General features: G+C 42.7%; 3 protein-coding genes across 15 annotated transcripts; 1 reads left to right on the forward strand and 2 right to left on the reverse strand.

Annotated features, from left to right (window-relative positions):
- Nucleotides 1–12221: 12221 nt before the first annotated feature.
- Nucleotides 12222–49791, reverse strand: CDKL3 (cyclin dependent kinase like 3). Of its 9 annotated transcripts, XM_037150855.2 has the most exons (14): nt 49477–49791; nt 49029–49211; nt 44948–45142; nt 34456–34634; nt 30998–31110; nt 27363–27502; nt 22880–22968; nt 20644–20797; nt 20217–20539; nt 18700–18790; nt 17125–17287; nt 15543–15640; nt 13062–13156; nt 12222–12489 (listed from the first exon to the last, which is right to left on the reverse strand). In XM_037150855.2, exons 1-13 carry the CDS (start codon nt 49525–49527, stop codon nt 13103–13105), a joined length of 1833 nt encoding a protein of 610 aa, XP_037006750.2. In that variant the 5' UTR covers nt 49528–49791; the 3' UTR covers nt 12222–12489; nt 13062–13102. The 9 variants fall into 9 exon arrangements, with proteins under 9 accessions (XP_037006750.2, XP_037006751.2, XP_037006749.2 ...); XM_037150856.2 differs by lacking the exon at nt 13062–13156 and having other exon boundaries at nt 49645–49791; XM_037150854.2 differs by lacking the exon at nt 13062–13156.
- A 4314-nt stretch (nt 49792–54105) lies between these two features.
- On the forward strand, nt 54106–67446 carry UBE2B (ubiquitin conjugating enzyme E2 B). Of its 3 annotated transcripts, none has more exons than XM_037150864.2 (6): nt 54106–54277; nt 56359–56439; nt 57745–57770; nt 62020–62109; nt 65113–65174; nt 66120–67446. In XM_037150864.2, the coding sequence occupies exons 1-6, from the start codon at nt 54234–54236 to the stop codon at nt 66246–66248; spliced, it is 432 nt and encodes a 143-aa protein (XP_037006759.1). In that variant the 5' UTR covers nt 54106–54233; the 3' UTR covers nt 66249–67446. The 3 variants fall into 3 exon arrangements, with proteins under 3 accessions (XP_037006759.1, XP_037006758.1, XP_037006760.1); XM_037150863.2 differs by having other exon boundaries at nt 54108–54277; nt 65086–65174; XM_037150865.2 differs by lacking the exon at nt 54106–54277 and adding an exon at nt 55122–55217 and having other exon boundaries at nt 65086–65174.
- A 7593-nt stretch (nt 67447–75039) lies between these two features.
- CDKN2AIPNL (CDKN2A interacting protein N-terminal like) lies at nt 75040–83604 on the reverse strand. Of its 3 annotated transcripts, XM_037150877.2 has the most exons (3): nt 83325–83604; nt 81968–82067; nt 75040–76746 (listed from the first exon to the last, which is right to left on the reverse strand). In XM_037150877.2, the coding sequence occupies exons 1-3, from the start codon at nt 83561–83563 to the stop codon at nt 76735–76737; spliced, it is 351 nt and encodes a 116-aa protein (XP_037006772.1). In that variant the 5' UTR covers nt 83564–83604; the 3' UTR covers nt 75040–76734. The 3 variants fall into 3 exon arrangements, with proteins under 3 accessions (XP_037006772.1, XP_037006773.2, XP_037006774.1); XM_037150878.2 differs by lacking the exons at nt 75040–76746; nt 81968–82067 and adding an exon at nt 82423–82501; XM_037150879.2 differs by lacking the exons at nt 75040–76746; nt 81968–82067 and adding an exon at nt 82635–82812.
- Nucleotides 83605–143738: the final 60134 nt, after the last annotated feature.

Below are 143738 nucleotides of genomic sequence, written 5' to 3' on the forward strand. Positions count from 1 at the left end.
TTACAGTTGTTCTATTTCCCCCCTTTATTCCCCTCCACCCTGCACACCCCTCCCCCACCATTCCCTTTAGTTTATGACCATGTGTCTCAAATTCTTTGGATTCTATATTTCCCCTACTATTCTTGCCCTTCCCCCATCTATTTTCTACCTACCATCTATGCTACTTATTTTCTGAACCTTCTCCCCCCTTCTCCTTCTCCCACTCCCATGTTGCTAACCCTTCATGTGATCTTCATTTCTATGGTTCTGCTCCTGATCTAGCTGTCCTCTTAGTTTATTTTTGTTTTAGGTGTGGTTTTTAATAACTGTGAGTTTGCTGTCCTTTCACTGTTCATCTTTTTTATCTTCTTTTTCTTAGGTAAGTCCCTTTAACATTTCATATAATAAGGGCTTGGTGATGATGAACTCCTTGAATTTGATCTTATCTGAGAAGCACTTTATCTGTCCTTCAATTCTAAATGAAGGCTTTGCTGGATAGAGCAATCTTGGATGTAGGTCTTTGGATTTCATGACTTGGAATACTTCTTTCCAGCCCCTTCTTGCCTGTAAGGTCTCTTTTGAGAAATCCACTGACAGTGTGATGGGAACTCCTTTGTAGGTGACTGTCCCCTTAGCTCTTGCTGCTTCTAGGATTCTCTCCTTCATTTGAATCTTGGCTAATGTAATGATGATGTGCCTTGGTGTGTTCCTTCTTGGGTCCAACTTCTTTGGGACTCTCTGAGCTTCCTGGGTTTCCTGGAAGTCTATTTCCTTTGCCAGATTGGGGAAATTCTCCTTTATTATTTGTTCAAATAAGTTTTCCACTGGTGGCTGTTCCTCTTCCCCTTCTGGTACCCCTATAATTCAGATGTTGGAACATTTAAAGATGCCCTGAAGGTTCTTAAGCCTCTCCTAATTTTTTTGAAAGATTTTATTTATTTTTAGAAAGAAAGGGAAGGAGAGAAACATCAGTGTATGGTTGCCTCTTGTGAGTCCCCTGCTGGGAACTGGCCTGCAACCCAGGCATGTGCCCTGACTGGGAATCGAACCATGATTGCGTGGTTCGCAGGCCCGCGCTCAATCCACTGAGCTACACCAGCCAGGGCTCTCCTCATTTTTTTTTGAATTCTTGTTTCTTCTTCCTCTTCTGTTTGGTCATTTTTTTCCTCTTTCTGGTCCACTCCTTTGAGTCCCAGTTTCCTTTCCATCACTATTGGTTTCCTGTGTATTTCCATTCATTTCAATTAGTTTAGCCTTCATATGTTCCTTTAATTTGTGACTAAAATCAACCAGTTTTGTGAGCATCCTGATCACCAGTTTTTGAACTGTGCCTCTGATAGGTTGGCAATTTCTTGTTTGCTTAGATTTATTGGCTCTGGGGCTCTGAGTTGTTCTTGAGCCAGGTTTTGATCTGTTTGTGCCTGTTATGTATGAGGAGCAGAGCCTTAGGTGTTCACCAGGGCAGGGCCACCCAGGTCGCTGGTTTGTGATGCAGTATGTGGGGGCGGGGTCAGAGAGGGACAATGGCAGTCCCCTCTGCTCCTTCCCACAACTGGGGCCTGCACGGTCTGTCTCACCACTCGCTCCTTCACCAGTTTATCTGCGCACGAATGTGTGACCATGGTCAGCCCTCAGTGGGTCCTCCCGCTACTCCACACCTGGGATCCGCCCATGGCTGCTGGTGCATCTGGGTCAGGCACATGGGTTGGTCAGGTGGAGCTTTCCAGCTGGACCCCGCTCTGCTGCTGGCTCTGCCCCTCTTACCAGTTTGGCTGAAGGGTTTGTTGTTGTCAGACTTCCATATAGTTCAATTTTCTGTGGTTTTGCTGCATTTTTGTTGCTAAAACTTTGCTGTTTTTAAACTTGGTTGTGCGAGGAGGTACAGTGCTTCCACCTATGCCTCCATCTTGGCGGAAGTCTCTGTTTGTGATTTTTAATAGTGAGTTTGTGTTTACAGGAAATTTACCTGTGGAAATAATTTAAGGCCCTCGTTTAAAGTGCATTCCTCTGGAGAGGTTTGTGTTTGCTTATGCCAAGCACCTGGTTTCATCACTCACACATCAGCACTTTACCCTACATTCTGATCTTTTTTTTTTAAATCACACATAGTGTGAATTCTGACAGAAAACCTGAGCGAAGGATGGTTATGAATCCTCAGGGAAAAGGTTCCCATCCAGAGCTCAGGATAGGACAAATTTCTCTGCAGCTTCTTTGAGGAATAGATTTTGTCTAAATCTCTCCTTACTAAGAGTATCTGTTCCTAAGGACTCAACTTTATGCAGTTTTCCATACAAATTCCTACCTTGCTTAGAGCCTAGAATTTATATCCTTTCACCTGAGTGATCTACTAAAATCAACACTCTATCCCCTGTGAGAGGTTTTATCATTGGAATTTTTTAGGGTGTTGTCAGATACCTCATATACATATTACCAGACATGAAAAACTAAATTTGCTTTTGATCTAAAAAGGCCAAGACTTCAGAAAAGCTTCAACTATGCCTCCCTAAAGACAAGCAGAATGTGCGTGCTCTGAAGTTTTAAAAAGGAAACTGCAGCATGATACACACCACTAGCTCCCACCCCAAGATTTCTCCTGATAAGCTTTGCTAAGTGGCATCCAGGCCTCAGATTCTTACTGATCGTTTTCAACATTATCCGCTGATACTTCAGCCAGTCTCCAAACTATCAAGGTCATTTTGAATTTAACTATTTGTTCCATACATAGTAAGGTGCATGATTACATAAAGGTGCTGGGGGTGGGGTGGTAAGGTACAAAGATATAAATTAAGGGATAACTAGCATAGAAAAATGGGATGTGAACCATATAATTACATATATAATATATAGTAGAAAAAGTTAAAAAATTAGAGTGTAGAGAAAAGAATGAATCACCTTGCATGGGAGGAGTCCAGTCATATGAGGAAGGCTTCATAAGTTAACCATAAAAAATTAACACAACGTGGAAGGATCAAAATGTGCTAGAAAGAATGAACGAGGAGATGTGATGCCTGAGTGGCTATCAAGTATATGAAAACGGCAAAAAATCAGGTCAATGTCAAGTTTCAAGCAACAGGGAAAACCATGTACTACTTTTAGAAACAAGAAAATCTAGGAGAAAAGGGACATATGGTTTAGGGAGAAATTAATCCAGTTTACGTAAGTTTGAAGAAACAGCAAAATGAAAAGTGGAAATATTAACAAATATGTGGAGACTGGGCTTCAGATAAATATCAGAGTCAGAAAAACAGATCTTGAAACAATACCCACCAATATCCTCAAAGGTGGCAGTCAAGCTACAAGAGCAGCACACGTCTCTGGAGGAAGAAAACAATGATGTGACAAGAAAGATGAGTGTTGTTTTTCAAGGAGGAAGAGATGATTCATGGTGTCAAATGTGACAGAAAGTTGGGGGAAATAAGGACTTTACGAAAAACCACGGAATTGGACAATCGGGAGGTAATTAGTGTCCATCAAAAGTAAATTTTTATCACTGTGGTGAAAACAGAAGTCAGACCCCACATTTAATGGATCAAATTTCGATTTTATTGTGCAAGGTATTAAATGTATCAGGATGCTTCCTATCTCTGTGGTTACAGTCTGTGTTCCTTCTGGCAAATGAGAGGAAATAAGGGCCCCACAGCAGCAACCACTGAGCATCCAGCTGTGACCCTCCTCCACTTACAACTCCGCTTGGTCAAAGGACTGGAGCTGGGACTCTCAGTTATCACATGACTGTCTACCCAAAAGATTTCAAAGCTTGACCTGGTCAATTGCCAATTCAGCTGCCACTGCCTCCGCCATAACCCACTTCCCTGCATGATTTTTCATGGCTATAGAGAACCAAGCAATGGAAATCCCACTGGCAGAGACCAATTTTCCAAGAAGCCCACGTAGGCTCTTCCTCTGTATAGGCTTCTTCTAAGGCCATGAGAACAGTCTTAGCAAATTTTTAATTGCAATTTTGTATTTTTTTAAAAAAAGATTCATTTATTTTTTATTCATTTATTATTCATTTATTTTTAGATAGAGGGCAAAGGAAGGAGAAAGAAGAGAAACATTGATCGGTTGCCTCTCAAACACCCTCAGCTGGGGACCTGGCCTGCAACCCAGGCATGTGCCCTGATTGGGAATCAAACAAGCAACCTTTCAGTCTACAGGCTGGTGCACAATCCACTGAACTACACCAGCCAGGGTGCAATCTTGTATTCTTTTCCCCCCAAAAAGGCCCTCAGATTGAAAAGCTTCAGGCTCCACAATACCACACTAACCAGTAAGTCATCCTCTCAACACCCTAACACAGTCGAGTTTGTCACCTCACCTCACCTGTTCCTCTAACTCACAAAGACTTAGAAAATCTAGTGGAGCCTCGGAAGGTAAAAGTTGGAACTGCTGGTCTAGACCTGGCTTCCCAGGGTGGAACAGAACTACAATACTAGCATCTCCCCTCCCATGTGGCACAACTCTAAAAAGCACTGCTGAGTCTGCCGACATTTTCTTGCAACTACAAAAGGAGACATGTCATACGGTTCTCTTTGAAAACTCTAAATGTCATGTTTGTTCTTGTGTTAAATGAAACATTTTTTACATGTGGAGTATATATTGGATGTGGCACAACTGCATATCTAGACAAACAGAGACCATGGCACAAATATTCTCGGAATTTCACAGGTAGATGCAGGAGGGGTAGAGGGCACCTCTAGACCTAATTTACTACCAGAGGGAATAAAGTCAGGATAAAAGCAGACAGCAGAGCTAAAGTGAAAGACCACTATCCTGCATCTTTGAGGGAGACTCCAAAGGCCCTGTGAACAACTAAATTTCATTAATATAAACCCACTATGCTCTTTAACACACTAAGGTATGTTAAACCTTATCTCAGTAAGTCCTCAGAATATCGTGAAGGGATAGGATATTTTTGTCCCCATTGTCCAGCTGGAGAACTGAAGCCATAGAGCACCACACACATACTCCCCAGGGAAGTGGTAAAGGGCCTGATTCTAACTCAGGGAATCTGATACTAATCTGGACACTATTACTAATCTCTACTACATGGCTTTTAATAAAAATCGAACATTCATTCAATGGATATTTTAAAAAAGAAAGAAGGCCAAGCCCTAGTCAGTGTGGCTCCGGTGGTTGGGCACATCCCAGAAAATGAAAGCCTGCCGGTTCCATTCCTGGTGAGGGCGCATGCCTGGGGCGCTGCCGGTTCTGTTTCCCGACTGGGTGCATGGGAGACGCAGCCAAGCAATGTTTCTATCTCATGGGTGTTTCTCTCCCTCTCCTTCTCCCTCCTTTCTCTTCTCCCAAATAAGTAGATAAATAAATATTTTTACAAGGAAAAAACCCAGGTGTTTTATAGGTATGGTTTTAATAATAGTCTGCTACTAGTACATATTCTGTTGGGTAGATAGAAATGAAAGAAAGCAACTTTCCAAACTCAAATCTAACAAACAATCCGACGAAGACTACTGACAGAAGAATTATTCCACAATAAATCTTGTTTTTAAAGTTTTTCACAAGACATCAGATTCTTTCAACACTGTAATAACGTAGTTTGATATGCTACTAGTCACAGAAAAATTACTTAGGAACCCCAAGGAGATGCTGCCTGAAATGCACATAAATAATCTAGGGCTCTGTTTGCACGTCCTAAAACTGTAGAGTCGTTCGTCTGAGGAAACCCAATTCCTAGCGTGCATTTTCATTGCATCTCTCACCTAGTGGAGCAAAAGGCATTGATGTAGAGCAAACAACATTGCCGTATTAGCGCCCCCTCTTCATAGACTCATTCAGTCCAACACGACTCAGTGGCTTAGTCCTCTGTCACCAGGGCAGACTGTCTCCAGGTCCTGAAAATGCTGGATCCTGAGCTCCCCCTCGAGGACACTGGGACTATAGGACTTAGAAGAAAACAGATTCATCTTTACTCTGTGGCAAGAGGGGCTTGTAGACTAAGTAACAGCCACTGGATACCTGCAATCTGTATACTGCTACCCACTAAATGAAACCTGGTTTGGAAGAACAAGAACCTTAACACAAAGCCCGTTTGGAAGTCAGTCTCGGGCAAACTTCATTTCATGGGATCGTTTATTCTTTCAATACCGCACATATCCACCCAATTAAGCAAAGAAATCATTTCACTTATTCTAAGCCAAGAGAGCTCATTGAGAGATCTGCATAACACTGAGAGGACTTACGCACTCTCCCGCTCTATCGCACATTCCAAGTGTATACTTTAGGAGTTTCCTGGTCGCCGGACACACAGCGGCTGGAAACCAGACCTGTGACAGTAGGTGGGGAATGTGAAAGTCTGACCCATACACCGCGACTCACTTTGCAGAGCATTATTCTATTTACCCTTTCACTTGCCTTATCTGAATTGCCTTGTCTCCTTCCTCTTTCTAATTGTTGAGAAACAAATTTCTAATTTATGTGACATCTCAAATCTCAAACAGAATCCACGGAATTCTGTTCCTAATGAGCATCCCTCTGTTATCCTGCAATTAAGCTTTAATTCCTTCATTAAAATATTAATGAACAGTAAGTTCAGCTGATCTTCTTCAACTTTAATCTCCATGCTAAGTCACTGCTACTTATTCCTTGAACAATTGGACAGTTGTTCAGTTGGCCACATGAACAGTTAATACTATCCTGTCACAAAAAACATATTCTACCCCATCTATAAAGTTATCCCATATTTCATTCTTCTTTGTTTTTTCAAGTGATTACTATGTAAAGTACTTAATAAATTCATTCATTCACAAAGCAAATGTTACTGAGTTCCAGTATATGCTAGGTATTAGGCATGGGGAATACAGCAGCAAATGAGACTCTAAATCTCTGCCCTCAGGTAGTTTCTGTTTTAATGGATGAAGACCATTTAATAAACAAAATAAGTAAAATATATAGCTTGTCAGGCTGTTATATGAAATGCTATATGAAAAAGCGAAACAAGAAGGGGGAATAAGAATGGGGAAAGCTGTAACTTAAAGTAAAATGGTAGAGAAGACTTCACATATGAGTAAAAACCAGTAACGAGGTTGTCCCAAACAATAAGAAGGAGAATGAGGAGGGAATCAATCATGTAGTTACCTGGGGAAAGATCTAAGCAGAGGAAACAGCAAAAACTGAGGCTTTAAGGCAGGAGCATAGTTAGGAACAGCCAAGAGGCCAGTGGGCCTGGACCAGAATGAGCAGTAAATAGTGTCAGTAGCAAACCTGGTCAATGGTGGGCAGAGGCACACTGTGTAGGGCCCCGTTGGGTACTGCGATGTCTCTGGCCTTTGCTGAGTGAAGTGAAAAGCACTGGGGTTTGGAGCAGAGAAGTGACATCACCTCATTTAAATTTTATTAAGAACACCCATGCTGGTCTGTGAACCAAAGGGTTGCTGGTTTGATTCCCAGTCAGGGCACATGCCTGTGTTGCAGGCCGGGTCCCCAGTAGGGGGCGTGCAAGAGACAACCACACATTGTTTCTCCCCCTCTCTTTCTCCCTCCCTTCCCCTCTCTCTAAAAATAAAACCTTTTTAAAAGAGCTTTGTAACAAATATTTACAAGACAATCACATGTGGAAAATGAAAACAGGCTTACCTGAATAATACCTTTTGACAAGTATTATCAGCCAGTAAACTATACATCCTACCAACTGTGTCTACTCCTGAAGTTTCACTGGCAAACTTCATAGTTTCATACTTCAAGCTTTCATACTATTGGCAGAGAGTTCACAAAATAATCATTACAATAACCAGAGTAAGAATAACAACAAAATCAACAAAAGTATGGGCAAGCCACTACTTACATTATAAGGGACAAGTCCCTGTCTCCATACCCACACCCTTAGGAATGGTCTTCAACTAAAATGGTGGTCAGTCAATCAGGGACATTTTATATAAGATAGAGCTATAACTTTTTTGTGATGACTCTGAAGGTTCTGTAAAATTCTTAAGATAAATGTCAGTATGTTATTCAACGGGTCTCCCTTATTCACAGGGACTAGATCTCCACTCCAGAACTCTTTAAATGAACTTATAGTTCCAGCCATGATGGAATAACAGGTATTGGTCTTACCTTGATAAAAGGGAATGATAAAACTGGACAAAAACATATAAAACACTGTTTTCAGATACTAGACAGCAGATAGCAAGTTATTGAACCCAAGCAAGAAGAGGATTGTGGGAATTACTGATTTATAGTCAGTTGGTCAGAAGTACAAGAGGCCCAGACTTGCCATTGGAGTGTGAGGGAGGGGCGGTCTTGTGGGACAGAGCCCTTAACCTGCGGGGTCTGAATATTTCTGATGAAGCATTTCAATTTCATCAGAAAAATAATAGTTCTAAATATATATGCACCTAATAACAAAGCTTGAAAATGCATAAAGAAACTACTATGAGACCCCAAAGGAGAAACAGACACATCCATCATTATAGTAGAAGATTTCAGTGTTCTTCCCTCAGCAATTGATATACTGAAAATCAGTAAAGATATGAGACCTAATACACTCTATCAGTCAACTTGACCTACTTGCCATTAATAGAACACTACACTCAACTTCAGTATAATATATGTTCTCCTCAGTTGTAAATGCAACATTCACTGAAACAGGCCATATGCTGGGACATAAAACAAGTCTCAATGGAATTATCAGAACTGAGATAATACAGAGTACATTATGTGGCCACAATGGAATTGAATTAAAAACCAAGAACAGTAATATACTTGGAATAACTCTAACTAGTTGAAACTTGAACAACACATTTCTAAATAAATGGACCAATGAAGAAACCCAAAGGAAAATTAGGAAATATTTTTCCTGATGGATATCAAATCACTTGAATTTGTAAGATGTGATTAAGAGAAAACATTAAAACTTTAAATGCTTATATTAGAAAAGAAGAAAAGTCTCAAGTCGATGACCTCATTTTCCTCAGAAGCTAGGAGAAGAATAGACAGAAAAACTCTTTCTTCTACTTATAACACTTCTGACACTACCTGGAGTTAGTGCAGACCCCACAGGTTAAAAGCTCCGTCCCACAAGTCTGCCCCTCCCTTCACACTCCAATTGCCAGACTGGGCCTCCTGTACTTCTGACTAACTAGCTATAAATCAGGAATTCCTGCAACTCTCTCCTCAGGATTGATAAACTGCTAGAACAGTTCATAAAACTCAGGAAAGTGCTTTACTTACCATCAATTTATTATAAAAAATACAACTCAGGAACAGCCAAGTAGAAGAGATGCACAGAGCAAGGTACATGGGAAGGGGTGCAGAGCTTCCACGCCTTCTTCTCTGGTGCACCACCTTCGCAGGACCTTGATTTGTTCAACAACTTTGGAGTGCTTCAAACCCTTTAGTTTAGACGTTTAAAAAAATGGTTTTTTAAAAATTTATTTGTAGAGGGGAAGGGAGGAGGAAAGAGAGGGAGAAACAACGATGTGCGGTTGCCTCTTGCATACCTCCTACTGGGGACCTGGCCCACAACCCAGGCATGTGCCCTAGACTTGGAATCGAATGGGCAACCCTTTGGTTCACAGGCCAGCACTCAATCCACTGAGCCACACCAGCCAGAGCCAGCTTAGGGGGTTTATGGAGGTTCCACTATAAAACACGATTGAGTAAATTTTTGGCTGTTGGTAATGAACTCAATCTCTAGCTCTTCCCCTCTCTCCAGAGATCAGAGTGTCAGGGAGAAAGTTCCAACCCTCTAATCATGTGGTTGGTACCTCTGGTAACCAGCCCCCATTCTCTAGGAGTCGACCCATTATCATAAACTCTCCTATCACGGAAAGGGGCTTATTATAACAAAAGATACTAAAAAAGATAACAGTAAAGGAGGAAAATCATAAGAGTATCTCAGTAGATACAGGAAAAGCATTTAACAAAAATTTACACCGATTCATGGTAAGGACACTAAGCAAACAAATACAGAGGGAACTTTCCTCTATCTAATAAAGGTCATCTACATAAAACCTACAGCTAACATCATACTTCAATGGGAAAAAGCTAAATATTTTCCCTCTGGTTTAGGAAAACAAGGCAAGGATGTCTACTCTCACTACTCTATTTAACACTATCACACATCCTAGTTGGCACAATAAGGCAAAAGAAAGTAATAAAAGGCATAGACATCGCAATGGAAGATGTATCTTTATCTATAGATGTTATAACTGCCTATATAGAAGATCCTAAGGATACACAAAAAAGAGGAAGACTGTTGTAGACCACTCTGCCTGATTTTAGGAATTGTATCTCTACCCCTTATGGCTAAGGGCAAGAGACGACCTTTGGAATGCCAGCCGCAGGAGACAAAGCCTGTCTCTGGTAGCAAACGCTGCCTCAGTTCCTCTCCCTGCCCCCAAAGTTTGGTCAGAAGTCAATGACGGGTAAGACCCCTCACAGTGGGGGGCAACCTAAGCCAGACTCGATCACCTGGGAGGCCATCATGGAAGGACTCAGGGGGCTGCAACAAAGAGCAATGGACTCTCACCCCCTGGCTTTGACAAAGCTCGAGTCCCCATGTTCTCTGGGAGAAGCGCTTCCTGGCTCTAATCCCCTCTACTCCGAATACCTGTTGGGGAGAGGTGCAGCTCCTTGCCTTGCTAGAGTGTGTCCAGGGGAAAATCTGGCATCACAAAGACTTGCTGATAAACCTGTGAAATCTGCTCTGCTAAGAGTGCTTTCATTCATATAAGGGTCCGAGAGGAAATGAGTATGTCTCCCAAAGTTTCTGCAACTCTCTTCCTGACAGACACTGACTCAGATCTCCTTGTAATGTTATCTACTGTTTGATCCTTGTCACCCTGTATTCCTGTGTATTACAACCCAATAAAAGGCTATGGAAGAGGGCGCTTGGGGCCTTTTTCTCCTAGGAGGAACTGGCCGCTGCTGGCCTTTGTCTCCCCTGAGAAACTGGCCACAGCCTACTCTCCCTCCCCAAACAGATCTCATCATCTCTCATCCATATTTACTCATTCACACGTGTCCATGGCACTGGGGGGGAGACTCTCGAAAAGAAGTCGCCCCCACAGAAGACAAAGGCAGAAGGAGAAGGAGGAGGAAGAGAAGGAAAAAAAGAAAGAGGAAGAAGAGAAGAAGGCAAAAAAAAAGGTTCGATTTCCAGTCTGGGGCACATGCCTGGGTTGTGGGGTCTTCAGTTGGCATGGGAGGGGCAACCACACAATGATCTATCTCTCCCTCTCTTTCGCCTTCCCTTCCTCTCTCTAAAAAATAAATAAAATCTCTCTAAAAAAAAGCAATACCTCTTATAACAATGTCGAAAAACAAAACACGTAAGAATAAATTTAGTAAATGATGTGCAAGACTGCTACATACTATTACAAAAAAATTAAAGGTGTAGATAAATGGAGAGTTTGTACCATGCTCATGTTTTGGAAGATGATGTGATTAAGAGATCCATTCTCCTCGAGTTGGTAGATAGATTCAACGCAGTCCCAATAAAAATCCCAGAAGGCATTTTTTTTGTAGAAATTGAAAAAAAAATCCTTTAATACTGATCCAAGAATCCACAAATATACAACCCAGCAGGCAATGAATGGACTGAACTGTCAAACCTACCACAGGGAACATGTTGCTCAGTTTCCCTGGAGGAGCTAATGGGTCTGTTAAGTGCAGCACATGTAATCAACACCGATGTGAATTCCATCCCACTTCTGATGAGACTGAAGGAGATTGTAATACAATAAAGAAGCTGTGCCTTCCTTTATTTTTCATGTTTACTTTTAGTAAATATAAAATCAGGTAGACTTCTGGTAAAACATCAGATAATCTCATTTTATTGTTTTTTGAACTATAGGATAATCGAGAATTTTGGTGTATACTTCTTCAGGGTTGTATATAGCTTATTTTATTAAATAGAAAAGGAAGACCACTTATAGTTGTTTAAAAGCATAACAAAATAATTAACATTTGAATACCATATAATTTACAGATATTTTATAAATGTAATAAATACTTTCATAGCTGATTGACAGAACATAGGTTTAATCATGTAATGGCAATAAACAGATTTTGTTTTATTTAATTTATTGTTCTGAATAGCTTTTAAAACAATGGGTCAGATATTTTATTAAGAACTCACTTTGGAAAGCCTAAGCCTTCGAGGAAATGACTGACATTTAAGGTTACATGACCAGCAGAGGGCAGAGATCAGCAGAAGTACCGTGTGGGCCATGTGGCAGGATGTGTTACCTACTCGTGAAATGTGGCAAGGAAAGAGGCAGGCAGACAGGAGATGACTTTAATTCCAAATCATAGCATCACATCAACAGAATCCTTAGACAAAAGGAGAAAACAGTGAACAGTTTGCTAACAAAATGAAGTTGGATGGAGCTAATGCAGATGAATGACCATCTTAACAGCCCGTTACGTTCCTATTGCATATAAAATCAAAAAGGAAGACATGCCAATTTGTAGTTTAAGATTTCAAAGACACTACCACAAAAAAAACACGTTCCTCTTCAAATTCTGCCCTTCACAATGGCCATCTCCACCCTAAAATCAGAAACCAAGTAAGAACCAGAGATAAGAATGTAGATATATGGTGCCAAAACTCTGCCTATTCATATTAAATTATACATGACAACATATTCTATTAAACTACTGGATGATAAACATGCTGTTCAAGCCAAAAGATTTGCTTCAGTGCTTTGCTCAACTTCCGTTCTTATTAAACACAACTGTCATATGTTTAAATGCAGTTTCTGAGTGTTCAGTGTGGAATCAAACCCATGTTGCCTGCTTATCAAGTATATGTGTTTGCTCAGAAGTGTCTGGTGTGCTCAGAACCAAAGCCAAGGAGGACTGCCAATGAAACATGAGACACCATCAGATAAAATTATATAACTAAATGTAAGCTGTAGTTATATTAGAATGTACCAGTCAAGCAGTTTTTATAAATTAATGTTTAAATTAAGAAAACATGAATAATTTAAAGGTTAATACATTTAAAAACAAATTAGGTGAATACACATATAACTTCACAGATTTTATAATATATCTGTAGAATTATTAGTCAACATTTTTTGTGCATGTAATATTTTAAAAAGGATTAAAAAAAACCATACAGTGATTCTGGGATTCCCTGAATTTTCAGCTGCTGCATTTTCTACTCTACATCTGTCGGGTTCTTCTTCCTTTCAGTTTGTGCATTTCCTGTATTCTAAAAAAGTAAATAGAAACAGGACCTTAATTGAGGAAATGGCGAGTCTTTGGCTAAGCCACAGATAAGCACTTGTACTTTGCACCTGGAGGTTGTTTTGTGAGGCACAGGGAGACTATTTAGCAAGGTATTCCTATTATCATCACGAAACAAAACTGAAGATAGTTTTTGTGTGGGCTTTTCTCTCTCTTGCTCAACCCATCAGCAGTAATTTAGGGTTTCTCTCCATGTCGTAGAGTCTATTCAATGCACATATGTACTCTTTTAATATACATTTAAGTGCCTAAATGAGTTTAATGTACAGCTGGGAAGTGCCTGGATCTGATTAGGTAATTCAAAAACAAGTCAACAACAGAACCAAGAATAAAACAAGTAAGTTGCTATTACTTCTTATATTTTTTAAAACGTGATATTCTCTGGTGCTCTAAAACAACAAATTACCAAAAACAAAACAAAACGAAACAAACTACCAACTCAAAATTTAGGGGATTTTCTTAATTCTAACATTAATTTATTAAAAGCGTTTGGACTAGTCTTAGATGCGATTTCAATCACTTGTCAAAACTGCATTTGAATGGACAGTACAAATAAACTACAATCAGCATCATATAACTTCTTGTTGTTCTAGTAACAACTTTCCAAGTCACTCTTAAAAATGTCATCTTTTCCAGAGTTCTACACCATATGAGCAAGAGGTTTTCCCTTCCTATTTACTTTTGTATTTAAAAAATGACAGAACGATCTTAAGAGTTCCTTTCTTCTTGCATTAGAGTGTGGTTGTGGTTCAGGGTGGGGTGGGGAGAATGGTGGGTGGCTCTCATAGGAATGTGGGATAAACACATGAAGCACATCACCAGCCTGTCCAGCTCAGGAGCCCTGACTCACCAATCACTCAAAAAACGTGCATATGGCCCTGGCTGGTGTAGCTCAGTGGATTGAGCACAGGCCTGAGAACCAGACAATTGTGGTTCGATTCCCAGTCAGGGCACATGCCTGGGTTGCAGGCTGGTTCCCTGCAGGCCAGTTCCCAGCAGGGGACACACAAAAGGCAACCATACACTGATGTTTCTCTCCTCTCCTTCCCTTCCCCTCTAAAGATAAATAAATAAAATCTTTTAAAAAACCAAAACGTGCATATGGTGTGCTGTTCAACAAGCTGTGACGTCAGTAAGTCACCCAAGTTTAAAGCCACCTTTTTACTTTTTATACTGAACTAAAAGATGAGCATTAATGGTTTTCCTGTTTTATCTAGAAAATGTCTTTTCTCTGCAATGTGGACTTATGCATTCTTAACAAGTTCTAGGCCAAGAATAAAATATAAATGTCACTGTGAAAATATATCTAACAGTGTCTGATAACTATTTTATTTGAATGTTGTAGAGATTGAACATATTTAGATAAATGCCTCTCAAGTAGTTTCAGATCAAAGTTTCTTGATTTTTCTAATTTCTTTTGATTTCCTTGATCAGCATGTGCTAATTTTATCATGAATACAAATATAATCAATTTTATTTAAAAAATAAGAAACAGAGATAACAAAGTTGATGACCTCGCAGAAACGGAAGGCCAGCTACTGTGATCCCATCCAGTGAGTACTCACCACAATCCCCCCTCTCTAAAAAGAATACCTTGCAGGGGTGTCCAACTTTTTGGCGTCTCTGGGCCACCCTGGAAAAAGAAGAGTTGTCCTGGGCCACACATTACATACACAAACACTAACAAAAACTGATGAGCAAAAAAAAGTTTTAAGTGAATTTACGATTTTGTGTTGGGCTGCATTCCTAGCCATCCTGGGCTGCATGCAGCCTGTGGGCTGCAGGTTGGACACCCCTGTGAGAGTATTCATTTGCATGTTTGGGGCTTCAAGACTTCTAAATAAAATTCAAGATTCTCTGGTGGGTAGAGGCTGGGACATTTCCACGAGATTATCTGATAGCTATCTAAGAGCAAAAATTTGTGAAAATAGGACAGCAGGTGCACAGCAGAGATGCGGGAACAAACTGGAGAGAAAACAGGAAGCAAGAGGCTCAAGACAAATGCATCTGTTCCTGCAGCCAGTACAACCATATGTTGGTACCTTTATTCATTTCCTCAGGCACGGTTTATTTGTCTGGCATTAGGTGACATGCATGACACACACACTCTTCCCTGAGCGCCACCCCAACACTCATGTGAGGCTGCCACTGACTGCCTCCCCCACCCCCAGGAACGCCTTAAGAACCTTTAGTAAGTGGTTATTCTAGGAAAATAGAGATCTGTTTCTAGAGCTCAGAGATTACAGAATTTTGAATTTTTATGTAACTCTCTAATGATAACTAAATTTACACACCAAGTGAAGGATTCTAAATAGCATTCCTTAGTAAAAGCTTCAAACAAAAAGTCTTACCTCTTGTTTTTCTTGATTTTGATCCATATTAAGTAAAGTTGGTATTTTAGATGAATCTGTTTTCTTTGATTCCCTCTTCGGCACTTTTATCTGTTTAACTTTTGCAAAAATATATACGACAACTTATTATTCTTACATTGAAATTTTACTTTCCTTTTTAAGAATTTCTAATGAAAATTCTGATATCCACTTAAGTCAGTTTCCCACTTTATTATAAAGGAACTGAACCAACCATGAGTTGTAATGGTAAAATGTACCAATCATAAATTATTTGTTTTATGACTGCATAAAAAATCTAGAATACATTTATTTTTATGTATTTACTTTGATTGACTGCATAAAAAATCTAGAATACATTTATTTTTATGTATTTACTTTGATTGATTGATGTGAGGGAAAGACAGAAACATCCATTTGTTGTTCCACTTATTTATGGATTCATTGGTTGGTTCTCTTACGGCCCCTGACCAGGGATCAAACCTGCAACCTTGAAGTATCAGAACAACACTCTAACCAGCTGACCTATGTGGCCAGGGGGACATATATTTTTTAATTCTGTGACTTGGGCCCCTGAAAACTAAAAGAATATTATATGCCAAATGTAACTGATAGTGTAGACTCGGGGGAAAACATTATCACATAATATTTCACTAGGCTTTTCTTGGTGCAGTGGCATCTTATATGTCAGCAGTATGGGTAAGGAGAGTAAACTGCACTCATGAGAACCTCAAGGCCCGCCCAACCTCTGCTAACAGATGCACCTTAACAGCAGCTGGCAAATAGTGTTGAATGTAATTCTTTTAAACAGTATCATTTCACATAAATGAATTAAATGGTTAAGAACAATTGCATTAAGATTATGTTTATATATTCACTATTCTGGAGTCCTAACATGTAAGGTTTGTCACTGTGAGCTCAATAATCATGCTTACTTGATTTCTTAATACAATAATAAATGTTCCAGGTTCATTACATGAACTTTATCAACATGTGTAAAATTGGGGCTTTAAAGTCTTAACTGACTTATTGAAGAAAAATTAATAAGTCTGATTATTTATTTTAAAGAATAAAAAGAGTGGATTGGATAACTCCTCTTGAACTACACAAGTACTATAGTCTTGCTATTACATTAATTTCTCACAAGGTGTCACTGTTCTTCAAAGAGTAAATGAGTTTCATTAGAAAAAATCAATACGTTATAAATTATAATCTACTAAAGCACATCTCTAATTCCTGCCATTATATGGACAAGTAATCATGGAGAAGCACAAGAAATTGAGTTGCTCCAGATCATATAATAAATCAAAACCACCTTCTTCAAATACTATTCTAAACATTTCAACAATACTGAGCTAATGGCAAATTTACACTTTAAAGTTTTCTTAATCTTTCTTTAAAATTTCCTCCTTTAAATCTCATCCTTTATTTAACTATGGGAAAAAATTCTCATCTGCTAAAAATACTTGCAGTGATTTACTATATCCTACCTAAATTACATTTTAAAATGTAAGTTATATTACAAAAAGCGGTTTTGTGAAAGATGACATCTGGAGATCTGTACTGCTGTGCAACAAATGTGTACCTTCCATTCTTTTTATCTCTTTTGATTGTATTATGAAGGGCAGTTCTGGGAAGTGGAATTCTTTCCTGTCAGGTCTGGGAAAATTCAGCTTCCTTTTGTTTCCATTTGCAATTTGGTCGTTTTGACCTGTATGCTCATTAAATATAGCCGTCTCCATCTGGCTCTAAACAAACAAATAAATGAGTTAATTCAAAGAAAGAAGTGCAACTACTGAATGACAAGTGTAGAATTATTAGCCATTTGGATGGTATGAGATAGGCAGACCACACAGGATCACAACTCAACCACCTCCACGAGGACCACATTCAAGGGGCAGACTGGATGAGCACCAAAGCCCCACAGCAGCAGGTCCTTGCTTTAGTAGCAGCTGGTCCTCACAGCTTATTGGCCTGGGGGGATGTCAATCCCCCCCAGTGATGTGCCAACAGCGATCCAGGCCCAACTACAACAGGACAGTACACACAGCCCACACAGAGGCTGCACTGGAGTACCCACCTTGGGTGACTGGGGAGGTTGCACCACTGGGCCCTACAGGACACCTACTACATAAGGCCTTTCTACCAAGTCCAGGAGACACAGAAGCTCTACCTAATACACAGACTCAAACACAGGGGAAGCAGCCAAAATGAGGAGACTAAGAAACAGGTTCCAAATGAAGGAACAGGAGAAATCTCCTGAAAAAGGACTAAATAAAATGGAGGCAAGGAAACTACCAGATACAGAGTTCAAAACGATGGTTATAAGGATGCTCAAGGAACTTAGTGAGAACTTCAACAGAATAAAAAAGGACATCTGAAACTAATGTAATATTGCACTCAACTTGAGTTTAAAAATAAAAAGGAAAAAAAGACTTCCCTAAGTTAATGAACAATCTTCCACAAAGTAATATGTAGTATCCCACTATGTAGAAACACTCTAATGTACTTAACCAGTCACTTGCTCTTGGATGAATTTGTCTCTTCGATTTTTATTATTATATTGATCAGCTGCTTCTCACACATCTCCAATCAAAGACCTACTCCACAACCCAGGCTGCATGTGCCCTGACTGGCAATCAAACCAGCAACCTTTTGGTTCCCAAGCTGGCATGCAATCCACTGAGCCACAGGAGCCAGGCCTAGTTTTTATTATTGTAAATAACACTGTAGTTCAATTTTGAATAAGCTACTTTCCTATATAAAAATAAATGAGGGAATGAACTACATTGATTTTTTTTCTAGTGAAAAGTGAAATGTATCTATTTGGCGGTTGCTTTAATTTACATAGAAATATATTAAAAGCATTTTTTGGAGGTGAAAAACCAAAAAGTCTTGTGACTTTTAAAGGTGAAAATCTTAACTTATCTGCCCCCCAAATAACACACTGAATACACAAATCAAGTTAAAAGAAATGAACTAAAATGATGAAGGCAATAAGGACATGATAGCCTATTTTCATCTCAGAGGGGAAAAAAGGAAACTAAAAGCACATTTTAAAAAATGTTAGCACCCCAGAGATGGAGAAAAGGACAAGGGGGGCAGTTAGGGGAATAATGCTGAAAGAAGTTATATTTCAATGACTAGCTTCTTGTCTTACTTGAGTGGGACCTGTATCCTCTTGCCTGCTATTAGCCATAACTTGTCCAATAGATTGTGAAGTACGTCTCTTTTTTGCTCTTTCAGTTGACCTATTATTTAAAAACAAACAAGAAGTTATAACCCCCCAAAACTGCTTCTGTTTTAGCTTTCATAATAAAAGTTACACCATGGGAGTCTACTGTTTGAACACTGAGTGCCAAAATGCAGTTGTCAGTCCTTAAGTGCTGGTTGTGCTGAGTAGAGAGGTGAAAACAAAGCAGGGAACAGCTCCCTCCCAGCTAACATCAGTGGTAATGACCGTGTTATAGGGCTACTCCAGGTAGCCAACTTGGTCCCTTCTACCTGATCTGAACCTGGATCTCTTAATTAGTAGGTTTCTGAATTTCGCAGCTTGCCATCCAAAGCTGATTTACAACCATGGTTATTACAACCATGGTTTTGGGGTCATCTCAAGAACAATTGAGAACAATAAAACTTTTTTAAAAAAAGAAACCCTTACTCCAAAAAAAAAAAAAAAGGAAAGAAAGAAAGTAAAGAAAGGCCCTGTCTGGTGTGGCTCAGTGCATAGAGCATCAGACTGTGAACCAAAGGGTCACTGATTCAATTCCCAGTCAGGGCACATGCCTGGGTTTGCAGGCCAGGTCCCCAGTAGGGGGCACACAAGAGGTAACCACACATTGACGTTTTGCTCTCTTTCTTCATCCCTCCCCCTCTTTAAAAATAAATTTAATTTTTTTAAAAGAAAGAACAACTGAGCTCTTGCTATCTGTAACTCTGTAAGCTGCTATACCCTCTGACTGACACAGACAGGTGCACTTGCCCACCTCTGTGGAGCACTGAGTTTCACAGCTTAGAGCCCAAACCAGTCTGCTGGGATTGGCTTGGGGCAACCAGCCTAGTCTCCTTCCTCATCTAGATACACCGTAGTTTTCCAAAATTTAGAACTGGCCTCGATGCCTTACTAGACAAACCCTTGCCATCCATCACACTGCCCTTGATTATAAGACTCCTGCACCATTCTCTCAATCTGATCAATAGCTAGAGCTAAAACTAGCCCAATCTGTTGTTTTCCACCCAAAACTTTTGACCTTGAAAGACTATTTGACTATTAAAGATTATTTTCAACTCTCTTCTTTGCACTTAGAGAATTTGCTATGATACAGAAATAATGCTTACTTTGTTATACCAAGGCACATCAATACCAACACTTAGGCCATATTACCTTTTTCTCTCCAAATTAAATTTTTTTTCTAAGAGTTTTTTTAAATTGAGGTTTTCCCAAAAGGTATTAGTGAAAAATTTATATAAAATGTGAATATAGCCAAGAAAAGTTAGTTTCTTCTACAACAATCATAAGGACTCAGTAATACTCCATTATATGGTTATAATTTCAATATATCTTCAAATTCTGTTTACGTACAGACACTATAAACTTGATTCTTTGAAATACCATTGTATAGGAACATTGTAGTCCTTAGGTCCATTTCCTTCTGTCTCTTTTCTGTTAGAACTCACCTTGAATTGGAGTGGGAGAGGTTTGCATTGTGATTGGAAGCCATCAAATTATTGCCAGTCAGGTTAATAGGTGGCATCATCATACCACCTCCAGCATGTGGACTGTCCTTCATGCCATTCGAGTTAGTGCTGGGCGTGGCAGGGTCTGCTGGCTCATTGATTACGAGTTTCGTATCTTGAGACATAGTATGAACAGTTTTAGTCGCATCTTGTTGACAATGTCCACTTTCATACTCTGTCTTTTTTGGTTCTAAGGTATTTCCTCCTTTGACTTTGGTAACTCTGGCTCTCATTTCCTTGGGTTTTTTCTCTTTTTCCATTTCCTGGAATAGATACATCCAAAATCTGAGTCAGAAGAAGGGTAATTTTTATCATTAGAGTGCTAACTATAATATCATTACTGGCTAAAAAGAAAACCAGTTTTTACCTTTCCCAAAAGTGAAGTATTTAGCAGTGTATTAGTATAAATTGTTTTTCTTTCATCTTTCATAAATTCATTTTCTTTAGAATTCTCTTTTGACTTTATGAGTGAATTGACTTTTGCTTCTTGTAGTAATTTAGCTCTTAGTTCCTGTATGAATCTGATAAAACAAGCAATATCAGCCAATAATCTTTTTACTTATGTAGATATTTTATCTTTAATGGACCATTTAATCAATTAACTTATATTTCAACCACAGCATAAATAAGTAGTCAATAATGCATGCCAAGAAATGGCCCAATATTTACTTAATACAAATTGCTTTCTGATAAAGATACGTCTTTCAATTTTGCCATGGGAATATGCTATGTAAAACATTTACAAAATAGACATATAGGAATTAGATTCCTTTTGTGATGCAAACTTTACTTAGTAAAAGTACTTCTTTTAAATTTTGATAAATATACTATTTTTTTCAAGGAAGACTCAGGCCACTTTGTCCTTTTTGTGGTTCTTTAAAGTAACAGTACTTAAAAGATGAACTACCTACTTACTCTAGAAAAATATTTTCAGTACAAAATGTAACAGAACATCAATATTGAAGCGAGATTGTCCTGGTTTTAGTTTGAGTTTCTTTAAGTTATTTTTGAATATATAATAACACTATTCATATGGCTCAAAATTCAAAAGACCGTGTTGGAAAGTCTTTCCACGCCTGCTCCTGAGTCACACAGTCTCCTCCTTGGAGCAGCTATTGCTGTTGGTTTGGGGAAGTTTTAAAGTATCAGTCCATGAATGAATTCTTCCCTAGTTCAGCCCCATCTTGCCAGTCCTGTGCAGGGACATGTCTAGTAAAGGGTAGTATGAGGAGACGAAGAAAATAACAAGTACTTTGGCTGAGTGAGGAAACGTCACGTTTCTGTCAAAACTCTCTTGCATTGCACAAGGTTCACAAAAGGAAGAGTCCTCTGACTGAAGGAAAAGGTCTTCCTCAAACACTTGCTGAGGGTTCAACAACTGGAACTCAAGACTTTCACCCATAATAGTAAAATACTATTATCTAAATGTGCAGGGGATATCAACTTAGTCTGCATAGAATTGACATAAAACAACTTTTTTATTCAACTGGCACTTTTCATAAATGGCACTTTAATATGTCTTCTCATTCTTTTGTTTTAGATTAAAATTCCTTAAATGGTTGAAGTTCTATCATAGCTACTTTCAATGATTCCCTTTTCATTGCCTTTTTAATTTTAGTCTCTCCTCAATGGCAGTTCCTGGACTGTTCCACGCCTGATCTTAACTCCATCACATTTTTCATTGATGTCCATCATTCTGACCTCACATCCAAAGGCCAGCTGAATGTTTCTGCAGTCAGTGAGAAACTTTTTCTATTTTTTTCAAAGTCCAAGTAGAAAATTGTGCCCTGGCTGGTGTGGCTCAGTGGATTGAGTGCTGGCCTGTGAACCAAAGAGTTGCTAGTTCAATTCCCAGTCAGGACACATGCCTGGATTGTGTACCAGGTCCCCAGTGGGGGGCACAAGAGGCAACCACACACTTAGGTTTCTCTTCCTCTTTCTCCCTCCCTTTCCTTCTCTCTAAAAATGAATAAATTAAAAAAAAAAGAAAATGGTGTTTTTTAAAGAAATTTGGCTGATTTACATTTTAACTTTTATAAATATATGTGTGTGTATGTATACCTATATATGTGGGAAACAGCAGAGCTGTGAGAGCTTGGTCCATGTCTTTAGGGCACTTCCAATTTGGAGAGAATAAAAACAATAGCAGCTGCAACAGAGACTAAGTAAAGCAGAGGAAAAAGTCATTTTGGGAAATGAATCTTAATTTTAATATATAGATCAGAGATGCTATCAAAAGAGGAAAAACTAGACTATTCTAAGTCAGAGGTACAAATGGGAATAAAGCTAGAAATTATCGGTTATTTATTTAATGTTATCTCTGGCCAAAGATGACCATTGAAAATGTGTGGAAAGAGCTCAGCACACACCCTAGGACATAGTAACTGTAACGAACATTAACTGTGATTATTTTTATTATTAGAATTTTCATCGCAATGCCTCTAAGCCTACCACATACCTAGTCAACACAGGAGCTCAGTATGTTTCCATTAGATTGAGTTTTCCTGTTGTGTGTGTAACATTACCCTATCTAGCAGTTCTCATGCTGGTAAAACTTCCTAATACAGAACACTACGGAGTCCAAACTCACTCAAAAGGCTTACTTTTCAGTAAATCCATCTCTAGTAAAATACTCATGATGCAAAAGATCAGTACATGATATTCTCTCAGCAGGATCAATTTGTAAACAAGCCTAGAATATGAAAAAAACACAAAGATTCTATGGTTAAATAAGCTATGAATAGGGCTCTATGAGGCAAACATTCAATTTATTTGACAAGTATAAAAGTAATTAATTACCCAGAGCTAATAGTGTTCTTGAAAAGATGGAATTACACCTCAAGAATTTCTGGTTGTGTGTTCTGACCATTTATTTCCATAAGAAATCTGTACTCATAAAACACTGTTACAGGTTAAATGTCCTATGATTCTAGCCAGATCAGAAGTGAGTCTGTTTCTGCTCGAATTAGCAGAAATTAACTAACTCCTTTTGACCTTTGTATCAGCCTGGGAGGTGGAAAGTTCATGGATTATCATCTCTATTTTACAGAGCTAGAAGCATGATTACATATTTCCCAAAATAGAATTTTAACTCATGTTGTGCAATTCCTAATCCAGGGCTTTTGCTATGGCATAATCAAATTTCATAAATATACAAGACCCAAATTTTTCAATAATCCATTATTTGAACAGCCCTACCTGGAGAGTACTTCAAGTGAGTGGAGAAATAAATAAAAAAACCCACAAAACAAAAACTGAAAATGGAATGGGGTTTGGATAGTAAATTGCACACAATTCATATACAATTAACTATAGTTATAAAAATACATTTCTATTTTGTTTATTTTATTAATTATGCTATTACAGTTGTCCCATTTTTCCCCCTTTGTGCTCCTCCACCCAACACCCCTTTCAGGCAATCCCCCCATCATTGTTCATGTCCATGGGTCATGTGTATAAGTTCTTTGGCTACTCCATTTCCTATACTGCACTTTACATCCCCATGGCTATTTGGTACCTGTATGTACTTCTTAATCAACTCACCTCTTCACCCCTTCTGCCACACCCCCCTCCCATTTGGCAACCATCAAAACCTGTCTGTATCCAAGATTCTGTTTCTGTTCTTCTTGTTTACTTAGTTTGTTTTTTAGATTCAATTGTTGATAGGTATATATTTATTGCCATTTCATTGGTCATAGTTTTGATCTTTTCTTAAAAAGGTCCCTTTAACATTTCATACAATAATGGTTTGGTGTTGATGAACTCCTTTAGTTTTTTCTTGTCTGGGAAGTTCTTTATCTGCCCTTTGATTCTGAATGGTATCTTTGCTGGGTAATGCAACCTTGGCTGTAGTTTCTTGCTTTTCATGACTTTGAATGCTTCTTGCCAGTCCTTTCTAGCCTGCAAAGTTTCTTTTGAGAATTAGGCTGACAGTCTTAGGTGAACTACTCTGTAGGTAATTATCTGCTTTTTTCTTGTTGCTTTTAAGATTCTCTCTTTATCTTTAACCTTTAGCATTTTAATTATGATGTGTCTTGGAGGGGGCCTCTTTGCATCCATCTTATTTGGAACTCTCTGGACTTCCTGGACTTGCGCGTCTATTTCTTCACCAAATTAGGGAAGTTTTCTTTCATTATTTTTTCAGATAGAGTTCCAATTTCTTGCTCTTTCTCTTCTCCTTCTGGTACCCTTATGATATGAATGTTGGTTTGCTTAAAATTATTTCAGAGGCTGTTTATACTATACTAGTTTTTTAATTCTTTTTAATTTTGCTGTTCTGATTGGTTGTTTTTTGCTTCCTTATATTCCAAATCATTGATTTGATTCTCAGCTTTATTCAGTGTATCCTTTGTTTCTGACTGGATCATTTTTATGCTGCTGAGGTCCTCATTAAGTTCCTGGAGCATCCTTATGACAAATGTTTTGAACTCTGCACCTGATAGATTGCCTATCTCCATTTTGTTTAGTTCTTTTTCTGGAGCTTTACTCTGTTCATTCATTTGGGCCATGTTTCTTTGTCCCCTCATTTTGACAGCCCCCCTGTGTTTGTTTCTATGTATTAGGTAGAGCTATGTCTTGATATCGTGGACTAATGTTGTAGGTGTCTTACAGGGTCCTGTGGCACAGCCTCCCCTATCACCCAAGCTGGGTACTTGATGTGTGTGTGCCTTTTGTGTGGGTTGAGTACACCCTCCTCTTGTAGCTGAGCCTTAGTTGCTATTGGCAGGTCAAAGGGAGGGATTTACTCAGGGCAGTCAGTTACAAAAATTGGCTGTTACCACTGACCACCAACCTCTGCCCTCCATGGAGAATCAGCTGTGCAGGGCCAGAGTGGCAATGTTCTGACATGGTCAGTAGTTGTCTACTGGGTGCACAGGTCCTGGGGTTTTCCAGGTGGCACGGTCCAAGGTCAGCCCCAACATGTGTTTTGCCTGGGGCACCCTGCCTGAGTTATAAAGCAATCTGAGATGGCTGCTGTTAATATCTATAAGTTGGGTGGGCTGGAATCTCAGGAGATCTGCAGGGCAGGGTTAAACAGTGTTAGCCAGCTTAATATAAAGTCTCGGATATGGCATCTACCTGCCAGCTCTATGGCTCTGCCTGCCTTTCTGTCTGGGAGAAAGCTGTCTCCCAGCTCTCATATTGACGCCAGCCACTTCAGTTCTTCCCTGTGTGCCACTGGTGCCTTTCAAGCTGCTACCCCAGTGTTGGAGCTCAGAGGGAGTGAGTCTGGATAAGTATGTGTGTCAGTTCTTTAAGAGGAACTGCTTGGGACTCCAGAAGTTTCTTCCACTGAATCATCCCTGCTGGGTTTTACAGCCAGAAGTTATGAGGACTTATCTTTCTGGCACTGGTACCCTACGTTGGGGAGCCTGGTGTGAAGCTGGGACTTCTCACTCCCAAGATATTCCTCCCAAGTTCTTACCAGCCACATGTGTATGTGGGACCAGCCCATTCCGAATCTTCACTTCCTACCAATCTGGATAAATGTGGTTTTTGTAATTCTGTAGTTATCAGACTTCCATTCAACTCAATTTCTACTGGTTCTAAATGATGGTTGTTCTATAATTTATTTATAATTTTTATGTGGTTGTGTGAGGAGGCAAGCCATTTTTGCCTATGCTGCCATTTTGACCAGAAGTCAGAAACATAAATTTCTATGTATATATTTGGTTAGGAAAGGTCTATGAGTATATAAGTATAAACCAAAATGTTAAAAGTAATTTTTTCTGGATTATGGGAGTTAGGAAAACCTTAACTTATCTTTTTTTTGTTTATCATGTATTTTCTACTTTTTCTATAATCATTGTATATTGTTTATATAATGAAAACTATGAAATAAAAAAAAGGAATTAAACTGAAGATATAGTAAACAAATCTGATCCTTAATAAACTCTAGTTCTCTCCAGGTACCAATAAACTAATCTTTTCCTTCAAGAATAGTCTTTAGATATTACGTATCATACATTCAAGTTTATCTAAATAACAGTGAAGACAATTAACACAAACGGCTTATTCAAGGCCCTGTGCTCTGAACATTGCCTCATTTAATCCTCCAGCCCCAGAAAATGAATATTGTTAAATGTTGTTTTAGCCTGGACTGATGTGTCTCAGTTGGCTAAGTCTCACCCTGCAAAGTGAGAGGTCACCAGTTTGGTTCCCAGTCAAGGCACATCCCTGAGTTGCAGGCTGGTCCCCAGCTGGGGACATGTGCAACTGATTGATGTTTCTCTCCCTGTCTTTCTCCCTTTCTTTCCCTCTCTTTAAAAATAAATAAATAAATAATCTTTTAAAAGTCAATGTAAAAAATACTGTTGTATAGCCCAGTGGACTGAGGCACTGAGGTTAAGTGACTTGTCCAAGGTTACAGAGCTATTAGTGTGAGCGCTAGGTTTTAAATGTAGTCTTTGGGATTCTGGAGTCCCTTTTTACAAACACTACAGTATATTTGCTTTAAAATTTAGGTAACCACTTTTTAAAGTGCTATATATTAGAAATAAGACAACTTAGTTGACACTGGGAAAGGAAATTGGCTGGACAGAGTGAACAGGAATAGCTACTTTTCATAGTAAAGTCTCTTATCCTTCAAATTTTGTACTAAGTGTATTGGTATATTTATTACCTAGTTTAAAATGAAGTTTAAATTTTGAAATAATTTAAAATTACTATAAAACATGTTTTTCCCTCCGATTCAAGGTGCACATGCATTGGCATGTCTTCAAGCAATGTTACAGCTGCAGGTGCCAACACCTGTAGACACCTGAGAATGCCACTGTACCTGGGACAGATCTCTAACTTGGGGAGAGTGGTTACTAAAAGGTGGTGATAAACAAGTAAGTCCTCAGCATTTTCCCAGTTTATCACTAATTATCATTAAAATTGAGGTAAACTAAAAATAATAAACAAGATTATCCTAGTGGGCTTTCAGTTCTAATAGTCTATGAATTTTACTTTCTCTGAGCTAACCACAAAGACAGATACTGTTACTCTACAAATCCTTTTAGAATTTCATTGAAGTAATAGTCTAAAACTGTATTATGATTTATGCAAATGTCCCAGAAATAAGTCCTTAATCTCTTAACATACATGAACAATATCTGCCAAAAATCCATTTAGCTTTGGGTACTTTTTTCTTGCATTTTTGGGGTGTTGAACTTGTGGAAGGATCACTCCAGCAAAAACTGGACTCTTGGAAAAGATATTCTGCAAATGAGGTGTCAAATTGCCTGAAAAGAGAAAAATATATAAGAAAAGAGAAATTAGCCTACAATAAAAATAATCAGCCCTAATGGGTATGGCTCCATTGGCTGGATATTGTTCTATAAGGCAAAAAGCCACCAGTTTGATTACTGGCTGGGGCGCATGCCTGGGTTGCAGGTGCATCCCCAGTAGAGCCATGTATGGGAGGCAACCAATCAGTGTTTCTCTCTCACATCAATGTTTCTCTTCCTCTTTTCCCCTCCCTTCCCCCTCCCTAATAATAAATAAATAATATCTTCAAAATAATAATCAAATTTCTATGTGTTGTGTATTGTTACTAAAAAAAGAATAATTTACACTTTTTAAATTTTTTAAAAAGATCTTATTTATTTATCTTTCAAGGGGAAGGGAAGCACAGGAGAGAAATATCAATGTATGGTTGCCTCTTGTGCATCCCCTGCTGGGAACTGGCCTGCAACCCAGGCATGTGCCCTGACTGGGAATTGAACCACGATCGTCTGGTTCACAGGCCTGCGCTCAATCCACTGAGCTATACCAGCCAGGGCTCACTTTTTAAATTTTTTAAAGTTGAACAAGAAACTATCTTAATATAGCATTAAAAACTGAAGTTTCCCCAGTAATCTGTTGGTAGCACACAGGCACTAGAAAATGTAAAACAACCAGGCTTATTTTCTTTTCCCAAAACATAACACATAATATATAATGCTATCAGGAAAATAAAATATGAACCTTTACAGAGTTCCATATGAGTATCTAAATGGCTTAACTAGCAAGTATTCATCAACAAAGCCTTACTCAGAATAGCTAACATATTAAAATTATTTAGAAACAGAAATACTGCGAAGAAAATACAAGGCTAAATATTAGTAGCAGAATGGAAAGAATTATAAATAGGAGTGAAGAGAGCTAAGTTCTAGTACTAGTTTTGCTATACAACTAGTTCTGTGACCTTGGGAAAATCTCCTCCCTTTCTGTGCCATGGTTTCCTCATCTTTAAAACAAAAAAAGAATGATCCCACCATCTCTCAGTTTTCTTCTCACATTTATAACCAAACCTTTAAAGATGACACAAAAAATGTGATGCTTTAAGGCTCTGAACTATATCCTTAATCAATATTTATGCAGATTTCAACCCTATCTGGTATGGCTCAGTGGATTGAGTGCTGGATTGCAAACCAAAGAGTCATCAGTTTGATTTCCAGTCAGGGCACGTGCCTGGGTTGCAGGCCAGGTCCCCAGTAGAGGGTATATGAGAGGCAACCACACATTGATGTTTCTCTCCCTCTCTTTTTCCCTCCCTTCCCCTCTTTCTAAAAATAAATAAATAAACTCTTTAAAAGAAATATTTATCCAGATTTCACAGTTTTTGTAGTTGTTCACAGTACTTTTCTCATGATCCTGTAATTACGTGTTTATGTATAGCTTCCCTACCACAGAAAGGGCTCCTCCAGCTTCTCACTCATATATATAGGTACACATTATATTTAAGCTATGTGTGTGTATACATGTATACATATATACAATATATACACATAATGTGTATATACATATCATATACATAGTATATATATACAATGTGTGTACACACATACACACAAATTCCATGAGCAAGGCTATCCATCAAAATGCTTGGGTAGTCAAAGAAGATAATCAATTTCAGCTTTCATCAAATATATTTTTGAATAGGTTATTTAGCTATTTGCTTATCTACTATGATAAAAAAGTTTTTTGCAGCAAATAATTGACTATGTCAACATGCTTTTAAAAAGCATAATAAAAGACACATAGATCAATGGCACAGAATGGAGAGCCCAGAAATAAACCCACACCTTTATAGTCCATTAATATTTGACAGAGGAAGCAAGCACATACAGTGGGTTAAAGATAGTTTATCCAATAAACGGTATTGGGAAAATTGGACAGATGCATGCAGGAAAATTAAAACTAGACCACTTTCTTACACCACACACAAGAATAAATTAGAAATGAATCAAAGACTTAAATGTTAGACCTGAAACCATAAAAATCCTAGAAGGAAACATAGGCAGCAAAATCTCAGACATTACTTGCAGCAAATTTTTATTAGATATACCTCCCCAGGCAAGGGAAACAAAAGAAAAAATAAACAAATGGGACTACATCAAACTAAAAAGGTTTTGCACAGCAAAGGAAATCATCAACAATATAAAACCACAACCCACAGAATGGGAGAGCATATTGGCCAATACATCTGACAAAGGGTTAATATCCAAAATTTATAAAGTACTTATAAAACTCAACACCAAATAAACACATACTGCAATTAGAAAATGGACAAAGGACCTGAAAAGACACTACTCCAAGGAGGACATACAGATGGCCAATAGCCATATGAGAAGATGCTCAATGTCACTAATCATCAGAGAAATGCAAATTAAAACCACAGTGAGATACCATCTCAACCTGTCAGTATGGTTAGTGCCAATAAATCAACAAGCAACAAGTGCTGGCAAGGATGTGGAGAAAGGGGAACACTTTTGCACTGTTGGTGGGAATGCAGACTAGTGCAGCCACTCTGGTGGAAAGCAGTATGAAGACACCTCAAAAAATTAAAAATGAATTTGGCTTTGACCCAGTGATCTCGCCACTTCTGGGAATATATCTGAAGGAACCTCAAACACTAATTCAAAAGAATGTAAGTGCCCTTATGTTCATTGCAGCGTTATTTACAGTCACCAAGATATGGAAGCAGCCCAAGTGTCCATCAATAGATGAGTGGATAAAACAACTATGGGATATCTACACAACAGAATTCTACCTGACAATAAAAAAAGGGGAAATTTTACTCTTTATGACAGTATGGATGGACCTGGAGAACATTATGCTAAGTGAAATAAGCCACTTAGCAGAGAAAGACCAGTACCATATGATGTCACTCGTATGTGGAACCTAATGAACAAACTCAACTAACAAGACAAACAGAGACAGACTCAGGTGGAGAGCAGATGACAGCTAGTGGTGTGCGGTTAGTAGGTAGAGGGATTGAGCAAAAAGGAAAAAGGGCTCATGGACACAGACAACAGTGTGGTCATTGCTGGGGGCATGGGAATATAAGGGGACTAAAGAGTAATGGAAAAAATACAATAAAGATTAAATAAAACACAAAAAACCATAAATCAAATACATCATGTAAAAGCCTTCTTTGAGTATGCAAATATTTGTAGAAGCCAAAACAACTTTCAGATCAATTGAAGAGGATTCCTACTGTACCATTTTTTCTTATTATCGGCCATCGACATATGGCTTAGCTATTTGCATCCTGGCAAAGAAAATGTTATTTGTAAAAAACAGAAGAGAATTTTCTGCTTTCTTTATCAGATCAAGGTTTCCATCTGCTGCCATCTATCCAAACAAGATGCTTCCCTGTGGTTATAATGAGAAAACTAAATGTGAAAGTCAAGCAAAATTGATCTGGAAACATTTGTTTTAGGCATTTCACACTGTATTTCAGTAATACCTACCTACTTTTAGAACAATTTTATGAAGTAAGTCCAAATCGGAGCTGCTAGGAAGAAAGGGATTTCCAGTGGCCATCTCGATGATCATACAGCCCAAAGCCCAGATATCCACAGGCCTGAAACGGGTAACAATAAACCACTTTTTCATGGAGACATACATCAAATATATTGCCTAAAAGAACTTGTAAAATAAAGTTAAGGACAAAGAAAAAGGAATGGTTAAGTAGTATTGTTTATAAAATTTCACTATAGTATCATATGCCAACTCTACGATATGTACATATATTAAATATTATCACATGTAGCAATTGAGATAAAAAGCTACTATAATTCTAAAACTTCAGATTTCAGATGTTTCAGATACTTACATAAGAACATTATGATAGTTATGAATTAGAATAATTTAATACTAAAATCATCTTGTATTTAAAAAGTATATATTAAAAATCTCAAACATTAATCACTTACATTTTATTTATTTATCTTAACACATCGTGAATCACCCATGATTCTAACTTTTTTCCTACATAATTAGTTTTTTAAAAGATAGTTTATATCACTGGGGCTTTTAAGTAGATTAAAAACAATCTACTTTTGTTTGGAGATAGAGATATGATTTAGGGGTGAGGAATAAGGATTGGGGATGCCCTACTTTTGGATGGCTGGGGAAACGAATACTAGATTAATTCCAGTGATATATATATAAAGAAAAGTTATTTCTATATGTCTAATCTGTTTCCCTTTTTTGTGGTATTTTTGCTGTACATATTATATCTATTTATGTTATAAACCAAACAATACATTGTTATAATTATTACTTCACAGTCCATGATATGTCACTTACATTTCCTGAGCCAAATGTAATTCATCTCATCCCTACATTGTTTTTGCTGTTATTGGCAGATATACATATAAAATATACATTTATATACTTATATGTTTATAGGCCCAACAAGATATTATGTGTGTACTATTTCATACAATTGCCCTTAAAATCAAACAAGAGAATAAGGGACAAAGATATAAATATATGCTACCATATTTTGCCATGTATAATGTGCTCCAGTGTATAATGCACACTCTCATTTTTGGCCCAAACTTTCAGGAAAAAAATCCTTCATTTTAATTTTAAAAAATGTATATTTAGTAACAAAACCAATTACCATATTCCAGGGTATTATTTTGCATACGGATATCATTATTGCTTTCTGGAGTTACACTTTTATGTTTTAGTGCATAAACATAAATAAATTAATTAAAAGCATTTATAAAGATACAGAATTAGTACTACCTATGTATAATGCACATCCTTACTTTTCCCTCAAAAATTTGCGCAAAAAAAGTGCTCATTATACATGACAGAATACAGTGTCTTTTATAGTAACATAAGTACCTTTACCTGTGCTCGTCGCTTTTCTTGTGGATTCAAATTACTCTCTGGGGTTACTTGTTTTCAGCCTGAAGCACTTCCTTCAGGAACTCCTGTTAGGCAGGAGTGTTAGCAACAAATTGTCTGTTTTTGTTTATTTGGGAAAGTCTTTATTTCACCTTCATTTTGTAAGATAAGTTTGCTGGATATAGGAGTTTTGGGTAGTAATTTTTTTCTTTACGTATTTTGAATATGTTGTACCACTATTTTCTGGCCTACATTGTTTCTACTGAGAAGTTAGCTGTTATTCCTATGGAGGTGCCACTGTAAGTGATGAATTACTTTTCTCTTGCTGCTTTTAAGATTTTCTTCTTGTTTTTAACTTTTGGCATTTTTACGATGCTATGTCTGTTTGTGGCTCTCTTTGACTTTATCTTACTTGGAGTTTGTTGAGCTTCTTGGTTATTGCTTTTCAATAAATCTGGTCCCTTTTCATTCATTATGCCTTCTAATATTTTTTCTTCTCCTTTCTCTCCTCTCTTTCTGGTACTCACAGTAGAGAGATAGTCCAGTAGGACATCAGTGGTAAGTACAGTAGAAAAGGTACTATGAAGTGACTTCCAGCCAATTGGCTTACCTTTCTGTGCCTCAGTGTCTTATTTAAAGTGAGGATAACAATAGCACCACTTTCATCATAGGGTTATCGTGAACGTGAAATGATTTAATGCATGTAAAGCATTTAGAACAATTTCTGACACAAAGTGCTTTTTTTTTTAAAGATTTTATTTATTTGTCTTTAGAGGGGAAGAGAAGGAGAGAGGGAGAGAAATATCAATGTCTGGTTGCGTCTCATGCATCCCCTGCTGGGAACTGGCCCGCAACCCAGGCATGTGCCCTGACTGGGAATCAAACTGTGGTTGTTTGGTCTGCAGGCCCGCGCTCAATCCACTGAGCTACACCAGCCAGGGCACAAAGTCCTCTTTAATATTAGAAATTAATATATATATAAACAGAATAATGATTTCTAGAAAAAGCATATAAAAATCATCCCCCTCCATTACTTTTTAAAATTTAAAACAAATTTTATTTATTTATTTTTAGAGAGGGGGAAGGGAGAGAGAAAAAGAGGAAGAGAAACATTGATGTGGGAGATGAACACTGATAGGTTGACTCTTGCGCACCTCCACCTGGGGACCTAGCACACCACCCAGGAATGTGCCATGACCAGGAATCCAACTGGTGACCTTTCACTTTGCAGGACGATGCCCAGGCCACTGAGCCAAGCTGGTCAGGGTGTCCCCTTCCATTTCTTGTATTAGCTGTACAACGTGGTCCCTTCATGTTCTTTCAGATTCGTTATTTGTGTATTAGGTTGCTATTTCATGTAGTGTATCTATTGTTTCACAATAAACTGAGACCATGCTACTTTTTGAGGCATCCGGAACAGTATACTTTAAAAATTATTACTTGCCAGTCTTTGCAAAGAGAATGCCATATTCCAGAAAATGGGAAACTTGATAGTTCCTATAGTAACACTGGCAGAGAGGTAAATATTTTTTTTATTTTATTTATTTTTAGAGAGGGGAAGGGAAGGAGAAAGAGAGGGAGAGATACATCAATGTGTGATTGCCTCTTACACATCCCCTACTGTGGACCTGGCTTGCAACCCAGGCATGTGCCCTGAGTGGGAATCGAACCAGCAACCCTTTGGTTTGCAGTTCAGTGAGCCACACCAGCCAAGACAGAGTGAGGTAAATGATTTTTTAAATCTTTGCAGAATGTAGAGGCTCAAGATAAGCAGAGAAGGCAACTCCGCCAAGGATGGGGCACTAAAGCAAGCATGGATACAGCCTGAGGGGTGTCTCCATAGATCTCTGGGAGTTGGGGCCATTCAGCCCCAAAGAGCAAGCACATGAACATCTACAATAAGCAGGGCAAGTACCTATGGGGCCTCTCTGTTCTATGTGGAGGTATGTCTTAACCCCAATTCAGATGCAGAAGGCAGAGGGTATCCGTAGTAGGGGTGACAGATTCACCAAAGGAAAAATAGAGATTGATAGGAAAGGCCGGGCACATCCCAAAATATACATACTTTCCGTAACAGGTATCTTTTAATACTAATTCTGGAGCTCTATACCAGCGTGTGGCCACATAGTCTGTATAAATGTCCCCAGGAGCTGCTAGAGTTCGTGCAAATCCAAAATCACAGAGTTTAGTAATTCCTGACTGGGATACTAAAATATTCTCAGGTTTTATATCCCGATGAATGATCTAAAAAACAAACAGAAGATGCAATTCATTAAAATGAGGTTTCATTACCCAGAGAATCTCACAAAAGTTATACAGAGAAAATCTAGCTAATTAAGACAGCAAAGCTATTTCTTACCACATACAAAGAATTAGCCACACAATGCAAAAGCTAAAGTTGTACATTTTCAATTCTTGCCCCATACGGCCTCTTGTGAAGAAAGAAAATCAAGAAAATAAGTATAGACCCTGGCTGGGCAGCTCAGTTGGTTAGAGCATCATCCTGATATTGCCAAGGTTGTGGGTTTGATCCCCTGTCAGGGCACATAAAAGAATCAATGAATAAATGCATAAATAAGAAGAATAACAAATCTCTCTCTCTCTCAAAAAATGAAAAATTTAAAAAGAAAACAAGTATAATGCTAAAAAGGTAAATCACATTCCTAAAAGGAAAAGTAAACAAAAGAGCTTAACAAAAAAAGCTGAACTTTTCCTTCAGCCCCGTTTTGCAGCACAGGTGCTGCCCTTTCTCTCATTCCCTTTGCAGCTAAGCCTCTTGAAGTCATCGTCGTCATTCATTCTTCACTTCATGTCCACTTTGTTCACTTCTCAAAGTAATGTAATCTGTTTTCTGCTGCAATGTTCCGTTAACTGGCCTGAGCTAATGTTGACAACCTAATTGTTGCTACATCTGAATAGATATCCCTCAATACAAGTGTAATGCTACCTTACTTAATATTAATATCTTAGTGTCAAAACGCTGCCAACCACTCCCCCGTAACTGATTTCTGGGACCTAAAACTCCCGCGGGCTCTTTCTGTCTCTGTGGCAATTCTTCTCCACCTGTCTCCTAAACGCGGCATTCTGGTCTCAGGCTCTCTCCTCTCAGACGTCATGCTTCCTGAGCAATCTCATCTCCTTTTTTTTTTTTTACTTTTTGGACCACTTTCTTCACTTGATTATGGGTCACCATACTCTCTTGGGCTTCTTCTCACCTATCGGCTACTCCATATCTCAATCTCATCTACTTTTATAACTTTAGTAACTCTCCATATGCTGATGATTTCCTAATTTCTATGTCTAATTTCTGTTTCTAGACATCACTCTTGGTTTCTTCAAGGAGTGGAATTTCATAAGAAATCCCACTCAGCGGATCCAAAACTAAACACATAATCTCCTCTAAACTTACTTGTGAATGACAGTACTTTAGCTCAGTGAATGGAATCAACAATGACCCATGTCCATGTCTCAAGCCAGAAACCAAGGTATTCTTCTTCCTCATCTCCCATATACTCTTAACCTATCTCCTTCTCCCCCTAGTTAAAACCCCCCTCAGCTCTCTCACTGAAAATTACAACACTGCTAACTGGCCTCCAATCCACAGTCCATAATGAAGTCACAGTGCTATTTTAAAATCACATGTGATCATGTTACTTCTCTGTTTAACATCCTTCCAGGATTCCCTACCCTACACAACAAATTTGAAACTCTTTAAAATGGCTTGTAAAGCCCTGTGGGATTTGAACCCAGTTCACCTTCTCAACCTTCTCAGCCTCTTTCCCTAGAATATTAGTTTCCCAATTTTCTAGAGTTTGTCTCATCTGTGCATTTGTTGATGCTGCTTCAACTGCCTGGCCAACTATTTCCTCAGGTCTCAGCTTAGATGTTCCTTCTATCTGTTTTCACATCACCCTGTACTGCCCCTATCACAGTATTTTTTGTGCTATATTATTAAATGCCTGTTTACTTGTTTGTGACTCCCACCAGACTATAAGCTGCATGAGGGCAAGATGGCATATTTTGCTGTGTATAATGTGCACTTTTTGCCCAAATTTTTGAGGGAAAAATAGGGATGTGCATTATACATGGGAACTGGTGCTAAAGCATGGTTATGTACTGTACACGGGAACACATCACATGCAGCAAAATATGGTATGTCTTGTTTAAGCTACATTCCCACTGTCTAGTACAGTGCCTAACACAAAGAAGGCATTTTAAAACTTTATCAAATGAATGAAGCATGTTGTCATCACTGGAAAAGTATCATAGCACAAGCAAAAATATTTCAGCGACAGAAATCTGAGCTCTTGCCTTGCTTATATAACTTACTGCTATGCTTTTGGGATTGGCTCTTGTTCTGCCTCAGTGTCCTTCCACAAATGGCCAAAATTTATCTTAGGGTAACAAGCTATGTTACAGGTGCCTTCTGTACAACTACATGGATCTATTTTTACTTCCACAATTTTTACTGAGTGATTACTACATGCCAGTGACTATTCCAAAATCCAAGATGTAATGTGAACAAATTAGACCTGAACAAGCACATTAGAATAACACAGCACACACTCTGACCACCACACACCCACTGCCCTTCTCCTTGGTGCTCTGGGCAGACAGCAGAAGGAGCCACCAAGCTGATGCCCTAACATTCTCACTCCTTCCAACAGCTAATAGCACAACCACATGCAGAATTGTGTTATCCTTGAGAACCACGCATTCTCTGAATCGCAACTTCTACAATTCTATGTTCTGACAACATCCTCCTTGGTCTTCCAGGGTCACAGTGAGACCTCTGTAACAGAATTTTTAAAATTTGTTTAGGTCTTCTTTCGCTTTTCTCATCAATGTTTAGAGAGGTTGGAAGTGGGATGTCCATAAAGGGCTGGCAAAACTCTAGCATGGTACTGAGAATCAAGGCCACGTGCAGAGCTGTGCACATGCTGGGAAAGACCCAAGATGGTCCTAAACCCTAGCCTCTGGCTGACTTTATGGCTTTAAAAAAGCAGGAAGGTAAGGCTGAGGCAAAGTTCTAACAGAGTTCTAACTGTCTAACAGAGTTCTAACTGTCCGCCTGAACACTGAAGGCATGTCCCAACACACAGAAAGAGTCCCTCAGTAAATAAGGCTGAGAGATTTATTGGGTTTTGGCATTTCAGTAAACCTATGTCCAGTCACCAGCTAACCACTAAGGTAGCTGAGTAGAGATTTCACATGCTGAATAGACTTCACAGAATTAGTTCAGGAAGGTAACTAAACAAACAGCCACCCCCCAAAACAGCAACAACAAACCCTGAGAGACAGGAAGCTGATTTTCAGAGTGAATACCACATTAAAGTGATTCTAAGAAACAAGTATAGCCCATACACAGGAAAGAAAAGCTGTCAATAAGAAACTTTTCCTGAGGAAACCTAGACATTGAATTTACCAAAGACTCTAGTCAGCTATTTTAAATATGTTCAAAACTAAAGGAAACCATGTCCAAAGAATGAAAGAAAGTATGAACACAATGTCTCGCCAAATCAAGAATATCAATTAGGAGAAATAAATTATTAAAAAGAACTAAATAAAACACTAAATATCAAGAAAGCAAAAAGAGCCCTCCCTGGGTGGCTCATTTTGCTGGAGTGTCATCCCCTGCACTGAAAGGTTGCAGGTTCAATCCTCGGTCGGGGCGTGTACAGGAAGCAACTGATGTTTCTCACTCACATCAATGTTTCTCCCTTCCTCTCTCTCTAAAAACAGGAAATATATCCTTGGGTAAGAATTTTTTTAAAAAGCAAAAAGACAACCCACAGAATGAGAGAAAATATTTGCAAGCCATATATCTACCTGATAATCCCCAGTATCCAAAGCATATTGTATAAAATACAGCTCAACAATAAAAATAACCCAATTTAAAAATAGGCAAAGGACTTAAATAAACATTTCTCCAAAGAAGATATACAAATATGAACTTACCTGTTCTGGATATTTCATTTAAATGGCATTTACACTGGGTAGTCTTTTGCATCTGGCTGTTTTTGTTTAACCTTAAGTTTTCAAGGTTCAGTCATGCAGTAGCATGTCAATACTTCATTTCTTTTTGTGGCTGAATAAATTCCATGGCATGGAGTTACCTTATTCATCAGCTGCTATACACTTCAGTTGTCTCTGCACTTTGGCTGTTATGAAAATGCTGCTATGAACATTCCTGTGCAGGGTCTTAGTGAATATGTGTTTTCAGTTCTCTTGGGCAGATACCTAGGAGTGGAATCCCTGGGTCATATGGTAATTCTACATTTAACTTTTTGAGGAGCTGCCAAACAGTTTTCCATAGCAGCTACATCACTTTACATTCCCACCAGCCATTCGTGAGGGTTCCAATCTCTCCACTTCCTTGCAAACGTTTGTTGTGTTTTCTAAATTACAGCCAGCCTCATGTGTATGAGCAGTGTCTCATTTTGATTTCAATTTGCATTTCCATAACGACTAATGATATTGAGCATCATTTCACATGCTATCAGCCATTTGTGTATCTTCTTTGGAGAAATTTCTATTCAAGTCCTTTGCCCATTTTTAAATTGGGTTGACTTATTATTTTGAGTTGTATTTTATATATCTTAAATACTAGATGCTCATCAGTTATAGTATGATTTGCAAATGTTTTCTTCCTTTCTTTAAACAGTCTTTTTATTTTCCTAATGGTCCTTTGGTGCACAAAATTTTTTAATTTTAATGAAGGATTTGTCTATTTTGAGTTTGACTGCCTTTGGTGTTATCTCTAAAGAACTATTGGCTAATACATGGTCATACAGATTTTTACCTGTTTTCTTCTAAGAGTTGTATAGTTTTAGCTCTTACATTAGATCTTTGATCCTTTTTGAGTTAATTTTTTATAGTGTGTTAACTATCATTGCTTGGATTTAAACAATGAGTTGGATTCTCCTTTACTTAGTAGTGAAATGCTCCAGAATTACATAAAACTCCACTTAACAATCTGATTTACAATACTTCTGCTCTATATGTCCCTATGTGCTTCAATTTAAACAGCCATTTCAGAATAAAGTTTGAACTTCCATATCCTTTAATGGCCTCAGAGAGCCTGGTTCTAAATCACTTAGAGCTTCAATTTAATAAACTTTCCAATTGAATGTTACATAATTAAATGCTAATATCTATGTAAAAAAATAAGCCAACAGCTTCCAGAAAGAGGATGAATAGGATGTTTGAAGTAGACTGCAAGAGTGGGAATTCCCTACTTGTCCTAAAAATCAAATGAAAAGTGGAGTCCCTGATTGGATCCTGATTTTAATAAATGTAAAATCTGTAAATGTAAAAAACATTTTAGGAACAATTGGATAAATTTTAATACAAATTTGATATTAAATGACTTAGGGAATTATTGTTAGTTGTGCAGATGTGGTATAATGACTGTGAATTTATATAAAAATATCCTTTTTTAAAGAGATATATAGTGAAGTGAGGACTTCCGCCAAGATGGAGGCGTAGGTGGAAACACTGTACCTTCTTGCACAACCAAGTTTAAAAACAACAAAGTTTTAGCAACAAAATACAAAGCCAAACAACAGGAAATTGAACTATACTGAAGTCCGACAACAAGCCAGACTGTTAAGAGGGGCAGAGCCAGCAGCAGAGCGGGGTCCGGCAGGAAAGATCCACCTGACCAACCCAGGTACTTGACCCAGGTGCGCAGGCAGCCAAGGACAAATCCCAGGTGCGGAGTAGCAACAGCTGGACCCACTAAGGGCGAAAGGCGGCGGGCTGATCTCTGTCACACATTTGCACGCAGATAAACCAGCAAAGGAGCAAGCAGTGAGACAGACTGGGCAGACCCGAGTGGCAGGAAGGAGCAGAGGGGACCGCCATTGTCCCTCTCTGACCCCGCCCCCACATACAGCATCACAAACTAGCTACCTGGGTGGCCCCGCCCTGGTGAACAACTAAGGCTCTGCCCCTCATCGTAATAGGCGAGAACAGATCAAAACATGGCTCAAGAAGAACTCAGGGCCCCAGAGCCCATAAATCTAAGCGAACAAGAAATTGCCAACCTATAAGAGGCATAGTTCAAAACACTGGTGATCAGGATGCTCACAGAACTGGTTGATTTTAGCCACAAATTAGAGGAACATTAGAGTTTAGAGGCTAAACTAAGTGAAATGAAGGGAAATGCACAGGAAACCAAAAGTGATGGAAAGGAAAGTGGGACTCAAATCAAGGGAGTGGACCAGAAGGAAGAAAAAAATGACCAAACAGAAAAATATGAAGAAACAAGAACTCAAAAAAATGAGGAGAGGCTTAGGAACCTTCAGGACATCTTTAAACATTCCAACATCTGAATTATAGGGATACTAGAAGGGGAAGAGGAACAGCCACGAGTGGAAAACTTACTTGAACAAATAATTAAGGAGAACTTCCCCGATATGGCAAAGGCAATAGACTTCCAGGAAATCCAGGAAGCTCAGAGAGTACCAAAGAAGTTGGACCCAAGAAGGAACACACCAAGGCACATCATCATTACATTAGCCAAGATTAAAATGAAGGAGAGAATCCTAGAAGCAGCAAGAGATAAGGGACAATCACCTACAAAGGAGTTCCCATCAGACTGTCAGCTGATTTCTCAAAAGAGACCTTACAGGCAAGAAGGGGCTGGAAAGAAGTATTCCAAGTCATGAAATCCAAAGACCTACAATCAAGATTGCTCTATCCAGCAAAGCTTTCATTTAGAATGGAAGGGCAGATAAAGTACTTTCAGATAAGGTCAAGTTAAAGGAGTTCATCATCACCAAACCCTTATTATATGAAATGTTAAAGGGACTTATCTAGAAAAAGAAGATAAAAAATAGAAACAGTGAAAGGACAGCAAATTCACAGTAATTAACAATGACACCTAAAACAAAAGCAAACTAAGAGGACAGCTAGATCAGGAGCAGAACCATAGAAATGAAGATCACATGGAGGGGTGGCATCAGGGGAGTGGGAGGAGGAGAAAGAAGGAGAAGGAATGGAAAATAAGTAGCATAGACAGTAGACAGAAAATAGATAGGGGGGAGGGTAAGAATAGTAGGGGAAATATAGAATCTAAAGGACTTGAGACACGTGGTCATAAACTAAAGGGGGGAAATGGTGGGGGAATGGGTGGAGGGGAATGAAGGGGGAAATAGAACAACTAATGGCATAATCAATAAAATATATATATATATATAAAAACTGGTGAAAGCTGAAAAAAAGAGATATATAATGAAGTATTTGGGGATAAAAGTCAGGTTGTCAATAACTTAAAACACTTCAGAAAGCAAAATAGAGGAAGCACATATACCCAAATATTAACAACACATTAAACTATATTAGCTAATATTGAAGTGTTAACAATATTATTCAAAGAATAATTCCTTGTTTGAAAAACTATGAGTTTAAAATCCAAAAGAATAGTTGCAAAAATGACCTAAATTTAGGGAAGAAGGGCTTTGTGAAGTAGGAGGTGGGGTTGGAGCGAGGGAAGATGAACAGTTCTTAGCTATTAATTGGAATTACTTATAATTAATAAAGTTTACTGAAAATTGGATAAAATCTAATAAGCCCCATAAAGGTGGGAACCAAGTCTCTTGCTCAAGACTGCATCCTCAGCACCTAGTATAATCAACATTCCCAGAAAATGTTCAATAAATACTTGAATTAATAAATGAGGAATCACCACCTCTCCCTCATAAATGACCAACTATTTTCATTTACACTCTGACTGCCTCTAAATGGTTTTGAAGAGGCTTATATTAATAACCAGATAAAAATTTTAAATTACGAAAACCACCAAAAGGAAAAAGCTAAACTAGGTTCCTATAGTTAGATACTGCAACTGAATGTTAAATTTCTGTCGGAGCTCCCTAGAAACCAATATAAAAAATCTTTCCATTATTAAATAAAAGGTAAATAAATACTTCCTGACAAAAAAGCTTTTGCTCTTGCTGAACTGTATCTGACTTCATGGATTCTTATTGAGGGACACACAGGGTATCACGGCAGAGAACGTCTCCGACATTTCAGTTATATAAAAACCCAATCACCTTAAATTTGGAGATATTAAGAAAGTAACAGTCTCCTTTCTTGATTTTTGTCAACGTGAAGATAGCCTTAAATCACCAAAGCCAGAATCTAGATATCCAGATAAAAAGTATAATATTTATTCTACACCAGCTCTGGCTGGTGTGGCTTGGTGGATCGAGCATGGGCCTGTGAAGTAAAGGGTTGCCGGTTCGATTCCCAGTCAGGGCACATACCTGGGTTACAGACCAGGTCCACAGTAGGGGATACATGAGAGGCAACCACACACTGATGTTTCTCTCCCACCCCTTCTCCTTCCCTTCCCCTCTCTCTAAAAATAAATAAAATATTTTTTAAAGTATAATATTTATTCCAATGAGCCACTGCCTTAATTCTCATTCTCAATCTGTGGGGGGAGGGACAGGGATAATTTTACTCCAGGTCCTACATGAGAATAAGAAAGCATGAGAGTGTGGGGGCTTCCGTCCGGGCCTCTTTCCCTGTTGCCCCCACACACTCTCACAGACGTTCTTTCAGACTTGGGGCCCAGGGCCACTTTTCACTTTGCTCTGTGCCTTCGAGAGTAATCCACCCTCACCTCTTCAACCACAGTCTCCAAGAGGAAGATTCCCAAGCCTGTATATCCAATTCTGACAACTTCCTGAGGCCATGTTATACGACTGGTTAAGCATTATTTTTACTTAGAAATTCTCATCATCCTTTAAAATATATCAATACATGTGAAAGCAATTCCCCTTTCTAAAATCAGTTACTGCCAATGACACAATTCTCCGGCTCTCAAATTAAAAATCTTGGAATTACCTTTGATTTCTCCCTGTTTGTATCCCTCTCATGTCTAAGTCATCCCCAAATCCTGTCATTTCTCTCACAGTCTTTCCAGCCCCTCCCACTGCCATTCTTCCTCCCCTTCCCACTGCCTGAGCCCTTAGGACTTCATTTCCGGGCTGTCACAGTAGCCTCTCCCCGATCCCGGCTCTCTCCGTACTTACTCTCCACTCTTGCCAAAATAATGTTTTGTTTTTATCCTATTAAAGCAATACTGAAAACTTTCCATGGTTTCCCAGTATCCTCAGGAAAAAGTCCAAACTCCTCAGGATGATTTCCAAGCCCTGGAAACCTCTCCCCAGGGCACCTGTCCCTGCAAGCGCACACATCCCCACTCTGCAGTCCTCTGCCCAGGCCGACCTCTATTCTCACAGTGGTGCCCTATCTGACTGTATTTCTTCTCCTAGTGAAATCATAGTTACAGTTCAAAATTGTACTTACTTTAGTTTTAGCTCTTCTGCAAAGTTTTCTACTCTCAGTCTAGCCCGTACTGGTAAGTCCCTTTATTCAAGAAACATTTTTAAAGTCTATGATAGACAAGGCAGTGTAGGAATACAGATAACATCACTATTCTGGACTCCCTACCAACACTATTACTGAGCACTTAAACTGTGCCTGACGAGCTGCTAAACACTTTATGCTACCTAATTTGATCTTCACAAAAAATCTGTGAAGTACAACAGTGTCACTTCACAGGTAAAGGAAATGAGACTCAGAGAGGTTAGACAACTTTCCTGGGGCCATAGAGTGATGGGGCTGCCACCTTACATCATGCAGGTTGTGAACTGCACAAGCTGTGTGTTTATCCACAGATTAAGGTGGTGGGTGACAACCCAAGGTAGTGTGATTCCCAAGACCGGGTGCTCTTAACTTTCGTATTATATTGTCTCCCATTGATCTACCTGGCAAGGAAATTACAATCTGAATTCCAGTTGCTATCGCAACCATACTTTTTCAAAGCAGCAATATGTGATGCACTATTAGCAAGAGAGAAAATTGGAAATTAGGACGCCTGAAAAAGCCTGGGATATATAGATGTTATAACTATACCACTTACTAATAAAACTACTTTGGAGGCTTTTACTGTCATTTCCTGAATAACATCTAACATTCCAGAAAGCAGAGCTCATGGTGGGGACAAAGTATCTCCATAAAACCCCGCTAAGCTAAATACATACTGAGCAATGCTAGAGGCAACACCAAAAATCAGAAGAGTTGCTCTTCTTTCCCTTCTTGACTTCCCATAAGTTAAACAAGGCTTTGTGTCTCTCGGCTACCGTATTTCTCTCGTCTTCCTCTAAAGGCATTCACATTCACTTGCCATTCTCCTTGCCAAGTTTCCAGTTCCTCCTTAAACTTCCCTTCATTTGAACCAGCATGGCTTTCAACATTTTTAATGCACTTTCTCTAATAAAAGATGCTCCAGTTGACTCTGTACCAAACTTATTAATACCTCTTTTAGCATCCCTATAATTGTCTGCCCTATAATTATAAATGTTGGGTGCTCAATATGTATTCTGGGTCTACAACTAATTGTAAGGTAGTGACCCTATTTTCAGGATGTCAATATTGTACAGAAAAATAATTTTAACAACCTTAATAAGAACAGAGGAATGTTTAAAGTGCACTTATCATTCATATATGCCCTATAGTTTGTCTTATTCTATAGCACTTACATTATTATTGTGAAGATACTCAATTGCTCGAATGATCTGGAAGAGGTATTTTTTAAGTCGTTTACTCTCTAGTCCATGACAATAATGTTGTAACTCATCTAATATTGTGTGGTCAATAAATTCAAATACCAAATGAATTTTCTTTTTCTGTCTAAACACTTCAATCAGGTTGACCAAATTTTCGTGATGGAATTGCTATTGACAAAAGAAACAGAATTTAAAAAAATTATTTCATGCACAATAATTTGTATATATAACACCTATATCATATTAAAAAGTAGAAATATTCTCAGCTTTGTTTCCTCCATGCATTTTAACAGATTTCTCAACTGATTTGCTTACATTCTTATTTTAAGAAAATGTTAACTATTTCATAAATATTTATAGAACAAAGAAAAATGTATTCTCTTACTTTGTTAGCATTTGATTGCTTATTATAATAATTTGAAGTTAATGTACTATAATGCAACTTGGTATGCTGCTAAGAGATGTGTTCCTACTTTTTAGTTTGATTTATGGTTAAACTAAAAAATTTTTTAATCCTCAACCAAGGCTATGTTTATTGATTTTAAAGAGAAGGGGTGAGAGGGAGAGGGTGGGGGGAGGGAGAGAGAGAAAGAAAGAGAGAGAGAGAGAGAGAGAGAGAAACATGATCAGTTGCCTCCCATACATATCCCTGACTGGGGATCTAACCCACAACCTAGGTATGTGCCCTGAACTGAAATAAAACTCCCAACTCTTTGGTGCACAGGACAGCGGAACAAAGCTTCAAGCAATTGAGCCACCTGGCCAGGATGATTGGTGGTTAAATTTAACATCTGAAATTTAAAAGGTCCTTATGTTTTCAAACGAGCAGGGATTTCAATACTACTGAATATGTAATCTGAATTTACATGAATTAATCATTCTCTAAATTTGGTCCTAAACTCTTGAGAGTAAAACCTAAGTTCCAAGTGTAACAAAAGATATCACACTGTAACAAGAGAGTATCAAAGCATCTAAAAACTTTTCAGATATATGAACTATCAACTTATAGCTGTAAGGACTTTTCATAAACATACACTTATTTGTGGGTACATTTTTGTTCTATTCTATTAAGCATTATTCTATTCTATTATAATAAAATAATAGTCCATTATTCTATTGAATAACATGATACCTTTTTAGACTGGAATTAATCAGTTAAAATAATTTCAATATATCAAAAATGATATGTATCACCTTAGGAAACAAATGCCATTTTAACATTTTATGCTGCTTATTCTACTTTGTAACACACTGATTTAATTATAATCAGCTCTCAAATTCTTAATTTTTAAAAATCACCAAAAATATCTATTCATTTGGCTAAAAATTAAATGGCATATTTTCAATGTAGGATTCATTAAAAAACTATACTTTTATGAAAATTATTTGCCTTTATTTCCATGGGACAATATCAATTTTTCTACTTATCCGTATTAATACAAAAACCAGTCCTTAAAACATGACTAATAGAAACACATGCCAAAATGCAATGCCAGATGCCTTTCCTATTTTGGCTCCCAATTTCCCTAGGGGGCCAGATGCCAGAGTGCTGCAGTGACAACATGCTGGCAGTAGCGAAAGAAATGACTACTTTTGGACACTACAATATTAATCTTTTAACTAAGGAAAATTACCAGTTTCCTAGCCAGTGTTTATTCTAAAGGCAAAAGCAGTAAAGAGTTAGTGGGAGTTAGTAAGCATCAGGGAAGATCCACCGAGGGGTAAGGGATCAGGTACACTCTCAAATAAACAAAGAAACTCCTAGAAAGGCTCCATTACCCCTTTTCAAGTGGTTTACTCCTTTTCCCCTTCATTACTAGATAACTTTTATACAGATATTCTCACTAATCACTGTCATTTATTTAGTGAAATTCCAGAAGATAAAGATTTAGTTCAAATTCAGTCATTATGACAATCCTTTTAGACTAAAAATGTTAACTAATCTAAGACAACTCTCTTGTGGAATTAAACTAAAAACTCTACAAGAAATAAACTAATACAAATAGTTAAGGTGTCTCAAAATAGTTTGTATAATAATTATAATAGTTAAGTACATTTTCAAATTCATCTCTGTATTTTTGCTACATAATTGGCTTTTAAAAATGGCTAAATAGCCCTGACCAGTATGGCTCAGTTGGTTGAGTGTTGTCCTGACAAGAGAAGGGTTGCTGGTTTGATTCCTGGTCCTGGCACAAGCCTGAGTTGTAGGTAGGTACCCATTTGGGTCCTGTGTGAGAGGCAACCCATCCATGTTTCTCTCACACATTGATATTTCTCTCCCGCTCTCCCCCTCTGTCTATAAATAAATAAATAAATAAATAAATAAAATTTTAATGATTAAATAAAAAAATAATCAGTTTATATGCAACAGAGTTGAAGAAAAGGAAAGACATTGGCTGGGAAAAGTTCTCCTTCTAATCCGATTTTTCACTTATGGTGCATAACAGTTTGCCTTACAGTATTATTATGTTTTAGGTCATCTGGATAAGGACTGATATCTTTCACAAAATTATAACATCTTTACTGATTTTTACTTTCCTTTTCATTGCCTAGAAACACAGCAGTTCCTACAATCCACAGATGCCTAATATATTTCTTCTGTTTAGAAAGCAAATTGATCCATCATATCTAATATACTCTTACAGAGAATATTACTTTTGCATCTGATAAAAATGAGCAAGAAAAGTATCATTTTTCATTACATAAAACATCTAAAATAAAGTCAAAAGTTATAAACCTTAAAGCATCTAGATGAATTCCAATGTATAAACCACACATATATTTAAATATCTTTAAATCACTAGTTTTTAACCCAATCCCCAAGGGAAGTTAATGCTCCTTTCTTCACACTTCTGACTGAGTTCTTTCCCCAGGGTTGACCCGTCAGACCTACACAAAAATTTATTTTTTTCCCTGATCTTTCTTGATATGGTTCCCCAGCTCTTAGCAGCCCACTGGTCATCTCTATTTAAATGTACTCCTGTTACCTCAAAATCAACATTTCTAAATCTGAACTAGTTCCCAAACTATGTTTCCTTGAGGTCTTTCAAATTTCCATCAATGACAGCACTCACTGAATCTCAAAGATGCTCTTGATTTCTTCTGTTTTACTTCCTTCCACACTCTTTAGTGTCTTCTTTTGCAATATATTACATTTTACTTTCCATTCAAATTGCTGCATTCCAGCTGGGGCCCTCATATTTACATATCCTGAATTAAACTGTATTTAGTATTTACAAACTGAATTAAACTCATATAACAGGCCTCCCTATTTTTACTCTCTGAGTTCTCCAATCTATTCTAAAAAACAGTGCCAGATTTACATTTATAGAATCTCTTTACTCTGAGTTTAAAAAGTTCATCCTCTTAGAAACTCAGATTTTAATTCTTTAACCCAAAAGACAAGACTGCAAAACCTACCTCCCCAATTTACATCTCTAATCCCACCTCTTTCTACTTTGCTACAGGAAATATTACAGGGAAATGCCTCTGCTTTGTCCCTTGTCCTGCTTTAGCCTCTCTGGGCCTATGCTGTTCTGTTAACCTGTAATACAACAGTTCTCTCTCTTATGTAAATTCTACATAAAGCCAAATTCACCTCCCAGTTCTTCCAAGAAAACTTTCCTACCCAATACAGCTTTGTCTTAATCACTTGGCATTTATTATGAACCCCTTTTTATTGAATATTATTTTACATGCCCTACTGTCTTTCTGATTAAATAATGAAAGTCCTGAGAGCAGTTATTGTCTTTTACCTCATTTTAGTCTCAGCATCTGGCACAATGCCTTGCACAAAGCAGACATTTTTATCAAGCATTATACCTGGATACTTCTGAAGTATTTCACAATATTTGGCATACCTTTTGTTACATAAGCACATGTATCTTGTATCACTATAAAATTACAAAACGTAGACAATTAGGTGGAGTATCACACTTGTTTTTCTACTGCCTGTCCTAATACACGTGTTAACTGAAATATTCCTTATATAATTTTTTCCCATAACTATTTCTCTTTTCACTTACGAAGAGCAACTTAGGCAAAAGAAGCAAACCTTTAGAAACTTTATTTCTCTCATTGCAATTTTGTTGACAGATTTTTCTGGTTTCTCATAAAATATCTTAATGGCCACTATCTGCCCGGTATCCTTATGTTTACACTTCATAACTGTTCCATAACTTCCCTCTCCCACTTTTCCAAGGGTTTCATACATCTCCATTCTTAAGCCCGGCTTCTTCTTCATAGAAACAAAGAAAGGAAATGTTAAACATTTTTATTTTATTTATTCAAGCTGGATAATGCATTTCCACAATAAACCCGTACTTTCAAATATAGAAACATAGGAAAAATAGGAATCGTTTCCACAGACACCGTTTGTCTTTGGAAACTGCCAGCTCGGCAGTAAGGTGTCCTTGTGGGGCCCGGGCCCTCACCAGAACTTTGGGAGCTTCCGTAGTCTCGGTTATTATCATTAACACTAAGTTTTATGATTCCTTCACTACCTGCCAACTTCCGTCATTGGGGCGAGGATTGTTCTTCCCACTTCCTGTCATGCTCGTGTCAAATACGAGGTTCCCGCAATACTGCAGTCGCCCATAGATCAGACCCCGAGACCCAAGAAAACCTCGGTACCGCCCGCTCCTCAAACCAGATGTGTTAAGGTCCCAGACCAGTCTCGCGAGCCTCGCCGGCAGACGACCTCGTCTGGGCAGCCGCCACCACCTCAGCCCATTCTGTTGTCCGGTGCGCAGTCCCAGCCCTACTTAGTCAGCTGGCCTCGCTAGCTCCAGGCTACCCATTACCATGGTAACGGTGCCGGCCAGCCTCACGCTTGAGGCCGACTGCGCAAGACCGGAACACAGACCCGGCCTTCCTGACCTGGAAGGGAAAATGAGTAGACGTGAGGAGGAGCTCTTGGTGCACCTGAAGTGGAAGTTCGCTTGTTTTTGCGGGTAGGGATTAGTGGTTGCAAAACGCCCATACTGGGGCCTCCTCACAAACTTGGTTTGAAGCGGAGGTGGGGGAGGATTGGCGTCCTGACTGCATTGTGAAGGACTGCAAATAATCTGGGGAAGGGGAACAGCGACACAGGTTTGTCCAGCCCGACTTGCCTGTGTCCCCAAGCCAGAGGACACCTGTGGCTTGTGCTGGGTCCTAAAAGGATGGCTGGTGTCATTAAGTACGTACTACGGACTTCTAAAAGAAGACTCCCAAGCAAGCCTAGTGTAATTGTAGTCTTCCGAGTTACCTAGACTACATATAGTCATATTCCCCAGTCATGTGAGTTTGAGCTCAACAGTGCACTTTTCATTCTTAAACTGTGGAGAAGATGCTTCTTAAGTCAAGAACCTTTTTTGAACACCTGCTATATGCTTTTATTTTTTTTTCAAGCTCATAGTAATCCTTTAAAAAAAAAAAACCTTCCTCTTTGGAAAAGCAACTAATTCAGTGGGTTCTACTACACACTTATATGGACATGTAAGGGCGGGGCGGGGGAGCTGTTATCTAATCGTTTAAGAATTACACTCAGTGTTCTGCTGGCGTTCCACCCTCCAATGAATGACAAGGATATCACTTGAGCAAGTTCCTAGAGAATACCCACTTTCTTGGGGCTTTATTAACTTTTTTTGTGAGAAGTTTTAAATGTTAAAAGGCCAACTCTCACTTTCCCTAAATGAGAAAACATCATTAGTGTCTAATAAATTCTAGTCCAGTTGGTCTCACTCTAGAGTGCATATTAAAATTACATCAGGTGAGGTTTTTAAAAGGCCCTACCCCCAGAGCCCTAATTTAAATGATCAGTATTTTAAAAACTTCCCAAGTGTTTCTATGCTGTTAAAGTCTATTAAATTTGTGGATTTAAAATATTTGCAAAGGGCAAGTCATGAATCAGAGTCCCTGCCCTCTGTGACCTCACAATCTAGAGCTACAGAATTTATGTTATAAAATTACAACTTTAAAACTATCTACTAAACCATAGGCCCAAAATGGCATCACTTGTGCTAAAAACCCATGATACCAAACCTACACTTAATAGCTAATCTAATTGCTTTTTCAACCTCTCCCCAAAACAACCTAGAACAGAAAATTCCACACTGGTTACCTGGAATTTCCTGGTTTACGCCAATGAAGTAATCTTTCCCATGGGTCCTGTCCACCCTTGTAATGTAAAGAATAGACAATTTGCATGATAAAAACCCTTTTTCTTCCCCCAACCCCCAAGAAAGTTGTCCCTGCCCAAAAATAATCCTTCCAGTTCTTTTGTTAATAGCTCCCTTGTCTCCCCTTCCTACAAAACCTTTCATTTTGTAAAACTTAAAGCGTGGGGTTTGTAAAACCCCACTGTAAGGCCCATGCAGCTAAAAGAGATGCTGCCCAATTCATGAATGGCTTAATTGAAGCCAATCAGATCTTCAAATTTACTCTATTGAATTTTGTTTTTTTAACACTACAAATAGGTTATGGCAGGCCTGGTAACCACAACAGCCAATGATTCTTGCTTATTCGCTGGTGTTTTTAAGGCTTTAATAAAATTCCTTCACTGATTTTGTTAGAAGTGTTATTTCATGCTTGAAAATCATCAACTGGGTTTCCAAAACAATTATAAGTTGCTAGATAAATGACATAATGGATTTTTAAAAGTTTATCTTTAGTATGTTATTGTATGTAACCCTACCAGTGCATCTTCATCCTTAGCTATTAGGAGGTTAGGATTGCTATAGCAGGAAGTCAAAAGAGTTAAAAATATTATTCAGCTTATGATTTCAAGAATCAAATTTGTGAATGAACAGTAGGACTTATCAAGAGTTAAGCCTGGCACCCTGGCTGGTGTAGCTCAGTAGAGTGAGCATGGGCTGTGAACCAAAGGGTTGCCAGTTAAATCCCCAAAGCACATGCCTGGGTTGTGGGCTAGTTCTCCAAGAGATGTGGGAGGCGCAACCGCACATTGATATTTCTCCACCTTTCTTTCTCCTTCCCTTCCCCTCTCTCTAAAAATAAATAAATAAAATCTTAACCAAAAAAAAAAAAAAAAAAAGGGAAAAGAATTAGGTCTGGCTAACTTGATCACAAAGGCAGTTACCAAAAACAAGAGATAGAATTCTCAGTTTGAAGGAAGGGAGTGTTGAATTCTCAGTTTGAAGGAAGGGAGTGTTGATGTAAGAAACATCCAAACCTGTACAGAATTTTTTAGCTTATTTGAGCCAAAGTGATGATAGTGCTGGGAAGCAAAATCTCAACGATTAAAAAAAAATGCCCTGGAAAAATGGCAGCTCTACCATTCACTTTATACATTAGAACCAAAAGAGAAGATGTAAGGGATTACATGAAATTCACTGTTGATTAGGGAGGCAGAAGAAGGCAAAGTAGGGAAACCTCTCAGATTGGATAAAAAGTAAAAGGGAGACTCATGCTTCTTTTACATTGGTGAATATAGGATAGTTAACATTTATGGTATATTAAAGATGGTATGCAGAGAAAAAGAAAACAATGAGGGATTCAGTATTCCCATGTCCTAGGGGGAGAGTGTGCCCCAGGGTTCTGGAAAAAAGGGGATTATTCTGACATTCCAAATGTTATCATAGATGCAAAAAAGACAACAGTCAAGCCTGGGTAGGACCTACCTTCCATGATTCACTTTTAGTTTAGGAGGTTTTAATTTCAGACCATCCTAGGAGACTACTTTAGGTCTCTGAAATTGTAAGGCCCACCATGCCTCCAGTGCTCGTAAGGTTTAGTATGTGGCTCATTTTTCAACCACAGAAGATACCAGGAAAGGAGGAAACTTAATCCTTTCTGGTTCCATTTAACCATAGGCAGCTTGGGGCAAAGCTAAGGCTCATTTTACCCTCCCATTCTACTTTGGGCTGAAGATTTATCCTAATAGATATGAAATTGTACAGAGTCCTTTGCAAGACAGCTGATTTACCCCTCCACTACTCTGTGTGTGTGTGTGTGTGTGTGTGTGTGTGTGTGCGTGCACGCATTTCTGATGCAACTGCACCTAACTTGCTAGTGTCGAAGAACTGGAATGAGTTATCCAGCTTAGCTATAGAATCCTCACTCATGACTTTATGTCCTCCAGATCTGAATCTTACATCAGTTCCTTTGACAACCAACCCCCATCAATATGCTGCTCTCTGGAGATCTCATCCCCACATTTCTTGTCAAAGACAACGGTACCCCATCATAGCCAAACCCACGTATTCTGACACAAATCATCACACGGGAGCAGACCCATGGGAAAAACAAACTTTGTCATTCCTAGGCAGTGTGAACATCGCTTGGACAATCTACACCATTCTTTGATATTTGCCCAGAATTTCCAAGCCTGAAAACCCCATTGTAAGGCCCATGCAGGCTATTTGGTTCCCCTAAGGAAGCACATCAGGGGTTTTTACTTCATAGGGGCCTCAGCATTAAACACCTCACTCGAAAAAGTGGAGTTCTCATCACTTTTTCTTCCCTATGACCAGATTTGATAGGGCCTTGAACCAATCAGAGGGGAGTTTAAATCCAAATTATTTTCAGCTCTGTTTTAAAGACTTAAGCAAAACCAACTTTGCTTTCTATGACCTCTTCCACTTCTATTGCCCTTCCTGTTCCTGGCACCAAATGCTTCGAAAACTAATAAGGGTGTTGGCCCGTCCTCAGTCTAGTCTACCTAACTATCAGTTTCATCTACCTGGTTGGGACTCAGATCCAGCGGACGCTCTCACCGGACCAGTTCTAATCGCGTCACAGAGGCACGTGGTTCTAGATACTTCGCCACCTCCCCCTCAAGGGTGGATTGTTGACAACGCCGCCAGCGGTCACGTGGTCTTACGTCATCCCACCGCCTTTCCCTGAAATCACTGGCCCCACTTGCGTCCTTCTTTTCCCCACTCGGTTGGACCTAAGTAAGTGAAAGGGGGAGAGACAGGATGATGTTTCGGTTTCGGTGTCTCTTAATCCACAATGTCTAGTCTGAACACAGAGAATACTAATTTTTCAATTACTTGAGGAAGATAAAAAAGATAAGGCCTAGCTGCAAGGCCCCCATAGGAGCTCTCATACGTTCCTTCCCATCTTTCTCCCCCTTCACTGTGTGGTACTGGCGGAGGGCGGAGGGATCTGGAGGCGGCGGAGGGAGACGTCATTGCAGTGTTGTTTGTGCAGCCTCGGTGGCGGTGACCCGCAGTGATTCGGCCGCTGCGCCGGGGGGTGGGGGGGCTGCGCGGGACTCTTTTCTTTCAGACGGACCGCGGGGCAGTTGTGGAGCATGTCGACCCCCGCCCGGAGGAGGCTTATGCGGGATTTCAAGCGGTAAGGCCCTTCCCCTTCGCTTGGGGTGACGGTTGCTCCCCAGAGCTACGGGCCTACAGGGCGGGGATCCCGGACACCTTCCCCTAGCGATCCTCCAGGCCGGCCGTGGGCCCCGAGGGAGCGGCCGGAGGCCAGTTCTAACGCCCGTTCGCACTCCCCCATCCTTTTTGCTCACTCCTCTGACAGAAGGGATTTCAATATGCATCCACCTCAGAAGTGAAAAGACGGCTATGGGCTCCAAGGACTCCCCGCTGCCCACCTGGGCCAGCTGCCTGAGGGTCGAACCTTGCCCCCCAAACCCCTGACCCTCACCCTGCGGTGCCCCCTCCCTGAACCCGCAAGGCGAACGCTGGCAGCAGCGCGTTCCTCGCTCGTTACGCCAATCAGCTTTGTTCTCCTGCCCTGCTGTCTGCTCGGAGGGGGAGCGTCGGGGCGAACGCCCCCCCCCCCCGTAGTGAGGGAGGGTGGGGTCTGCAGCGCGAGGCCCGGAGGTGGTTAACCCGGCCCCCGAAACCCGATTCCGCCTGCCCGTCCGCCCGGGAGGACCTTGAGAACTGGCTTAGGGACCTGGGCCCGGGCCGCGCCGCCGGCTGCCAGGGCCAGCTGAGAGCGAGCCCCGGGCAGGGTGCGCGAAGCCCGGTCCGCAGCGGGGTCTGGCCGAGCGTCTTCCTGGGCGGGCGCTCACCCGGGCCTCCCTCTGCGCTGCGGGATTCGGCGGGGAGGTGTGGGGGCCGGCGAGGAGGAAGTGACTTTCTTCTGTTGTTTACCTTTTCCGTGGAGGTGCGGGGGAAAGGGACAAAACGTAGCGCTGCGATCCTCTGCACGTTTTTCCAAGGTTTTTCTGAGGGGGCCCGTCCCGATGCAGACAAAGTATCTGGTCTGAAAACTTCGATTAGCCGCTCGGGAAGTCTCTCGCAGCCTCGCCGTGGCCAGACCGTCGGTGAGGCCTTCGGAAGCCATTGTTTTGGGCTTTGGCCAATGTATCATTGAATTTGTTCGTAACTTCTCTTAGCTGGCTACCTTCGGTGGGTGTCGGGCAGCATACTTCCTGGAAGGCTTCTTCTGTTCAGGGCGGCTCAATCTTGAGGTTGACTTAAAAAAACACCCCAAAACAAAAACAAAACCGTTTGTGAATTAATTTCAGAGTGTTGTACCGCCTGACAATCACGGTATTTGTATATGTAGAGAGAGATAAAATGTAGCGTTTACTCTTCAGTGAGTCTTTAAAAGGGGATGTCGTATTTTGTGTAAAATCTTTTTCTAAATCTTGAAATCGGTAGATTATAGATTATCTGAAATTCGGACGAGTGAAATTCTAATAATAAAAGAACCTGATCTTAACTGCTATTCTCTGCTTTATTCTGTGTGTGTGTGTGTGTGTGTTACATCTTTCTCTCAGCTTTATTCCCAATTGGACACATGGTACCTATGGTAGTTTTCCAAGGGTCTTCAGGTTACAAGAATTTGTGACAAATGTTGGAAGGGAGCTTTGTGTTGAGTCTCCTGATCTGAGAGGTAGATGTAATGTCAGTGCAGAGCCTCTAAAATGGGAAGGGACAGGAAACCTAATTGAACCTTCCATTACTTTAAAGTCATTGCTAATTGAAGCAAATGGAACAAAGAAACTTGGGTGCCTACAACTAGTTTCTTATCCAAGTTGAATGTAAGTGGTGGTTACACTGAGGAATTTTTTGTTTGAGGGGAGGGGTTGGTGGCCTTTGTGCACAAATAGCCTTGGTTAAGGCTCACAGACTCTGCATTACAATAGCAAAATTGATGGTTGAGGGCAGCCTGTACACATTCGTTCTCGGAAGATAACCTTCACCTTGATGATATTTGAAGAGGGATACTCCCAAGCCCTTTGGAAAGTTAGACAATTTGGAGCTGTATCTGATAAGTTTATAAACTGGTCGATTTTCATTTTCTTTTTGTCAGATGGTTTATTCCAGCTCAGTACAGGAACTGGGAAGTATATTTAGTTTATGTCTCAAGGTAGATAGAATAGAGTTTATAGGTGTTATGTTTGGACTTTTTAGTGACCCAAATGTTCAAATTTTAAAATTACTACGATGGATTTTTAGATTGCAAGAGGACCCACCTGTGGGTGTCAGTGGCGCACCATCTGAAAACAACATCATGCAGTGGAATGCAGTTATATTTGGGTGAGTTTAGAGATAAAACAACTAATAGATGTGGTGATTCTTTAAGGAAAAATATGCACCTAGGAAAAAAGGTTGGGGTGGAATGAAGACCTTACAGAAACTGCAAGATAGAAAACACTCCCATTAACTTGTCGCAGTTACACAAAATTTATTTTCATCTCAGTATTAAAGTGTATGATTTTTAAATGACTTGGGGTTTTAATTTTGTACAAACTGTATCAAGCAAGTGTTTCTACAAAAGGCTAGGAACCAAAAAATACTGAGATCTTACTGTGGCAAGACTTTAAATGAAAACTGTTTCACAGCCAGTGTGAAACAGGCAGACCTCAGAGTTACCTGCAGAGTTACTCAGAGTCACCACAATAAAGGAGACCTTTTTTTTTTTTTTTTTTTTTTTGCGGCTAGTGGAGAGCCTTATAAGTTCAATTCATTTTAAAAGGTTACCTGTGAAGCACAGAGAAACAAAGCTGAATACAAACAAATGCTGGTAGCTGAAAGGCTTTGAATAGCAGTCTTACATTTTACATGTTGTATATAGCATAAATGTTTCTAACTTAAAATTTCCTTAATTTTGGTTTTCTCAGACTTGATCTTTTTTCTTTCACTGTTTTTACACTAGGGTTTTGCACTGGACCCTTAGTCTTTCATGAACAATTCTGATTTGCCTCTGAATTAGTTAAAAGAGTCTACCTTAAAAACTAGTGAGAAAATGAGCATAGTTCCTGTTCTGAAGTAATTATATTAAATTCAGGCTAACTTGCTTTGGGATCCTGAATATGCCTTGCAAGTAACAATTAAGCTTTGTGTTGCTGCTCAGGAAGATGAAATGGGCATATGGAGGCAAGAAGAAGATCATCGGAGCAAAAAAAAAACCAAACTGGCTTTCTTGATGACTTCAGTCATGTCTATCCAGTTGTGAACAAGAAACTGCTCATTGAAAAGTAGAATACTCTGTCTTGGTGTCATACTTATCTTAAACTAAAGCATATTGCTTTTCGTTTTACTGTTGTAACGTAAGATAGGACCTTGTAAGAATACACATTTACAAAATGGTTATTTATGAACTGAATTTTTTGTGCTAAAATTATGGATTTTTATAAAAGGAAAATTCAGAAAATAGTTACTTTTCATGCCTACATCTATGAAAATCTAGGGCTAAGATGATATTAAACCAGTGTCTTAAAAACGCCACAAATCATCAGAATGAGCCCCCTGCTTTGTTTTGAGTTTTCACTCATGAAAATCAGGAAAAAGCAGAATGAAGGAAGGAAAACCTTTTTTAATCAGAACTCTTCTTGTTTTCAGACCAGAAGGGACACCCTTTGAAGATGGTAAGTCATTCTTCTTATGTTTTCTTTAGTATTAAGAGGTTTTTTTAAGTAGGAAATTGTGATACCAGTGTATCTACTTAAAACTATTTTCTGTTAATAGGTCAAATTAAAGCTAAATACTGCTACTGAGAATTTTAGTTCACATTACTTGCTTTCCCCATCATCTTGACTAGCTTCGGTTGCCAGTTACTCTGTTACTTTGATATTTGGCTATAAAATTGGAAGCCCAGCTGGTAGAGTCCATTTTGAGAATAGTTTTCATTTCAGGGCCTTGTAGCATGCTAACATGTTCCTGAGGTAAACACCAGGAGGGTAATCATGCTTTTTTCCTCTTTTTGTTACCTATATTGGTAGAGATGTTGAGCTGAAATTGTCATTAAATATACATAGCTGCCAGTAGATTCACATTCAGCTGGCATTCAACACCCGTAAATAGCATTCTGCATAACCCTTTGCATCTTAAGTTCAGTATTTTCACCAAGAGCCAGGGAAATGGAAAACTCGTTATAATATATATTTATAATGGAGCTTCTCAAATTGATTTTAACCAGGTACTCAGATTTTCCTTAATTACAGCATTTTATTTATTTATTTTTAAGATTTTATTTATCTTTAGAGAGAAGGGAAGGAGAAGGAGGGAGAGAAATATCAATGTGTGCTTGCCTTTCATGCGCCCCCCACTGGGGATCTGGCCCGCAACCCAGGCATGTGCCCTGATTGGGAATCGAACCAGAGACCCTTTGCTTCCTGGCCCACACTCAATCCACTGAGCTACACTAGCCAGGGCGCATTTTTATTTTTTATTTTTTAAATTTATTTTAAAGGTTTGTTTTAATTATCAGAATGGCTTCAGCATTAATGCAGCAAGGATATCTGCATAGTGATTGATTGCAGCACCATTTTTAAGGAGATAACCTGAATGCCCAGTAGAGGAAACAGCAGATTATGATAGAGCTAGACTGTGTCATATTATATACTACTTTTTGTTTAAAAAGGCCTATTTTGCAACCCCCCCCTTTTTAGGAGTTTATTTATTAATTTTTGGAGAGGGGAAAGGAGGGAGGGAGAGAAACACTGTCCTGTGTACAGGCCCCATCTGGGAACTGAATCAGAACCCCAGGCATGTGCCCTGACCAGGAATCAAATCAGCGACCTTGGTGACCTTTGGTTTTGTGGGATAACACCCAACCAAGCTACACCAATCAGGGCAGTATTATAAACTTCTTAAGGAATAAGGTAGACTGGACAAGACAACATTACAGAATAATGTATGTTGCGGTATCATGCTTTTACTAAGTACGTACATGCACAAGTGTGTGTATATTAAAGGGTTATGTACCACACTTATCTTCAGGTTGAAGTTAGGAATTAAAGAGAGGCACTTAAGGACTTAAGCTTTTTACTCTATACCTGATCTTTTCAAGGTGATCCATAAGGTCCACCTTGGGTCCCTGAGACCCTTTCAGGGGTTTCACATGATCAAAACTGTCTCCATAGCAATACAGAGGCATTGTTTGCTTCACTGTATTGGCATTTGCACTGATGCTACAAAAGCATTAGTGACTAAAACCAGACCCAAGCAGTTTAGTATCTTGGGGCAAATCAAGACAGTGTGGCCAAACGGTACCAGTAGTCTTCATACTTTTTGCAATTTAGAAGATGCTAGTTTTCACTTAAAAATGTCTTGATGAAAAGTGGAAATTACTAATATTTATTAAATTCTGATCCTTGAGTACACATCTTTTTCATACGCATACAGTACTTCCTGTGTGCCAGAGTATGGTGACTGTCTTGAGGAAAAGCACTTCTGCAGTTGTTTTTGTGTTGCAACTTGAACTTTTGCGTTTTTCGTGGGATATTTTTACTTGAAAGAATGACTTGACAGAGACACTGGTTCTTAAGGTTTGAGTACTTGGCAGACATACTCTCAAAAATGACCTAAGTGAGCTGTTAGGTCATGGAAGGCAGCTGACAGTACTTGTTGCTGCTGATTAAATGACAGCTTTTCAAGATTTCTTTGATGAAGTCAGTAAGTAGTATTACCTATTGTGATTTTTTTGGATGGTGTATAATGGAATATGGTGACATTTGGAAAATTTGTGTAACAATGAACCAATATTTTCCAAATATAAGTGATACAAAAGGTTTAATTCTCTGGTTTTAGATTTTACATTGTGACTAACCTTTAAAAAACCTATCAGTTCTTAGGTGTAATATCAAAAAAATCTGCAATTATCTGGAAAGGCTATGAAATTACCATATTTTACCATGTATAATGCACCCCCGTGTATATTGCATACACACATTTTTGTCCCAAACTTTCAGGAAAACAGTCTTTTGTTTTAATGATTTAATTAAATTATTTACATTTAGATATTTGTTTTTGTATTATAAAGGAATTTTAGCATTTACTTTAGAACATATTCTGGTACAAGAAATTTTATGTAATAAAAAATTATAAAACAAAAGAACAGGTACAAAGTATTTCAGGTTCTACCCATGTATAATGCATACTCTTATTTCTCAAAAATTTGGGCAAAAATGTGCATATTATACACGGCAAAATACAGTACTCTTACATTTATGTAATTGTGTGATGCCTGATTTTCTTCATGTTCCTCAACCAAAACAGCATATTGCAACAGATTGAATGCAGAAGCAGCTAACAGAATCCAGCTGTCTTCTGTTAAGGCAGCCATTAAAGAAATTTGCAGAAATGTAAAACAGTACTTCACTTCTCGCTAACTTTGGGGGAAGATGACATTTTTTCATTAAGTGTTATCTAGGCAAATGTGTAATGAGTCTGTAGTTACTAATGATACACATTTTAAGATTTTCTGGTTATAATTTCTAATACAGTGCATATTGATAGTTATGGCCAGTGGTGTGCTGGAGGCAACTTGTAGAGATTTGTTGCAAGCCAGTTATTCGAGAGCCAATATTTAAAAATGAAATTACCTTTATTATTTGTGGAGATACCATAAAATATGCTATTACATGTATCTCTTTCCAGCTTCACATTCAAGTGCCTTCACATTGAAAACTTGGTGATTGTTGAACAAGAGTGTACAAGGGATCTGAGACCACACAATATGAAAAAAAGTTTTAAAATAACATTAAAATTTTTACATGGTACATTTTTGTAATTAAAGAAAATTAAAATATAAGCTTTAAAAATGCATAATTAGTTGTAAGGCTTTCTTTGCCAATTAACGATATATTTCATAGTACCTCTATTAATATATCAAAATATGAAGTAGATATCGCCTTTGAGTTTGCTTATATCTTTGGCCTACCTAATCCCAAATTTCCAAACAAGAGATAGCATTTGTATACCCAATGTATGACTAGTGAAATGAAGAAGATAAATATGAAATATTTAAGCTTAGAATTTAGGTTAAGGTTTTTTGTTTTGGGGGGGTGGTTTGTTTATTTTTAGATTTTAAAAAAATTTTTACTTCATTAGGAATAAGTACGTCCAAGGGGTTGGAATTAGAGGGAGGGCCTCTCCAACCAACTCACCTTTGAGGTGAGTTTCCTCAAAATAAAAGGACTCTAAATAGTGACTAAACACACAAGTCATCTAGAAACACAAACCCAAAACCAGTAATAATGTTATTTCTGTGGAGTGGATTTGGAGTTGAGAGTTATTTGTTCATTATGAACAGATTTACTTTGCTGCAAATGGATGATTTTTGAAAAATGTGTATGTTTCTCTTGACCAGAAAGTACTGATACAGACTGACCAAAATGTACCATGTTGGTCTATAACCAGCAAAAATTGGCAGTTACCCTAATGTGTACTGATTCCTGACATCCCGAAGTGAAGGGATTGTCAGGGACAGAAGGGACCTTTCACATTAACCATGCCTTCAATATAAGCTATGTTGTGTGAAAGTCTCCCCTCACAGAATCCTCTGGGCTCGCCCCTTCTAGACTGTAAACCACAGCCTCGTCACCTAACTACCTGTATTTCTCCTGATGTACATTTCAAGTTCTGGTAGCTTAAAAGGACCAAATTGCCTCTTAAAACTATGACAGATTAGTTCCCCAAGTGCTTACCAATGCTGGGTGTTAACAGTTTGACATAAGTACAAGTATATTATTAGTATGTTTTATGTACTGACCCAAAATGCACGGTAATTTTTATGTGGTACAAAAACCAGTATGGGCTGAGAAATCATTGATGAAAAGGTTTTAAAATAATGGTTTTCTTTACTGTAATTATTTTGGTTTGTTTTCTATCTAGGTACTTTTAAACTAGTAATAGAATTTTCTGAAGAATATCCAAATAAACCGCCAACTGTTAGGTTTTTATCCAAAATGTTTCATCCAAATGGTAAGTAGCAATTTATTAGACTTTGCAAATGATCGGGGGCGGGGTTGCTTTCTTACTCTTCAGTCTTACCCCACACTTCTCACTCCCAGAGCCCACTTCTACACGTGGCTTCCACGCCAGTGTTAGCCACGGTTTTGTAATCTAAACCCAGGATCCAAATTTGAGATAAAGTTGTTTTGTTTTAATGATTTCTGATTTTGAAGTAATTTATTTGTAGAAATGTGAAAGATGGTGAAAAGAATTTGTCACTGAAAATTCAGCTTTTAAAAATTCAAATAAATGCTTCACAAAATTGGTATGTTTTATGTCAAGTAATTTTTTATATACTATGAACATTTTTCTTTTTTTAAAAGATTTTACTTATTTTTAGAGGGGAAGGAGAAAGAGGGAGGGAAACATCAGTATGTGGTTGCTTTTTGTGCACACCACACTTGTTAGCAGTCACTTCCCATTTCTCCCAGCCCCTCCAGCCCAAAGCAACCACTAATGTATTTTGTTTCTATAGATTTGCCTCTTCTGGAGTTTTCATGTAAATGGAATCATATAATAGATGTGGTTCTTTGGGACTAACTTAAGCTAGCAAGCATAACTTCAGGGTTCATCTACATTATAACATATCTGTACTTCAGTCCCTTTTTATTCCTGAATGATAATCTATTATATGGATATAGAATATTTTGTTTCTTCATCAGTCCATAGATGTTTGGTTTCTTGTTTACTACTTTGTGATTACTTCTCAAAAATAGTTACTAGTTCAAAACTTTAAAATCATTTTATGCTTTTATGAGATTTACAGAGTGATGATTTTTGCTTTGGGCTTCCTAAATTTGATGTCCCTGTGGATCACAGTGGTAGTTGACTGTGCTTTTTTTAAGCTGAGAGTTAGAATCTGGTCTAAAGCTAACAAGTGGAACTACCTAGCACATGGATCGTGATCGAGGCCACGAGAGTGAATAGCATTGCCCAGAGCATATGTAAAGGGTAAGAAGGAATAGGAGGACTGAGCACAGAGTCCTGTGGAATGACAGTATTTAAGTATAATTTTTGCCTCCTGTTCCCCCCAACTGCATTGCTGTTTTTATGTAAAGTGATCTGGCTGCTCCATGAAGCTTTCTACAAGCTGGCAGTATCTGCAACATTTACATTCATTCACCCTTTGTCAACACAGCAGCAGTTCTACTTCTGGAAATTTGTCATACAGATGTATAATCTTGTAGATGGAGAAACATTTATTATGTTCAGTATATTTTCACATAATGAGTTCAAGAGATGAGGGAAATACCACCCAAGTGTTAGACTTCTAAAACATATTATTTAATTTTTATTTTTAAAATTCTTTTTATACATTCCTTATAAGGAATGCATACTCAGTACAAAAACAGATCACAAAATAAAGGAAAAAATAAAATAAGATCCTTCATAGTCCTACTATCTGCAGATACCTACTACTTACCTTTTGTCATTTAGTCTTACAAATGTTTGTGTAACTGCATGTACCTCAAATGAAAATATTTATATGTAATTCTTTACAAAAATGGAATTATATAAATAAGTGGAGAATTGAGGTACTATATTATGAATGTCTTTCTACATTAGTTACTATAGGGTAGATGTAGATCATTTCTGGTGGCTATAAGGGTATTGGGGTTATATGAGTATGGCATTTAGCCAGTCCCCTCTTTATGGACCACAAGGTAGTTTCCAATTTTTAGCTTTTATAAATAGTACTATAGTGAACATGTGTAAATAAAACTTCGCATGTTTATTATTATTTCTTTTAAAGTAGTATCTGGGAGTAGAATTGCTGCATTAAAGAAGAAATTGTTTTCTCTTTTCGTTTTTTTTTTTAAGAAGAAACTTTCAAGAGTTTTATTTAAGAATGTTTAGAAATACGAGCCCTGGCTGGTGTAGCTCAGTGGATTGAGCGCGGGCCTGCGAACCAGACAATCGCAGTTCGATTCCCAGTCAGGGCACATTCCTGGGTTGCAGGCCAGTTCCCAGCAGGGGATGCACGAAAGGCAACCATACATTGATGTTTCTCTCCCTCTCTCCTTCCCTTTCCCTTTAAAGATAAATAAATAAAATATTTAAAAAAAAATGTTTAGAAATACGAAAGTTCTTACTCATTTAAAAATTTATATTTTATTGATTTCGTTATTACAGTTGTCCTCATTTTTCCCCCTTTGCCACCCTCTCCATCCAGCATCCCCCACTGCCTCAGGCAGTCCACACACCATTGTTCATGGGTCGTGTGTAGAAGTTCTTTGGCTACTCCATTTCCTATGCTGTACTTTACATCCCTATGGCTATTCTGTGACTACCTATTTATACTTCTTCATACCTTTACCACTTCACTCATTCCCCCATATCCCTCTCCCAACTGGCAACCATCAAAACACTCTGTATCCATGATTGTGTCTCTGTTCTTGTTTGCTTAGTTTTTTAGGTTCAGTTGTTGATAGATATGTATTCATTGCCATTTTATTGCTCATAGTTTTGATCTTCTTAAAGAAGTCCTTTTAACATTTCATATAATAATGGTTTGGTAAGAATGAACTCCTTTAGTTTTTCCTTGTCTAGGAAACTCTTTATCTGCCCTTTGATTTTAAATGGTATTTTTGCTGGGTAGAGCAATCTTGGCTGTAGGTCCCTGCTTTTCATGGCTTTGAATATTCCTTACCAATCCCTTCTAGCCTGCAAGTTTCTTTTGAGAAATCAGCTGACAGTCTTATAGAAATATGGAATTTAAACAGATTTGCTGTATGGTGTGTTGGAAAAATTTAGTCTCACTCAGCCTCCTGAGGAAAAGGTACAAAATAAGAGACCTTAGTTTTATGACTGGTTTTCCTATGAGACAAAGGGGGTTTAGCTGTTGCCTAATGTTCAAAACTTCTGTCTGTGCCAAGCATTGTTTTAGAGTCTTACCTTCCAGATATGACAATTAATGTGTAACCAGTTTTAGTGTTGTCTTTGCAGTGTATGCTGACGGTAGCATATGTTTAGATATCCTTCAGAATCGATGGAGTCCAACATACGATGTATCTTCTATTTTAACGTCAATTCAGGTGAGTGTGTGTTAAGATGCATCATAATTTTTCAAGGCTGTATGGGATCCATTTGGCTCCTTTAGGTGTAATTTAAAGAGCAAGTGAGCAAACAAATCTTCCCAGCACCCACCCAGGTCACCAGTGGCAGAGCTCAGACAAAAACCCACGATTCTCAGATGACTGGTCTGCTTTTTCATTAGTGACCACCTTATATCAAATCTACCATTACTTTCCTGTTCATGTGTAAGTAAATGTTGCAAGAGCTGAAGTGTTGTTATTCATACCATGAAGGTACAGCCAGAGATTGTGGAGGAGAATGAGAAATCTTGGGGTCAGATGAAGATGGTTGCTTAGAAAACCATAGAGAGGGACCTCAAGAAACTGTCAAGTGCAGAGAAGCATTGAGTGTGCTGCCTCCTCCAAGAAATTCTGCGCCACTCTGGCAGAGTAGTTCATAGTTGTGTTTTAGTTATGCGGATTTGAGGGGAGCAGAAGTAACATTTTGGTTTGTGATCTCTTTAAAGCTCTTCTATTATACCTGCTTTAATTGGGGTCATCTTATAAATATTCTTTATAACCCTCTTATTGCTTTGCTGCTAGATGTATTTTATTGATTAAAGGAAACAAGATTAACTTTCCAAATTGTCGTATGTTAACTGAATCAAACTGCTTATTTCCTAGTTTAACGTGTTAGTATTCTGAAGATTGTTCTTTTCCAGTCTATTTGAAATTAGAGGTCGTAAGGCATTTGAGAATGGTTTATTTTAGAAGCTTAAGTTCTTTAGCAGCAGAAATCTTAACTGTAGTTATCAAGCCATTTCTGAAAAGTGGCTTTAGGTCTTTTAGACCTAAAAATATTTAAGACATACTAATTCTGTCATTTTGTGTAAGTTCTGTGCTCATTAGCTGACCCATGTTAATACAAAGAATAACTGCATATCTGTTTTTTCTCCTCTTTCCTAGTCTCTGCTGGATGAGCCCAATCCAAACAGTCCAGCCAATAGCCAGGCAGCACAACTTTATCAGGAAAACAAACGAGAATATGAGAAAAGAGTTTCAGCCATTGTTGAACAAAGCTGGAATGATTCATAATAGACAACTGGTCTGTTAATCTTTTTCATCATTGTTGTGTATAATTTACCTCTCAGTAGAAAGGCTAACAAATTTTAAGTGCCACAGGTTTTAAGGATTCTGCAGAAAGAAAAAAAAGTCCTTCAGTTTAGAACCTACAAAAGCTTGTGTATCTTGATTAATGTACTTTTTATTGCATGGTGTGAACTAAGTTATTGCTTACATAAATTTGTAATATATCCTGTTTGTATTTTTTTCCAAGTGTATAATGTTGGTGTGGAGTTTTCATGACAGAATATACACATTTTGTAAATCTGTACTTTTTTCAAATATTGAATGCCTTATTTTTGAATTCTTTAGATTTTTAAATTGGAGAAAAGCACTTACAGTTTTTTATATATATTACATGTAAAGCTGTTAAAATACATAACTTCAGTGCAAGAGACTTTGTCACTTATTTCCTTATCTGTGTAGGATGGGTTAATAAGTCTCTAGCTCTCTATCAATTGGTAATTCATTTCCATTTTCAAAAGAACAGATTTATATTTTATCAAGAAGTTCTTCAAATTGATTCTAAACATCAGTAATAATCTCAAACTTTATTTTGAACACATCTATATTAGTTTCAGTCGAGCAGTTTTATAGACATAAGTGCTTTGGTTCTGTCCAGCTCTGACTTAAGCCACTTGTTACTGTTTCTTCCCGCTCTGCCCAGTGTAGAACTGTATGTACCTTCTGTGACTTCACAGTTCACACCTCTACCGTGAGGAGTTAGCACCTTTAACCATGAGCAGAGCTGATGCAACTTATTTTGCTGCTTGATAAGACTTTTAAAAGATTTTCGATAATGAAGAAAGTAAAACCATAACATTTACCAAAAATCCATGCCCCCACTATTAGTAATGAATAAGAGTTAGTTGTTGGCTGAACAAGGCATATATTTGGAAGGAATCTTGGTATAATTTAAATATTTGAAAACTGCCTTTTAATGTGATTGCTTATCTGTTTATTCTGGGGAAAATGTTTTCATACCAGGGCCTACTGAGTTGCTTTCTCTTGTGGAGATTTTTTTTTTATCTCCTAAGTTGTATAAAAGTTGTACTGCATCTTAGTTTACTGGATAAATTTAAAACACAGTATTGTAGAAAGCTAATACAAAGCTATCCTATGCCTTTAAGTAGTATAGAAAATGGAAAATACAAGTATAAATTCTGTTAAATCACTTGTGTAGTCTTTCTAGTAGTTAAAACAGCTATTTCAGTACTTCCAAGTGTCTTGTCATATTCCCACTATCTGAGTAAGCCAAGAGCATCTTCTCTGTTGGAAGACTGTAAGATGGCAATATCTACAGCTTCCGTTCAGCAAAATGTAACACTGGAAGAATTAGTGCCTTTAAAGGTTATTATTTGGCAATCTGGAGGGTAGGTGTATATGGTTTATTTGAATATTGCTTCAAAACCTATTTTTATCCTTTATCTGTTTTCCTTTTGTATTTAAAATGGAAACATTTCAAGTATTGATAGAAAATTATAAAGGGAAATACATCTATCTTACTTTGTGAGGTGTCAACTCTTAACTCCTAAGTGCAACACATATGTAAAACTCGGACCTGGTCACATTCCCATTGGAGAAAAATCTTTGGAACATTCTCTGAATTACTCCTCAGTTTTTTTCCTTTGGCTTTGGAAGAGATTCCTGTTTGGTTGACTACCAGATGTAAACCTTCAATTTACAAGGTTATATGAAAAGAATTTACTTTAAAACTCTACAAATGTTATAAATTGTATGGCAAGAGGCTAGAACTTAAGTTACTTATTTAGATACGAAGGTGGATTCTATTTAAATGCATTGGTGGTGCAATTACTTTGTAACAATACTTCTAACATACAAGTGCTCTATGCAAGGTACTATTCTAAGCACTTATTGAATTTCAAACTCAGAGTAATCCTATGAGGTAGGTATCATAGATGAGCAAACTAGGTACAAAGAGATTAAGTGACTAGCTCAAGGTCAGCTAGCTAGAAAGTGATAGAGCTGGGATTTGAACCCAGGCAGTCTGGTCTTTTAGTCAGTAACTCTACTATCCCATAATATTAAGGGGTTGTGTTTAGTTTTAGAAATTCTACTGAACTTACATTCATCCCAAGTTATGAAAATACTTCAGTTGATTGAAAGTTGTGTGTAGATTAGTTTCTATGCGATGAAAGGTTTTCTTGACCACCGTTAATCTACCTCTTTTCTTCAGTGTGCAGTGTGGACATATAGGAACACTTTCAGGTCTTTGCTATATAAAGATCTCTGACTTAATCACTAGACCAAAATTTTCCGTTTCCTGCAAACCCCCACCCCCCAAAATAAGTTCCTTGAATATGATCAACTTCTAGAGCTGATCTAAAAATTTTTACTCATATAGGTGGAACTATGGGGGTGCTGTTTAGTAACAGTCTCTTGCACTCAGTAAATAAGCTACCTGTTCACTTATTTTACTCAGTATGCCTAGAGAACTCCGGGGCTCACAGTACAATTAGAATTACATATAAGGTATTTTGATCTCTCAACTACCCCAAGGTGTTTTGGGTTTTTTTTTTTTTTTGTAACTTTTTAAATATATATTTTATTGATTATGCCATTACATTTGTTCTATTCCCCCCTTCATTCCCCTCCACCCTGCACACCCCTCCCCCACCATTCCCCACCTTTAGTTTATGACCACATGTCTCAAGTTCTTTAGATTCTATATTTCCCATACTATTCTTGCCCTCCTCCCTATCTATTTTCTACCTACCGTCTATGCTACTTATTTTCTGTACCTTCTCCCCCCTTCTCCTCCCACTCCCCTGTTGCTAACCCTCCATGTGATCTTCATTTCTATGGTTCGGCTCCTGATCTAGCTGTCCTCTCAGTTTGTTTTTGTTTTAGGTGTGGTTCTTATTAACTAAGTTTGCTGTCCTTTCACTGTTCATCTTTTTTATCTTCTTTTTCTTAGGTAAGTCCCTTTAACATTTCATAGAATAAGGGCTTGGTGATGATGAACTCCTTGAATTTGATCTTATCTGAGAAGCACTTTATCTGCCCTTCCATTCTAAATGAAAGCTTTGCTGGATAGAGCAATCTTGGATGTAGGTCTTTGGATTTCATGACTTGGAATACTTTCCAGCCCTTTCTTGCCTGTAAGGTCTCTTTTGAGAAATCAGCTGACAGTCTGATGGGAACTCCTTTGTAGGTGACTGTCCCCTTATCTCTTGCTGCTTCTAGGATTTTCTCCTTCATTTTAATCTTGGCTAATGTAATGATGATGTGCCTTGGTGTGTTCCTTCTTGGGCACAACTTCTTTGGGACTCTGAGCTTCCTGGATTTCCTGGAAGTCTATTTCCTTTGCCAGATTGGGGAAGTTCTCCTTAATTATTTGTTCAAATAAGTTTCGTGGCTGTTTCTCTTCCTCTTCTGGTATCCCTATAATTCAGATGTTGGAGCATTTAAAGATGTCCTGGAGGTTCCTAAGCCTCTCCTCATTTTTTTGAATTCTTGTTTCTTCATATTTTTCTGTTTGGTCATTTTTTCCTTCCTTCTGGTCTGCTCCCTTGATTTGAGTCTCAGTTTCTTTTCCATCACTATTAGTTTCCTGTGTATTTCCCTTCATTTCAATTAGTTTAGCCTTCATATGTTCCTCTAATTTGTGGCTAAAATCAACCAGTTCTGTGAGCATCCTGATCACCAGTGTTTTGAATTGTGCCTCTGAGAGGTTGGCAATTTCTTTGTCGCTTAGATTTATGGGCTCTGGGGCCCTGAGTTCTTCTTGAGCCATGTTTTGATCTGTTTGGGCCTGTTAATTTTTAGGAGAGGTGCCTTAAGTGTTCACCAGGGTGGGGCCACCCAGGTAGCTGGTTTGTGACACTGTATGTGGGGGCAGGGTCAGAGAGGGAGCAATGGCAGCCCTCTCTGCTCTCCCAGTCCGCCTCACCACTCGCCCCCACCCCCCTTGTTTATCTGAGTGCAAATGTGTGAACCCGCTGCCCTGCGTTGGAGCCTGCGTGGTCTATCTCAATGCTTGTCTTCACTGGTTTATCTGCATGCAAACGCGCGACCACAGCCAGCCAGCCAAACCGCACCTTCCCTGGTTCTGCCCATAACTACCCCGCACCTGGGATCCACGCCCTCGGCTGCCTGCGTGCTGCCCAGGTTGGGGGATCTTTTATGCCCTACCGGCTCCGCTGCTGGCTTCACCCCTCACCAGTTTAGCTGAGCAGTTCATTGTTTTCGGACTTCGTATTGTTTGATTTTCTGTGGTTTGGTTGCATTTATTGTTCAAACTTTGTTGTTTTTAGATTTGGTTGTGGGAGGAAGCAAAGTGTTTCCACCTACGCCTCCATCTTGGTGGAAGTCCCCTACCCCAAGTTTTAAGAGACCAAGACCAAATTTCTAGGACTTGGTAGTGCTTACTTTACAATTCTTTTCTGTTGCATTCAGCAATGCACAGTCCCAAAGGAATATACATTGTGTGGGGATTGTGTATGTTAATAGAAAACCGACGGTTAGAAAGCTATTAAAGGTCAGTGAAGTTGTGCATAGAACAGGCCTTATGCCAAGATATGCTCTCTTTCTTGAGTTCCCATTTAGTTAGGAAAAACCCGAGCTGCTATCAGATAAGGGAAAATATTTGTTATTTTCAGTTATTCCAGTATATGAGAGAGCAAAGATGTCAGAAACAAAGTCTTGTTAAAAGTTTTCCTCTATCCTTTCAAAAATAATACAGGATTATGTGGCATTCTTTCAGTAATTTCTGCCCACCATCACTACAGATTTTTAAAGCAATTTTATTAGCAGTGTCTTGAGTTTTTAAGTTTTCCTGTTCATAGGATAAACTAGGGCTTTTTTTAGTTGGGCCAAAAAGATTAATGAGCCCTTTATAAACCTTGTTGGGTATGGGACTGACTCAGCAACTTGACCTTCTTGCTGGTTGAATTCAAGAACCATGAAAGGAAGGGCTGCAGGCTTCCTCTTAGGTGCATGGAGGATTCAGACTTGGGTGAGAACCCTGCATGCACTTCAGGGACTCTGTCATTGAGTGCTAAATCTTGGCCACGTGATGCTTGTTTATCAGTCACTTCTGGAGGAATAAGTTTGAGGACTCCAGTATATAGAGAGTGTATTCTCCTGAGTGAAAGTAAATAACCTTTTACCTGGTATGGAGGTCTTTATATGGTGAGATGGTCTTGGTTACCAAGTATGATGCTTCTTTAGTCTTTGGGGGAGGTTAGCTGGTATCAGGTCTTACCTGGAAGACTGGAATCCCTAAAGTGGCACTGGGTTGGGAACTTCTGTAGAAGGGACCAGAATCTATCTGAAAAGATCCTCAAGCTCCATCAACCTGAACCATTTAGTTGTCATTCTTCCTGGAATGCAGGAGGGGTTCTGTGGTGTCTTGAAAGCTGCTAAAATGTAGCTAGGACCACTTAAGGCAGACCTCTTAATAGTGCTTCCTGTCTGAAGCCCAAAGGATAGTTGCCCTGCAGAGTGGCTGGCCTCTATATAACAATCTTTACAAAAGGGATTTGGGAGAGTCAGTGTTTTTGCATCGGTGCTGGTACAAAGATGACAAGAAACTGGAATGCTCTTGGCCTGATAACCATCCTGGGCAGAGAACAGGAAAGAATTGAAGCCTACCTACATCATTGGCTGTAGCTCAAGTCTAGAAAAGCTAGATTAGTAATCTTGCTGTGTTTTAGTGGGCTTTGTTTGGGTTATAGGCACGGGCACGTAAGGCTGTGGTTTCAGGTGGACAACACCCCATAGCATCAGCAGGGGGAGAGAGTGTTGATCCTTGGGGCGTAGGGGTGGATACAGTAGTCTTTTGCAAGCCAGAAGGATCAGTGAGGGCAGGTACTGGGACCTGCTGCTGGTATAAGGTTGATGAGCTCATCTGTTCAGGAAAGTTCCCTGGCTTTTGTTAGTCCTTAACATGTCAGTTCTTTGACAGAGGTTAGGTGTTCTGTATGGAGCAGCTTCAGGCCAGTCACTGGCACCCCCTGAGAACCCAGTCTGAGAGGTCAGGCTGTACCACAGTTTGGAACTTAAAGCCAAAAAGTGGGAACTGGTTTTCATACAGCCTCTGGCAGGCAGTACGTGGACAGACCTAGACAAGAGGCCAGTAGGGCACAGGACCTCCAGGGTCCAAGTTCCAAATTCTCTGGGGACACTTTTTAATCAGCAGTTTGTTTTTTCTTGTAGTAAAAGTAGCACATAGTCAAAGCAAATAATTTGGTAAACAGAAGGGTAGAAGGAAGCAGGAGTCATTGTCTCACCACTGAGGAGTTGGAAACAGCTGGTTTAGTCCCTGCCAGGTGGCGGGGTTCATTGGAGTGGTGTTTTGAACCTGCCCAGGCACGTGTTTAAGGTTGTGGTTTCAATCCCCAGTCAGGGTGCATATCAGTGTTTTTCTTTTCCTTCCTCTCACTAAAATCAATGGACATACGCTGGGGTGACGATTTGAAAGAAAAAAAAAAAGCTGGGTTAAGGCTAAGTGGAACCACAGGTTTCAGGTGATCCAAGCCCCAACTGTTCCATCATCCAAGGCCTACAATTCACACCGAGTGGTAAGCAATCTAGCTGGAGCTACAGCAGAAACCGTGTTCACAGAAGGAAGCAAACCTACAGCCCTTGCAAGCCCTTGGACCCACATGGTACAGGAGTACCAGGGCACCCAGTGTGGGGGGAGGACTGCAGTGGGCGCACGAGCTCTGGGCAAGGCTGGCCTCTCCTTTCTGGAGGTTGTGCTTCTGCCCCCGCCCGCCCCCGAACAGCTTGACTTTGACTGGTGCTGCATTGCTCAGTGCCCGCTGCTGTTCACTGTGAACATACCAGTAGTACCTGATGGGTGGTGACAAGTCACACGGTAGACTGCTCTACAACTTGAAAGGGCACACACTTTGGCAGCCCTGGGGATGGAGCCTGGTCTGGTGGGGTGATTGTGTGTGCTCATTTTCATGTAAGTTTGTTAGTTGAAACATATCTTTCCCGTTTGGCCTCAGAGGGAAAGTGGGACAGGAATGAAGACAGACATTTGTTTTTCCATTAAATCCTCCAGTAAAGATGTAAGTAGGATCATTCACACCTTGCAGATCCCTACCCTGAGGTGAAGGAACCAGGAAGAATAGCTACCAGTTCACATTTACCAGGTTCTGTATACAACTCTTAACAGAAGAAAATGTCAAAAGCAAAGGGAAATGCAGCCCTGAGAGGTTTTGGTGCTACCATTCACATCAAAGCATGGGCTTTAGGCCCACACAGTTCAAGGTTGACCTCCTTATTCCCCTTCACTAAAACAGGAGAGTACCAAGATTCACCTCAGGCCCCTAACATTTTCTTTGTCCCTCAAGCAAATAGGTTGGAGAGCCAGTGTCAAAGGTATTTTTGGCTCATTAACCTACTTTTCCTAGGCAGGGAAAGGTGGGACTTGGGCTGCAACTGCCAGGGGTGTATTTTAAGAGGCACGCCTCTCTTCTCTGACGGCACTGTGGGGGAAAAAGCTCTGGTTCACGTGGTTGGGGACAGATGAGAATTAGCTCCATCTAATGGGAGGTTAACAGTCTCAATTTTTACTATTTGATTTCCAAGGGCATCTGTTCAGATGATGTTGCCCCACCTCCTCAGCCAGTCCTGTTGTCAATAGACAAGGCCTCAAGCCCACCTCCATGTGTGATGGGAACACATGCAAAGGACTCTGCCACCCCTAGCCCTGGAAGTCATAACTTTGAAGGGACAGAGTAACCTTTTTTTGCTTTTCACTTAAATAAATAGGTGTCGCTTGCTACTGATTTTTGAAAAGCAAGCCATGCAAGATTGTTTCTCCCCTAAACAATTAGGGTATTTATGTTTAAGTTAAAAAACTCTTGCCTCTTAAGATTTGTGTTTACTCATTCCTACAGAACCAAAAGGTATCCCTATACTGGTCCCATGACTAGATGACAAACAGACCCAGAAGTTGACAGTCTTCTTCCAGACATAAGGGTGCCCAGCAGAGACTTTAGAGCTGGACAGCTGGGAAACACTAATTTACCTGACATACGGGGTAGTAGAAACCTCATTTCGAATGCAACGCAGTATTTGCATGACCATTTACTAGAAAGCAAAAGTATCAGAGGCAGTGATAGTGCCAGTGGAATGGTAAACCACAGGTCCAGATGGACCCGGGAAGTTCAGAGGGAATCCTCTCCCCTTCGAAGGCAGAGGATTGATCCGGGGCCATAGGGTCTGAGGAATGTTTCAAAGAACAATTTTCTGGATAACATAAAAGGGTATCACTGTTAACTAAGCACCCTCAACTGAATTGCTAGTAATGACACTTGCTTCTCCCAAGGTATTAAGACTTCAAGTCTTTCACAGAAGAAACTCCATTCCTAGTCATACTGGAAGGCAATACTTCATCATGTTCCCCTCCTAAGATCTCAGTTGACCCGCACCCCCTCTTGGGCACGGCTGTATAAAGGAGCAGCCTGCACCTTGTAGCTTAGTTACAGCTGGTGTGAGCTCCCATTTGAGAGCTCAGAGTGGACTGTTTTACCTGCACAAGGAGTGCTGCTATGCAAAAAAATTAGATTTCCAGAAAAACTGGATGAAATTGTGAAATACTGGCTACTTTTATGGGTCAGGTAGCCATAGAGACTGTAAAGATGAGAAGAAAAAGCTGCTTAAACTGAGGAAACAATGAAGCCCATCAAAATTTGATTTTGGTTAACTAGAGAAGTCTTCAAAAATAAACTGAAGGAGATGAGAGTAATCAGTTCACAATTTAAGCTTGCTGTATATACAAGGATACATTCATAACGGTATTATTAATTTATTGGGACATTAATAGAGAAAACAGAATCAATCATGAGAAACTTACAGAAAATGCATTTTTTAAAGTGAATAACCACGCTCTGATTTTTCCATTTTATCATTTGGGTTTTTTTAAGCCTCACAAATTTTTGTAGATAAGCAGCAAGGAAAGAGACTGGAGCTCAGGCTCGTTAAGCACGTGCTTGGCCCTCTAACACCTTGACCCTGACCACATCTCTTGGTAGTAGATACTTCTAAGAAGTCCATTTTTCAGGTAATATTCGGGGAGAAAAGTGGCTTGTCCGAGGGCATAGATTATAGAGATCTTGTTTCTTCCCTGGGTCCACCCTGATGGTCGCTACAGATTAGGGCTAAAAGCTGCCCAGAGACCAGGCCGATCCAAGGTGGCCTTAGCCTTGAGCCAGCCTTAGCCTTGAGCCGTGGGCAACTCATCCCACTTCCCCTGCCCCAGACACCCTGCTTCCACAGCCAGTTTTCCTCTTTAGTGCTGGGTTTACCAGTAGGTCAAGCTAAGGCAGGACCCCACTGTCTTACCTGCGCCCCCAGGATCACACACCAGGATGATTGAACCCTGCTGAGTGACTGTTACATTGCTGCCCCTAAATGAAGTCCCTCTCTCAGTATTTATGTCTGGAGATAAGTACTTAATGGTGGATACTAAATAAGGAAGGGGGTAGAGAACAGACACATTAACTAAAAAGGGGAAATTAGTGCCAGCATTTCGGAGCACAGCAGCACTGCAATAAACAATTTCTTGTGCTCAGCAAGTCCTCAAGTCTAATAGAAGATAAGAGCCTCAGGCTCCCTCCAGAAAAAGAAAATGTGGGCTTTACTCAGCAGCTGGGAGACCTAGAGAGTCTACAGACCAACTGGCTGCCTGGACCAAACTGGAATCTCAAGTCAGTTTTAAAATAAGGTCTGATACATTTTTGTAGGCTGCCTCTGCATGAGCTGATGGGTACCTGAAGCCTATGCTTTGATTCTTACTCCTCTCTTAAAAAAAAGATGTGTGTGGCCCTGGCTGGTGTGGTTCAGTGGATTGAGTGCCAGTCTGCAATCCTAAAGGTTGCCAGTTCAATTCCCAGTCAGGGTGCATGCCTGGACTGCAGGCCAGGTCCCCAGTTAGGGATGAGCAGGAGACAACCAATTGATGTATCTCGCACATTGATGTTTCCCTCTCTCTCCCTTCCCGCTCTCTAAATAAAAATCTTTTAAAAAGATGAGTGTACACAGGGCAGTGGAGTATATGGGCAGCGCAAACTCCAGACAGAATAGGAAATAAGGGATCTGGCTTGCCTCAGTGGGGAAAAAAGACCATAAGACCAGAATTCCACTTAAAAGGTACAGTGTTGAGAAATCCAAAGTGTAAAGTCCATTACCTGCCATTATTGTATCAACATAAAAAAATACACATTTTAACAAAAAGTCTGATATTCAAAAACTAAAAAAGGGCATGATTTATAAATACATAAATATCTATGAATACTTTTGGAATGATAGGTACTAAAAGAATGAGACATTTTAAAATACCCCTTTCGTTCCAACTGCCTCTTTCCTTTGTGTTGGTAATGCCAGGAGTCTTAAGAGAGCTTCTGTGGTCAAAGTCACATTTGTCCCGTCCTCCTCTCTAGCCTGTAGCTGATAATGAAAGTGTGATGAATCTTCTGCCTTAGTTTTGATGCTGGGGAGAAAAAAAGAAAAGGTTATATAGCCATGTAATCCAGTGAATCAGATTCATAAATTAAAATATAGCAGGGATGTAATATTTATGTCCTGGCCAGATAGTAAGTAGACTCAAATTAATATTTTACCACATTCAGAAAATTCAGCAGAACTCTGACCATACCATCCATCTGGAAGCCAGAACCTCATTTTTTTGTCATCTGTGATCTGTAAATGTTCACAATTTAATGTGAAAATGGAAATACTTTAAATACAACTTTTTTCCTGGCTTGTTTTGCAATGAAAGGTTCTAAAAGCAGGATCACACAAACACTTATTGTTCTAAATTAAAATCAGCTGGATCCAGGTAGTAATTCATAACATTTCACATTCAGCCAGGACATTCAGGAGATGTGAAGGTTATGTACTTCTGGATTTCACACTGTTAGAAACTGTAAACTTCAAATAGTGGCAAAATGAAGGAAATACATTCTTTCTGGGTACTCACTAGCACCTTTGGTAAATTTAAACTTGGCTTTAGACAACTTTTAAGCATGGTGTGAAGAAATCATTTTGGCTGTCACCTTGTATTTGAATAGATTTCCTTAACATTTAGCAGTGTGAATGAATCAGAGTCTTTTTAGTATCAGAGTTTTCAGGGTATGACCTATTTCCTCCTAAGCCTATTACTCCAGTCTTTCTGAAAAATGAAAAGGCAAAATTCCTCAGCAAAAACAAAATAAGATTTTTTTATCCTTATTCAAGGACATTTTTTTGCCCATTGCTTTTTAGAGAGAGATGAAGGGGGAGGTAAACATTAGTTTGAGAGAGAAACATTGATTGGTTGCCTCCTGTATGCACCCTGACTGGGAATCGAATCTGCAATCTAGGTATGTGCCCTGACTGGGAATCAAACCGGCAACCCTTTGGTGTACAGGGCAGCGCTCCAACCAACTGAGCCATACAATCCAGGGCCTTTCTCCTTTTAGAAGAATGTAGTATCACCTAAAGAAACCATCTTTAGTCCAAAGGGAAGGGGATTGCCTAAGCTGACTCTCAGATTTCTGATAAGATAGACCAAGCCCACAGTAGGACAAGAGTTGCACTGGCTTTGGCTGCTGCAAGTATGTTCTTTGACACATGGTGTTGGCTGGCAGGTGAGTGAGTCATCCTGGGCAGCAGGCCACAGACTGGCCTATGGGGTCAGACAGACCTTTTCTGGCTGCTTCTAGTGCATAAAGGGGGAAGAAAAGGTAGCTTTACTGAGCACTTACTTGGTGATGCAAGGCAAAACCTAATTTAATCTGACAGGCTATTAAAAAAAATACTTGCCACCTTAGAATCACATCTCCTTCCCTGGCTATCTATGTAGCTCAGTTGGTTAGAGTGTTGTCCTGATATGCCAAGGTTGCGGGTTCGATCCCCAACAAGAAACAACCAAAGAATGCATACGTAAGTGGAACAACCGATGTTTCTCGCTCTCAAATCAATCAATAAAATGAAACTCCAGTTGAAAAAAAAGCTTCTCCAAACTGCACATAGTGCACAGAGAAGAACCTCCTGAGCCCTCGCTGGTGTGGCTCAGTGGATTGAGTGCCGGCCTGCAAACCAAAGGGTCACCAGTTCGATTCCCAATCTAGGGCACATGCCTGGGTTGCGGGCCAGGTCCCCCGTATGGGGCATGGGAGAGAACCATACATTGTTGTTTTCCCCTCTTTCTCCCACCCTTCTCTCTAAAAATAAATAAAATCTTTTTAAAAAACCCTCCTGAAATAAAGACATATTTTTCTAGTTTCTCTTTCACTTTTCCATTCTGCCATTTTTCCTCATAGATAAAAATGTTTTCAGGGAAAATGGACAACTAATTAAGTTGACAGATTCTTTCTGTGAGCCAATAATGACAGCTTCCTAGTCAATCACTCCTCTTTCTCAAGACGATGCCTTGGCAACGTTAACTGACAGTCGCAGTGATGACAGCCTTCCGAAATATGCTGCTGCTCATTTGTTAATTACTGCTCATTAATGGGTAAAGCTGGTCAACCACAAAGGCTGCTGGTAGGTGCTTCTGGAGGGCTGTTAGATATCTGAGATTGTTCAGTAAACATATTTCTTTGACTCTCCCCCTTTCAAAAGAAAAATCATACAATGCAATTGATTGACAAATATCACCAGTCAGAGACCAATGCTCATTTCTTTTGTCAGATACACACACACACACACAAAACTGGACAGATTGCAGAGATGTACTTGCCTCAAAACTGCAGAATAGCCATTAAGTATTTTTAAAATCCGACTTTAAAGAGCTTCTGTCCCTAAGTCATTATCACTGTCCAGTCCCAAGATATCAACAATGCCAGGTGATTAATTTCCACTTGCCAGCTAGCTTTAAAACCCAACTGAACTTATTTTAGAGATGAGGGTCAATTCTGGGCAGAACTACTACAACACGTTTTCAGGTGCATGGCTCAATGTCAAGGGTTTTTTTGGTTTTGTCTCTAGGCTGGCAATGTTGCTTAAAGTTTGCCAGCCTCTACTACATGCAGAAACCTCAGGTAAGAGACAAAAGAACTGCTGTGAAGTCCCCACGGCTCTTTCCAGTGGGCTCTCGAGGCAGCCTTACATGGAGCGGGGACAGCCTCCAACGCCACACAAGTCTGTCCTGGCACACAGATCAGACGGCTTGTTCACAGGGTGGGCTGTTCTAGAAGAGTCTCAACAACTACTCTACTACATACTCTCTGAGTACCTTGCTTTTCAGGATCAACTGAGTTCCAATTTTCAGTGGCATCAAGAGACTAAAATTAAACTTGGGCCCTGGCTGGTGTGGCTCAGTGGGATGAGCGCCGGCCTGCAAACTGAAAGGCTGGGGGCTCAATTCCCAGCCAGAGCCCAGGCCTGGGCTGCCTACCAAGTCCCTAGTTGGGGCACGTGTGAGAGGCAACTGATCAATGTGTGAACACTGTTGTTTCCCCCTGTTCCTCCTCCCTTTCCCCTCTAAAAAATAAAATCCTTAAAAAAATTTTTTTTAAAGTAAAACTTGGTTACTAAGAAAACATGTTATATTCAAAGGAAGTTGAAATATATGTAATTGAAAAGTGCTACAGAAGTATAGGCTTCTTCCAGGTAGCCAGGTGCTAATGATTAGTCTGATGGCAAAGGCAGTTTCCTGCTTGAGGACTATTCTCTAGGCTACTGATGTTGTGTGACAACAGGGTCAAAAACGGACATCTCAGGGCAGGGAAACTGTTGAGGTTCAACTCCCATTTAACAGCATATAATAGTTTAGAAAGACCCTTCCCCAACACACGCGCATGCACTTCACACCGGTCCATGGGTGGTGGTAGGGACGTGCATGTCAATTACAAAACCTCTGTAGTCTGTCCTGGAGGCTGCAGCCCAAATGCCATGGAGTGATCGGATCTCCGACAGCCTGGCATGACTGGAAAGCACAGCTGCAGATGAGAGGGAGAAGTGTACTATGAACCAGAAAGGTGATGCGGAAGATCTCAGGAAGGGCAGAATACCTCCTTAGGAGCAAGGAAAGAATCTGCCACAAGCAGTGAGCAGAAAAGGTTCAGCCCTGGCCAGGTAGCTTAACTGGTTGGAACATCCTGATGAGCCAAGGCTGCAGGTTCAATCCCCAGTCAAGGCATATACAAAAATCAAGAATGAACCAATGAATGTGTAAATAAGTAGAACAACAAATTGATGTCTCTCTCCTTCCTAAAATCTATAACTTTTTAAAAAAAGTAAAGGTCCACCTTATTCCCTGCCTCCCCCTGCCAGCAACTATCAGCGCCTCCCTGCCTATGCCACAGGAACTTCACCACTGATGGGACACTGAAGGGTTTACTGTCAAGGTGTTTAAAAGTACTACACGAGAGAATCCAAACAGAAATTCCCAATTCACACAGTTCCCTGGCTAAAAACTGTAGCCCCCTGTTAATAGCTGATTTTAAAAACAAAGTAACCCCTTAAACACCAACCTGAAGCTTTTGATACCAGGTTCAGATTTTAAAATACTTTTATGGGAAAACTATCTGAAATCAAATCGGGGTGTGCTGTTTGGGGCTAACGTGCTTTCTGGGCAGTTGAGGATCAGATTTAGTTCCTGGTCACCCACATAGAAGGGGGCATCTTTATATTTCCTGCAAGACCCTAACTAGGGAGAGGCAAGGCTTACCTATATTTCTGAGGGTAGAACAAAAAAGGGCCAGCAGTCTTTTACTCTATTGCTTTAATCAATTTTGTAAGCATTTTCTGAGCACCTACTCTGAGGTATGACGACTAGATTTTGGAGTTAGAAAGACTAAATCTTTAGATACCACCTCAAGAAGCTTACAATCTACTCTAGAAGAGGCCTGGGTCAAGTATTCCCCCCCCAAAAAAAAAAACCAAACAAAACAAACTTTGGGAGACCCAGGCAAATGAGAAAAGCACGTCTTGGGAGATTCTGAGAAGCTGGGTTCTCATCCCCTGAGCCTCTTTCTGCTCTAGTCTCCATGGCCCCAGCCCAGGGATCCAGAAACAAGGCTCTGGAGGCAACAGCTCACTGTGTAGAAATACCGTGGCCTCCTGCCAGACTAAGCTCTGCAGAATATGGACCATGATGATGTGTGGACATGACTCCACCTACATTCCTCTCAGTGAGTCGAGAAGCCAAATAAGGCTGGTCAGGCCCTCACCTGTTGGGTTAAGGATGACTTAATGTTACCAACAAGATTTTTTAGTAAGTGAGAAACTGTAGCACTCTTCTAGCCAATGTTTCCTTTAAAAATCACACAAAAAGCTTAAAACAATGTCCCTAGAGGAACTGAAAAGGCTGAGTTTGTTACTCCACCAACAAGGCATAATTTATCATACTGTTACCTAGATATGCAAAGGTTTATACCAAGAAACAAAAATAAAAGGGCTTAGATCTCTGGGAGACTAAAGGAGCATTCAGAGAATAGTATAGCCCTGGCTGGTGTAGCTCAGGTGATTGAGCAGGGGCTGTGATCCAAAGGGTCGCCAGTTTGATTCCCAGTCAGGGCACATGCCTGGGTTGTGGGCCAGGTCCCCAGTGGGGCCACATGAGAGGCAACCACACATTGATGTTTCTCGCCCTCTCCCTCCCTTCCCCTCTCTCTAAAAACAAATACATAAAATCATAAAAAAAAGTACATACTCTAATACATCACCATGAACACAGGGGCTGTTAACTCTACACTATTTCAAATTCACTTGGAAATCCTGTTTACCTTTTTCATTAGTTCACTTCTGGTGGTAAACTGCGGCAGGTCTTCCACTTCAATCCCATCAGCCATTTCCATCACCTTATCTAAAAGGTCTTTGTTGTAACTGCACAATAAAGAGCAGTAAGGTTAAAAACCTTGGAAGACTGACTTGTCGGTATGGGGCTAACAAGAAACTGCAGGTAAAGGGACTGCAGACTCAACTCTCAGAGGACTAATTTGATACCACAGGGGAAATCAGTGCATGTTCAGCAGCAAGTTAGTTACTGGTTCCTCCCACTTGGGGATACAGAAGTGGCTCCTGGAATGCCAATAGGGCAGGTATTTCAAATTTATGAAACAAACAGATTTACAAAACAGTATGCAAAAAAACTCTGCATACATCTGGCAGCGTACCACATTTGTGGATATGGTACGAGGGCCAACAACTTTTTAGTTTTTGGACACATGGAACGATGGTCTAATGAAAATAACATTATTTATTCATTTATCCAATTTGCTGAATCTTGGAGCCTGTTAACCAGGATGTCCCAGGGGCACCTGGAAGGCAGAGAAAAGAGAGGGGTGTGACTGGCGCTGCTTCCCCAAATCTTGTTGTAATAACCCACAACATCTGAAAGCAAAATCAAGTGGCTTAGGGCTAGAGGGACCATGTGACCAGAATAAGGAGCACAAAACCAGGACTAAACTGAGTCATTTTATTCCAACATAATTTCAGGAAACGCTAAAATAAAAAGATGACTTGCCACCTTCTTCGTGGTTGGAAGGAGGGGGGAATGCAGGGCATCTGTTATTTTCGTAACAGGAAAGACAGGGAGGCCAAGGCTGGCTCTGGCTCAGGGTCCGGCAGACTAGGGAGTGGGAAGAGCCAAGGCCCACAGATTACATCCTACCAGAAACTGCAAGGGCCTAGGTACCTCACCTCCCCTTTCTCAGCTTCTTCATATGTAAATTGGGGATCTCGGGTTCCTCCTCTGCATTGTCCAAGTGAAAGGAGCATTTGGGTGAAAGGAGCTAATGGACTTGAAATGCACTCTGCAAAGGTGATGGTTTGAGCTAACAGTAGCAATAAAAATAAAAATGGACATTTTAGAGCCCAGCCACGTACTGAGCTATTGCTAGATAGTAGCCTGTGCTAAGTGCTTTTCACCCTTTAATAGTGTAATCGTCACAACTCATTTTCCAAATGAGGAAACTGAGGCTCAGAGAGGTCATTAATATCTTCCCAGGCGGCTTGGCTAAGTGTGGGAATCAGACGTAGGCCAGGCTAGCGCCGTTAGAAGTTGGGGGCGGGTTCAGCCCGGGGCGAGGGCTGCGGGTCAGAAGGCAGGGGACAGGTCAGCCAGCCGGCAGGGGTCCGCACCTGCAACCCAGGAAGAGGTGGTTGGCCCAGACCATGGAGAGGGACAGCAGCTGGTCCAGGCGGCCGCCGCCGTCGGGCGGGTCGCGGTAGTCGGGCAGGTGGCGCAAGATGAATTCCATGCGGGCCTTCCATTGCTTCTCGCTCTCGGAGTAGGAGCGGAACTGCTCGGCAAAGTCGGTCGCCTGTCGTACCCCCGAAACCAGCTCCTCCACAGCTGCGACCGTCTCGCCACCCACCATGGCACCCTCCGCCGCCGAGGGCCAGACCCGCCCGCAGCCTTCCCGACACGCACCGCGCCACCTCTCGGCGGCTAGAGGGGCGGTGCACAACTGCTCCGGAGTACTGGGCCGGAGCGCCCTCGCCGGGCGCGGAGGCCTAGCCGCTCGGCCCCTAGGACCTCCGCAGCCCACGGCTCCCGGGCGCAGGGGCGATTCTCGGTGGACCCCGTGAGGAACGGGTAGGGAAACAGAGCACCCCCCCTTCCAGGCACAGAGACCAGGCGCCCCTTTCATTCAGCAGCTGGATGCCAGCCAGTGCTGCGCTGTGTCCTTGCCCTGAGGGTTCCCTGGGCACCGGCCCGCAGACGAATTTCCTCAGTTCCGAGGACTTTTAGATGTATCTTCTTCTGTGATTCCCAGAAGCCTCTATATCCCACCCAGGTTGTGTGTGGCCCACCTTCCCAGAGCTCATCATCCATGCAACTAAGTACCTGCCAGGCCCTTTGCCCTGTGCTGGGGTTGCAATGAGAGCAAACTTAGAGCCCTGCTTCAATGAACTTTACCATCTCCTGAAGGAGGCAGACGTTAGTGAAATACCTAATTGGTCAAGTGAAAAATTTTTAACGTTGACATATTTTAATAAGGAAGAGGCCCAGAGTGCTAGGCGCATAAATAAGCAAGGGACCTGATCCAGGCCCGGGGGTGGGGTCAATGAAATGATGCTGGAGAGCTGAGAGATGAGCAGGTATCAACTACATTAAGAGGAGCAGGCCATGGCAAGAGAGAGCATGCCTGGTCAGAGAACAGCAAGAGCAGTGTGACAGGGTCCTAGAGTGGGGGACAGCAGAGGAGGTGAGGCCAAGAGATCAACAAGGACTGTGGTCTAGATCCTAAGAGGAATAGGGAACCACTGAAGGATTTTAACTAGAACAGGGACACCTGTGTTTCCAAAAGATGTTGGAAGGATCCAGGATGGATGTGTGCAGAGATGAGCAGGCGAGCTGGCATGACTGCTTTCTGTCCTGGGGTCATGTTGCAGACCCCCTGAGAGACAGAAGAGCTTCGTTGCAAGTGGTAAATTTCCCATCGCTGGAAGTGTTCATGTAAAATAAACCAGGCCATGGCAAGAGAGAGCCAACATCAGCCTTGAGAGATTATTGTCCTAATAGGCTTTTCCATCATCCCCCATTAGATGTGGGGTGGGGTACTGAGCTGACCCTAGAATGCAGGACCAGGGCTCCAGTAAAGGTCCTATGTTGTGAGTAATGCCCAGGACCAGAGCTAACTATATGCTGTCTGCTGCTTCTGCAGCTTCTGGCGGCCGTACAGTAGCCCCGCCCCTCCACTCCCCTCCCCGCACAAATCCCAAATGGAGTGGAAATACCTACCAGGCAGTCTTATGACTAGACTGTGCCTCCAGACCAAACACTAGGCTCAGTGACATCTCAATGTGGTTAACAATAAGGAGGCATGCTGCACTCACCCTGGAGAGCAGGGAGAGCGGGAACAGGGTTGTGAGGCCAAAGACAGACTCAGTCTCTCCACAGCAATCAGACACAGGTACCCAGAGCTGGGCCTCCCACACCGAGTGCAGGAGCTTGTTAAAACAGTAGGTTCCCTGGTCCATTACCAGATACCCAGAGTCAAAGTCCTAGGTAATCGATTCCACCTGTGACTGACCAAACTTTGAAAAATGCTTAACGTTGATAAGGGTTTGCTGAACCAAATTCTTTGTCATCTAATTTTAAGGTACACAGGCTGGTCCAGAAATAGGAACTTGGGCTCTGAGCCCAGCAGCTGCAGCGACACAGCTAACTGAGCCACTGGGGAGTGAAAAGGCTACGGGGTCACCCAGTAACGAGCTGATTTAGCATCATCTTTGACAATGACGGGATGTATGCATGTGTGTACCTACATACATACAGAGACTTGCATGTAAGAACTCAAAAGTGCACAAATAGGTGTCCTTTTTTTAAAATGTGAAATTGTTGAACTTACACTTTCAAAATGTGAAACAGAAACATTTTTTTAATGCGAAGTACTTTAAAAAATGCTGTCATTTTTTTATTGGACCCTGTGGCAAGTCTGGTTACTAACAAGCTTATTGTTTCCACCTCGTTTCTATGATTCATATTTTCTTAGAGTACCTACCCCCTAGATGAGAACCAGTTTTCCTACCTTATTTGTTTAAAAGCCATCTTTATTGAGATACAATTCACCAACCATAAAAGTCACCCATTTAAAGTTTTTATTTATTTATTTAAATTTATTTTTTATTGATTATGCCATTACAGTTATTCTATTCCCCCCTTCATTCCCCTCGACCCTACCCCCCGTCCCCACCATTATCCCCCTTTAGTATATGACCATGTGTCTCAAATTCTTTGGATTCTATATTTCCCCTACTATTCTTGCCCTTCCCCCATCTATTTTCTACCTACCATCTATGCTACTTATTTTCTGTACCTTCTCCCCCCTTCTCCTTCTCCCACTCCCCTGTTGCTAACCCTCCATGTGATCTTCGTTTCTATGTTTCCACTCCTAATCTAGCTGTCCTCTTAGTTTGCTTTTGTTTTAGGTGTGAGTTCTTAATAACTGTGAGTTTGCTGTCCTTTCACTCTTCATCTTTTTTTATCTTCTTTTTCTTAGGTAAGTCCCTTTAACATTTCATATAATAAGGGCTTGGTGATGATGAACTCCTTGAATTTGATCTTATCTGAGAAGCACTTTATCTGTCCTTCAATTCTAAATGAAGGCTTTGCTGGATAGAGCAATCTTGGTTTTAGGTCTTTGGATTTCATGACTTGGAATACCTCTTTCCAGCCCCTTCTTGCCTGTAAGGTCTCTTTTGAGAAATCCAGCTGACAGTCTGATGGGAACTCCTTTGTAGGTGACTGTCCCCTTAGCTCTTGCTGCTTCTAGGATTCTCTTCTTCATTTTCATCTTGGCTAATGTAATGATGATGTGCCTTGGTGTGTTCCTTCTTGGGTCCAACTTCTTTGGGACTCTCTGAGCTTCCTGGATTTCCTGGAAGTCTATTTCCTTTGCCAGATTGGGGAAATTCTCCTTTATTATTTGTTCAAATAAGTTTTCCACTGGTGGCTGTGCCTTTCCCCCTTCTGGTACCCCTATAATTCGGATGTTGGAGCGTTTAAAGGTGTCCTGGAGGTTCCTAAGCCTCTCCTTATTTTTTTGAATTCTTGCTTCTTGACTCTTCTGTTTGGCCATTATTTGCTTTCTTCTGGTCCACTCCATTGATTTGAGTCCCAGTTTCCTTTCCATCACTATTGGTTTCCTGTGCAATTCCATTCATTTAAGTTAGTTTCACCTTCATATGTTTGTCTAATTTGTGGCTATAATCAGCCAGTTCTGTGAGGATCCTTATCACCAGTGTTTTAAACTGTGCATCTGAAAGTTTTGCTATTTCATCATCGCTTGGATTTATAGGCTCTGGGGCTTTGAGATCTTCTTGAGCCATTTTTGGTCTGTTCGCACCCTTTAAATATGAGGAGCAGAGCCTTGGACTCCCAGGTCGCCGGGTTGTGACGCTTATGTGGGGGCGTGGTCAGAGTGGGGAAATGGCGGCCCCCTCTGCTGTTTCACGCTGCTGGGTGAGGAGCAGAGCTTTAGGTGGTTCACCAGGGCTGGGCCACTAAGAGTCTCTGGGTTATGACGCTGCATGTAGAGGTGGGGTCAGAGCGGGGAAATGGTGGCGCCCTCCGCTGCTGATAGCCGTGGGGACCCGCTGGGTCCCAGTCCAATCGCCCACTCCCTCGCTAGTGTATCCGCGCACGCATGCACTACCACAGTCCACCCGCAGCCCTGTTCCCTCGCTGTTTCCCAGTGGTCACTGGGTCTCTCACTAGGTCCAACCCTGCGCCCGCGCCTGAGTCGTCTGACCAAGTTTTCCTGTGCTACCCCGCTCCACCAGCTGCTGATTTCGCCCCTTACCGGTCAGGCTGAAGAATTTGTTGTTAACAGACTTCTGAAAAGTTCAATTTTCTGTGTTCTGGCTATGTTTTCTGTTGCTAATATTTAGTTGTCTCTAAACTTGGTTGTGTGAGAAGGCACGGCACATCCACCTATGCCTCCATCTTGGCGGAAGTCTAAAGTTTTTAATTCAGTTGTTTTAGTGTGTTCACAGATTTGTTCAACCATCAACCCAAGTCAAATATAGAACATTTCATCACCTCCCAAAAGAAACCCCATACCCATCAGCATATTGCTCCCCTTTTGCTCCAGCCCCTGGCAGCGACTAATCTACTTTTTGTGTCTGTAGATATCCTCCTGTGCACATTTAACATGGGAGGTATACAATCTGTGGTCCTTTATGACCGGCTCTTTCCCTTATGTAATGCTTTCCAGCTCTCTCCATGCTGCACTATGTGTCAGTATTTCACTCCTTTTTATGGTTGAATAACATTCCAGTCCATGGATGTACTTCATTTTGTGTATTTATTCACTTGCTGGACTCTTTGGGGTTATTTCTACATTTTGGCTATTTAAATAAGGCTGCTATGAACAATCACAGGCACATGGTCATTTGGACATGCATTTTCAGTTTTTGTGGCTACACAATGGATTGCTGGGTGTACTTTAACTTTCTGAGGAACTTGCAGACCATTTTCCCGGGGTCTGTGCACTCTACGTTCCCACCAGCACTGCATGGAGACTCCAGCTTCCTTGAGTCCTCGTGACCACGCTGTTTTCCCTTTTTTTGATTATAGCCGTCTTAGTGGGTGCAAAGTAGTAATTCATTGTGGTTTGGCTCTGTATTTTCCTAAGGACTAATTATGTTGAGCAGCTTTCATATGCTTATTGGTCATTTGTAAGTCTTCTTTGGAGAAATGTTTATTCAGATCTCTTGCCCTATTTTAAAGATATAGACTTTGTTTTTTTAGAGCAGTTTAGGTTTACGGCCAAATTGAGTGGAAAGTACAGAGAGTTTCCATATATTACCCTCCCCACCACATACACACATACACAGCCTCCCCCACGGTCAGCTTCCTGCAGCAGAGGGGTGTATCTGTTACCCTGATGCATCGGTACCATCCAAGTCCATAGTTTACACGACACGAGGGTTCCCTGTTGGTGTCGGACATTCTATGGGCTTTGGCAAATGTGTAAGAACATGTGACTACCATTGTAGTAGCATACAGAATAGTTTTACTGCCCTTACAATACTAAGTGTCTTTTGAAAATCAAAAGTTTTTATTTTGGCGAAATCCAATTTTTTTTTCTTTTATGAGTCATGCTTTTTGGTCCTATCTAAGAAATCTTTGTCTAAACCAATGACATAAATATTTCCTGTTTTCTTCTGAAAGTTGTATAGTTTTAGGTTTTCCATTTAGGTCTATGATTCATTTCAAGTAAGTTTTTGTATATGATGCAAGGTATGGGTTGTCAAGAGCAGTGAAGGATATAAGATTTTTGCCCTACTTGCAAGTAAGTTAACAAGTTGCTCTGCCGCAATTTCAATGGATGCTCATAAAAGACATAAGGCTCCTGAAGCAGGGAACTATTACAGCACAGCGAGCCACGCAAGCTTCATGTTCGCATTGGCTCCCCTTGTCCCCCAAGTCTCAGGGGCTATGCCGAAAGACCCAGGTGGATGAAGCACACACAGCTACACACAGAGGGTTTGTATCACAGCTCAGCAACACCACATTTAGGGAACATCATTTTTTTATGAAGGACCACAAGCAAACCTGCCCGACCTTTGCCCCAGAACAATACATATCTTTTTTATCTGGACAGTAAACAGACTTGCCCTTTGCTCTGGAGGTAGACACTGTCTTCAGACTGTTTCATGGACAAACATCCTTGAAGACACAGTCTGGAGCGAAAGGGGAGTTAGTGTCTAACTCTTAAGATGTATAGATAGATACATGGGAGATCCATGGAGAATTGTCTCCCAGCACAGGTTGAGGCTCTTTCCTCTTTTTTTCTTCCTTTTTTACCCTTCCCTTCCCTTCCCTTCCTTTTCCTCCCTCCCTCCCTCCCTCCTTCCTTCCTCCCTCCCTCCCTCCCTCCCTCCCTCCCTCCCTCCCTTCCTTTCTTCTTTGGCATATGATTGTCTAATTGACCTAGTGCAATTTGTTGAAAAGACTATTCTTTTCCTCTTATCTTGATACTTTTGTCAAAAATCAATTGACCATATATAATGTGTGAGCCTATTTCCGGACTCTATTCTATTTCACTGATATATGTGTCTATCCTTTTATGAACACTAGACTGTCTTGAATACTATAGCTCAGGAGTTAGCAAACTTTTTCTGTAAATGTTGGCTACATATAATTAATTCTTGTAGCATCTTTTGCTTCTTTTTTTTTAACGTTTTTATCAGGCTTCTTTTTTTTTTTGAGAGAGAGAGAGAGAGAGAAAGAAACATTGGCTCATCGCTCTACCCATTTATGTATTCTTTGGTTGACTTTTGCATGTGCCTTGACCGGGGATCAAACCCATAACCTTGGCCTATTGGGATGGCATTCCAGCCAACTGAGCTACTCAGCCAGGGCTTATTTCTTTCTTTCTTCAACCATTTTTAAATCTAAAATAAGTTTTTAGCTATTATGACTTACAAAAACAGGCCATAGTTTGCCACCCCTGCTGTAACTTTATAGTAAGTCTTAAGATCAGATTGTTTGAGCCCTCCAACTGTATTCTTTTACGAATTGTTTGGGCTATTTTAGTCTACTGCTTTTTGAGGCACATTTTAGCATTAGTTTATCAATTTCTAGAAAATTCACTACTGGGATTTTAATTGGGATCGTATTGAATCTAAGATCAACTTAGAAAGAATTAACATTTAATAATATCAAAACTTCCAATTCATAATAATGCTATATCTCTCCATATATTTAAATCTTATTGTTGTGGCATATTTTATTTTAATTATATTTTATTGATTATGTTACTGTAGTTATCCAAAGTTTTCCCTCTTTGCCCCCCTCCACCCCGCACTCCCCACTCCCTCAGGCAGCCCCCACCCCATTGTTCATGTCCATGGGTCATACCCCATTTCCTATACTGTACTGTGCAACCCCATGGCTATTCTGTAAATTCCCATTTATATTTCTTGATCCCCTTACCTCTTCACCCATTCCCCCACAACCACTCCCATCTGGCAACCATCAAAACACTCTCCGTATCCATGATTCTGTCTCGGTTCTTCTTGTTTGCCAGTTTTTTTAGATTCAATTGTTGATAGATCTGTATTTATTGCCATTTTATTGCTCACAGTTTTGATCTTTTTCTTGAATAATTCCCTTTAACATTTCATATAATAATGGCTTGGTGATGATGAACTCCTTTATTTTTTCTTGTCTGGGAAGCTCTTTATCTGTTCTTCCATTCTAAATGACAGCTTTGCTAGGTAGAGCAATCTTGGCTGTAGGTCCCTGCTTTTCATGACTTTGAATATTTCTTGACAATTCTTTCTGCAAAAGAAAGAATTCTTTCTTTGCAGGTAGCCTGCAAAGTTTCTTTTGAGAAATCAGCTGACAGTCTTATGGGAACTCCTTATAGAGAACTGCTTTTCTCTTGCTGATTTTAATATTCTGGCTTTATCTTTAACCGTTGACATTTTAATTATGCTGTGTCTTGGTGTGGTCCTCTTTGCATCCTTGTTGTTTGGGACTTTCTATGCCTCCTGGACTTGCATGTTTATTTCCTTCACCAAGTTAGGGAAGTTTTCTTTCATTATTTTTTCAAATAGAGCTCCAGTTTCTTTCTTTTTCTCTTCTCCTTCTGGCACCCTTATGATATGAATGTTGGACCCGTGAAGTTGTCTCAGAGGATGCTTAAAGCCCTATCCTTATTTCTTTGAATTATTTTTCTCCTTGTTATTCTGATTGCTTGTTTTTCATTTACTATATTCCAAATCGTTGATTTGATTCTTGGCTTCATGTACTTTACTGTTATTTCCCTATAAATTGTTCTTTATGTCAATTAGTGTATCCTTCATTTCTGACTGAATCTTTTCTATGTTGCTGAGGTCCTCACTAAGTTCCTTGAGCATCCTTATAACCAATTTTTATTGTTTTAAATATGTTATTTATTTATTTTTAGAGAGAGGGGAAGGAAAGGAGAAAGAGAGGGAGGGAAACATCAATGTGTGGTTGCTTCTCATGTGCGCCCCCCCCACTGAGGACCTGGCCCGCAACCCAGGCATATGCCCTAACTGGGAATTGAACCAGTGACATTTTGGTTCATAGACCAGCACCCAATCCACTGAGCCACACCAGCCAGGGCTATAACCAATGTTTTGAATGCTGCGTTGATAGATTGCTTATCTCCATTTTGTTTAGTTCTTTCTCTGGAGCTTTGATCTGTTCTTTCATTTGGCCATGTTTCATTATCTACTCATTTTGGCAGCCTTTCTGTGTTTCTTTGTATTAGGTAGGGTTGCTATGACTCTCTGTCTTGTTATAATGGCCTAAAGTAGCAGGTGTCCTGTTGGGTCCAGTGGCACATCCTCCCCGATCACCCAAAGTGGGTGCTCAAGGTTTCCTCTTCATGCAGGCTAAGTAGTCCCTCCTCTTATAGTTGAGCCCTGATTGCTGTTGGCAAGTCAGTGAAAAGGGTTTTCCGAAGCCAGTCAGCTGCAAGAACTGGCTGTGATCACTGACCACCAACCTCCACCCTCCATGGAGGCTCAGCTGTGCAGGGTGGTGTTCCAGTGTGGTCTATAGCGGTCCACTTGATGAGCAGGCCCTGGGGTTTCCCCAGTGGTATGGGCCAAGGTCAGCCATGTCCTGTATTCTGCCCTGGAACATCCTGCATGAGCTAAAAAAACAATCTGAGATGGTTGTTACTTGCACTGGGCTTGGAAATTCCCAGGTGAAGCCAAACTGCGCGTCTAGGCTGGTTGCTGCTAGTATCAGGCTTGGGGCCATATAGCAAGAGATACAGGGACTGGGGACTCACTGAGGCCAGCTGTTGCTTGTTTGATAAGATTTAGGAAGTTGTGAAGCATGAATCAAGACCATACATTCATATGGAAAGTCACAGTTAACAGCTTGGGTGGGACAGAGTCTCAGGGGATCTCCAGGGTGGGGAAAACAGTGTTAGCTAGTCTCAGATATGGCACCTGCCTGCTGGCTCTGTGACTCTGTTGGGGGAGAGCTCAGAAAAGGGACAGTGACCTCTGCCCACCTTTCTGTCTTGGAGAAAGCTGTCCCCCAGCTCCCACCTTGATGTGGGACACTTCGGTTCCTCCCTGTACACCACTGGTGCCTTTCAAGCTGCTTCCCCAGTGTTGGAGCTTAGAGGGAGTGAGTCTGAGTAAGTCTGTGTGTGGGTTCTTTAAGGGGAACTGCTTGGGACTCCATTAATTTCTTCTACTGACTCAATCCCTGCTGGGTTTTGCCGCCAGAAGTTATGGGGACTTATCTTCCTGGCACTGGAGCCCTGGACCTGTGCCTGGTATGAGATTGGGACTCCTTATTCCCAAGATATCCCTCCCCAATTTTTAAAAAATTTTATTTATTTATCTTTAGAAGGGAAGGGAAGGAGAGAAGGAGAGAAATATCAATGTATGGTTGCTTCTGGTGCATCCCCTGCTGGGAACTGGCCCCTGCTGGGAACTGGCCCCTGCTGGGAACTGGCCTGCAACCCAGGCATGTGCCCTGCTGGGGAATCAAACCGTGATCTTTTGGTTTGCAGGCCCATGCTCAATCCACTGAGCTACACCAGCCAGGGCCCAAATTTTTATCTACCACTTGTGGGTGTTGGACCAGCCAGTTCCGCATCTCTAGCCCTCCTACCAGCCTGGATGGATGTGATTTCTTTAATCGTTGGACTTCCATTCAACTCTGTATTTGATGGTTCTGAATGATGATTGTTGCATATTAAAATTGTAATTTTGATGTGTTTATGTGAGGAGGCAAGTCGCGTTTACCCATACTGCCATTTTTATTAGAAATTCCCATGGTATATTTTAAAATCTGATGCAACATTACACTTATACACATGTTTACCACTTTGTTTCTCATTCCCTCTCTACCTCTTACAACCCATCCTATCTCTTTTGCCTGAAAAATTTGTTTGCATTCCCTTTACTACAGGTCTGCCAGTGGCTTGCTCATTTGTTTGTCAACCTGAAATGGCTTTATTTTGCCTTCTTATTAATTCAACCATCTGCATAACAAATCACTTCAAAACTTAGGAACTTAGAACAATAAACATGATCTCACAGTTCCTGCAAATTGAGAATGCAGGAGGAGTTTAACTGGGTGCTTCTGGCTCAGCATCTCTGATGACGTTTCAGAACACGTATTGATTGGCTGGTGCCTCATGTAAGGGAAGGCTTATTTAGGGCCAGAGGAGCCACCTCCAAGGTGTCTCACTCACATGCAGGTCTCAATTGCTCACTGTGTGGGCCTCTCCACAGGACTGCTTGAGTGTCCTGACATGGCAGAAGTCTTCCTTCAGAATAAGGGAACCAAGAAGGAGCAAGGCAGAGGCCACAACATCTTTTGTGACGTGGACTCCTAGGTCAGTCAGCATAACGTCTAACTTAATCTATTCATTAGAAGTCAGTCACTAGGTCCACTATGCATAGAAGGGCAGGAGAATGAGGCTCCATGTTTTGGATGGAATGTTCCATGTATTTCAAACAAGCACACCTTCCTTTTTTTCTTTTCTCTTATTTTTTTCTTCTCCTTCTCCTTCGTCTTCCTCCTATTTTTGCTCCTGCTCTTTCCTTCACCTCTTAAAACTATCTTCTAGAACATTCCTCACTAATCTTTTGGGCCTGAAAAATCTTAAGAGAATTCTAGAGGGTATGTCAGAAAATAATCTAGAATATATTCAATTCTTTTACTACTAATTTATTTATCTTGCATCTACATTGCACTGGTTACAAAGTCTAATATATCTTATATATGAGTGTCTCTAGTATTTCCCTGTAAGCAAAGCTTTACTTTTCTGCTTAGAAGAAAAAAAACATATTTTTTCATTTTGAGGAAGTATTCATTAATTCCCATTATACTAAATGTTTTAAATCAAGAGTAAGTATTTAATTTTATCAAATGCATTTTCAGTGTTTATAAAGATATGTGTGATTTTCCAATTAGAGTTATTAATATGATGTTTTATATTAGCAAATTTTCTAATATTGTACCTTATTCCATTTTTAGAATAAACTCCACGTGGTCACAGTATAGTCTTCTTCCAGGGCACTTTGAATTCTGTTCGCTAAAACTTTGTTTAGAATTTTTGCATTGATATTTTCAATGAGATTGGCCTATTTTTTGTTTATCCTTACAATTGTTGTAATATTTTGGTATCTATGTAGTTATATTTTCTTTTGAAAATAATTTGTTGTCCTTTTTCTAGGCTATGGAGCATTTTAGAAATCACTGGAATCATCTGTTCTTTAAAGGTTAGTGGAGTCGTAGAATCCCCTATAAAACAACGAACCTGATGCTTCTTGGGTTTGGGGGAGGAGGGAGAAGAGTAAGTATTTGACAAATTGTATCAAGTTATATTGACAAAATTATTTATTAAAAGTTTTATTATAACATATATCTACGTGTTGTATTTATGTATATTATTTATTATATTCAAATTATGTTTAAAATCTATGCATATGGATCTATTTTGGTTTTATATCTTTTCTGATGAAATTGTACATTTCATGTAGGTTTTCAAGTTTCTCTGCATGAAATTTTGTAAAGTATTCTCTCACTCTTTTTGCTTTGTTTTGTTCCTTTCTAATCTTTATATTACTATTTCCCATTTGTAATTTCTTATTTTGGCTTTTAGTACATTTTCTTTTTTTTAAGTATATTTTATTGACTATGCTATTACAGTTGGCCCATTTTTTCCCTCCCCTTTATCCCCCTCCACCCTGCACTCTCCCTCCCACCAGCACTCCCCCACCTTAGTTCATGTCCGTGGGTCGTACATAAAAGTTCTTTGGCTTCTCCATTTCCCATACTACTCTTAACCTCCCCCTGTCTATTTTCTACCTATCATTTATGCTTCTTATTCCCTCTACCTTTTCCCCTACTCTCCCCCTCTTCTTCCCTGCTGATAACCCTCCATGTGAGCTCCATTTCTGTGGTTTGTTTCTGTTCTAGTTGTTTGATTAATTTGTTATTGTTTTTGTTTTTCCAGGTTCAGTTGTTGATAGTTGTGAATTTATTGTCATTTTACTGTTCATAGTTTTGATCTTCTATTCCTTAGATGAGTCCCTTTAACATTTCATATAATAAGGGCTTGGTGATGATGAACTCCTTTAACTTGACCTTACCTCAGAAGCACTTTATCTGCCCACCCATTCTAAACGATAGCTTTGCTGCATAGAGCAATCTTGGATGTAGGTCCTTGCCTTTCATGACTTCAGGTACTTCTTACCAGCCCCTTCTTGCCTATAAAGTTTCTTTTGAGAAATCAGCTGATAGCCCAAATGAGAATTTCTTTGTAGGTAACTGTCTCCTTTTCTCTTGGTGCTTTTAAGATTCTCTCCTTATCTTTAATCTTGGGTAATGTAATTATGATGTGTTTTGATGGTACCTCTTTGGGTTTAAATTCTTTGGAACTCTGAGCTTCCTGGACTTCCTGGAAGTCTATTTCCTTCACCAAATTGGGGAAGTTCTCCTTCATTATTTTTTTCAAATAAGTTTTTGATTTTTTGCTGTTGTTCTTCTCCTTCTGGTACTCCTATGATTGGAATGTTGGAAGCTTTGAAGTTGTCCCAGAGGTTCCTAAGCCTCTTCATTTTTTTGAATTTTTGTTTCTTCATTCTGTTCTGGTTTAATATTTATTGCTTCCTTCTCTTCCAAATCATTTATTTGACTCCCAGTTTCCTTCCCTCCACTGTTGGTTCCATGTATATTTTGCTTTATTTCACTTTGTATAGCCTTTATTTATTCCTCTATTTTGTGGCTGTACACAATAATTTCTGTGAGCATCCTGATTACCAGTATTTTGAACTCTGCATCTAATAGGTTGGTGATCTTGTCACTGCTTATTTCTTTTTCTGGAGTTTTGACCTGTTCTTTCATTTGGACCATATTTCTTTCTCTCAGCCCCCATGTTACATTGTAAGGGCAGAGCTTTGATTATTAGAGAGGGGCAACCCACTTCACTGTGTTATGACGCTGTATATAGGGGAGGAGGGATCAAAGAGGGAACAATGCCACTTACTTGGCTCTTGTCTGGCTTTCAGTCACTTCCTCAGCCACACAAGGAAATTGGTCATTCTGGTGCTGATTCTCTGGTGGGTGCATTTGTATATGTTCTAGGACCCCGTGTGTCTCTCCAACGAACTCTCCTGTGAGGCTGGGTAGTTTCTACTACTGCCGCAATACCCACAGATTTTTACAGCCAGAGGTTTTGAGGCTTTATTTCCTTGTGCTGGAACTCTGAGTTGTGTAGTCTGTCTTGCTCTCCAGTTGCTCCTCCCAGCTTATCTGCACTTGAATGTGAGAATACCTCACCAACCCTGGTCCTCTAGCCACTGCCTTGCCACGGGTCCTCTCTGCCCCAGCTGCCCATCTTCGTCCCTCCTACCAGTCTGGATGAATGTTTTTTCTTTAACTCCTTGGTTGTCGGACTTCCATACAGTTCGATATTCTGGCAGTTCTGGTTGTTTTTTAATTTAATTTAATTTAATTTTAATTTATATATTTGTATTTAATTGTTGTTCAAGTACCGTTTTCTGTCTTGTACTCCCAGCCCCCCCCCTTTTAACTTAATTTAATTTAAATTTTTTATTTTTTTGAGTTCTGGTTGTTTTTTGTTTTGAAATTTGTTGTTGTCTTTCTTTTGGTTGTGAAAGAAAGCACAGTGTACCTACCTACACCTCCACCTTGGCTGCGAGTCTCCCATTTTCTCTTTATTTTGATTAATTTACTTGTGGCTTACCTGATTTTTTAAATTTTTCTCAGAACAAACTTACTCATTTATAACTTCTACTGTATTTTGTTAGATTAACTGATTAATTTCTATATTTATCTTTATTATTTTTTCCCTTTGCTTTCCTCTGGTTTATTTTGAAATTCCTTTTTTTAATTTCTTAAGCCAGTTGTTGAATTCATTTATTTTTCTTTTATTTATGTTGATGTAGTTATTTAAGGTGCCCTGGTCAGTGAGGCTCAGTTGGTTGGGCATTGTTCTACAAACCAAAGGGTCATAGGATTGATTCCCTGTCAGGGCACATGCATAGGTTGTAGGTTCTGTCCCCAGTCAGGGTGCATATGAAAGGTAACTGATCACTGTTTCTCCCCCACACCAGTGTTTCTCTCCCTCCCTCCTCCTCTCTCTAAGTCCTCTCTCCCTAAAAGGGAAAAACAAAGGGCTTAAACTTTTTAGAAATATATATTATTTAAGGCTATGAATTTTCCTTTAGGTACTACTTTAACTGTACTTCTATATCCTTCTATATATGTTCATTATTATTGTTTTTTTTAGAAATTATGCAGTTTGAATCTGTATTTTTTTCTTTGATTATGGAGTTATTTAATGTAGATCCCTGAATAGACGGGCACTCTTTGTTTTCTGAATATGTGATAAATGTCAATGTTTATTGTGTTGTTATCATGGAATACTATCTAAGGTATTTTCATTGTGGGGATTTGATGAGATTTGGTTTGTGGTTTAACATATCATTTTTGTGTGTATAAATATTCTAGACCACTTGAAAAGAAAGTATATTCTCTATTCTTAAGGCACAATGTTTGATGGATTTCAGTAACAGCTATTTTCTTGATTATGTTGTTTGGACTTCTAAATTCTTATTTAATTTTGACCACTTGATGTATGTAGGATTGGGCAAGGTGAACCCAAGTCTTCTTTTATTAGTGTGTCTTTGTCTAAATCTGCCTGCATGTCTATAGTTGCTATTATATGAAAATTCCTGCTATGTGATTTGGTGCATATATTCTCATAACTTAAATTTTCATGGTGAATTGTGGCCTTTAGCATTAAAAACTACTTCTCTTTATCTTGTTTAAAGCTTTTTGTACTGAATTTTATGTTGTCAGATATTTTTTGAAGTTCGTATTTTTCTTGTATGCCTTTCTTTGCCCATCCTTTCATTATTAACTTTTCCGAATTGTTTTATCTTATATGTGTACAGTCTATAGTTGGATTGGGCTTTGCAATCTATTTTGAAAATGATTTTTAAAATAGATGAGTTAACCCTGACTAGTATGGCTCAGGGGGTTGAGCACTGGCCTACAAACCAGAAGGTTGCAGGTTTGATTCCCAGTCAGGACACATGCCTGGGTCTGGAGCCACATCCCCAATTGGGGGCCTGCAAGAGGCAGCCTATCTGTGTTTCTCTCCCCCTCTTTCTTCTTCCTTTCCCCCCTCTCTAAAAATAAATAAATAAAAGTCTTTAAAAATAGATGAGTTAAATCCATTTATATTTATTAAGATGATAGATTTGGTCTCAATTTTATTTTATTTTTTTAATGTTTTGTCTTCATTAGGTATTTGCCCTTCTTTTAAAAAATATTTTATTTACTTATTTTTAGAGAGAGGGAAGGGAAGGAGAAAGAGAGGGAGAGAAATGTCAGTGTGCAAGAGATACATTGATTTGTTGCCTCTCACGTGACCCCAACTGGGGACCTGACCTACAACCCAGGCATGTGCCCTGACTGGGAATTGAACTGGTGACCTTTCAGTTCTCAGGCCAGCATTCAATCCACTGAGTCACACCAGCCAGGGCTTTTTACCCTTTTTTTAAAATGTGGTTTTGTTATTTAGGAAGGTTTGTATTTTTGTTCTAGAAGTTACCTTTGTATGATACTGTTGATCCACTCCCTTTGGGGACTGTATCTCTTGATTATCTCCTACATACAACAGTGAATTTACCTTGTAATCTCCCCCTTACCCCTCCTCTATCATACAATCAATAGAATTTTCAATCTTAGTGTTTATGTTAAGCATGCTCAAGCTTCTACTTGATTTGGAAATTTTAAATCCTATCTTTTGAATCAATTAATTTGAGGCGATCAGTGAGCTTTTTCTTATTCCTATCTTCTCTCTCTCTCCTTCAGTTTTCTGTTAGTGATGAGAAATTTCTACCATATTAAGGAATGCGATATCTGCATTATGATATATCACCCTAGCATCTGTGTTTGTTTTACTGTTATTTCTACAGTTAAATACATTCAGTATATTCAAGGAAGGGCCTTCTGCCTAGATTGCCTCGGGCTTGCTCACCGGTGCCGAGACTGTTGTCCCATGGTTCTCATAGGTTCCTCAGAAAAGGCTCTTGATAGTATTTCCTGATTTCTTACAGGTTTTAAATTGGTTGTCTATAGACTTTATACTTAAAGATCAGTTTGGCTGGATAGAATTTTTGGCCTGCACATTTCTTCCCTTGAGTGTCCCGTTGGTATTTCCCCACTGTGTGGGAATCGTTGCCCCAAATAAGGGGTAGAGGCGGGCAGAGGTGGGGCCAGGGGGCTCTCTCTGTTGCCACAGTGACAAACTTCACACAAGGTCTCCGTGAGAAGTCCCCTCTTCTCTGGACTGAGGTGAGCTTCGCTGCCCATCCCTCTTTCCCGGATTTCTTTACAGCCTTTGTTGCTCAGAGAAGGTGCCCACTTTCAGATTTTTTTTTTTTCTCTTTCCAGGGCCTTCTATTGTACTTGGCAATCTTTCTTTGCACAATTTAGGCCTTGTTTCCATAGTTCCCTTTCAGAGTCTGGTCTTCCTTTTCTGGAAAGGAATAACAATAATAAGAGTTTTCTGAGATCCCTTGAGAGTCTAAAACCTCTCCTCACTCCAGGTTCTCCACCAGGTTTCCTGCTCTTTCTCACCTTTGGCAGCCCTTATCAAAACTCTGGAGGTTGCCTGATTTCTCCTGGTTTCTCCTTGTTAAGTGTGAGTCAGTTCAGAAATAAACTACTGCTGTGTTCCTTCTGAAGCAAACCATCCTCCTATTTTTAAAATTACAATAAAAAACTTTAATTGGTGCCACTATGACTTATTCTTTCAAGTTTACTTTTACTTTTTACTTAAAAACTTCCATGGATATCCAGGTTTTCTTCTTTTGACAAACTCCTAGCAGTGGAATTTCTGGTTCAAAGAGCTGCACCCTTTTCAGGCCTGTCCTATGTTCTGCCCAGTACTCTCTAGGAATGCTGGGCCTCCGTTTCCATTCCTCCCAGCCGCAGGCTTCCTCTTTACAAGCTGGTGAGCAGTGCCAGACTCACTGACCGCTCTCATGTTTCTGAATTCCCTGACTCTCCCGAGCAAACCCTTCCTTCTCCTCGTCAGCCCCCCACCTGTGGCTGACGCTCCGCAGAAGCCCATGGGCTCAGGCCCTGGAACGGACCGGCCCCCTTGGGGCTGGAAAAACAGCTAGTCCTCCTTACCCCTCTCCAGCACCTTCAGATCTTCTGTTCTGATCCTGGGCTTGAAAAAGGGGGCCCATCCAGCAGGGGAAGAGCCCCTGGAAATGGCTCCAGGAGGCCTCCTGGCCAGCTGTCAGGTGAGACACTGAGCCACGCCCCCCCCAGAGTTCCTTTGTCCTCCCACTGCAGCCAAGCTCGGCGAGGAACCGAAATTCAAATGGGTACTGCAGGTGTTGGGGGAAGTAATATATGTTTTCCCTCCACCAGTGACAAAACTGTCCTAAAATAGCCAACTGGACTGGAGAAGTGGTTTTATTCTTGCCCATCCTTGCCTCAGAAAGGCTGAAAATGCAGGTGCACAAAAAAATACCTAGTGAAGAGCTCTCTTGGAACTCTTGGAGCCAGCTTTCCAGTGTGAGCAGAGGAAGATTTTCCCATCCAAAGGTTGGAAATGTTAACAGCTTTGAAACCTTGGGGTCCATGCCTATTAAAGTAGTGTCTCTCTTCTGAATATTCCTCTCCAAACGCTTCTCCTGTATCCTGACTCACCAATAGCACTGGGCTGTCCAAAGGACAAATAGTATTCAAAACTTTTTTAGTTTCCTCAGGACAATTGCCTCAAGTTAACATCACAAAGCAATGGAGATTACATTCCCCAAAGGCTGCCTTACTGGTATGTACCCAGCTCCCTGCAGCAAAGGCAGTAACGATGAAAATCGGGTTAGCAACTGCTTTGCCAGTTTGTCTCTTAATCCATTATTTACAATTATATAAGATAGTATTTCTGTATCAAAATGCATGAATGTTTTAACCCATTGTAAATGTAAGCTTTAGTTTTTTATTTTCAATTGGATCAGACAAGGTCTCTTTCTGCCAGAAACCTTAAAACCGATGTTCTCACACCAGCCAAGGAGCTGCGTTTACCTAATTGAAAGGATGCTTGGAGTTCAAGATCACAGAGAGTTGTAGTTCTTTGCTGCTTTGTTCGCCTCGGGCCATCCCCGGAGAAGTTCAGTCAGAGCACCTTACCTGAAGCACAGCAGCATGAACTGAAGTGCTCACAGGGCTGAGGGCAGCCGGAGACCAGGTGATGTGAGAACTGAGGACACAGCCCACAGCCGGAGAGGCCCTGTGACTGTCTTCAGGTCTTTGAGGGGCTGTTTTGTAGAAGATGGCTCGTTTTTTGACTTTTCAAGACAGGCCTAAGGCCAAAAAGTGAGAGGTACTTAAAAGTCAGATTTCATCTTTAAGTAGAACTTTAAACAATTAGAGCTCTCTGAAAAACACAAACCATCCCTTGGGTTCAACTCAGCCCCCAGTCGTCTCACACCTCTAATAAATTCATGATTGAACTAGATACATAACTAAATATTTTACCATTAAAATATACCTCTGGGCACATCTCTTTGTTTTTTAGAAAGCCTTGAAAGTGTTTAAGCAAAGCAAACCCTTGTTATTCTGACCACCAATTTTGTAGAATAAGATGACCTAATCCCAACTGGATTTCTGAAACCTGTTGTCTGCCTAGCTACTGTTGACATCTATTTACATAAGGAATAACTAATAGCAAAGCAATAAAAATGCTTTATATTCATCCTCATTTTTAAATATCCAGATTTTAGTTGTTTCTCTTTCTACATTTATGTATGTGTATTGCCAAATTATATACTTATATATTTCAAAGATGAATTTAGCTTTCAGTAGGGCTCACGCATCCTTAGTCTTAATTCTGTTAACCACAAAGGAGAGTTTTCCCAGCCCAAAAGGGAAACACTGGTGACATCCCTGTCACCAGTCAGTGGTGGCAGAGCACCTCCCCACACAGTTCAAGACGAAATCCTTCCTGCAGAGTGAAACTCTGAGAGCGCACATTGTAGGCAAGATTAGGAACCCATGTAAATGTGCTTAAAGAGAGAGTTTTTTAATAAAACGCAAGGGGTGGTGACATGGGTGTGGTCCCACTCCTGAATTTCCCTAAACCGAGACTCCTTGTCATCCTGCCCGGCCCTTTCTCAGAAGAGAAATCAAAGCCCAGGGACCCTGACTGACGCCCTGCAGGAGCTTTGGGCACAGCTCCTGAGCCCGGAGGGGTGGATGGAGGCAAGAGGCCCGGGCCTCGGGCCCTGGGGTAGACTGCTTCCGTCACAGGGCAGGAAGGGCCCTCCTTTGAATGTACTTGTGGGCTCACAGAGACTGGCAAGGACCTGGCTGGCGCCGCACCATTTGTGCTGACTGGATGCCAAATCGCTGCTCTCAGCACTTGACCGAGAAGTTTCGTCAGCCTCTGTGCACTGTGAAAATTAATTGCAGAAGAACTTTCTGATTCCATTATCTCTTTAGCCATGGGCCTAGCCTGTGGGGCTAGTGAAAGAGTCCATGTTTTAGGGTGCCAGATTTAACAAATAAAATAGGTTAAATTTGAATTTCAGACAAACAGCAAATAATTGTTTGGTTTAGGTTATATCCCAAATATACTTATTTTCTCTGGCAACCCTACCGTATTTTCTAATCTACATTAGTACTTTGATCTGGGAATATATCCAAAGAAACCTGAAATGCTAATTCGAAAGAATATATGCACCCATATGTTCATTGCAGCATTATTTATAATAACCAAGATTTGGATGCAGCCCAAGTGTCTATCAGTAGATGAGTGGATAAAAAAGCTGTGGTCCATTTACACAATGAAATAGTATTTGGTTATTGACAAAGAAGGAAATCTTATCCTCTGAGACAGCATGGATGGAACTAGAGAACATTATGCTAAGTGAAATAAGCCAGCCACAGAAAGACAAATACCATATGATTTCACTCATATGTGGAATCTAGTGAACAAAAATGCGATAATAAGCAAAATAGAAACATAGAACAGACTGACAGCTGTCAGAGGGGAGGGGCATTGTGGGGCTGGGTGAATAAGGTAGAGGGATTAAGCAAACAAACAAACAAACTCATCAACACAGTCAACAACAAGGTGATTACCAAAGGGAGAGGAGGGTGGGTATAGGTAGGAGAGGGTATTAGAGGGATAAATGGTGATGGGCGGAGGCTTCACCTGGGGTGGTGAATGCACAGTGCAAGGTACTGATGATGTGCTGCAGAGTTATACACCTGAAACCTATATAATTTTGTTACCCAATGTCACCCCAATAAATTCAATTAAAAAAAAAGACTTAGAAAATAAATGAATGAATGAGTAAGTGAATGAATAAATGGAGAGGAAAATCAGCAGGACAGAAATAATTCAGAGCTATAAGTAATGAATGTCTAACAGTTTAAATATTTTTGTTTCTGTCCATTTATTTTCTATTAAAAATTATTATTTTATTTTAATGAAAACCACATATACACATACAACAATTCAAAAGTCAGATCGTACTAAAAGGCATGTGGCGAACAACAGAGCCCCTACCGCACCCAGTGCTATCCCCCAGTCCAATGACCCCCAGGGTTGCCCAGTTAGTCTCCTCCAGCTGTTTCCCTCTCCTCCCCCATATTTTTTAATAATATGCTTATACTGTTAATTTGTTGATTTGTCAGTTTTAGGCATTACTCATTTTCTTGTAGTTATGGGAGATGAAGGTTTGCTTCTGCAGCCGCTGCCACCTGCGTTCTCCTTCTCGTCCCCCAGCTCCCCAACCTGTTTCTCAGTCTTTGGTTAAATCAATGATCTGTTTTTACATCATTGTTGTTATGAAAACTTTTGGTTATTGCATTTATTGTCTTTTACAGTTTACGTGCCGTGGGATTGCTCTAGGTAATAATTGCCTCCCATTTTTTATTTACTCAGTTCTTGATAACCTTGTTAATTCTCACAACTCTCTAACGGCCCCTTTACATGATTTCCCACCTAGCCGCCCTGTCAGGTAATCCACCTGGCCCGTCTCTGTCCTAAAGTTCTCTATTCTCTGGCTCAAAGGGGACTCTCAACCCCATGTCTCCTGCCCTGTTGTCAGCCAGAGACTCCTTTGCCGCCATCCCAGGCACCCCTCTGCCTTCTCCTGGGCATGTCTTCCTCATTGTTGTATCATCCTCTTGTTTGGGTGGAGAGTTTTCTGAGAAAGGGAGCGTGAGGGGCAAGTTATGTATGATCTCCCATGTCTGAAAGCATCTTCTATTCTGCCATGTCTCTTAATTGTTTGGGTTTAGATTTCCAAGTCATAAATAATTCTCGTTCAGAATCCTGAAGTCTCCACTCCATCGTCTTTTACACTCCAGTGCTGTGCCTAAGAAGTCTGCTGCCATTCTGATCCCAGATCATTGCACCTGACCTCTTTTTCCTTCCTGGATCCTTGTAGGGTCTTTTCTTTATCCCTGGTATTCTGACATTTCATGATAATGAGCCTTTAAAATGTGAATTTTATTTTCCCTCCTTGAAGATTTTATAACATTTTAAAGCTTTCTTCTTCCCTGAACTCATGTATTCTTTTTCCCTTCCCACTCCCGCCTTCTCCCTCATAACTGTCTGTCATGTCTGAGGCTTGCTTTAAAAGTCTGGGGTCTTGACTTGCTGCTCATATTTAAGAATTTTGTGCTAAAGAGATGATTGGATAGTCAGCATGCTTGGGTGGAGATTTTCTTTTCTTCTTTTAAGATTTTATTTATTTATTTTTAGAGAGAGGGGAAGGAAAAGAGAGAGGGAGAGAAACATCAATGAGGGGTTGCCTCTTACATGCCCCCTACTGGGGACCTGGCCCACAACCCAGGCATATGCCCTGACTGGGAATCGAACTAGTGACACTTTGCTTTCCAATCCAGTGCTCAATCCATTGAGCCACACCAACCAGGGCTGGGTGGAGCTTTTCTAATGGTAGGCTTCCCTGTAGGGTGTGGTTGGTCATGAGCTGGCTCTTCCAGTGGAGTCCCCAAACATCTGTATTCATAGGTCTTCCCCTTGAGTCTTCTTACTTCCTACAGATAAGGGTTCTTGAGTTTGCACCTGAGGGAAAGAAGTACGCCAGAATGCCAGGTTGTCTAGAAGCAGGTTGAGGAAAAGGGACTGGGACTTACCTTCTAGTATCTAGATTTCCACTTAGTCCCCATATTTTCAGTTCTGTACTTCCTACCCACCCTCCGCAGTGTCTCATGTGCTGACCCAAATTCTTCAGTGGCCATCTCAGGGCTCCTGTAGGAGTGGGCAAGCTATGGTGACTCTACTGCACTTCGAGTCTTTGCCCTCACACAGGCTCCACCCATCCTGCCACTGGCAGCCCTGCCCTCCTCCTCCCTGCAGCTCGACCTGCTTCTCACCTTCTCACCAGGAACCTCTGCAGGCATAAGGCTTTCAGCCTCCCCCATGCTGCCGTGTGACTTACTGCTTCTTCCTGGGCCCCCCCCCCCCCACCTTCCAAAAATGTGCTGACATCCCTCATCTGCTGCTGACTCCTACTCTCATAGACCTTGTAGGTTTGCAACTCTTTCCACTCCTTGCTCGCTTGGTAGGGTTTGGGGAGGGAGAAGACAGAGATTCACAAGAGGTTCTCCTGCCACATTTAACCAGAAGTTCTTTAGGGTCTGTCTTCACTCTGAAGTGGTTGGGAACAGCTTCCAGGCCCCATGTTCATACTGTCAGTCAACACAGTCACTTTGTATTTTATTATGAACTAGGTGTTTCTTTATGGAAAATGGAGCAAAGTCCAAACACACACATTGTTTAATCATATTAGCAAAACACTCTTGACCTTTTGAACAAGATCCAAATGTGTTTCTCTGCTTTTGTCTAAGAACAGGGGGCAGAAGAGCATGAGAGGCGCTTTGAAATGTGGCCCTGGCCCCGTGCTTACCAAACCTGCTCTGTCTTCTGGGCTTGAATAAAAGCAAGGAGAAGGTCGAAATAACATCTCCTTTGAATTAATCATGAGCCCCACCTCCCCGCTCTCCTGTGTGTACACATTACTGCTATTGTGTTGTATCTGCTGGCGGATCTCCTTTCATCTGCCAGCCACACAAAACCCTCTTCACATCAAGCTGCACATGTGGCTCTTGAATTAAGAGGGGGCATTTTAACAATAATTCCTCATTCCTCATACTGAGGGGCTCAAAGTCTTAGGGAAGGATTGCTGCTCTTTCTGTGCACCGCTGTGCCCAGCTGACATTTAAAGTCCAGGAAAGCGAAGGTGAGGGAGCAGGGCCGGGAGGCTGTCGCCGGGCAGTGTAGGTCCCCGGGTGGGGCAAAGGGTGAGCAGTGGACCAGGATGAAGAGGGCTCTGAATGCCACACTAAAGATTTTGTACTTTCCTGCAGGCAGTGGGGAGCTACCCAAGGATCTTGAGCAGGAAAGTGACATGAGATCAATTGTGCTTTAAGAAAATTAAGCTGCCCTGGCTGGTGTGGCTCAGTGGATTGAGTGCCAGCCTGCAAAACAAAGGGTCGACGATTTGATTCCCAGTCAGGGTACATGCCTGGGTTCCGGGCCAGGTCCCCAGAAGGGGGCATGCAAGAGGCAACTACACATCGATGTTTCGCTCCTTCTCTTTCTCCCTCCCTTCCCCTCTCTCTAAAAATAAATAAATAAAATATTTTTTAAAAAAATAAGCTGACAGCTGTAGGTGGGAGGGTTTAGAGCAGAGAGAGCCTAGAATCCAGGAGTCCAGTTAGGCAAAGTGGTTCTTATCCCTGGTGACCAAGATAACTGAAAGAGCTTTTCAAAAAAATCCAGAACCTGGCCTCTACTCTGGGAAATTTTGTTTCAAGTGGCCTGTGGAAGGAATCTGGAATCTGTATTTTTAACATTCCTAGGTGCAGCACTGAGCTGGAAGGCCACTGTGAAAAGCTGATAAAGGGGACCAGAGCTCAAACATGGGCTGTGACTCTGGGAGGTAGAGGGAGAGACAGATTGGAGAGGGGAGAGACAAACTGCGACAGAGGTCGCAAGGGGCGGTGATGGAGTCTCACGGACATCTGCCCGTTTCAGGGCCTGGAGGAAGGAGGCAGGAGGCTGTCACAGGGAAAGGGGGCTGCATGGGATGGGGTAAGGGGTTAGCAGGAAAGAACCAAATGAAGTTCTCCCCCCTGCAGGGGAACTAGATCAGATTTGACAGAAGATGGTGACTGGTGACAGGATGCCAGAGGGGCCTGGGACTTGGGGGGAGATGAATCTGTGAGCCTCTGGCTCCCACAGACACAGTCACAGAGTCCATAGAGCTGGACACTACAGTTCAGACCCCTCCAGTCACACACTCACAGGGACACACGCATGGGTGCACGTGGGCATGCACAGCCCTGTTCTGCAGGAGCTCAGCGATGGGGCTCCGGACTCTCGTATCCCTGTCTGTTTGTATGGTGCTGGGATCCACAGTCTCCTCACCTATGGAAAGCTGGCGAGGCTGGCATTAACTCCACATGACCGTTGTGATGGCTTGAGGAGATGCAGCATGAGGGGGCTGGGCACCTAGCCTGGCATGCAGGGAGCGCTCCGTAAGTGGCAGCTATGAGTAATACTAAAAAATGCGATCTCATTTCTGAAGCCAGTGAGCCATAAAGTATTTCATTCAGTGTATCTTACTTCTAAAGCCGGAGAGCCATAAAGTATTTCATTCAGTGTTAGGAGACAAGTCCACAGGAAGGTATGAAACCTTTCATTTGTTGCTACTTGCTCTGGGTGGCTTTCTCTGGGCGTGTGTTTGGCGAGTCCTTTGCCTTTTATTTCTAGAACTTTTAGAGAAATGACAGTCCCTTGCTGCTGCATTTAATTGGAAAGGCGCTCAGAGACCTGAGATTATAATTATGACGTCTTAAATGTTGAGCTCTTCAAAAGCCTGCTGCTGCCCTCACTGTCACCCTGAACAGCTCTGGGAACCCAAACCCTGCAGCCCGCCAGAGCATGCGCTGGGTCTCATCCAGGCCTCACCTGGGAAATCTGAGTGAGTGACGTGCAGGCAGCAGGCAGACACACAGCAAACTGAAGAGCCTGTGATGAGCTCAGAGGAGGTGAGTTGATGATCTGCTATTTATAGCCCCACTAAGAGGCTCTGGCCGCCAGCTCCATGTGAGGCTGGTGGAAATGATGCCTTCACAGAGCTAAGAGCACAAAATGAAATTGGTGATTCGTGGGCAGCAGCACTTGGAATGCATACGCACCCGCGCCCCAGCCCCACTGGCCTTTCAGACACCCACTTTGAAGCATGTTGCACAGAGCTGCTAGCCTGCTGCCTGCTTTTCTGCATGCGTTTGGGCAGGATGTGAGGGTAGGTGGGCTCTGCTCCAACAACAGGCCAGCGAAGGGCAGCTGCACTCCTCGGAGAACCCCAAGAGCCTGAGCCTGCCTCTCCGAGGGCCCTCGGCCAGAGCCTAGGTCAGGGCAGAGTAAGGGGCAAGCCCTGGGCTCAGGAGGCCACCTTCAGGTGCTGGGGCCTCAGAGGGCCTACGGGTCAGAGAGCAAGAGTAGTCCCTGCTCCTGCCTAGTCTCCATGGGCAGCGCTGGCTGTGGAACAGCTTCCTGATGATGTTAGTTCTGCTGAACGTGCAAAAGTGTACCATGAGGAAAGCCTGGGAGGTTTTGCGTTCCCCACCCCCCACTATTGTATAGCCCAGCACCTGTCACCTGAAATGGTTGCTGTTTATTTTATTTTGTTTTTTAGTAACATCTTGGCTTACAGGCCAAAGTCTCCTTGGAGGCCCCAACCCCACCCACACTGTTGGAATGCTCTGGGGGTCTCTGAGGTTCCAAGCCTGGAATGAAAGGACCAAACCAGGGTCACGAGGTGTAAACAAACTGAGTCAGGGAGCCAGGTTGTCTGGACTCAGGTTCTATTTCCGCACTTCCCAGTCGCACCCCCTCCATCAAATTCCTCTCTCAGACTCAGTTTCCTCACCTGTAAGATGGGAGGGATGGCAGAACCCGTCTCACTGGGTACAGTGACAGTGAAAAGAAGGAACGTGTATGTACAGTGGACAGCACAGTGCCTGGCACATGAGAAGGGCTCAGCACCTGGGAGCTGCCGCCTCTGCTGCTGCTTCTGGCTCCCATGTCCCGGTCCTGCACAGACAGCACTCTTTTGCCCACGGCCCTTGGCCCTCGGCCCTCAGCCCTGAGGCTCCTTGTGGAGGTGGTGCCTGGGGCCCCAACAGAGACCCTCTGCCTATCTTGAGCACACCCCCAGTCAGGCTACCAGGCATCCATCGTGGACCTCCCCCGGGGAGCTCAACCCTTTGCTTTGCCTGCCACTGCCCTTACCTAGAAATCGAGTTCCTGTCCCTCGAGGCTGGGCCCTGCCTGGGCTTAAAACCCTACTCTTCCATTTCTCTGTACCTGGGAGGGCCCAGGGGGGCAGTAACCATTGCCATCTAGTAGTGGACTTCCCCTAAGGGTCCCTAGTGCTGACTTGAGGTGTGTAGCTAGCATGCACCCACCAAGGGAAGGCTGGATGACTGGCAGGGTGGCCTACCCCACCTACCGTATGGACACATAGGTAGGACAAACTGCTGACTCACGGAGGCTCATGAGGTCTGGGCTGTTTGTGTATTTTCTCATCTCCAGCTGTCAGCCAAAACATAATTGGAGCTGTCACTTTGGCAGCGAGACGCTGTAAAGTGTCCTAATACAACTGCCTCTGTTCCATGGCAGTGCTCTTTGGGGAGGTGGGAGGAGTCTGCATCTGCTCCTGTGGAGAGCGTCATTCTGGAAAGTGGTCCGAGTGGTATGCGCCCAGGTGCAGCTGCTGGAACGGTGTGAGTGCCAGGGCAAGGCCCTGCATTAGAACAGGCCCTGGCATGCCTGCCTTTGCATGGAGAGAAAAGCAGTTCTGATGATACCAATTAATATGGGAGGCTGCCACTCTAATGAGGCATTTGGGCAGCTATGAGGGCTGGGAAAACAGCCTTTGTACTTATGCACAAGTTGGATTCCAGCATGCATGGGGTAAGTGAGTGGTTAGACAGCAGGGTACGTGGCATAGGGAGATGGTACCAGAGATATAGCTGGAGCCAGGTTGGGAAGCAAGAAACTTGAAGGCCATGGAGCTTGGACTTGATTCTGGAGGCAAAGGGGAGCTACTAAAGCACTTAAGGTAAAGGGTGATAAGGTCAGACAACACTGGGCTCTAGGCTCAAACATCCCCAAGAAGCAGCACTAAGGGTAAGGCTCTCCTTCCCCACAGCACGCTCTAAGGAGTAATGTGCTGCTTGGCAAGGTGTTCTGCAGCCCCAGCCCTAGGATTCAGGGGGTACTGTGGCCCTGTGCTTAGTGGGAAGGGCTGGCCCTCATCGGGCCGGCTGAGAGTGTACAGTGAGTGAGAGGGGACACCACTCTCTGTACAAGGGGACACCATGCTTTCCTTCTTCCTCAGTCTTCCTAGGCCAGAGTTCAGTAATGAAGTAATGCCTGCAGATGTGCCAAGTGCAAGGAACTGCACATACTCATGCTAGAGATCAGGGGAGGTTTCTGGGGCTGAGAGACGGTCCCACTGCTGGTTGGTGTTGCTTCTACCATCACACATACACATTAAGGAAACAGCTGAGACAAATACCCAAGCTTAATTGATGGAGGAATTCCTGGAAGGAGGGTTCTATCCTCATGTACTTAAAGCAATAGTGGTTTTGTCCTGACCAGTGTGGCTCAGTGGGTTGAGCATTGTCCTGCAAAGCAAAAGGTTGCTGGTTTGATTCCTGGTCAGGGTACATGTTTCTCACCTTCTCTTTCTCCCTCCTTTCCCTTCTCTCTAAAAATAAGTAGATAAAATCCCTTTTTAAAAAATAAGTCAGGAAGGAGACAGGATTCAGTTAACGAAAATTTCCTGTACCCTTCTCAGAAGTGCATTGCTCTACAGCAGCGGTTTGGCTGCGAGCCAGGAAGGGCAGGGTGCCTCTCAGGTTGTCAGGGGAACAGAGCCAGGAGGAGAGGATGTTCCCATTCTGGCAGGATCTTCCATCAGTTTTCCCTGAGTTGGCCTGCCAGGGGCGCCAGAGGGCAGAGAGGCAGCAGGTGATGAGCAGTGAGGAAGGCCTCTCACCTGGGCGGCTCCTGACATCCTGAGTGTGGAGGGTGCCTGGAACCCTTAGGCCTATGGGCGGGGCCTGAACCTTACGCTACTCCCTGAGGGCAGGTGGCATGTCATAGCCACCTCCTGGCCAACCATGGTTGGCTTGGAGCAATTGACCAAGGTAGTATAGTTTTGCCTATTTGGTTTGTTTTCCCCTTTAAAATTGATGAAATTTAGCAACGAAGTATATCCAGTTTTTTTTTTTATGTTATTGTAAAATGTAGCATTGTCAGGACAGTTCAAGCAACCACACGTATAGCTTAAAATGAATATTGTTTTTTTAAATATGAAAAAGTATAAAAAAGAAAAAAATGACCTTTAAACCTTTGCCTGGACAAACTCCACTGAAGTTCTCTGAATGTACAAAAAGATACAAAACGAAAAGTGAGTGCCTCCTTTTTTCCCCACAAGTAGCCACTAACAGTTTCTTGTTTATCCTTCTAAAAATTTTTCTCTGCATCACTAATGTTTCTAAAAGTGTATGTGATCATACAAGCTTTGTCTATCTTTAGTGATATATTTTAAAAAGGATGTGATCACACCCCTCCTAAGATATAAAATTAACATATGTTAAAGATTTAACTCATTAATTAATGAGCGAACTGCTAAACATATTACAACTGATTCAAAGCAGAGCTCAGAGTGGGGCCCATGGCAATCAGATCAGGAATGCTGAAATGATGTTAGAAATGGGCACACGGCTGGTTGATTTCACAAGGCAGTAATAGTCCGTTGCATTCCACAGTTCGCATTTCTGTGGACAGGATTATGTTCATTACTATGAAGTCTTTAGAATTTACCTTCCATCACTAGAGTTGAGAAATGTTTGGTCAAAGACAACGAAAGGCAGAGGTAACCCTGGTGGGTGTTTTATTCAGGATACCCACAGAACTTCAGCATCTTTCATAAGTTTCCCATATTCTTGTAATTAGATCCCTACCTACATCCCTCCTAGGATTCCCTGTCACGACCCCTGCTGCCCTGTTTGTAACAGCTGACCCAACCCCTCCACCCAAGTTCCAGGTGATGGGCTGGGGCTAAAGCCTAACCTGGGGGAAGCAGCCATGGCCCAGATGGCTGAGTGCCGCAGCCGGATGTGCCCAAGCCTCTGACACTCGCTTCTCGGGTGGCGGCCGTGGAGCTGCGACTCAGGCTTCCTCTGGGCTGGCGATCACGCTGGGCCTTGTAAGGGCCCTGGTCTGGGTTTGTGGAAGGGGAACGGGTTAGAAATGCAGAGAAAGGATATGTGGTCCATCAAGAAAGACAAAGAAGATGTCCAATGAGCTCCTAGTCTCTGGGACGGCTTTGTGAGTTTGGATTCCATGAGAGTCCTCCCTTATGCTTGCGTCAGTTTGTGGGGGTTTGTTCCAATAATTCCCCACCTCAGAGCATAGGGACATGCAAGATGTACAGTGTTATGACCAAAAGGGTCAGGGTGGCATCTCAAGCCTCTTGGTCTGAGCCAGTTTCCTTCACATCTCAGGGTCTGTGTTGACACCGTAGGGTGACAACTCCAGAAGGCAGGGGCAGATACAGTGGGAGCAGGCAAATCCCAGACTCGCTCTGCACCCTTGACAATCAACTCGTCTCCTGTGAACAGGTTTTCTCATCTTAAGAGGAGGCCAAACTTCTTTTTGTCTTGCCTCCTAGAACTGCTCTGAGGGTCCAGTGAGAGGCTCGGGCATGAGTCTGCTGCCAAGGCCAGTCACGTGGTGAGAACTGAGCCCACAACTCTGGCAGGACAGAAGAGCTTGGCCCCTCTGTCTGTGCAGAGGGTTTTGGGAGAAGAGGTTTTGTGCAAATGGCCAGTCATGATTAATTGATGAGGAGGCTCTCCAGCAAAGGATCAGATTTCATAGATAGACATACGTATATATAGTTGGGCTCCCCTGAGAAGGAAATATTCATTCAGAGTAAGGCAAGTCTATCTAAACAAGATTTTTCATATCTTAAATGGGTACCTTTTCACCATCTCCATTCATTCACTGAGCATGTATTGAGCACCTACTGTGTGCTAAGCACAGTCCCAGACCCTGAGATAAAGAGAGCTAGCTCCTGCCTTGTGGCGTTAGAAGGCAGACACACAAACAGAGCTTTACCAAGGTGTGCGATAAGCACAGACAGAGGAACACAGAGAATATCCCGGCAGCACAAGGAAGAGCACCCACCTGTGACCCCAGTATGGCATCAGGGATCCACAGATCATGTACAAAGGAATGTCTGTTATTGCTGGGGTGTCGGGGGAGGTGAGGGGCTGCCTGGACAGGGCAGTAGGGCCAGTCACCTGGGGTCTTAGTGGCCTTGGAGGGAAGTCCATACATAGTTCACTTAAGAAAATGAGTGCCTCTGCCAGATTTACACCATAAAACAGTCAGTCTGGCTGCCTGCGGAGAACAGGTTAGAGGGGAACTGGCTAGCGGCACACAGACTCATCAGGAGGTGGTTACAGGCATCCGAGCCAGAAGTGATGTGAGCCGAGGAAAGAGTGGAGGGAATTGATTCAAGAACTGCTTTGGCTTTTCAGCCAGAACCACCGTCTTCCAGTAATTCACCAAACTGACTAAGGCAAAGGGAAAGAGGAGAGGCACCTGCTGTACGCTCTCTAGGCCTTTCGGAAACATGGAGCCGTCCCTTTGGCCACATACATGCGACTCTACAAGCAAGGCGACATTGTAGGCAAGGAGGAAAGGGCACCGTTCAGAAGGGACTGCCCCACAGGCATTGCCATGGAGAAACTGAGGGGTCTGCAGTGTCACCCGCATGCGGTGGGCACTGTTGTAAACAAACAAGTTAAGGGCAAGAGTCTTGCTAGAGATTTAATGTACATCCTGAGCATGTTAGGCACTCTGAGAGCTGAGAGAGCTTCCTGACACGTGTGAAGGAAAATGATCAGGAAAAGAAGGAAGCCAAAGAGAAGGGTCCCTGGGTCCAGCTGAAGCGCCGGTCTGCTGCCCCCAGAGGAGCGCACTGTGTGAGAACCCACGAAGAGAACCCTGGGCTGCAGGAACCCCCTCCCAGTGAATTCGTGGCAGAATAAGTGGAAAGAAAAAAAGAGCCCTAACCCCCCCATACTGATTTATAAAAAGAAAAGAAAAAGAAATGTTTAGGCCAAGATTTAACCCGAGAAATGGGACAATGGTGACCCTCAGGGTGCCATCCTGGATGACCATGTGGTTAGGGTATCGCCATCTCAGGGTAAAGAAAGCAGGAGAAGTGGGCTTTGGGGAAGAGGCTGGAGGACTCCCAGGAGTTCCACTGTAGACATGGGGAGTATGAAGAGCCTGTGGGCATTCGGGCAGACGCACCCAGCAGGCAGGTGGATACACACATTGAAACCTAGGGAGCTGTGGGGCTGTGAGGCAGGAAAGAGGAAGCTGCAGCAAATGTAGGCATGGACAAGTTTGTATGAGTGTGTAGGGGGAGGAGAGAGCAGGGGAAGAAGTGGAAGGGCATCATGCTTTTGGCCCTAAAATTCTCACTTGTTGAGGATGAGGGTTGGGGAGCAACGAAGGGCAAGGAGGGGATGTTTGCAACCCTTGGTATGGACCATAGGAGAGAATCTGACTCAGGCCTAGCACTGAAGGGCCCTGTTGCCTTCAGAGGTCATAAATCTGCATCGGCATGAACCTGTCCACCGTGGCTTCTCTCTAGAACATAGAAGCCAGGTTGGCCTATGGTGCCTGGGCTGTGTGGTCTTGCTAGGAAGGCGTAGTAGGGACAGCTAACTACTCACCAAAAAAACAGTCCCCACCCTTCCACAGAACAGAGCTGAGGCTAAGAAGGGGCTTCCCAGCAGAGACTACGCTTCCCAGTACAGCCCTTCATCTCCCACCTATGACATCTGACAGGAAGCGAGTGACTCGTTCTTGCCAATGGAATGCCAGTCAGGGAAATGACGTGAGTCATTTCCAGCCCAAGCTAGTTAAGACACAGCTGTGCCTTCTGCACCCTTCCTTTCCCCTTCTTTGGGTTTGATGCCCCCCTGAAATCCATATGTTGGCCAGAGTAGAGCCATGAGGTGGAAGGATCCTGGCCGCTGAACCATCACTTAGAGGAGACACACCACTGATCAGCAATGTCTGTTTGGGGGTTTTGTGAGCAAGAAATCAACTACGTTGTTTGAGCCAATACTCATTCTGGAATTTGTTTGTTGCATCATGTAGCATCACCCTCACAAATAACGGTTTTAAGAAAACTGATGGCTGTTTGAATGGCTCAGATAGGCCAGGCTGGAAATGCAACTAAGGCCTCTAGGGACAGAAGACCATTTTTAAAGTCCAAGAACAGTAGTAGAGAGGACTAGAAAAATCTAGAAAGCAGAAGGTCAAGGCCTCTGGTGGAATTTAGAAAAGCTACTTCCATGACGTGACAAGAACCATGTGAGACACAGCGAGGGACATTAAGCATGTCCAGGAATTGTGATGCTGAGGTCAGGAACCGTGTGGGCTGGTGCATCCACCCAGATGTTGTAGTGTCTGACGAAGCAGGATGTGGGCAGAGAGGAAGCCTCGGAGGGCCAGTCATTGTGCTGCAGCCAGGGCCCCAGGGAGGAGCTCTTCCACGTGAAGAACCAGCTAACAGGACCACCTCGCTCAGTCCTGTCAGCTACTGTGTCTGGGAGAACTGAGCAGGACCTGCCACCTCTGTCAAGGATCCGCTCAGTAGGCCACATGGGGTGCACACCTCAAAGCTGGCCCATGAAAGGGACACCTATGTACACTGCCCCGGGCGAACTCCACCCGGAATCAGCCTACAGCAGGAAAGCTGTGTTCACTGGACAGAGCAGCGTGGCACCCTTCAAAGCGCTCGAGTATGAACATTTGAGCCTCGTGGAAGCCCCAGGTGAAGATGGCGTTCCTGTGGTGGGTAAAGTCACCGAAGTGCTCAGTAAGATTCCCTCAGGAGAGGGTGGAGCCGGGCTCTCCTGATCCTTGGCCTGTGGTTGTCATCGGAAAGTTCCTTTTATAGACATTAACTGCCCACCACCTTAGGGAGTCTCGGGCCTCGACATGCCACTGGCAGCAGGCCAAACACGCTTCCAGCCAGGGAGTGTTAAGAGTTTCTGAATGAAGGGCGCCAAAACAGGGATGGGAGTATAAGTGACAGAAAACTCAAAATAATAGTTGTAAAAATAAGAGAGGTTTATTTCTCTTTAAAAAAAAATGATGAGGTAGGTGTCAAGGGTTGTTATGGCCTCCCATCATTTCAGAGGGCCCAGGACCCTTCTGTTTTATTGGTCTTCTCTACTGTGTAGCAAACTATTTCAAAACTCAGTGGCTTAAAACAACAATAAATATTTTATTATTTCACACTTTCTGTGTGTCAGGAATGGGGGTGGTTCTGGCCCGAGCTCTCTCCGGAGGTGGCCATCTGGGTGTCACGTGGATCTGTGGTCATCCGAAGCTGGACAGGGACTGCAGTATTGCTGGCAAGTCGGGTCTGGCTGCTGGCAGGAAGCCGCAGCTCCTCGTCTGTAATCCTCTGTGGGTTGGAGTGGCTGACAACATGGCAGCTGGCCTCCACTAGCCTGGAGCAGGTGATCGAAAAGCGAGCGAGGCAGAAGCCACACTATCTTCTATGATATAGCATCAGAAATCGTGCTGTCATTTCTGCAGTATCTTGTTGGTGTCACGGGTCAGTCCTATTTAACATGGGAGGGTACTACACAGGGACATGAATACCAGAAGCTGAGAATCACTGGGGGCTGTCTCGGAAGTTGGGCTTCAACGTCTACCATCCTCAGAGCTCATCCTCATGTTCCCAGATAGCTGCTCTAACTCCAGCTATCATATCACAGAAGGTGCCTCCTAGCTAGCAAGAGGAAGGAAGAAAGGAGGAAGGGTATGCCTTCCCCCTTTAAGGATACTTTCCAGAAGTTGAATACACCATCCCACTCATATCTCACTGATCAGAACTTAGTCACATAGCTGGAAAGAAAGCTGGGAAATTCAATATTTATTTTGGATGGTGATGTGGTCAGCTGGACCAGATCCTGGGGACGGTTGGTAGTCTCTGCCACATCAGCAACGTTCCTGTGTAGATTTCAAAGGAGGGAGTTGCAGGAAGGAGCATAGAAAACATCACTACCTTGGGTTACTGACCTGGCTAAGGACTTAGGACCAGTCTTGTCTGGGAAATAATTGTGTGTGTGTGCATTTTGCAGAGACTGGGAGGAGTGCAGGTTAGGTTAGTGCTTTACCCAGTAATTAGTGCATCTCTGGGTGAAGAGAAAATAGTCCCAGAAGAGCTTGGGAGACAAATAAGCATTAAAAACGGACCTAGTTCTAGAAGCCCAATCAAGAGTGGTCTCAGGAATTAAGCCGATCCAGAAAGCGAGAAGCCCATCACAGGAGGCATCGAAAGGGCAACTTCATTCTGGACCCAGATCTGCAGGTTTAAATAAATTCTAGGTAGTCCAATTTACTGATTCAAATGCAGAAGCACAGATGGGCAACTCTACCAGCTGTGTTTTTAAAAGATCATATGATTCCTGATCAATGAACCAAAGAGACCAAATACGGAAGTGTTTAGAGCTGAGCTGCAGATCTGCCAGAGACCTCTCGGAGACCAGAGCCAAGGCTTGAGCAGCCAGCTGGGTGCTGACTCAAGCTGGGGGGAGTGGGGGGGAGGGTGCTGCTGGGCACTGGAGCCTGGCTGAGCAGATGAGCCATTAGTGAGCCAGAGAATTCTAAGGCCTAAGAAGTCTGCAGCAAAGCTGCCCTGGCAGAGGGACGGCAAGGCCCTGGCTTGGCCAAGCGGCCAGTGAGATGGGGACACTGTCATCCTGGAGGAATGCAAAGTGTGAAAGGAGCAGCCTGGGGCTGGGGCACCCAAGGGGACAGCAGGTACTGCCAAGGCCTTGTGGCAGGGGCTGGCTTTCTCTTTGCTGCGACAGCCTGCTTGGACATGGATCCTCATTGTGGGAGTGGCAGAGAATGGACTGAGGACTTGGAGGTACTCGCTTCACGGAGGGTGGCTAGGAATGCCCCACCTGCCTGGCTGGTCTCACATACCCTGCCCAGGCACAAGCTGGATGATGTCTTAGGACCTGAGTCCCCTACCTGGCCATCTCCAGATGGGACTGTCAGGACAGCCTGCACAGCCAACACACTCACTCGGGACACAGTCCATGGTCTTTATTGGGTGGGGCTGTCCATCATCACCCCATGGCTGCTGCACCAGCTCAATTTCCAGAGCAGTGAGGGGGTCAGGAAAGCTCCCAGCCTTCCCCACTCTGTCTTGGCCTCAGTCCCAAGTTCATCTAGAAACTGGGGGACCTCCACAGACTTTGAGGACCCTTTCAAAAGGGACACCTGCAGATGTGACCAAGATTGGTCTCCAACCTTGGCCAGAGGGGGAGGTATCTGGGGGGTGCTAAAGGTGGGCTGGTAGGGGGTAAGGGGGGGTGAAAAATAGCCTGAAGTAGCTGAAGTTGGCTTGGGAAATCTGGACTCTGTTTTGTGGCTCTGCTACAGCAAGACTGAGTGAGCACCTACTCACTGGGAACGACGCTAGGCTACCCCTTGAGGACACAGAGCACAGGAAGGCTGAGATGACATCACCCCAGACAAACAGTTAAAGCAGAAGAGCTGAGGGTGCAACATGCAGTGATGGGTTAAGTGCAAGGCTCAGAAATAATGGAGGGGGGGAGGGTGAGAGCAGAGTGGTAAAGGGAAGCTCTGCGGAAGAGCTGCTACCTGCAAGAAGGAGTGGGAGTTCCCCAGGCAGCAGTGGGGCCAAGTGAGGAAGGGTATCCAGGCAGATGGAAGAGCAGGCCCAAGAGTTCTGAGCTGTGAGGCCTCCTGAGACAGAAGAAGAAAGGCAGTTTGTTTGCCTGGTGCATTTACTGTATTCTACAGTTTCTGGGCCTGCTCAGGGTGGAGTGTGGCCTTGATCTCTTTCCACTAAGCAGCTCAGAGGGGTCAGAGAGGAAAAAAGATGCTCTCTTGCTGCAGGGGTTGTTGGGTTCCCTTGTATCTCTGGCCCTTGGCATCTGGTCATGGTAGTGAAGTGTCATCATTAGGAAGGGAAGCAGTGTTCCCTGGTTTTGGAGAACCTGCCCAAGTCCTTTTCCATATCAGTCCCTTAGGTGTGACTCTCCCTCGCAGTTTCTGATGGAGCAGAAGGCAGGGCATGAAGGTGCACTGAGTGGTCACTCTGGCCTCCCCTCCCTGTTGTCAGATCCAGGCCTTCCAGGTTCCATCCTGCCTTTTGCAGCCAGCACGATGGGTCATATGGACCGACCCTCCCACTTTTTTTGTGGTTCACATGCCTGCTCTGCACCCAGGAAATTATAATCACCAGATGATCCAGAAACAAACAGCAGCTTTGGAGTTGTTCTATGAAGGAAGAAGGAACCAAAGGCCCCAGTAGGTCCAGTGCACACCCCCTCCTCTCGGGGTCAAAGTGGGTAAGTGGGACTGAACCAGAGCCACACTGGGATGTCACCTGTCCCGAGCTGCAGGCGGACCAGGAGCCTGTGGCACAGAGCGAGGCTACGGGAGAGTTTGTGGTGCAGGTAGAGGACACGCCCCGCCCTTGGCGTCAATGTCCCAGTCAGCCCAGCTCACTCAGCCAGGAATTCCTTCCCCTTGACTACTGCTCTTCTCACCAGGATGTGCAAATAGCTTCTTGGCAGCTCTGGCCTCTCTCTCATCTTTGCCAGTTCCAACCCCAAGGCCTGGATCGGGTCATATCCCTGCGGCTGTATAATTAACTCCCTAATTACAAACCCCTTGGTCTGGCATTCAGAGTTCTCCCCACTACAGCACTGACTCACCTCTCACCAGCCTTCTTACCCTCCTCCATCCTTTTTATACTTCTGTCTGCAAAGCTCTCCCAACCTCAGGTCCAAGGTCTCACCTTTACCTAGTGTAAATGTCCCCTTGTTGTTGCTGCAGACACGGCCCTTCTGACAAGACCTAGCTCCAGTGTGGTCTCACCCATCTAGTCTTTCTTGTCACTCTCTGCCCTGTGAACCTATGGCCTAAGGGATGGAGCTTTTCACTAGATTTGCATCTTTAATTACAGGAATCTTACATGCTTATAAAAACGTTCCCACATCACAGACGGGTGTACGGTAAAGTGAGTGGATGTCATCCGAACTCTCCTTTCCCCAGAACTCACCCCAGGTAACAGTCAGGCACGCACATGGGCACCCATTGGACCCAGCATGAGGGGACCCTAACCGTGTGGCATGGTGGTAGCAGGGTGGGGGTTGGGAAAAGCAGAGTTGGTAGGAGTTTTCAGAGAGCGGTGGCTTGGGCTGACTTTAGAAGAAAATTCTCAAGATCAGTAGTCTGTGGGACCCTTGATTTCTTTCAAAGAACAGAACCCTCGATAGACACTTCTAATTTGTATGAGAATATTCATTTTATTCACCCAAGAGCTGGAAACTCAAGTTCAAAAAGGAACTAGGCCTGTGGAGAATCCCCTTGGCCTAGCACAACCCCTTCTACAAGCCCAGGCTGAGCTGAACCAGAAATCTGGCAGCATGCAGTTGGATGGACAAAGAGGAGGTTTGAACCTTTCCTTCTCCAGCCTGGGCCTTTGCCGGGCTGTGTTCTGGCTGAGCAGCCTGGAGACCCTGTACCCCTGGGTGACTCTCTTTACAGCATGGTCCAAGAGAGGAACCCGCCCCAGGGACCAAATGGACCCCATCATTGGAGAGCTCTGCTTAGAATAGGGTCTGTGCTGCCCTTTCACAGAGCCATGGATGCTCAAGCATTTCCTTCTCCAGGGACCCCAGCCCACATTTCTGAGCACCGTGAGGGGCAGGGGGCAGATGTCTTCCCCAGATAACCCAAGGAACCACCTCTCTTGCCCACACTCTGATTTAAATAAATATTTAAGGAGGGAGAAAGGACTGGGGTGCAAGTGGGGAACACTAACCCCAACTTAGGGATGTCAGGGAAGGCTCCAAGGAATTGGCATCTAAACTGATACTTGAAAAATAAGCAGCAGGTGAAGGTGAGAACAGCATGCCTCTCAGAGGGAACACACAGGCAAAGGCCTGACAATGTGACTTTGCAGAGGGAAAACATGACTTTGGAGAAACTGAAATTCACTGTTGCTGAGCTTAGTGTGTGAGGGGCTGGACAGGAGTGCAGCTGGAGAGGTCAGCTGGGCATGCAAACCTCAGGGCTTTGTCCCGATGGCCAAGGGCAGCCAGGAAGGGTTTTAGAGAGTTGGCTGTGGCTGCTTCATAGACTATGAGCTGGAGGTGAAGTGAATGCCTTTGGGCGAATGTAACGGTGGCCTGGACTAGGGCGGACACCATGGACTATGAGAAGAGGTAGTATTTATTACAGCATGCCGGGTGAGGGAGAGGAAGGGGGCCCTGCCTGGAGAGTTGAGGATATATATTCCAGACCAATGGTTGCATTTAGAAAATGACTGTCAACTGGTTTGCAGTTAGGGCGTGGGCAGCTGGGGGACCCCACATCCTTTCATAAGTAAAGACTTGAAAGCCAGTGGCAAGTAATAAGCCTGGATCTGGCCATCCAGCCTCCTGACATCAGTGCAGACCTGACTGGACACCCAGACCTTTTTTTTGTAAATTCTCACCCAAGGATATGTTCATTGATTTTTAAAATATGTTTTATTAATTATGCCATTACAATTGTTCTATTTCACCCCTTCATTCCCCTCCACCCTGCACACCCCTCCCCCACCATTCCCCACCTTTAGTTTATGACCACATGTCTCAAGTTCTTTAGATTCTATATTTCCCATACTATTCTTGCCCTCCCCCCATCTATTTTCTACCTACCGTCTATGCTACTTATTTTCTGTACCTTATCCCCCCTTCTCCTTCTCCCACTCCCCTGTTGCTAACCCTCCATGTGATCTTCATTTCTATGGTTCTGCTCCTGATCTAGCTGTCCTCTCAGTTTGTTTTTGTTTTAGGTGTGGTTCTTAGTAACTAAGTTTGCTGTCCTTTCACTGTTCATCTTTTTTATCTTCTTTTTCTTAGGTAAGTCCCTTTAACATTTCATATAATAAGGGCTTGGTGATGATGAACTCCTTGAATTTGATCTTATCTGAGAAGCACTTTATCTGCCCTTCCATTCTAAATGAAAGCTTTGCTGGATAGAGCAATCTTGGATGTAGGTCTTTGGATTTCATGACTTGGGATACTTCTTTCCAGCCCCTTCTTGCCTGTAGGGTCTCTTTTGAGAAATCAGCTGACGGTCTGATGGGAACTCCTTTGTAGGTGACTGTCCCCTTAACTCTTGCTGCTTCTAGGATTCTCTCCTTCATTTTAATCTTGGCTAATGTAATGATGGTGTGCCTTGGTGTGTTCCTTCTTGGGTCCAACTTCTTTGGGACTCTCTGAGTTTCTTGGATTTCCTGGAAGTCTATTTCCTTTGCCAGATTGGGGAAGTTCTCCTTAATTATTTGTTCAGATAAGTTTTCCACTCGTGGCTGTTCCTCTTCCCCTTCTGGTACCCCTATAATTCAGATGTTGGAATGTTTAAAGATGTCCTGAAGGTTCCTAAGCCTCTCCTCATTTTTCTGAATTCTTGTTTCTTCATCCTTTTCTGTTTGGTCATTTTTTTTTCCTCCTTCTGGTCCACTCTTTTGATTTGAGTCCCAGTTTCCTTTCCATTACTATTGGTTTCCTGTGCATTACCATTCATTTCAATTAGTTTAGCCTTCATATGTTCCTCTAATTTGTGACTAAAATCAACCAGTTCTGTGAGCATCCTGATCACCAGTGTTTTGAACTGTGCCTCTGATAGGTTGGCAATTTCTTGTTCGCTTAGATTTATGGGCTCTGGGGCCCTGAGTTGTTCTTGAGCCATGTATTGATCTGTTCATGCCTGTTACATATGAGGAGCGGAACCTTAGTTGTTCACCAGGGCGGGGCCACCCAGGTCGCTGGTTTGTGATGCTGTATGTGGGGGCAGGGTCAGAGAGGGACAATGGCAGTTCCCTCTGCCACTTCCTGCCGCTGGGGCTTGCATGGTCCATCTCACTGCTAGCTCCTTCACAGGTTTAGCTGCACGCGAATGTGTGACTGTGGTCAGCCCTCAGTGGGTCTACCACCTTGCACCCTCAGTGGGTCTGCCCACTTCTTCACGCCTGGGATCTGCCCATGGCTGCTGGTGCACCTGGGTCCCGAGCCCAGATCAGTTGGGTGGATCTTTCCTGCCTGACCCCGCTCTGCTGCTGGCTCTGCCCCTCTTACTGGTTTGGCTGAAGGGTTCGTTGTTGTCAGACTTCTGTGTAGTTCAATTTTCTGTGGTTTGGCTGCATTTTTGTTGCTAAAACTTTGTTGTTTTTAAACTTAGTTGTGCAAGAAGGCGCTGTGCTTCCACCTACACCTCCATCTTGGCGGAAATCCTCCTGTTCATTCATTTTAGAAAGAGAGGAGGGGAGAGGTAGAAAAAGAAACATCAATGTGAGAGAGAAACATTGATTGGTTGCCTCCCATACATGCTCTAACCTAGGATTGAATCCTCAACCTAGGTACGTGCTCTGACCAGGAATCAAACCCGCAAATGCAAACTTTTGGTGCACAGGATGACACTCCAACCAACTGAGCCATTCAGGCAGGGCAAGGACACCCAGAGTTTGATTGAAGCATGTCTGTGGCTAGATACCCTAATCCTAACCAGACACCCCAGGTACAGAGCTGACCATGTCCAGCAAACCAAGCGTTCACCTGACCTGTAAGCCTGATGTCCCCAGTCACTCGGCAACGTTCAAACTTTGCTTTCTCAATACAGAACAGAGAGTTCATGACCAACCCCATCTCTCTCCCTCCCCCAAGCCTGAGCCTAGACTCTCTACTGGAATAGTTTCTCTGTTTGGTAGGAAACCTCTTCTACTCAACTTTGATCTCTGGTCTTAACTCAAGCCAGAGGTTCCCACCAGCCATAGGACCCTGAAGGGGTGTCAACAAAGTTGCACACACCCTACATGTTCTTTGCACAGTTCTGGTATTCTGCGCTCTGTGGTTTGCCTTTGAGTTCCCCTGGACACCTGTAGGTGCAGTGAAAGGCCGTGAAGCTCAAGGGTGTTGTGCAGTGGGGTCTGGTGGAAGCATAGAGGTAGGGATATCAAAGCCTCGGTCTGGTCTCCAGCTTCCCAGGTGATCTTTCCTTTCTGGGCCTGTTCCCCCAACCTTGACCTCTACTCCCAGCAACCAGGCCTTTGTCCATGCTGTTCCTTCTGCCTGGAATACTGTCCCCCTTATTCTTTGTCTGTTTGGTTCATCCTTCAGATCTCAGCTTTCTCAGGGAATACCTTGCTGACTGGTCCATGGCAGATTCCTTAGTTAGATTTTCTGATAGACCAGTCTTCTGTTACCTCTTTTCCTTCATTAGGAGTTTTCTTTATTTGCTTATTTACTAGCACCTGTCTCACCCAGAATGAGGGGGACCGGACTTCCATGAGAGTGAGGTTCCACCTGTCTTGCTGTTGTATCCACAGACCTGACAAGAGGTATGTCCAGAAGCAGGCAATGAATGGATGAAGGAAGGAACAAATGAATAAACAAATGAATGAATAGGTGAATGAATGAAAAGATAGATAGCTGCATAGATTTCACCTAGTAAAACAAAAAAGCTCAATTGGATGAGATACTCCCCAGCATTATGATAATTTTCTAGGCCTCTGTTGTTTTATCTCTGAAGTGGAGTCTTCTCTGCTTGCTGCTTTGGTATCTAACATGGGTCAGGTCAGCCTGATACATCCTGGGATGGTTTAGAAACAACTTGGGTAAAAGATCCCTTTGACTCAGGGACCTTATTCTTTGATACCTGGCCGCTTATATGTGAACCTTGAGAGAGAAATTCAGGCTGTGCCAGAGAACACAGGTCCCTCTTTCAGAGCTGGATTTAAGTCTCCAGCTCCCCAGGCAAGATGAATTTTCAGAAGCCCCAGACATGCCTCCTAGAGTTAGGGCACTGAAGGCTCTTGTCTATCTCCATTGCTGGGCAGGGAGGGCAGGGGAGTGTCACGGCTCAGAACTGGGGATTGTGCCCCATGAGGGGCCCAGAATGCTCCGCTCATTTGTCCATCTGTCTGACTTCAGGGATGGACTGAGTGCAGGAGTTTTCCTGAGGCAAAGCCAGAGGTCTGGCTTAAGGCCTGGTGAGCCACCTCCAGGCCTCAAGAGCCTAGGCTACATGAGAAGGCTGACTTTGCTTCTACTGCAGCAGGTTGACCTCACCTACTGGTTCTGCTTACAAGATGTACCAGGGTGAGCCCTGGCTGGTGTGGCTCAGTGGATTGCATGCTGGTCTGTGAACTGAACGGTACCTTGTTCAATTCCCAGCCAGGACGCATGCCTGGGTTCCAGGCCAGGTCACCATTTAGGGGGTATGCAAGAGGCAACTGACGGACGTGTCTTTCACATGTCAGTATTTCTCTTCCTCTTTTTCTCCCTCCCTTCTCCTCTCTCTAAAAATAAATAAATAAAATCTTTAAAAAAAAGAGAGAGAGATGTACCAGGATGAGACCATCTCTATAGTCTTTACCAAGTGACTGTGCCCAGTCGTCCTCTCCCTAAGGGCCTGGAACAACCCCTTCCTGTCCTCCCAGCCTTGAGGAAACATGCTCCTCCTAGACGGAATAGCTGGCTGGACTGGGGGGTGCCCTGTCTAAGGATAGGAGTGTGGCAGGGTCCCAGCCACGTTAGAAACAGTGCTAATGCTCCGAAGACCCAGGATGGGGAGTAGCGGGTCCTAACAAATCAATGCAGGACACGGAAGGGCTGAAAAACCTCAGTGAGGGAAAGGAGGGGGCCTTTGGTTCTGGAGGAACCTCGTCCGTGCTTAGGAGTTTAATGTCCAGTGTACAGACGGGTGAGCTTCTGCCTGTGGGAACCTGCCTCTGGTGGAGGCCGGAGAAGAGTGAAAGCTTTCAGTATCTGAAGGGGCCACCTTGTCCCCACTCTTCAATGTGCCACGTCTGCGTCTTCCCCTTCCGCTCAGACCACTGTTGACTCGTACTGCCCTGTCGGTTCCCGGTCACCGTGGGATACCCTTGCTGGCCCAGACCCTCCTTAAAGTCACAAGGGCTGGTACAGTCACTACTGAAATCCAAAGAATGTTTTCTTGATATAGAATAACCCTAAAATTCCCTGTGGAATCTCATGGGACCCCAGATAGCCAAAACAGTCTTGAATATGAACAAAGCTGGGGGGGTCTCATGACTCCTGACTTCAAAACTTATTTGCAAGCAACAGTAATCAGAACAGTGTGGTACTGGCATAAAGACAGACACGTAGACAAATGAAATAGCATGGAGAGCCTAGAAACAAACCCTCATGCATACGTTCAAATGATTTTCCATAAGCATGTCAAGACCATTCAGTGAGGAAAGGACAGTCTTTTCAACCAAGTGTATTGGAAAAATAGGATATCTACATGCAAAGTAATGAAGCTTGATCCTTACCTTATACCATATACAAATATTAACTAAAAACGTATCAAAGACCTAAACTTGAGAGCTAAAAGATAACATAAGGAAAAGCTTCGTAACATGGGATTTGGCGGTGGTTTTTTAAAATTGATTTAAGACAGAGAGAAGAAGAGGGGAAGGGAGGGAGAAACATCCACTTGTTGTTCCACTTGTTGACGCATTCATTGGCTGCTTCTTGTACGTGCCCGGACTGGGGATGGAACCTGCAGCTTTGGTGTATTAGGGGGACATTCTAACCCACTGAGCTAGCCAGCCGGGGCCGGCAATGACTTCTTGTGTGTGACACCAAGAACACAGGCCACAAAAGGAAAAAATGGATAGATTGGGCTTCATCAACATTGCGAACTTTTGTGGGTACTGGAAGTACCGGGGGGAACACTTTGTAAAGCACATGAGTGTCTGGCCACTGTGCTGTACACCTGAAACCAACACAAAATAATGTTGGAAGTAAACAGTAATTGAAAAGAATAAGTTAATTAATTTTTGTAATTAAAAACTTTTATACAACAAAGGACAATACTGAGTGAAAAAGAAGCCCGTGGAGTGGGAAAAAGTATTTGCAATCATACCTCTGATAAGGGGTTAATACCCAGAATAAATGCAGAACTCTTACAACTTCACAACAAAAAAACCAAATAACTGGATTTAAAGGTGGGCAAAGGACTTGAGTAGACATCGCTTCAAAGAAGATACTCAAGTGGCCAATAAATACCTGAAAAACTGCTCAATTATTTGGAAAATAAGAATCAAAACCACAGTGAGATACCACTTCACACCCATTAGGATGACTGTGACTATAAAACAAAAAGCACAACTAAACAGAATACAATATGTGTTGACGGGGATGTGGAGAAATTGGAATCCCTGTGCACTGCCAGTGAGAATATAAAATGGTACAGCTTCTGTGGAAAACAGTTGGTCAGTTCCTCAAAAAATTAATCATCAAATCACCATATGATCCAGCAATTCCGCTTCGGGGCGTGCACCTAAAAAGAACTGGAAGCGGGAACTTGAACAGATGTTCGTGCACTCACGCTCATACCAGCATTATTCACAAAAGCCAAAAGGTGGGAGGAACTCAGGTGTCCATCCATGTGTGAGTGGACAGGCAAAACAAGGAATGGACATACCCTGGAATGTATTCAGACTCAGAAAAAGGAAGGAAATTCTGACATATGCTACAACATGGACGAACCTTGAGGACGTCATGCCGGTGGAATAAATCAGTCACAGAAAGACAAACACTGTATGATTCTGCTTGTATGAGGTGCCACTGAGACAGCAAGTGGAAGGTGGTTGTGGGCACGGGGGCAGGGGAAGGGGGAAGCACTGCAGAGTGGGCACAGGGTTTCAGGCCAAGGTGCTGGACAGGTCTGGAGATGGGTGGTGGTGGTGGTTTTGCACAACACTGAGCACACCCAGCTACGAGGATATGCTTAATGTCACTCACTAACCGCGTACTTACAAACAGTTGAAAGTGGTAAATTTTATGTTATGTATATTTTAGCACAATAAAAAAAAAAAGGAAAAATGCCACAGGAGTGAGGCACTTAAATCTATTTCAATCTACAAGCCTCCTCCCCTGGGAGGTTACTCAGGGCCCTGGAAAATGCTGGAAAGGGTAGGTGGGGAGCAGGAGGGGAGCCCACCCTTCCTCCTACCTCTCTAGCTCCTGCCCACCTTTCCAAGCCCAGTTCTGGTCCTCTCCCACTTCCTCTGGGATGAATCTCCAGCCCTTCCTGCCCCCTGAAGCAGAGGTGTCCACGCCCTCCTGCTTCCACAGCCCCGCTGTCCCACTCCTGGGCTCCTTCCTCTGGGGACAAGCACCTTTCCCTGGGCTGGGTCAACTTATCTCCCCCTCCGCCCTACGCTGGGGGAGGCTTGCAATAGCTGTTCAGTGTCCTTGTCTGCAAAGTGGGGCTCTTGAGATCCACCTCTCAGTGTGGTTGTGAGTATCCAAAGATAATAAATATAAAGCTCTTAAGTACAGTGGATTGCGTAGTAAGTGCTCATATATTATTTCTATTGCTGTTATGATTATTCTTCATACTAACTTGGAACGCTTACCCCGTTACGTCTTAGTTGCTTGTCCCCCGAGCCCCAGCTCCGCTCCTATTTCCACCACAAAACCTTCTTGTCCACTTCAATCCCTGCTTACCCCCAATGGGTCATCTTGGAATTTAAGAAAATTCTGACTTTATAGGATTGTCATGAAGATCAAATGACTTAATCCATGCAAAATGCTCAGAACCAAGCCGGGCACATAAAGGTCGGCAGACTGGTAGGTGGCCGTCAGGAGGCCAGGGAGGTGGGACAGTCATAGTAAAGCAAAGGGCAACCAGAATGAGGTCACTGTGGCTGAGCTGTGGTCAAGGAGATGGGCCTGGAGCCAGAGAGCTGGGCAAGACCTTCACCCAAAGGGAGCATAGCCCCCTGGAGTGTTTGCAGCAGGAGGGAGAGCGGTGTGACTGTAATGCATTTGGAGAGGCTCGCTCTGGCTGTCGGGCTGGAGAATGGACAGCAGGGGGCATGGGTAGGAGCAGGAGCAGGCAGGCAGTGGGAAGCGGCTGCAGGCCCGTGGAAGAGAGGGGGAGGCAGCTTGCTACGGACGGGACGGACTCCGGAGGTGTTTCGGAGGAAGAGATGCCAAGGCCTGTGGCTGGATTGGTCATGGGGTTGGTGGGCTTTGCCTCATAGGTGGACAGTAACACTGTTTTTCTGAGATCCAACCCCTGGAACAACAGCTTAACGGGACAAGGCTGGCACCTGGTTGCTGGGAGCCAAGTGATCAGTTCACCTTTCCCCACCTTTGCTGGTTACACACCACAGTTCTTATATTCAGAAAGTTCTTTAAGTCTAACCCTGACCTTCCAGCTGCAATGTGAGTGCAGCCATTCCATGTTCGCCGTTGGTAAGTGGGCCGGGTGCCGAGAGGCAGTGGGACTGAGGCATGGGCTCCAGACCAAGGGCTTGGGTGGCAGGCGTGCCTTGTGCGTGACCACTGAGAAACATGCCAACCTCTGGTGCTCGTCAGGCTTGGACCCCGTGAGTCCTTGCCAGGGAGCGTGGGCCGAAGCACCAGGGAAGGATCCTCCTGCCCTGGGCCCTGCAGGCCCGCACATGCCTGCGCTCTGACTCTGGAGCCCTCTCTCAGATCTGAAGCCTCCCCCAGGGCCCTCAAGAAGGGATCTTCTTCATGATTCCTTCAGACGTAGGAGGTGGAGAGCAGAACCTCTGATCCTGATGCCAGACTCCAAGAAATTACTCACCAGAGGGTAGCACTTCAGAATCCCAAGCAGGCTGCCCTGCCCCGGGTCTGATCAGAATCAAAACGGCTGTCCAGCAGGGCTGTGGCCCCGGGGGCTTCAGGGAGGGGCCAGGGCCCCGCCCAGCACAGCTCCTCCCAGGCCTGGGCTGCCTTGTACTTCCTCTCGCCCAACTGCAGGTGGGGACTCAGGCCTTGAGTCCTGAGTCCCCACCTGCAGTTGGGTGAGTCCCCATGGGACTGGTCCCTCTAGCTGACCAGTTGGAACCCTCAAAGCCCCCAGATCTACCCAAGATTGACTTGCCATGTATTCAAGAGTCCCTTCTGGAAAGTGTCCATCGGTACCATAGTGGCCCCTATCCTGGAAGCCTGCTCCCCAACACCCTCAGGAAAGTGTCCTGGTCTTGGCCTCTCATGAGCTCCCTATCCCCAGGAGCTGGGATCAGATGACCGGCCTGCTCAGGTTTCCTCCTCCTATCCCCGCATCCGCTGCCCAGCCATCCTGGGCCTGGCTCACAGCCATGTCTGGTGCAGTCACAGGCCTGCCAGAGGGTAAAGGGACCATCACTGGGAAGGGAGTCGGGTGACCTGGGGTCCAGTGGGCTGGGATGGAGCCAGGGAGTTGTCCCAGCAGAGGTGGCATTTTGGGAGTCATTAAATCTGGAGGGAAGGGGCAGTGTGAATTCACCAGGCTGGCTTCCCCACTCTCTCCTGAGCAGAAGCTTGTCTGGTGTCGCCTTGAGGGGGGGGCCTCTGGGAATGGCCCTGTGACAGGGCGCTCTCTCCCCACGACACCTCCTGCCCTGTGCTTTTGCAGCTTGAGTGGTGAGGACGCATTCCTTGTAGGAGCGGGTTCTCCAGGATCTCCAGCTCCATGCCTGGTTCTGCCCTGAAGTTGCACAGAAACAGCTGCCCTGATCCTCTCCCCACAACCCTGTGAATTCCCCCAAACCACCCCCTCCTGGCTGCACTCCTGGATTTGCTCCAGAGGGCTGGATAGGGTGGAAAGGCCTCAGAAAGTGTCCAGGGTCCACTTCAGGCAGAGGCTGGGCCTGCCCATGTACAGAAATGGGGGCTGCTGAGGCTGATCAAGGCAGGCCGTAGGGGTGAAGCTAGCTGGGGACTAGTGACAGTGCTGAGAGGGGGGTGATGGCTACCGGGGTAGGCCATTTGGGGGAGATGCAGCTACAGTGTGCTCCCCAGCAGCCTCTGTTCCAGCCATGGGGAGTCTCTAAGGCTCCCGCCAATCCCACAGTCACCTTCCTCTCCATTCTCAGCAGTAGACTCTTGAGGGTGAGCCAGCAGGTAAGCTAGCAAAGTCAGGACTACCCTGCCCTTCCTGCCATCCTTCTGTCCCATGCTCCGGAAATGGGATAGAAGTGCCCATCCCTGCTTGTCATCCTACTCTGTGTGGTAAACAATGCAATCCACGTGCCAGGCCCTCCTGCCCAGGATATCATGCCCTGGGGCTCTCCTGGGGGTGCAGTGCTCCCCGCACTCCATGTCCAGACAAGGACTCTGGCCAGGGTGAGCCCTCCACCCCCAGGGAGCCCCTCAGGGCTTCCCAAGGGTAAGGTTATTTGTCTCTCTGAACCTGGCACTGCCCCGTGACAGGAAACCCAAATTCCCCGAGGACAGATGGTCGGGCAGTCAGGGAGAGACGGGGAAAGGTCCACTCAGGGGCAGTGAGAGGTTCTTGCCCCTCATTCACAGCCCCTCTCCAGCCAAGTGAGTCTCCCACTTGGTGCCCCAGGAGAGGCCTCTGGGAAGGAAGAGGCCAAAATCTCTGGAGGTTCTGGGTAGTTGGGCAGATCAGCGGTGGGGGAATGTGATGAGAAACGCCCAGAGAGTAGCTGTGACCTAGGAAGGAGTCACCATGGGCTGTCAGCCCACTCTAAACTGGATGGTGTGCAGCCTCCCTTGGAGCTTGAGGGCCCCTCACCCTCCCAAAGGTGACTGATCTCCGCTAGGCCCTGCAGGGACAGGCCCGAAAGAGCCTGGTAGAGCTTCCTGTGCACTGCTAGAAGAGCCCTTGGGGAGCCAAGCAGTCTCACGACGGGGCTCAGTGTCACTTCGGCTGCTTGCCAAAGCATCATGAGCTCCTGCCCCTCTCTGGGCCTCAGCTTCTGCATCTGTAAAATGGGCATCATCATTCTAAGGACTCAGAAGTCTATTTTATTCCCAAAATATGTCCCTTCTCTGCCTGTCATTCATTCCAAAAGGCCACTCTCCTTAGCAAGTTTTGCTTCGACATTGCCCTGGTCAGATACTGCTCTTGAAAGGTGGCTGAGGGCACGACCAGCTTCTTGTCTTTGGGGGGATAGAGTTTTCCAGTGCCATCATGCCTCCACCCCTTTTCCCCAGAGCTGGCCACGCCCCCATAGACTGAGACCTCCAGGCAGCACGCTGGCCTGCCACCCCAGTGCTGTGCCCAGATGACCCCAATCCCACAGACTGGGGCCTGGGCAAAGGCGTCAACACAACATTTCTCTGCTAATGGGAGCCTAAGCTGTCATCGGCCCAAGCAGAGGTCTGATGTTTAGTGAAGCCACCCTCTATTTCACCCAACACCTGCTGGCCAAGCCCTTATTTTGTGCTAGGCACCTAGGTAGGCAGAAAGTGGGTAGAGAGGAAGGCGAGCCATTCCACTGCCCCCACTGGTCCCCACAGACCAGTAGCAAAGCCTCCTCACAGATGAGGCATTGAGGTTCTGCTCTAGCAAAATCCCAAAGAGGGGGCTCGTCCCTGGGAGCCAAGTAAGGAGAGCATGGAAGGTCTGGCCAGGTGTCCCCAGGCCCTCTTACACCCTTAATGAGATGGCAGTGCCATGCGATATCTGGTCCAGCAGGCTGACCAGAGAGCACAGCCCTCTCATGTTTAAGGGAAAATAGGATGTTGGGTTTGCTATCAGGCTCCAAGCAGGGAGCTGGCAATAAATCAGGAACCGAAAGCGATGTCATTGCTTCAAAGTAAATTTCCAAGCCCGGGAAACAATTGCACATTAAAATCCATTGGAGGGAAAAAAAAATCTATTAAAACTTCAGGAGAAATGCTTTGCTATAAATTAGATTTTTCTGCCAACCAGGATAATTCAATAATTTCCCCTTGACATTCTCGAGATTGCTCTTTGGGGGGAATTACGACACTTTCCATGGGAAGATGAAGAGTCGACTGGGAGTGGAGGTGAGAGGGCAGGAGAGGGCTCGCTAGCTACAGGGGGAGGGGTCCCTTTGGGGGCTCAGTGTCACTCTGCAGAGGTTTTCCATGACAGCTCCCAGGACTGCAGTTCAGGGCTTTGACCAGGGGGGTGCCCCAGGCCAGGCCACGGTGACAGGAGAACAGCAGTGGTCTTGGGGAAGGCCTTGGGGTCCTCAGGTGCTGCCTTACAGCTTCCCTGGGCAATTGTCTAGAACCTTCCCCAACCTGTGTGGAACCAGCACTGGTCCCAGGGAGTAAGGTCCCTACAGTCACTTCGCAGTTCCGGGTGCAGGGTAGGCAGAGAAGCCTGCCTGCCTCCTAGTCTTCCTCTCTTCCGTTGCTGTGCACAGTTCAGTGCCAGCCCAGACCCTGCCCCCGCATCCTATCTACTTCTTGTGATTTGGGGCTTTGATCCCAGCCCATCAGCCCAGGCCCCTCCACATAAGGTTCACTGGTCAGCCAGACCTGCTCTGGCTGGACAGGGCAGCTAGCATAGGGAGGGTGCCAAGCAAGGGACAGCATCTAGGAGCACTGGGCACAATCTGCTTGGCCTCTGGGTTCCAAGGGCCAAGACCACTGAGGGAGCAGGGAAAGGACTGGCATTGGGACTTGGGCAGGACGCGGCTCCAGGGTCAGCCTGCCTGGCTGTGAATCCTGGCTCCTCCACTGGCAGGCAGGCAGGCGCTTAGACTGTCTACAAGCCTTGATTTTGCTATCTGTACAATGGGGGTAAGACAGTCCTGTCTTAAGAGACAGAACCAAACATGACAGTGTGCTGAGAAGCACCTAGAGCCAACCTGGCCCACAGGAGTGGTACTTTGTATCTGTAGCCCACAGGTCCCTCAGCTGCAGGCCACAGCCTTCCCCACTGCAGGAAACCAACCCCCTGCAGCCCTTCTCAGGCCCCTTGCTCTTTCCCACCCAAACTAGGCTGTCTTGGGGATTTACCTCCTCAGGTGGAATCACAAAGAGAGGTGTCTGCCTGTTGAGCTGGGCTGCCCACTGGGCACCGCCACATAACTGTGCCTGAGGAGACCCTACCCACAGTGGGCACTCGTTGCTCCCAACAACAGCCACGGGGAGGGTAGCTGACTAGAGGGCTCTCATTTTGCTAAGGCCTGGGAGGTGGAATGACCTTGTTCAAGGTCACATATCTGGGGGGAAAAGGTTGGAGCTGGGATTGGGACCAAGGTTAACCCAACTCAACCTCAGAGGCAGCCTCTCATCTCAAGATGCCTGCCTGCCTGCCTTCCCTCCGTCCCTCCCTCCGTTCCTCCCTCCGTCCCTCCCTCCCTCACTCCCAGGAACCAGAGCCTCCCAGAGCCCATGGGGTGGCCAGTGCAGCAAACTGAGGCAGGGACATGTGGGGGTGATCTTCTTCCTGGTATTCTCCGAGTCTTCAGGAGGAAGATTCTACAGCCCAGCAAATAGGTCAAAGGGGAAGGAAGTGGGAGAGTCTGGGAAAGTTCCCATTTAAGCAGCTGTCAGAACAAGCCATTCACTTGGACACTGCCTGACTCACAGAACAGAGAAATTGGGGGTTTAAAAGGTCATCTCGTCCCACCCTCCCTTTGAATCATTTCTTCCACAGGTGCTCCCTGACCCCAGGTAACGGGGAGCTCACCACCTCCCCAGGTTACAGGTTGCTCTTGCAACTCCACCCCTTCTGGGGCCAGGCCTGGCTTTCTGTGGCCCCATTCTGCCCCTGCCCCTTCCTGTGCCCCTGCCCCTGACCCCACATGGGCGGGAACCAGCAGCAGTTGGGTGGTGTGCGCCTGCGGTTTCTAACTTGGCAAGGCCCCAGGTTTCAGGAGCTAGTCCGCGAGCAAGGCAGGGGCTTTTTGGAGACTGTGTCTCTCCAAAGGGCAGGGTGGGGTGCTGGCGGGGCAGTGTTCTCTGGGGGCCCAGCTCTGTGCTCAGGAGTTTCCCTCAGAGTGGAGGAGGTCCAGGGGAAGCTCAGGGCTGCGGAGCTTTGCCACCACCCGAAACCAGGCAGGGGGTTCGGCAGACACGTAATCGATACCACTGGATTTGCCTAGAAATGCTAAATATTTATATTGAATTAGCCCCCAGGCCAGGGGATGTCCGGATTCCCGGTAGTGCCTGGGAAGACACTACCGAAAGACCCTCTAGCACCTGGAGGGGCAGGGCATGGGAGCTGGGGAGGGGCAAGAAGGGTCTGGGGGTTCTGAAACCGTGGCCCCTGCTACTCAGTAGCTGTGTGACATCGAGCAGATCGCTTGGCCTCTTTGAGTCTCAATTTCCTCCTCTCCGAATGGAGACACAGGGTAATAGTGTCCCATGCTTCGGAGCCTTGTTGGAGGTACCAAAAGTCAGGATGCCTGCGAAGTGCCTAGCACTGAGGGCTCTGAAAATGCTTGAGTTCATTACTATTCGCAGCAGGCGGGGAAACCCGTGGGAAATCCGGGCGCCTCTGGGAAATGGGGGATGGTGGTGGGCGGGCCTTCCCGGAGCCCTGGGGGCGGGGCGGGGCGGGGGCGGGACGTCTCAGGTAGGGCTCCGCCTCCGCTGCTGGCTCTTGTGGGGCCCACTGACTGACCTTCCCTGTAGCCGAAAGCCGCTGAGTCACCAAGGCCCAGCCGGGCGTCTGTTGGCCTAATCTCAAGACGTTGCTACCTCCGAAAGCCTCCGGCTTGCACGTCGGGCGACATCTAATTTGCACCAAGTCCCTGCAGCAGTTCTGAAAAAACTTACGGGGCCCATGGGTTTGTGGTCCCGAGGAAAGAGGGAGCCCTCTTCCCAGCTGTCTGGAGGTATCCAGGAAGCCCTTCCCCTAGAAAAAGCCCTTTCCTGCCGGCACGGTGCCTGTCTTCTCACCATTAGCTAATCTTTCCTTGGGAGTAAGCATTGTCTTCTGCAGATTGCTCTTTGAAAATGCGCATTCCCACCGGTGCTTTGAAGAGAAAACCAGAAGACTGGAAAACGGGCTGATGGACCCCTAGGAGACAAGTAGGGGAGGGGGGTTGAGGGGCAGGCCTGAGATTTGGCTGCCTCCTAGGCTCCCTCTGGCCCCGCCTGCCCCTCACCCAGGACTCCAGGGGAAGTGGTGGGTGGGGGAGGGGAACAGAGCTGACATTCTGTAAACAGAGCCGGTTTGGGCCTCGGCCAAGGACGGGGTGTCCTGGCCCAGCCTGGGTGTGAGGCCCATACTCGGCTCTCCAGGACTCCCCGCCCTGCCCGGCTGCCCCGGGGGTGAAGGCCCACTGCCAGCTCCAGCCAGGATGTGTCTTGAGTTTTGGGAAGTGGCCAATTCCTTTGCGGAGAATGGGAGAATGTGTCCTGGCTTGGGGAGACAAGGAGGTGGGGGGCTTCTCTCGAAGAACCATCACTGATTGCTCATTCACCTAGTGCCAGGCCCATGGAGACAGCCTCTGGTCCCTGTCCATGGGAGAAGCTGCTGCTGGGTTGTTGCCCAGCTCCCATCTTCACCTGCCATCCACCCCCACCCCAGCTCTTCTGCTGCCTGAGGCAGTCCCTGTGGGGTAGGGAAGCTGAGAGAGGGGGGACCAGGTGCTGAGAACACTTCAAGGCCCAGTCCTGCCCCCTGGGCTTGTTGCCAAGTGTGGTATCCCATGCCGGGGCTTCACGAAGGCGACTCAGAGGAGCAAGGAAATGCCCTGACAGGAGGCCGGGGATGGGACAGGCAGCCAGGACTCAGGGATGCTCAGAGTGGGAAACAACAGCCGGCTGTGGGCATGAGGTGGGAAGAGGGGTCTTCGGGTATTTGAGGGAACAGGTGGCTCAGAGATGCTGGTACCACGGCAGGCGGCAGCTGTGGGTGGTGCCTTGGAGGAAGACAGGTAGGGCTCAAAGAGAGGTCCGGGTGGTGGGAGGGGAGACTGTGGGCTGGTCCCCAAGGTCCAGTCACAGGTTGTAGGTTTTATTGTTGAGGCGATGTTCTCCGGCGTAACAGTGAGTGGGGTGGACAAAACAGGTCCCACAGACAATTACGTTTGGGAAACACAGTTTAAAAAAGCTAAATACCACTCAAGGCAGGCTTTATCAGAGCCTCTATTTCATATGCTAATTACTGAGCATCTTTGTTCTCCAAGAGGGGGAAAGGGTAAGAGGGTATCCTCTTACCTTAGCCCAGCCTCGTAGGACTTCCGCTCTTCTAAAAACATCGGGGCACAAGAGTGAATAAATACGTCTCACGTGCTGGCTCTGGCCCTGATGGAATGGATGGGCACGCACAGGCTCCAAAAGAAAACATGACTCCCGGAAACCCCAATTCGACCACCATCTCCTCAAAGGAGGCCAGTCTGCAGAAGCCCAGACAAGGGGTGATGGTCACAGGAGAATGCCAAATGCATGGGTTCGGCAGGCTCCAGGTTCTGGGTCCCAGGCTCTAGGCAATCTCCTAGTCCCCAGATTAGGTGCCCAGCTCAGCGCCAGTGCACCTGGGCTACCTGGTGGTGGTGGGGAATCCTGCGGTCTTTGAAGACAACACACTGATTAGAGGTTATAGATTGCGGCCAGGCGGAGGCTGGAGGCGGAGCCAGTGTGGTTCCTCCACCAGGATGCATCCTGAGCTGAGCCTCCCATGGCCTCGTGTTTAACCACAGAAAGCACAGGGAACAAAGCTGGGCTCTCTCATCACTCTGGGAAGGCAGTGGTGTCCCAGCATGCTGCTCAGGGGACCCCTCTGCCAGAGTGTAACCAAGACCAGAAAGCCCTGCATCCTCACTAGGAAGCAGAGGGTGACCAGAAGAGCAGCAGAGGCAAGAGACTGCAGACCCTGCATGGGACCCCCAGAGCATTCCCTGGGGCTCCCAGAAATCCCGGGGGCACCATGCAGGGAGTAGCATAGGCCCTGCTTGAGCAGGTGGCAGTTAGAGTCGGGGATACGTAGGCTGGAACCATCCCTGAGTCCCCTTGTTCTCACAGGCTGGGGAAGCAGTGTGTGGGGGTGCCTGCATCTTCCCCCTACTTGCAAGCTGCTCCCATAAACTGTAAGATAGCTATGGTGATGACATCTTGTATGCAGAGTGGGAGCAGGCTGAGAAGGGAGAGGTTATTGGGAGCTGGCACCTCCAGGGAGGGGCTCCAGAATGAGGCAGGGTGTGGTCAGCCTTTCCAGGTGGCTACGTTTTAGTGGCACAGGGAACAGAGGACAGGCCTGGCCAGTCTGGCCAGCATGGGGAGAGAAGGTTAGAGAGGCCCGGAGAGTTGGCCTCTCCAGCTTCTTTGAGGAGCTGAGCCTTAGGCTGAGGAACAGAACGTGTCTCATGGGAGCCTGCAGAATCCATGCCGTCAGGCCTCCCTTCCCCCAGGCCTCACTCCTGCCTTCACGGCCAGATGGGCCTCCCGAGTCCTCTTCACCTATTTTCCTTTCTTCCTTCTTTGCGTTACTGCCCAGCCCGCAGTTTTGCAACACCCCACCATGGTGCTAAAATGGTTTTGGCTGGGGGTCGCCCACAGTCCTCTTGACTGTGAGATCCACTGAATTTTCTTGAAATAAACAGCTTGCTTGAGATGTAATTCTGTTATTCACCTACTTAAAGCATACAATTCAATGGCCATTGGTATGTTCACAGAGTCATGCAATGGTCACCAGCATCAGTTTTAGAACATTTCGCCACCCTTGTTCTCAGTAAACCCTGCTCATTAGGAGCCATCACCTGTTCCCACAAGGCCCCACCTGCAGTCCTAGAAACCACTAATCCGCTCTCTGTTTTTCTGGATTTGCCTATTGTGGATATTTAATTTAAATATAATTACCCAATATGCGGTCTTCGGTTACTAGCTTCTTCAGTTTACTTATCTAATGCTTTCATGGTACTTCCATCTGGTAGTATGCATTTGAACTTCACTCCTTTTCATGGCTGGGTAATATTCCACTATATGGATATACTCCTTCTGGTTTCTCCAGTCACCAGTTCATTCACGCCATTTCTACTTTTTGAGTATTATGGATACTACTGCTATGGACACTCATGTACATGTTTTTGTGTGGACACGTGTTTTTATTTCCCTTGAATCTATGCCAAGGAGTGGAACCATGGGTCATATGATAACTGTTTACCATTCTGGGGACCTGTCAGATTGTTTTCCAAAACAGCCACACAGCTTTACACTCCTGCCAGCAATGTAGGAGGGCTCCATTTTCTCCACATTCTTGCCAACATTTGTTATAATCAGTCCTTTGGATTATAGCTATTCTAGTGGTATAACGTAGTATTTTATTATGGTTTGGTTTGCTTTGTCCTGATAGCTAATGATGTTGAGTATTTTCTCATGTACTTATTGGTTATTTGCATATGATTTTAGAGAAATGTATATTCAGATCCTTTGCCTATTTTAATAAACCGGGTATTTATCTTTCTATTATTGAGTCGTAAGAGTCCTTTATATATTCAAGGTACAAGTCCCTTGGATCTAGTTATATAATTTGTAAAACTTTTCTACCATCCTCTGGGTTGTCTTTATACTTTTATCTTTTTTAAAAAATAAAGATTTTATTTATTTACTTTTAGAGAGAGAGGAAGGGAGGGAGAAAGAGAGGGAGAGAAACATCAACGTGCGAGAGAAACATCGACCAGCTGCCTCTAGGGCCAGGAACCGAACGGGCCTGCCCCACTGAGCCGCACTGGTCAGGGCTATACTTTCTTGAGGATGCTCCCGGGGGCACACAGTTCTTAATTTTGATGAAGTTTAGTTAATCTATTTCTTCCCAGGCTGCTTGTGCTTTTGATTTTATAGCTAAGAAACCATTGACCAATCCACATAACAAATATTTATGCCTATGTTTCCTTTTAAGAGTTTTAGTTTTGCCTCTTACGTTTAGGTCTTTGATCTGTTGTGAGTTGGTTTTTGCATATGTGTGAGGTAGGGGTCCAACTTCATTCTTCTGCATGTGCGTATTCACTGGCCTTAGCGCTCTTGGCTGAAGACTACTCTTTCCCCCATTGAATTGTCTTGATACCCTGGTCAAAAATTAGTTGACCTTAAATGTAAGGGTGTATTTCAGAATTTTCACTTCTCTTATATTGATCTACATGTCTAATCCTGATGTCAGTATCATGTAATCTTTTTTAAAAGATTTTATTTCTTTATTAATATTTTTAGAGAGACGGGAAAAATAGACAAAAAACTGTACTTGAAAAATAACTAAATAAAATTAATTTAAAAAAATTTTAAACATGAAAAAATATATATTTTTAGAGAGAGGGGGAAGGAGGAAGAAAAAGGGAGAGAAACATCAATGTGTGAGAGATACATTGATCGGTTGCTTCTCACTTGTCCCCACCTGGGGACCCGGCCCACAACCCAGGTATGTGCCCTGACCAGGAATGGAACCTGTGACCCTTTGGTTCCCAGGCCACTGCTCAATCCACTGAGCCACACCAGGCAGGGCGGTATCACGCAATCTTGATTACTGTAGCTTTGTAGTAAGTTATGAAAGTGGGACATGTGAATTTTTCAACTTTTTCCCCCAGATTAGTTTGGTTGTTTTGTTTCCCGTGTACTTCCACATGAATTTTAGAATCATTTGTCGGTTTCTGCAGAGAAGCCTGTTGTAATCTGATGGGGATTGCTTTGAATCTGTAGGTCTTCTGATCCATGAACATGGGTTGTCTTTCCATATTTTAGGTCTTCATTTCTTTCAAAAATATTTTGCAGTTTTCACTGTGTAAGTCTTACACTGCCTTGGTTAAATTATTTCTAAGTATTTTATTCTTTGCAAATTGTTTTTTAAATTTATTTTTGGATTATACTGCTAGTATATAGGAATGTGATTGACTTTTATATCTTGATCTTGGATCCAGCAAACTTGCTGAACTTATTAGTTCTAATCATTGTTTAGTGGATTCCATAGGAGTTTCTATATACAAAGTCATGTCGTGTGTGAATAGACAATAGCTTTACTTCTTTCTTTCTGGTCTGCCTTTATTTCTTTTTCTTGCCTAATTGCCGTGACTAGAATTTCATTACAGTGTTTACTAGAAGTAATGAGAGTAGACATCTTTGTCTTGTTCCTGTTATGAGGAGGAATTCAGTCACTCATCATGAGATAGGATGTGGAGGGTTTTTGTAGGTGTCCTTTATATTATGCTGAGAAGTTCCTTTCTATTCCTAGTTTGTTGATTGTCTTTATCATAAAGAGCGGTTAAAGTTTATCAAAGGCTATTCAGGTGATCATGTGGTTTTTGTCCTTTATTCTACTGATATGATTGATGTATTACATAAATTGAGTTTCAGATGTTAAACCAACCTGTGTTCCTGGAATGTATAAACTTTGTTACATGTTCTTGGATTTAGTTTTCTAATATTCTGCTGAGAATTTTTATATCTATATTCATAAGATATATTGGTCTGTAGTTTTCTTTTGTTGTGATATCTTTATCTGTTTTTTAATCTTTATTGTATTTTTTCTGTTACCATTCAGGCCCCTTATACCACCCTCCGCCCAGCAACGACCATACTGTTGTCTGTGTCCATGAGTCCTTTTTCCTTTTTGCTCAATCCCTCCACTGCCTAACCCCACCCCACTAGCCGTCATCTGTTCTCCATCTATGAGTCTGTCTCTGTTTTACTTGTTAGTTGAGTTCGTTCATTAGATTCCACATATGGGTGAAATCATACGGTATTTGTTTTTCTCTGACTGGCTTATTTCATTTAGCATAATGTTTTCCAGGTCCATCCATACTATCACAAAGGATAAAATTTTCTTCTGTTTTATGGCCAAGTAGAATTCTGTTGTGTGAATGTCCCATAGTTGTTTTATTCACTCATCTACTGATGGACACTTGGGCTGCTTTCATAACTTGGTGACTGTAAATAACACTGTAACGAACATAGGGTGCTTATGTTCTTTTGAATTATCCTTTGGGTTCCTTCAGATATATTTCCAGAAGTGGGGTTGCTGGATCAAAAAGCAGTTCCATTTCTAATTTTTTGAGGTATCTCCCTACTGCTTTTCACTGTGGCTGCACCAATCTACATTCCCACCAACAGTGCAAAAGGGTCCCCCCTTCTCCACATCCTGGCCAGCACTTGTTGCTAGCCATTACAACAGTTGTAAGATGGTATCTCACTGTGATTTTAATTTGTATTTCTCTGATGATTAGTGACATTGAGCATCTTTTCATATGTCTATTGGCCATTTGTATGTCCTCTTCGGAGAAGTGTCTATTCAGGTACTTTGCCCATTTTTGTTTGTAAGTACTTTATACATTTTGGATAGTAACCCCTCATAAGATATATTGGCAAATATGTTCTCCCATTCTGTAGGTGGTCTTTTTATTTTATTAACAATTTCTTCTGCTGTGGAAAAACTTTTTAGTTTGATATAGTCCCATTTGTTTGTGTTTTTTCTTTTGTTTCCCTTGTCTAGGGAGACATATCTGATAAAAATTGGCTACAAGGAATGTCCAAGATTTTGCTGCCTATGTTTTCTTGTAGGATTTTTATGGATTTGGGTTTGACACTGAAATCTTTGATCCATTTTGAATTTTTTCTTGTGTGTATTGTAAGAAGGTGGCCTAGTTTTCATTTTTCTGCATATATCTAATTTTCCCACCACCATTTATTGAACAAACTATTGTTAGCCCATTGTATATGCTTGCTTCCTCTGTCAAATATTAATTGTAAAGGTGTTGGTTTATTTCTGGGCTCTCTATTCTATGCCATTGATCTATGTGTCTATTTTTATGCCAGTACCAGGCTGTTTTGATTACTATGGCCTTGTAGTATAGTTTGATATTAGGTAGCATGATTCCTCCAACTTTGTTCTTTTTTCTCAGGATCACTGTTGCTGTGTGGGGCTTTCTGTGGTTCTATATAAATTTGGAAAATAGTTGTTCTAGTTCTGTGAAATATTTCATTAGAATCTTGACAGGAATTATGTTGAATCTATAGATTGGTTTGGGTTGTATGGGTATTTTAATGATGTTAATTTTTTCTATCCATGAACACAGTATGTGCTTCCATTCACATGTATCTTCTTCAATTTCTTTCTTCAGTGTCTTATAGCTTTC

This window comes from Artibeus jamaicensis, unplaced genomic scaffold (genome assembly GCF_021234435.1).
Source record: "Artibeus jamaicensis isolate MK-2021 breed Jamaican fruit bat unplaced genomic scaffold, CSHL_Jam_final contig_786, whole genome shotgun sequence".
NCBI lineage: Eukaryota > Metazoa > Chordata > Mammalia > Chiroptera > Phyllostomidae > Artibeus > Artibeus jamaicensis.

Bases quoted from the DNA above. Each gene is read 5' to 3' on its own strand.
- CDKL3 (XM_037150854.2), bottom strand. From the start codon at position 49,527: ATGACAGGAAGTGGGAAGAACAATCCTCGCCCCAATGACGGAAGTTGG. The intron at 49,212-49,476 runs GTAGTGAAGGAA...GTTTCTATGAAG, and splicing joins CCAATGACGGAAGTTGGCAG to AAGAAGCCGGGCTTAAGAAT. The intron at 27,503-30,997 runs GTAGGTATTACT...TTCTCTTTTCAG, and splicing joins TAAAATTGTTCTAAAAGTAG to GCAATTTGACACCTCATTTG.
- UBE2B (XM_037150863.2), top strand. From the start codon at position 54,234: ATGTCGACCCCCGCCCGGAGGAGGCTTATGCGGGATTTCAAGCG. The intron at 54,278-56,358 runs GTAAGGCCCTTC...ATGGATTTTTAG, and splicing joins CTTATGCGGGATTTCAAGCG to ATTGCAAGAGGACCCACCTG. The intron at 57,771-62,019 runs GTAAGTCATTCT...TTTTCTATCTAG, and splicing joins AGGGACACCCTTTGAAGATG to GTACTTTTAAACTAGTAATA.
- CDKN2AIPNL (XM_037150877.2), bottom strand. From the start codon at position 83,563: ATGGTGGGTGGCGAGACGGTCGCAGCTGTGGAGGAGCTGGTTTCGGGG. The intron at 82,068-83,324 runs GTGCGGACCCCT...TTTATTGTGCAG, and splicing joins CACCTCTTCCTGGGTTGCAG to TTACAACAAAGACCTTTTAG.